The sequence below is a fragment of the Neophocaena asiaeorientalis genome, unplaced genomic scaffold (genome assembly GCF_003031525.2).
Source record: "Neophocaena asiaeorientalis asiaeorientalis breed wild unplaced genomic scaffold, Neophocaena_asiaeorientalis_V1.1 scaffold91, whole genome shotgun sequence".
Lineage (NCBI taxonomy): Eukaryota > Metazoa > Chordata > Mammalia > Artiodactyla > Phocoenidae > Neophocaena > Neophocaena asiaeorientalis.
Genome location: NW_020173198.1, coordinates 5303668 through 5447846, shown reverse-complemented (window position 1 = coordinate 5447846; position 144179 = coordinate 5303668). Strand labels below are relative to the sequence as shown.

The following is a 144179-nucleotide window of genomic DNA, read 5'->3' as shown; positions in this document are numbered from 1 at the left end:
GACTGATTTTCCTCCTGTCTCCATAACCACTCCCGGCAGAGATACTGCATGAAGACTTCTGGTGACAGTTGAACTTGGAGGATCAAGACATGCCCATGACCCAGAGAGGGAAAGAACAAAAGTGTATTTTTTGTTTATTTACAAGTGCATTTTCTTAAAAGCAATCACAGTGCCCTCCAATTAGGGTACGAAAAACAGCAGCTCACAAGTGGTGTGTGAAACCGCTCGAGACGTCTTTCCGAGGAAGTGATGCTTGGACGGGAGAGGGGAGGTGTCCCTTTTGTGCATGGGCCCACGTTTTCCTCACTTTCTCTAACCAGGAGCCCCAGGGCCTGGCTTCACCTTGTGGCTTCCCACATATCTTGCCAGCCTTGGTGGGAAAGATTTCGTGTCTTAAGTGTCTGTAGCTTGTTAATGATAATATCCTCGTGATCTCAGAGAGACAGCAGTGAGCGGTCCTGAAGAGAAATCTTAGCTCCCTGCCCAGGAATCAGACCTGGGTAGCGTGGATGAAAACCGGAAATCCTAGCTGCTGGTCCGCCAGGGGCTAGAGGCTAGAAGCAAAGTTGCCCTGGCTCTTGCCCTGTTTGGAAAATGAATTTCTCAAAGAGGCAAACACTGTAAGAACAGGTACAAAGTTTATTATCAGAGACGCAGCATAACATGTGGGAGAGCACACAAAAAATAGCTTGTTTATTTAAGACAGAAGCAAGGCAGAGATACACACCCTGAGAGAAAGGGCATGGGTGTCCTCCCTAATGAGGACAAGTGCAGCGAAGAGGTAGTTAAATCATTTATATAGGGCAGTTCTTCCGGGTCTTTGCTTACCTTTGGCCAATTATCTCATTTGTTTTCCACACCTGACCTGTCCTAGGGCCCTCCCCAATATGTGTGCACATGTTTTTTGCCAAGATGGGTTCCAGCGCAGAGGCCTGTGGGAGGTTTGACAGCACCTATTATGGGTTGCGTCCTCTCCTTTTTTGACCCCCGAGAAGCCTTCCTGTGTATGTGTAGTTGGGCAGCTGGGGAGGTGATAGATGTGGTTGTCTTATCTCTTTACTCTGGCAGAGCTCAGCCCCTGCCACCAGCTTTGTCCTTGGAATGTCATGGGAAAACAAAGCCCCAGTTTACTCTGCTGGACAAACTCCAGCTGTCCAGCCCAGGGGCCCATCTACCTTCTACCTCGCTAGGATAGGTTGGGGTGTGGCAGGGCCTGTAGGATCCCTCAGTTGCCAGGGTACAGCCACGCCCATCAGATTAGCTCATTGGACAGGACTGGGTAAGTCAGCACTCAACAGCAGCTACCAGCTACCATGTCAGAGATTTTATGTGCATTTTGTCAAATCAGCCTCACCGCATCCTGCAAGATAGATCCATTTGACATAACAGAAAACCTGGCTTAGGGAATTTAGCTAACCTGCTTGCAAATTATCTGTCTGGGGATGGATGGTGCTGAGATTGGTACCCAGGTCAGCTTTTTTTTTTTTTTGTGGTACGCGGACCTCTCACTGCTGTGGCCTCTCCGGTTGGCGCACGCAGGCTCAGCGGCCATGGCTCATTGGCCCAGCCGCTCCGCGGCATGTGGGATCCTCCCGGACCGGGGCACGAACCCTCGTCCCCTGCATCGGCAGGCAGACTTTCAACCACTGCGCCACCAGGGAAGCCACCCAAGTCAGCTTTCAAGTCCATGCCACATGATCGGATACAGTCTGTAAGGCAGTGAGATATCGCTGTTGCCCCGTGGTCTTTGGAATCAAGCAAAGCAGGCTCCGAATCGTGGTTCTCCTCCTTTACCTTGTATGACCCTGACCAAATTGTTAACTTTTCACATTTTCTGCTAAGTGGAGATAATCCTTTTCCTGCCTATCTTACCAACTTGTGAGAATCAAAGCTATAAAAACATAAGCAAGTAAAAGGGTTAATTACTATTTGAGGGCAGTTTATTTGAAGCCAGCGACATAGGTTTAGGATGAATGGTGAAGAACAGATAAGAACAATATGATACTTTGTTGACATGGGGAAAAGTTTAGAGTATATTTCATGTCGTTCTTTAAAAAGCAGGCTAAAGAATAAAGCGATGAGTATACATTTTTTAGAGTAAAAAGCATCCATCCGTCATTCATCCAGCCATCCAGGACACAGACCAAAATGTTAACATAATAAAGGTACTGGGGTGGTGGAATTACAAAGGGTCTTGTTGTTTCTTTTTCTTGGTGCTTGTGAACAAGTTATTTGTTTCTGCATAAACGGAACAGTTGTCAGATCTTGGATCAAATCCTAGTCAGTTACTTAAGCTCTAAATCTATTCCTCATTGTAGAGCAGACTTCATAGAACTGTTGGATTAAATGAGATCATGCTTGTAAAGCACTTATACAGTATTTGGCTAATAATAAGCACTTAATATATGCTACTATTCATCCCTTTGACAACACCAAGTGCCTACTCTGTACTGGGACCTGGAAATTCAGGGGTGGGCAAACCAGATGTGGCTTCAGCTCTCATAGAGCTTACAGTCTAGATGGGAATATAGACAATACAGATACGCAAAGAAATAAACATGTAATTGTAGATTGGGACATTCACGTATTTTATTTCCTGTGGAAGAAATGAACAGATTGCTCTGAGAGAGAATAACAGGAGGAGAAAGGGTGAATCTGCTTTACTTGGAGGTGATCCTCACCTTCTCTGAGGAGGTAGCATTTAACCTGAGATCTGGAAGAAAAGAAAACATTGCGTGTTGTTTTTAAATGAAGATCTTTTTAAAAATGAAACTTGCTATCAAGCGCAAAAGACCCCCTCTCTTGCCAGCTTCCTCCTTAATAGACACAGAGATCAAATATTCCTGATTGTAAGGGACCTTCATCATTAGGAAAGGAGGCTTTAATCTTTCCTTCTTTGCCAAAGCCCAGACCATGCAGAATATTGTCTGACTCTGCTCCAGAGAAACACCTTGGTCCACAGACAACTTTTAAAAATGATCAAATGCGTGTGCCTGACATGGCTGGCTGCTTCTGCCTGGGTGGGTCCCTCCTGCGTTCTCCTGCTTCATAGAACCCATAGGCATAAAAAGGATCCCAAATTTCCCTGAATTTGCACATTATAAACAGAGAGAGAGGGAGACTCCCTTGTCTTTTAGTCAGACCATATCGCTTGGGTATCTTTTCATTGTGACCTAGTCTCGGTTCGTTGTGACCCAGTCTCTGGTGTCTTGATGGAGGCTGGGCAGGAATCTCCCCTGTGCCATTGGCCTCATGTTATCAAACTTGATTAAGCAGTGAGAAGTATGGGGTGGACCTTTATCCTCTTCTCCAGCATCTTGCTCTGTCCCTGACCTCTTTTCACCTCCATTTCTTCCCTGGGCTCTTCCTTTCCCTCCTCCAAAGAAGCAGTGTCTTTCTTTCTGGTCCCACTCAACTCAGATGTCATCTCCTCGGAAAGTCTCCCTGGCCCTTCTCGCGTTCCTCACCTCTGTACTCAATGGCAGCACTTGTCACGTGGCCCCATGCCATGGCCTGTGTGTATACCTGTCTCCTTAGATAACCTAAATATTAGCCTTTGTCATCATCCCCACATCCACACTAGGGCAGCCATTTGGGAGATCTTAGAGTTTTTAACTAAGATGAAGTACATTAAACAGCGCCAGGCAGATTTCGGCAATTTGGCTAAATATTCCCATTCCCTTTATTTCTATTTTCCCCCTTTCCTCCACTGTAATAGCTCCCTCATTTAAAAGAGCTTTTGTAGTTTTTGTCCTTATTATACACAAAAATAATACTACTTGACTATTATTTAAATTTTCAAAAACACAATAAGCATAAAAGATAGAAAAATCAAACAATCTGTAACTCTCCCAGTCTCTAGAAGCACATGTATAATATGCCTGCAGGTAGTACATACACATTTATGTCTGTAATTCATAGAATGGGAACATATCATACACACTGTCATTAATTATATATAACTGTTATTTAATATTCTTCTACATCTTATTTTAATTTTTAAAAGCATTTTGCATGGCAATACATAAAACAGATGGATCATTATTTATTTAACTCTTTTCCCTGTTGGCCGACTTGATTTAAAATTTTTTTTTTCCCTCTAACAATTCTTTGATGAACATCCTATATCTTGATGGGATAAACCCAGGGGTATAGATAGAGCAGGAGTCCAGGAAAAGCTCCTGGAGGAAGTGTCTGGAAACAGAGAAGGACGCGTAGACAATGATGGGGAACAGGGTGGGAGGCAAGTGTTCCCGGCAGAAGAGACAGCCTGTGCTAAGGCTCGGAGGTGAGAGTGCATGAGGGTTCTAGGAGCTGGGAGGATGTCAGGACAGCTGGTGGGTGTGTTGTGGTGGGAGGAGTTGGGCTGCGGGACCATGGGCAGCGAAGAGGCTGTTGACCAGGTGACCAGGGCCGAGTCCTAAACAGCCTGTAAGCCATGCTGAGGAGTGTGGCTTCGGGCAGTGGGGCGCCATCGCAGACTAGAGCAGGGAAGTGACATATCCAGGTTGGCGTCTCTGAAAGATCCCTGTGGTTGCTGTGACCGAGCCAACTCCACATTAGACAGCCAGACTTGGAGGTGTTATTAGCACAATGAAGCAGAAATTAGAAAGAAGATTAGAAAAAGAAAAGAAGAGCTCACATGTAACGGCTCACAGATAAGCTTTTCAAACGGTCTTGTCTCTTAAATTCGGGGGCACAAGGAAACAAGTCACAATCCTCATTCCCCTCTCCAACCCGGGAAGAGGTTCCCTGTGATTTTAAATAACCTAGTTGGCTTTGGCCCCCATTCCTGTTCCAGGAGCCCCAGTGATGTCAAGGGGGTTGGATTTTCTTCTCGCCACTGAGTGAGGCTGAAGCATCCACCCAAGACAGCCAGAGAAGCAGGTGTGGTCCACGCTGCGTTTGCAATTAGATCCCAGCCGCTGAGCTGCCCATTCTCCAAGGACACAGCGGGCGCAGAGCTGATCAGGGCCGTGCCTCCCAAGGGCTGACGTCTCCATTTAGGGAGCGCTCCTGAAGCTAATGGGCAGTGACAGCTCCATTTGAAAAACACGGAAACACTTAGGGAGATTGTGATCTGCCAGCCTCGTAAGCTGCTTATTAGCAAGGAAATCACGCTCCCGCTGTATTGTGCCCCCTTGGTTAACCCCTGTTCCTGCATCTCCTCTCTGCTATCTCACTTAAAGATTTCATTGTTCTCCAGGCAGTGGGGGGAGTGATGGGAGAGGAGGCTGCGGAGCTTCCAGAAGCTGTTTCTCTGTCTCCCATCACAGCCCCTGGGGAGGCCCCGGCAGAGCAACAGCCTTCTGTTGTGGATAGGAAATGGATGGTTTTTAAAGAAAAATGGCCCCTGAAGACTCTCTGTGTCTCAGCTAACAGGCTTCCTGCACTGGCTGGCTGAGGTCCCAACACCCAGAAACACCCGCCGGGCTGCCTCGTAACACGCCTTCCCACTCCTCCATCCCTGCCACAAATACCTCTTTGTTTTTTCCAGCTCCATCCCTTCTGCTCCACCCTCTTTTCCACAGCCCCATCCACCATCTCTCTCCTCTGGATGATCGCAACCATCTTCTACCCTCCCCGCCGCCTCTGCCATCAGTCTAGCGCTGCTTCCTTTTCAGTCCCCACACCACAGCAAGGGGACTCCCTCCTTGACCCTTGACTCCTCCACTGGACTCTCCAATTTATCATGAATGAAACCAAGTGCTCCATGTCTTCCAACAAACATGCTTTACCCCTCGTGTCCCCCACTCACCAAGTCACTCAGACCACAAGTCCTCTCATACCCCATGTCCGATCCATCAGCAAATCACGTCAACTCTAAATTCAAAGTAGACCCCCCACAAACAAACGCATCTTCCCATCTCCCCCACTGTCAGCTTCCTCCAGGCCACCATCATCTCTTGCCTGGATTATGCAACAGCCTCCTGACTGGTCTCACTTTTTCCACCTTTTCCCCTTGTCCACCCATCGGTCTATTTTGGACACGGCCCCAATGATGCTGCTTAAATATAAGTCAGAATTGTCCCCAGGGCACAAAAGAGGAAACTGAGACTTGAAGGGACTTGGCCGGAGTTGCACAACTAGCGGTCAGTGATGGCAGGATTCGAACCCATGTCTGCAGGTGCGTGGGCTTCCTTCTCTCCCAATAGGAAGGGGGCAGGAGCTGAGGCTCTCTGAGAACTCGGTCTCCTGCACACATATCCAATACCTCTGCTTCCCTTGATCGTAAGCTTGAAAGAGGAGCTTGTACTGCTTGGCTTTTCAGCTTATCTTCCCTCTTCCAAGGACTGAAGTTCGGCGGCAGCCCTGCATTTTCTCATCAGTCTCCTCCCAATTACCAAATGCCATGGCCCATTTTCGGTAACTTTTCCTGCTTGACCTCTTGGAGATATTTCAGCTGTATCCGTGCCCTCTCCTTGGATTCCTCTCCGTCCTCAGCTTGTCTGCTGCAGCTCTCTCCTGATTCCCTTCTTACCGCTTTGTTAGGGGCAATATTCCCTTTGGCAAATGACAATCAGATACCTACCTCACAGGGTGGTTATGTGAATTAAAAAGCTAATGCATGCAACACACTTAGCAAATGTCAGTTGTCTAGAAAGTGCTCAGTGGTTTTAATTACTATTGTTATTATCTTTTTTTCTACCCTCCATAGTCTGTCCTTTAAAAAAACTTTTTCAAGACCTCTCTCCTGAGCTCCAGAACCCATACTTCTGACTCCCCCAGATCATCTCCAAGAATCTCAGTGGCCCCTCAAAGTCATCATGTCCAAAACGGAAATAGTCATCTTTCTGAATTCTCCCGCATTCTTTGTCTTGTTGATTGATAGAAGCATATTCTCTGTCATTCAAACCAGAGACCTCATGATCCCCATCCTTGGCTTCTCCCCGCTGCCCCCCACCCCTACCCCACTCCATGCGGTCAGTCACCAGCTAGCGACCATTCTTGCAACATGGCGCCGGGAGATTGGCTCTGACATCAGACAGACGTGGCTCACGCGGCAGCTGTCCTGTTCATTAGCAGCGGGACACTGAACAAATTACGTCACCTCCTTGGCCTCAGTCTCCTTATCTGTACAATAGGGATGACAGTAATACCCACTGCATAGCATCATCGGGAGGGTGAAATAAGATAATACAAGGAAAGAGCATTCCAGGGTGCCCGGAACATAGCACATGCATGATAAATATTAACTGTCATAATTATTATTATTACTACTGCTGCTGCCATGCTGTTAGGCTGTGGTTGCTGAAACACTTAGAGATTTCATGTAATGGGTTTGCTGGTGAAGAACAAAGAAGGCCAGATTCACTGACTCATCGCTTCTCGTTAGATGAGAACTGGCGTGTGCACATGTGTGCACTCACGCATGAGTGTACACATGTACATACACACACATATGTTATCACTCTGCCTCAGACCGGGACCTTGTCATAGACAAGGACAGCAGGATGAGTGAGAAATGGGGATGGTTTTCCCTCCAGAGCCGGATTGCCTCACCAAAGCACTGGGTTGGGTTTCCTCCCACACCCTTTGTTCCCACCTGGAGGGAGAATGGCTGAGTTTACCTCCTGGCACCTTGTAATTAAGGGTCGGTGACTTATCATGCCTGGTGGTCGCCCAGCCATCGCAGGCACCAAATCCAGGTCTTGATCTCTTTCTCCATTGACTGGAGTTTGTAACAAACTCCTGTATCTGTGGAGCTGGAAAACATCTCCAGAGATGACTGAGAGCCAGAGAACAGTGCTTTGAGGGACCTGCTGCTTAGTCCTGGGCTCTCCAAGGTGATGTATAAATGTGTCATTACTTTGCATCTTGTGCCCAAGAAATATCTCAGGCACCTTAATCACATCTTCAAAATGAGCTTGGCTGACTCCTTGGGGTGGGGTTGGGAGAACATGCCACATGCCACCAGCCCCACCATCCCATGCCTTTGCCATCCAGCTCCTGACTGCCCAGAAGGATACCAGAGGCAGCTCACGAGCTACAGGAACTGAAGGTGGGGAGCCCAGCGTCATGTGCCAATCAACGGTCGTGAAAATTTTGCATTTTATGTTGCTTTCATTTCTGATCATCAAAACAACCTCTCTGAGGTAGTGGAAGGGAAGGGTTTGGAGGAAACCTCACCCAGTTTTATTTTGTTCTGTTTTGTTTTGGTTGTTTTTTTTTTTTTTTTTCCACCCACCACAAATTCTTCTCTTCCCCTCTCATAGTGTGGGCGAAATGCTGAAAACTTCGACCGATTTTTCACCCGCCATCCACCAGTCCTAACACCTCCTGACCAGGAAGTCATCAGGAATATTGACCAATCAGAATTCGAAGGATTTTCCTTTGTTAACTCTGAATTTTTAAAACCTGAAGTCAAGAGCTAAGTAGATGTGTAGATTTCCGTCCTTCATTTCATTCAAGCTCAACGGCTATTGTGGTGACATTTTTTTTTTTTAATTGCAAAGTTGCATCCATGTTTTATTTGCTGATGAAACTAGAGTGACCATGTTTCAGGACCCAAATGTCCTCAGGTAGTTTGGAGCATCTCTGTGAGATGGGATTATGCAGATGGCATGTTGAAAATGTGGCTGCATAATTAGCACATTATCAAAGTCCTTTTAGCACTTATTTTCCCCAGCACGTCAGCGAAGTAGATCCAGTGGGGACAGAACATGCCTGCTTTCTTTCCTTTTTTCCTGCACTGCCATTTTCACACATTTTCCAATCCCAACCATCCAATCTAGATTTTTCCTGCCAAACGAGTGGATAATCAGATGCTAGCAGTACTCTTCCACTTCTGGACTTGGAGCTTGGCTTGTATCCATGTAGGTGGTTGCTTTGACTTAGAGGGAGTTTCCTCCATTCTGCCTGGTTTGGAGGCACTGGGAGCTTTGAAAAGAACATGCTAAAAATAAAATTTTATTTGTTATTTTTTAAAACTCAAAGTTCAGAAGATTATCTAAGCCCTTTTAAAATTCTAAGAGTGTGCCTTGAGACAGTTTCAATCTAAGGGCACCTCAAGGAGTCATAAGGCAACCAGCTTGGGTGCTACCTTAACGCTGTAAGCTCTGATTCCCTGTGTCCCCAATCACCTTCATCCCCAAACTACTTGAAAAGGACATTTGGACCCACTCCCTGAAAAGACATGGTCACTTTAGCAAGGTCCTGAAGGGCCATGGTTTTACATTACATTTCAAAGTTTATTTGCTTTGGGGTTTTATTTCCGTTGTTGTCCAAATGCAAAAAAAAAAAAAAAATTACTCTTGTTACACATGCTTTGAAATACGTGTCCAAATGTTATTAACCACAATGACCTGCTTTGATTTACCAAGAAGACGGCTCTGGAGCCTGGCAGACCCGTGCCTGCGTGGATGGGATTTGTCTAGGTTTGTTGTTGGCTTCGGAAAGCTAATTAAGTGCTCTGAGAAAGACCATTTCGTGAAAGCATAGACAGTTGTATTCCTCACTTTGATGTTGTTTTGCAAGATGTTTGTGGAAATGTTCGTACCTGGATGTCTGTTATGTGCCATTTTTCTTCTAGCATCGAGATACAATAAAAAAAAAAAAAAAAAAGCAAGAAAGAAGAAATACTATTTCAAGGAAAATGGCTCTCTTTGAAAAACATGGACCCAAACTACAAAATGGGGCCTCCTGAGGCTTCACGACAGAAAAAAACTAAACCCAGAACTTAACCTTGGCCCCAGTGTTTAGCCGGTCAGAGAGGCTGGGACTGTGGACCATTCAGGGACTCCTGGGGGCCTGTGATGGGGTGAGGTGAGCTGGCGAGGGGGGCCTCCAGCAATATCGGAGCTCAAGGCCCACATTCCCACCAGAGGCAAGTTTAGGGTCCAGCTAGGAGCCGGGCTGGGGCTCTTGATTTTCTTGTCAGAATTGCTACTCCTCCCAGCTCACACTCAACCTTTCTAGCAAGTAGGTTTATGAGCCCCCAGAAGCCCAAGGAAACCCCCTGGGTGGAAGAAATCCCATTTCCATCTGAGCAGACGAGGACAGCAGGTGGTCCCCCATCCCTGCCTCCTGTCCCCTGCTGTCCTCAGGCAGCCCTAAAGACAACTCTTGTCACAAGTCCCGTGATTTCTGGAAGTGCCAGGGCTTCTAAGAGACCATCAAGGGAACTTGAAAAACTTGACAAATGTCCTTGAAGTGAGACTTCTCATCTTTAAAAAAAACATGATTTGATCTCCACTTCGGCAAAGCCCCCCACGGTTCACTGCTTTCTGCCCGCTCTCGTCTCCCTGCTGTGGGCTTTGGGACCAGCCCTGCTGCCGCCGTGGTGGTAGCAATCTGGACGTCAGGGGAAGCATACACGAAGTCCTGGCTGACAAGCTCAGGTGGCGAGAGAAGGAGGGAAATCGGGGCACAACCTCATTTTATTGTTGGGAAACCAGCATCTGGAGGGAGGAAGTGACTTGCCCAATGTCAGCCAGCTGGGATGCATACCCAGTTTCCTGATTCACGGTGCGGGCCTCTTTCTGCTCTGTGACTACCATCTCTGAGCTGTGCCCACCAACAGACAAGTTATTTGAGGTCCTTCACCTGGCTGTTGGGTCACCAGTCCTTTCCTTGGATATGCTCTCAGGAAGATTAAAAATGATGGAGAAACATTGGCCCATCAATAAAAGATTACAGACAACTTTAGAGAACAATGTAGGATGGATGGATGGATCGATAGAACTAGATAGATAGATAGAGATAAATAGAATATACTCTGTGTGTGTGTATGTATATATACACACACACACACACACACACACACACACACACACTGCACTCTACATTTTCCAGATTGCTGCCATTATTTTTCAAAAGTTTAATAGTTTGCAAAACTATTTAGGTTTAATATTGCAGAACTTGAGCCAAAGTCTCTGTTCCCCTAACACACCGAGCTGAGGGTTGGTCAGGGAAGCCTTCTGTGAAAGAGAGGGATCATTAGTCAGAATTCCTGCAGTTGCCTTTTCTATCAACATTTCAAGTGCAGAGGAGACTGAGAAACAGAGCTCTCGACATGTGTAATCCCAGGGGAATACTTTGCAAAGGTATCCAAGAAGGAAGATTTTGAATTTATTTTTGCGACCGTCCATGTATTCCACCCTCCATTCATTCACCCAACCAGCATTTATTGAGCACTGACTCTGTGCCAGGCTCTATTGTGGGTGCCAGGAGCATGGTGGGGAACCATGAAGATGCAGTCCAAGAAGGCAGTCATTAAACAAGTAATTAAAAGCATGATGTAATCTAGAGATAGCTAGTCTCCGGGTTAATCAGGGAAGGCTTCTTTTAAGAAAGAAGAAGTCATCAAAAGTCTATGGGGCTCTGCTTTCTCTCTGGGGATCACATTTGAGGCTACCGGAGGAGATGCAGCAGTGCTCTCTTGACCCAGATTTGTGGGACAATCATATAGTGCAATGGTGGGGAAAGAGAGGCAGGAGGGTAACTGGGGTGAGTTTCCCTCCAGAAGACCAAAGGCACAATCTCCATACTTGAACAGCTCACAGAATCACCAAGATTGGAGCAGAGACACCTGTATGGAGATGCTTGTATGGAGAGAGGGAACTGGTTTCAGAGCTCGGTTCCGAGTCCTGAATCTCACCTTTGGGGTTCATCACTCAGATTCCTGCAGGCATTACCTTTTCTGGCCCTCAGGGAGACACTGCCCCTGGCTTAACACCACCCGGTTCTTCTAGATGAGACAGGCTGATATTTTCCAAAAGAACTTAAATCAGAGGAGAAGTTTTTAAAAAGAGACTAAAAAGATAATCCAAAGGAACCAAAACACAGTCCAGGTCAGCCATGGCTAGTTGTCTACCAGGATCTTAGAATCCCTCTTTTCGTTTCTTGGACTTCTCACTAACCTGCTTCTCTTCTAAGAAAGCACAGGGCCATGGTCACAGTGACCTTCTTGGGGAATTAATAGGAAGCCAGTGGAATCAGTAACCCTCCTTGAAGGAGTGAAACTAATGTGGCTTCAGATACTATCAACCCAGAAAGGAATTGTCCCAACAGAGAGGCCCATTCTTTCCCAATTGCTAGGGTAGAATTCAGGGATATTTTCTATGAGGATCTGCCCATAATGGCCAGTCCTATTTACACCATGTGAACGATGGAAGCATGAGTCATCACCAGAACAACACATGGGGAAGGGCCTTCAATATTGGGGCTGGTGGGAAGGGAACCTCTTCTGGATGCCCACAGGCAGGGAAGGCCATGGCGGGGGGACCTGAAAGGAGACAGCTGCCTGCTTCTAGCCCCAGATATACCCAGGGCCCACACCCAGCCCTGGAGCTCTCAGATCTCGAAGGAACTTAACACGGTTCTGTCCATATTGGGGCTCACAATGGACAGGGGCCCATGTGAGAGACCCGTAGGATCAATGAGAACAAATTCCATTGTTTTGCTATAGAGTATGATCTCTAGCCCCGGGGGCAACTGTAAGTTGGAGAAAGCAAAGAGGCTCATCTTTCATAAAGTCTTCATTCATTGACTCATTCATTCAACAAATAATTGTGGAAGGCCTGCCATGTGCCAAGTCTTGGCACTGGAAATATACAGACAAGGACCTTGCCCTCCTGGAAAGAGGCAATAAATAATAACGACAGTTCCTGACAGCAGCAAGTGCAATGAAGACAATTAAAAAGATGCTAAAGTATGACTTGTGGGGTCCAGAGAGGGATGCACAGGCAATATTAAAGGAGAAGATGGCGTGGAATTCAAGCTTTTCTCTGAACACAGCAAATAACACATTCAGTGCCTGGGACAACACGAGACAGGCTGACAGCAGGCAGGACCAGACAAAGCAGAATAGGTGGGGCATGGTAAGAGACGGTCCACTGTCCAGAAAACAGCTCCGCCGGCATCTTCAGCCCACTCCCCTCTGGCCACACTTACTGAAGTGCCTTCTTCATGTCCCCCTCACCCCTACACCCCTGCACATACACCAGAAGAGTAGTTGGGGCACTTCTTAGGGACATTTTACCTGTCTCAGGGGAGCAACCAAAATGAAGGCATTCTTGCGAGAAGTATTTTGCAAAGGGAAATGAATCCAGTAATGAGAAATCCTTGTCAGTCAGTACCCTTTAGGGGTTAAACCTAAAGCATGGATGGCCATTGACCAAATTCTAGCAAATCAGTCAATCCTCACCGACCCTCCCCTCTTTACAATCTGACACCACTCTGGCTTCAGCCAGGTAACCTGCCCGGTACCTGTGAAACCCATACGTTATCCTTGGTTGTCCTGCAATAAACCAGCCATCAAGCTTTCCCCCCAGTCAGAGAGGCTGAGATGAAGCAGAATTAGGTGCGATGTGGTTGGGTAAAAATCACTACCCCACTGTGCAATCTTGGGCAAGTCACTTTACTTTCCTGTGCCTCAGTTTTCTCATATGTCAAAGCACCAGGGGCGAGGACCTCTACCTGCCCCTAGGTGGGTGGTAAGGATGGGAAGATCACAGGCTGATAGGGACCCTGAAGAGGTGAGAGCATCACCCAGATGTGAGCTCTTGTTATGAACCCACGCTCTGACATTCCCTGGTGAAACTTGCCCCAAACTGCAGTTAGTAAACTGGGATTAATGCCCACCCCCCCCCCAAAAAAAAGAAAATGCCAGACTAACTAGGAGAATAGAATGTTTTAAAGCTGCCCTTTCAGACTAGGAGTTTGTTGACTAGATCCATTGCTGTAAACATCCTTGGAAGAAACTCTGGCTGTTGAAGACCCAAATTCAAGTCTGTGGGTGGATTTCTGAGCATCCCTTCAAAGCCTAGATCGCATCAGGGAATGTGGGGTGGATAGTGATCTGTTCCTTTCATTGAGCAGTGATCTGATGTCCCCATTTTGCCACTCTGCCTTCTGGGGAGCTGAGTGGTTATGTGGCTCTGCTCCTCTTTAAAGAAAGAAGCCTCCTAGCCACAGGGGGCGCTCTTGGATCATGTCCTCCTGGACTCTCTACTGCATGACTAATTCTATGACATCATACCTGGTCAGAGGAAGTTTCCAACTCAATTAATCTCAAAGCCAAGGAAAACCACACACACACACACACACACACACACACACACACACACACACACACACACACACACACCCCTCACTTTCTGGCAATCCTTAAAGAAAGTCAAGGTCTCATTTCCTTTCTTAGAAAATTTCCACCAAGTTTTCTCTCCTGAAGCCAACATACAATGTGAAAGCTAGGGGATAGTATTGCAATGCCGCTGCTAAACCCTGTCAGCACAGGGCTCCTCCTGACTCTGCCCATGAGACGTCATCAGCTTCCCGATAACTGGCACGTCTTGGTCACGTTTCCTTCTTCTTATGCTGTGTTAATGTGTTTGCTTTCCATTTGGCAGAGAGACAAGCGAGACGCCTCCAATTTCGACAAAGAGTTCACCAGACAGCCTGTGGAACTCACGCCTACTGATAAACTCTTCATCATGAACTTGGACCAAAATGAATTTGCTGGCTTCTCCTATACTAACCCAGAGTTTGTCATTAATGTGTAGGTGAATGCAAACTCCATTGTAAGCCTGGAGTATAAGACTTCAGGGCAAGTGTATGTATCTATTCTAGTCTTCCAGGATTCATGGTGCATATGCTGGCATTCCACACGTGGAGAGCTTGTCCTAGAGGGCTTTTCTTTGTATGTGTAGCTTGCTAGTTTGTTTTCTACATCTGAAAATGTTTAGAGTAAGCGCTTTATCCAATTGTAGAGGTACAATTTTCCAAACTGCCAGAAACTCATCAAATGAACAGACGATATCAGAACTACTATGTCTGATACCAAAATGCTTCAGCATTTGTAATTTTTAAAGTCAGAAGCTAATGTTCATGGTAAAAGTTTTTACAGTTATTCTATGATATCCCCCTTGAATGCTAAGCATGACTGGTATTTTTAAATTGTGAGTAAGCTTTGCAGTTACTGTGAACTATTGTCTCTTGGAGGAAATTTTTTGTTTAAGAATTGATATGATTAAACTGAGTTAATATATGCAAACTCTTGTTTACATGTCTGCTTTTTTTTTTTTTTTCCGGTACACGGGCCTCTCACCGTTGAGGCCTCTCCCGCTGCGGAGCACAGGCTCTGGCCACGCAGGCTCAGCGGCCACGGCTCACGGGCCCAGCCGCTCCGCGGCATGTGGGATCTTCCCGGACCGGGGCACGAACCCGTGTCCCCCGCATCGGCAGGCGGACTCTCAACCACTGCGCCACCAGGGAAGCCCTACATGTCTGCTTTTAAATAGAGTCTGGCGTAGAGGTTACAAACTGGAGAGCCATAGGCTGATGCGTAAATGAACTTCGTTTCACTTGCACAGAATTTCATTTAATTGAAATCATTGTCAACATTAAAAAATGGAAGTTTTATGTAAATTTCTAGACTTTCAGATTCACTTTTTGAAAAATCAGAAGACTGGTAGCATTGGGCCTACATTTCCATGTGGAAATAATTCAACAGAACTGAAAAATGGCTATCTCCTTTAAAAGCAGTGCATCCTCTAATTTTACCACAGTCTCTACCACCCCCTATTGTACTATGCTCTCATCCACTTCTCTGGATTTTCTAGCCATTTGAGATTGAGACCTCTGCCATTTGCAAGTCACAGACTTAATGACCTTCATATTTTCCTGTGCCCGTAATCAGGGTATCTGCTCAGTCATCCATTTGAGTGGTTTGTGTGTATTAAATCCTCAAGCACAAAGTACAGGACATAATTTCATTGCTGCCATGGCAAAAGTCAGCAAGGAGACTGGAGTCAGGACAGAAAGAACCCTTCCGTGAGGATATCACTCATATTTGTAAAACTACTTACCTTTTACTATTTTCTCCTAACTTAGTATCTGCAACAGACAAAACAAAACAAACAGGGGTTTGCCCTTTTCTCAACAGCCATACTTGTCCAAGGAGGTCAGAAGAGGAAGGGAAAATAAGGGAGATCACTGTTAAAAGCTGTTGGCATGATAAGGAGCCCCATTCTCTCTGAGATCAGAGTGTCATGTTACTGAATCACTGGGTGTGAGCCTGACACCTTCTCTGAATGAAATTATGCTTCTCTTTTCTTTTTGAAAGATGTAGTAGTCCAATCGGTAACGCATGGCTTTGTAGCTGCTAATGCCATAGGGTAGCAGAAAAGAGCAATTCTGTCACACCAAGTACATCATGACTCCACAGAATTTATTCATCTCCTCCCTCCTTGGAAGACCCCCAGGAAATGGGCACTGGGCAGATACAGTGAAGCCACTGGTCTTAGTGGACTCTGCAGAATTTTAGAAACTCTGCCAGTTAAAATTGGGTAAAGCCAACTTAAAAGAAGAAACTGTGTATTCAATGCGTCACATTTAGAAAACAAAAATATGTGGATTTCTTTAGATGTGTGATGGCGTGTTCCATTGAAGATGATGTTAGAAAAGAGGTTGCTATTGTTACTTCTGATTCCTCCCTTTTTCATGCCAACTCCACATATTTTCTCCCTCTGCTGGATATAAACCAGTTTTATTTTGTAAATATTGAGCACCAGCTCTGAGCCAGGCATAGTTCTGGGTGCTGGGCATATAGAGACCAACAAGGCAATCCAGGACTTTCTACTCATAGGCACAAAAAGACTGCAGAAGTCCCAGCCACTTATCTTCCTGGGATCATGTCCAGTGAGACAGAGTGGGAGCTCCTGTAAGAGCCCTGTAGTTTCCTCTGACTGGCTCAGCCTGGTCCCATGTACATCCCTGAACCAAGCACTGTATCTGGGGTGGAGAGGAATGGTGGGTGAGGCACTTTGATTGGCCATACCTAAGTTGTATTAGTTATCTACTGCTGTGTAACAAATTATTCTAAAACTTTGAAACAGCAAATATTTATTACCTCTCAGTGTCTGTGGGCAGGAATCTGGGTGGTGTAGCTTCATTGGTTTAATGCCTCTCATAAGGCTGCAATCAGGCTGTTGGCCAGGGTTGCAGTCACACGTGAAGGCTCGACTGGGGGAGATGGGATTCACTTCAAGTTTAATCACATGGTGTTGGCAGCCTCAGTTCCTAGCAAGATAGGTATCTCCATAGAACTGTCTTTGGACACAGCTTCCCTGGGGGAAAATGAATCAAGTGAGAGTGTCTAATCTGGAAGCCGTATAATCTCAGTAGTAACCCAGTCTCAGAAGTGACATCCCATCATATGACTGTTTTCTGTTCTTTAGAAGCAAGTCAGTAAATCCAGCCCGTACTCAAAGGGAGGGAATTATACAAGGTGAGAGTTCCAGGAAGTGGAGGCCTCTAGATGTCATCTTGGAGACTGCTTACTACACACATCAGGGGCTGCACCTCTGGAGCTAGGGGTAGAGTGCCACCCAAACTACATTAACTGAGACTGGGTGAGGGACCACGCTCTGAATAAAAATCGGAAGCTGTTCTCGGAACCAGGGGAATGTATGTTGAGGAAGCAAACCACAATGGTGGGTTCTCTGAAGATGGGAATTTGGGGTTACCCCAAAGATTCCTTAAGGCTGAGAGACAGGTCAATACTGAGAAGCAATTAAAGGAATGACTCACTTGTCATTGCATTTGATCCACAGAGTCCCCATCGTTTCATTGCGAAGTTCACCACCAAAGGCAAGAGCCTGAATTTGACGTTCAGAGGAATTATAGTCCTTTACCTTCAGGGACTCAAAATCCACCAAGGAGATGTGTTGGTAGAAACATACGCATAAGTCTACATCAATTATTTAATACTGAGTAACAAGACACTTCAAAACTTAGTGTCTTTTAAAAACAACCATTTATTTAACTCACAATGGTTTTTCTGCTTTGGCCATCCCAGCTTCTCTGATGGACTTGCCTGTGTACTTTCCATCACCTGGAAGGGCAGCTGGTGACTGCATGGTCTAGGCTGGCCTCATTCACATGTACAGAGTTTGCAAGACTGACTGGTCTAGGGAAGGCTCAGCTGGGATGGTGTGGTTTTACTCCATGTGCTCTATTCCATTCCAGCAGGCTAGAACATAGGCTTCCTCGTGCGGTGGTTTTGAGGACTACAAAAAAGCAGCAATGGGAAGCAAACCCCAGGGCACGAGCGTTTTTCAAACCTCAGCTTATGTCATGGTTGCTGCATTCCCATAAGAGAAATTCAAGGGGTAGAGAAATGGACTCTACTTTTGGATGGGAGGTACTGTAAAAACACATTGCAAAGGCAAATGGACAGAGGGACGGAAAAATGAGTGACTAACTTTATATCTACCGTGGAGTCCAACAAGGGCACCATTCGTGAACTTAGGGAACACCAAAGAAATAAGACAGACGGGAAAGAAACTTCCAGGAACATCCTGGGCTGCCCCGTGGTCAGGCCTCATAGATCACCAAAGTCAGTCACCCTACTTGTCTCTTCAATCTCAACATACAAAGATACGGTGCTAAAGTTCAGGCTTGCCAGTGGGATAACAAGAGTCAGCTTGAGAGCTGGTGCTATAGGTTCTTCAAACCAATGAAGACAAAGTTCTGAAATCCTCACCTGCTACTCCTGCCATGGTTCTTTTTCTCACCGCACGTACAAGCTGAGATGCCAGGGAGGAATGAAAAGCAAGATAAATAATAACCAAATCTGGGACACCCGATCCAGTACCACCTATCAATATCTGGTTCTAAAAGCCCAAAAGCCAAATAGCTGAGCTCCTATATCTTTCCTGATTTTGATGTGGAGCTGCTTTGACCTACATGGAATTCTGCTGCTCATCACTTCCTAGACAAGCAATGGTGGCTCCAAAAGTGAATCCTGATTTCCCAAAACAATAAAGGTTTGCACTTCAGACTTCTCGCCCAAACGACTGAACCACACTCCCTCCACTATGGATTTTGTCCCATAGAATGCTAGTTTCCCTGGCATATGGACTGCTGATATCAGGCCAGATGTCAGGGTTGAGATTACAGCGGTGTTTAAACAAAAGATGCAAGGACATTCAGTTCTGTTTTCAACCAGTCACTCTTCCTCACGAGGTGCAAGAAGGAAATAAATGCATAGAGGACAGTGCCTAGTAAATGAAAATCTGATCAGTATTTGAAGATTCGACTTTACATCCCAGTGTGGGATCCTAACCTCAAGCTGGGTTAGACTGCATGGTGAATTCCTAGATATCGTGTGAGTTATATTACTTATCTATCGCTGTTAACAAGTTACCCCAAAATTTAGCAGCTTAAGACATATTAGCTCACAATCTCTGTGGGTTGGGAGTCCAGGTACAGTTTAGCTGGGTCTTCTGCTTCACGGTGTCTTATAAGCTTCAATTGAGGTATTGACAAGGGCGGTGGTCTTATCTGAAGGTTCAACTAGGGAAGCATCTGCTTCTAAGCTTGCTTCCGTTGTTGTTGGCAGGATTCAGTTCCTTGTGAGCTATTGGACTGAGAACCTCGGTTCCTCACTGGCTCTTGGCTGGAGGCTGCCCTCAGTTGTTTGCCATTTGGGCCTTTCCAAAATGTCGGCTTGCTTCATCAAAGTGTACAAGCTAAGAAGGCAATATAGTGAGAATACCAGTAAGCGGGAAGTGCCGTTCTTTTGTAAATGAATCGTCACTAGGTCCAGCCCACACTTAAGGAGAAGGGATTATACAAGGGCATAAATAAGTGAGGCAGAGACCACGGGGCGTCATATCAGAAGCTGCCTGCCACATAGGTGTTAAGGGTATCCTCTAAGAGATATAATATGGGATGGGGTATGGGAGACCGAGGGGGGTCTCAACACTGTGTTCAATGAATGTGCTCAATCTTGATCAACCAGAACAACCCCCTCCTCGGAGGCGAAGTGAAGGAGGCACTGTGATCATCCCTTTTCTGACTGGGAGTTTCCGAGCTGGTGTGGGTGGCCAGACTGACACCATTTATCTGAATGGAAATTACTTTTTTCTTGCATCAAAAGATTTGAGCCTCTCCTAAATAGAACATTAATCAGCATTTATTTAATCCCATGAGATTGAAGCGCCCTTGGTCTCAAAACAGAGGAGTTTCCTTGAACCCCCCCCTAAACACAAGCAGCATCAGATTCATATCTCTGCCCTAGTTAAGCAACAGAAAGCTGAAAGGAACCATGGAACTTTAGTTGAGGAGCCCCCAAGGCGGGGGCTCCAATGACCCCAAGATCATTGTCAGGAAATTCTACTAGCTGTAAGTGAACAGAGCCCAGGGGCGGACTTACAGGGAAAGAAGGTGAAAATATTTTAAAATGATGTAAAGGGGGAGGAAACTCTGATTGAAGAGAGGAGCAAGCAGAAAAAGCCTCCAGATCCCATCTTCCTCATTATTATGCTACAAAGACTGAAACTGTGTCAGGCAGCCCATGACTGCACTGCAAAGAGAAATCATTAGACCTGAACATGATCCAATATATTTCATTCACTCATTCATTAAACCTCTCTTTAGGACTAATGTCTGTTCCAGATGGGGAACAAAACATGGGCCCTCTTCTCATACAGCTGATGTGCTGAGAGGGATACATATGAAATACAGTGAGTAACATTGCAGATAGCAATGCCTGCCGTGAAGAAAACAAAGCAGAGTGGTGGGTAGACACTGGCAGGGATGGGGATGGCTGGGTCATCCGCTACTTAACCCGAACGCTCAAGGAAGACCTCCTTGAGAAGGTGGTAGTTCGAGGTCAGTGATAGGAAGCCAGAGCAAAGCATTCCAGACAGAAGGGACAGCAAGTTCCAGAGCGTGAGACCTGGCCTCCCAGAGACCAGAAAGGAGCCCGTGTCACTGGAGAAAGGCAAGACGCGGCAAAGTGGGGGAGGTGAAGCCAGAGAGCAAAGCAGGGGCCAGATCTTGTCAAGCATTCGTAGACCTTGATGGGAAGTTTGACTTTATTCTAAGTTCAGGGAGAATCCCCTGGACACTGTATTACTTTCCTGTTGGTGCTGTAACTGTCATGAGCCGTGTGGCTTAAAACAACGCACATGTATTCTCTTGTCGTTCTGGATGTCACAAGTCAAAAATCGGTCTCCCTGGTCTAAAGTCAAGTTGTCCACAGAGCTGGTTCCTCCTGGAGGCTCTAGGGGAGAATCGATTTCCTTGTCTTTTCCACCTTCTGGAGTCCTCCTGGGTTCCTTGGCTCATGGATCTCTGTCATCTTCAAAACACATCACTACATCCTCTGCTTCTGTCGTCATATCTTTTTTACCTGTGACTCCTGTCTTCCTTGTGATTACATTGGGCCCATCCAGATAGTTCAGGATAATCTCCCCATCTCATGATCTTTAACACATTTGCAAATCTCTTTTGCCACGTCAGGTAATATATTTATAGGTTTCAGGGATTAGGAGGGGACACCTTTAGAGGGCCTTTATTCCATCTCCCGCAGAGACATGAAGCAACGGGCTGACGATCTGATTTACCTTAGAGAACATGGTTTTGTAAGGGTGAGAGGGAGAAAGGAAGCTCAATGGAGACAATTGCGGTAGTGCAGGGGGAAGCAGAGGTGCCAGACCGCTGTGGTCCTCATAGAGATGAAAGAGAAAAACACAGAGGACTATCTGGCCAAACAGGTGTGCTGACTCCCAGCTGAATAAGCTCAACTAGTCCAGCATCAGTCTCTTTAGAGAACTCTTGGGTCTGTGTGGCTTTTCGGAAGGGAAGAGGCCTGGACTGGATGGGAGTGAAACATCCCTTCCAGTGACATAAGCAGGGTGGGGCTAGTCCCCAGTCTGGGGTGGGGGGGGTGATGCTTGGGATAAAGGACTAGGGCGGAATAAATAACCAGACTGGGGATGAGTGGGGGAAGGGCTTCAGCAGTGGTGGGGAAAACCTGGGGTAGTAAGTTGAGGACTGCCCCCCCCATACACACACACCAAGTATTGAGTCTTAACCCTGGAATTTGTAAAATTCACCTTCTTTGGGAAAAGAGTCTTTGCATATGTAATTACACTGAGGATCTTGAGATGAAGAGATTACCCTGGATTAGGGTGGGCCCTAAATGCCATCACAAGTATCTTTACAAAAGAGACACAAAGGGCAGTAACACATACACACAGAGAAGGCGGCATGAAGAAGGAACAGAGAAGGATGTGACCACAAGCCAAGGAATGTCGACAGACGCTGGAAGCTGAAAGAGGTGAGGAATGGGTTCTCCCCCCAAGCCTCCAAAGAGAGTGATACCGTGCCAACACCTTGATTTTGGCCTCCAGAACCATGAAAGTATCAATTTCTGTTGTTTTAACCCATCCAGTTTGGGTCATTTGTTACAGCATCTCTAAGAAGCTAATATACCTGGTGTGGACAAGATCATAGTGTAGAGTTTGACTCAACTACTGATAAATGGGCCAAACTGGAATTCTGAAACAAACCCTTCCAATGTGGGCGTGCCACCAGGCAAGTGAAGTCGGAGATGGAATCTCGGTCCCAATCATCCCAGGAAACAAAATGAGAAGAAACTAATGTCACTCTGACAGCCAGGGGACCCTGATGACTTTAAACCCCTTCCCCATTGGTGCTGCCCTCACCAGCTGAAACCGGGAGCAAGAACCCTGCCTGTGGTGCAGCCCTTGTGCGGGACCCCTGAAGACAACCAGCCATTGCTTTGTATGGTTCAGGTCTGTGGACAACTTGCCTCCCCCTCACAATACACCCACTTGGGGTTGGCTCAAATGCCTCTATGTCTGACGCTGCAGGGAGTGGTGGAAAGCTACAGAGAATGGACAAAACTCACCATCTGTTCATCTTCTGTGTTTTGCGAATTTATTTTCAAAGTTAAGCATTTGATAGCAGTTGTCAGGCATTATCTCAAAAGCTACCACTTGGGTAAAGACATTGTTTTAAAAATCCAGGAGAATCACTCATAGATCAGGGTTTGGAATAAGGGATGAGTTGTATTTTGAAACAACTTCAAATATTATCATATAACTTTATTACCGGAAAAGGGGAAAATGTCTTGTTTCTATAATACAGACTTCAGGAAAGAAAGCTTGACCAAATTTTGCTAGAAAGGCTATGTAGAAAATGGAGGAATTTCTCAATCAAGAATCACAGGCTCTGGGATGAGGGTTTATTGGAATTTCCTGGCCATGGTGAGATTTTTATGTTTATCAAAAAGGGACACATTTTTTAAAAAATGCTATGTAGCCCCTTCAGTAGAAGGAAATGTCACCTTGACTTGATTCTAAGAATGTTTGGAAAGTGAGTACAGCCATCTAGGAAGGAGTGCATCAGTGGTTGTAAAGGATAAGCAGAATATACCAACTTCTGGGCACGAGTTTTGTCCTCCATGCCCTACAGTTCAGGGGCTGAGTTGGGAGGTACTCAGGTTGGAAGAGACTCTCCCTTCAACTTCAATACCTTCCAGCAGGAGCTTCTCAGTAGAAGCTTGAGTATCAAGGACTTAGAATAAGTCCTTGGGTATCATGGAAATTAGGCAGCTAATTCCCAAATCATGACCCTAGGCACCCATAACTAAGCCCTCCTGGCCAACATGACCAGGAGAACTGAATATCGACCCCCTGGAACACGTTCCCATTTCATGGATACAACTGCAGAAAACTTTGCCTCGGTTAGAATAAAGGGGTTACTCTAGAGTGGGGTGGCGAAAACCCAGACTCTGCCTCCAGAGCATTCAACTCCCAGCTCTGCTACGTACCAGCTGCATAACCTTGGCAAGTTACTTAGCCACGTCTTCCCATCCTTAAGATGGGAGGGGACAATAATACTCTTCCTTAGAATTGTTGTGGAGATTGAGTGAGACAGTGCCTGGAATATAGTTTGTTTCGTTTATGTGTCAGCGATTATTTTCTTTATTACAGGAGCCGGGCAGATAAGGCAAATGCATGAAGCATTCTAGGAGTAGAAAAATAAGAGGGTTGTGAGCTAAGAGTTTTTGACCTGGAGAGTGCCTCCTCCTGTCTGACGTCAGCAGCCACTGTGGCATCCTCTCCAAGAGACAACCTGCAAGGATGCAGCCCAACAGTGCTGTATTTTCCATTCCTCAAAAGAAGCTAGAAATCTAGTTTTTTATATAAAATGTCTTGATTTTAAAATGTGGACCACTAATTCTAATTTTTTGAAACTCTGGGCCGTGCAAATAAAATATGTCCATTTAATACAATTGTCAGGCAGGCTTCAAGATAAGCGGGTACACATTTTCAGCTCTTTTAAGAGTCTTCTAAGGATATCTGGGGGAGAAGGCATTTCATCTGCAGAACTTATTAACTGGACATTATTATTTATAATAATTTAATACTTATAATGTGCCAAGCCCTATCCTAGGGCTTTATAATAATAATTCAATCCTCACAACAACCCTATAAGGTAGGTACTATTACTTTTGTCATTTTACAGTGGAAGAGACTGAAGCTCACAGGGTAAATAACTTGCTCAAGACAAAAGAGCAGGTGGTAGAGCCAGATTTTAATGCAAGCTGACTTTTAAAAATTTGTTATGGGGGCTTCCCTGGTGGCGCAGTGGTTGAGGGTCCGCCTGCCGATACAGGGGACACGGGTTCGTGCCCTGGTCCGGGAAGATCCCACATGCCACGGAGTGGCTGGGCCCGTGAGCCATGGCCGCTGAGCCTGCGCGTCCGGAGCCTGTGCTCCGCAATGGGAGAGGCCACGACAGTGAGAGGCCCGCGTACCGAAAAAAAAAAAAAAGTTATGGATCACATAAAAAATTTTAAGACCCGCACAGAATGTCGGCATGGCCAGAGCTGTCACCAAAGTGTGTATTTATAAAGGTGTGTATCACTGAGTGATGTTGGGATTAGCAGGACCACGAGAGAACCCAAGCAAACAGAGCTCAGCAAAGCCATGCCACGTTCACAGAGTTGCTTGTGCCCACCGCAAGTCAGTACGTGACCACTGAACCATATTTGTAGTTGACGTGGCACTAACTTAATCATATAGATGATGGCAAACTTTTATAGAGCCCTTACCATGTGCTAGTCCCTATTCTAAACACCCTACAAATATTAATTTACCTAATCTCATTGAGACAGATACTATTCCTATCACCCCCATTTTATGTGGAAGCTGAGTCACAGAGAGATGGAGTCATTTGTCCAAGTCCACACAGCCACGAACTGGGGCAGAGTTTGAATCCAGGCAGTTCAGTTCCCGGGTCTATGCTCTTGGCTACTACATTTTGTTCATAAATCAATTGACAATGTCAATTACCTGTGGTTAGTTCCACTGCAAAAATGCCCAGGAGCAAGAAAGAACATGGCAAAGAGAGAGATTTCAAATGAAGTTGCAGACAAAACTGAACATTGGTGGGGGTTTGGGGGGATATAGTTTGCTTTATAATGATGACAATAGCTAGCTCTGGGAGGGAATTATTCCTAGGTTCCACCAGTGTTAAGTTCATGTTAGCCTCATAGAAACTGTAGGAGCTGGATGTTATTATTCTACCCATTTTACAGATGAGAAAGTTGAGACTCAGAGACGGTTTGAATAAGGTCATATAGCTGCTAAGTGGTCAAATGAAGGCATGAACACAGGTCTATCAGACCCTACAGCCTGTGTGTTTAAGCCTCACATTAAAATGTTCAGACGCTTGTTTCTCCCAGAATGGCTTCTGCTAAGGGAGGTGGAAAAAACTAGGATAAAGACTAATTGCTAATCAGCCAGGGAGTAACTTCCAGGGAGTTTCCAAAGAAAAAGTCCACATGACTGGGCAGTGCCTGAGGGGGGAAGGTTTGGGATAGAGCCTCACTGGGAGTGTCTCTGACACCCCACAGGCCCCAGCCCACAGACACCCTGCTCCCTGAAACCAGAGGACCACAGACCCTTCCCTTCCCTCTGGCTAAATGTGAAGAGCATCCTTCTGCCTTGTTACCTCTTGGAACCCAAAACCTGGTTGCGCATTGAACTTGCATGTTGGACCCTCTTAGGTTTACATGTGGCAAAACCCACCTCAAACTGGAGTAGTTAAAAGAATAAGAATCATTTTTTTGTTTAGATAATTAAAAGAGCCTTGGGGGCTTCCCTGGTGGCGCAGTGGTTGAGAGTCCGCCTGCCGATGCAGGGGACGCAGGTTCGTGCCCCGGTCCGGGAAGATCCCACATGCCGCGGAGCGGCTGGGCCCGTGAGCCATGGCCACTGAGCCTGCGCGTCCGGAGCCTGTGCTCTGCAACGGGAGAGGCCACAGCAGTGAGAGGCCCGTGTACCGCAAAAAAAAATTTAAAAGAGCCTTGGACTGTCTGGCTTCAGGTACAGATGTGTCCAGGGACTCACACAATATCGAAAGCTGTCCTTCTCTGACTTCATCTAATGTTCTCCATGGCTTCATTTTCTTGGTGGCCCACAGAAGCTCCAGTCACTAGCCCCAGAGCTTAGCAATACTAGTGGGAGGAGAATTTAATTTTTCTAATAGTCCCAATAAAAATGAGACTGAGTTCTACTGGCTTGGCTTGAATATCCATCCGTCTATAACTTAATTATCTTAGCTAGAGGGATAGATTTGCCAGGGCTGGGTCACATGCTTGCCCCTGGAGTAACGTGGAGGTAAGAGAGTCCTCTGGAATCACATGGGGATGGATGGTTTCCCAAAAGAAAATGGTAATATAATTTTAAAAAGAAAGGGGAATGGGAGTCTGGGAGATCATAACAGGTGTCTCCTAAAAGCTCAGACTTACTTTTGGATGCTAAGATTATAGGCATAGATCCATCTAGTCCCTAGATGTGTATTACCTATCACTCTTAATGGGAGGTCCTCAGTGCCTCTGAAGCCTGTAAGAAAGGCAATAAACTTCTTTGCTAGCATATGTAGTGGACATTTCCCCTTCTGGAAAGAGCATGCCAATATTCCTTGCGGTTCTATCCATCCCTCATTCTCAGTCACTATGGTTCAGAATGGGGCTCACCCACCCAAGTCTTCAAGCATAAAGCTGTAACCTAAACCCATCATATACCTTTGGCCATATGATTGGTTCTGAGATGACTGTGTGATTTGATTCTTACCAGAGTCATCATATCCTGGGCGTTAAAAAAAAAAAAAAAAAAAAAGACTACTGGGGAAGAAAAACTCTTTCTTTTCGACTGGGGTTGGTGAGAGGGTAGGTTGTTGGCTGGGCGAGGCTAGAAGCCATCTTGCCACTGCAAGGATATTGCTGGCCCAAAAATGATAGAAGAAACCAGAGCTGAGAGATGGAATTTGAGCCCCAGGACCCAGACATACTCTATTTGAGCCAATCGATCACCATCATTTTTTTTCTTGAATTAAACCAATTTGAAGTGGATTTTCTGTCACTGGCAACTAAAAAATGCCTAACTAATTGCTACTACCTGGCTTCAAATACCAGCCCTGCCATTTTTACACACCATGTCACTTTGGGTAAATCGCTTAACCCCTCTGATCCTTAGTTGCCCCTTCTACAGAGGGCAAATATCTTTCTTGCAGGGTTTCCAGGATAGTAATTGAGGTTATAACTGATTAATACTGAGCACAGTTCTGGGGACACCATATGTGCGTCACACATGTAAGTTTTATTGTTGTTGGGAGAGCAGGAAAAGCCAAAATGAGTGGGATGGAAACTAAAATTGAGTGTCTGTCAGAGCCAGGGAAGTATTTGATGTAGCTGAGCTTGCTGGACACAGATAATAGGGAGTGCTGGGGGATACCAGGAGGGCAAAAGCCTGATGCCAACACATTCAAACTTCAAATTTTAAAATCTCTGTAAGGGACAAGCAAAATAAGGACAAGTGCTACTATTTCCCCAGGCCCCGGAAAACAGTTGAAACATGAATGTTTCAGACAAGACTGTGGCTGTGAGCCAGGAGGTGTGGTTGACCGAGTCTAAGGTGTTCCTATGAATTCGGGGTCTAAGCACCATGACGCCCCCCACCTCAACGCTCCGCCTCTCCCAAAGCAAGAGAGTCGAAGGGCTCTTTGAGTCCAGGCTCTCCTTAATTTCAAAACCGAACATGACCACTCTTTATTTTTAACCTTCCCTTCCCCTCGTCTATGCCTTCAAGCAGCTTTTCTGGGGAGGGAGTGTTTGCGCCCACACTGGCAGATCTGAGTCCCTGGCCACGCGCCGGCTGTGATGGGGCTGTTGCCATGCCCACCCACCCTAGCAGCCGGGAAGCCAGCCTTTAGGGGGGCTCACTTGAGAGCTGCATGAACCATGAGGAGAGCGGAACTCAAGTGCCAGAAGTGACCCGGGTGTGGGCAAGGTGCCCTCCGCTGGCTCACTCTTTTGAAAGGAGCATGCCTCGCGTCTGGTTGGAACGTCTGTAACAGTAAAGGACTTGGAGGAGGAGGTGGGGCTTAGGGTTGTCATCGCCATACAGTGAATGCTCCCCATGAACCAGCATTTGTCGTATGTTCTACTTTTATCACATTTGCTTTACAGAGAAGGAAGCCCGGAGAGGTTAACAAACTTGCCCAGAGTCACAAGGCTAATAGGCGACAGAGCCAGAATTTGAACGTCGGTGGCTATAAATCTAGCACTTTACCTTAATCACCATACTGAAATGCCAACCAGGAGATAAAATGCATTGATGAGCTGACATGAATGTTCTGAGCCCTTTGACAACTGCATTTATTTTTGCTAATTATTAAAGAATCATCTGATCCATACATCAATTTCCTCTCAATATGACTAGTTTGATGGTCTTAAACATGTCCACAGATTCTTTGACATCCCTCCCATCAAGAGATGGAACTAATTCCCTTCCTCTTGAATCTGGGCTGGCTCCTAACGGATATAATGTGATGGAATTAATGCCTGTGGTTTCCAAGGCTCCACTTAGAAAGAGCTATAGAGCTTCTGCCAGGCTCCGTGTCCTGAGATGCTCACTCTTGGGACCCAGCTGCCATGCTGTGTGGAAGCCTAGGCCACTCAGAGGCCACATAGAGGTGCTCCCTGTGAAAGTTCCTTCTGAGGTCCAAGGCCACAGCCAGCATCAACCACCAGATGTGCAGGTGGGGAAGACTTTGAGATGATTCCAACTCCAGCCACCATCTAATTGCAACCAGAGAAGAACCCTGAACGAGAACCACATAGCTGATTCAGTCAATTCCCAGAACAGTGAGAGATAATAATAAATGATTGTCATTAGGTACAGTTAGTGTGAATTAGTTCCTGTAAAAAAAAAATGATCAATTCTTGGACTTTGGCAAAAAAATAAAATAAAATAAAAAATGAGCTTCGTGACTTGTATGATTTGATTCCAAACTGAATAGGCTCCAATCCCACAAAATCATGTCTGGGCAACTCTCCACCGACCTTTCTGACTGTGCTCTTAAATTTAAACAATCGGGACGACGATGATGATGTTAGTGATGATGATTTGTGCTACTCCTCCTTGAGAGCTTTGTATGTGCCACACAGAGAGCAAAGGGCTTTACCTACATGATTTCATTTTTTTTTGCTCAAAACACCCCCATGGTATTGTCTTTTTTTCAGGTTTGGAACTGAGCTCAAGGAGTGGAATTGTCCAAAGTCGCCCAGCTAGGGTGCAGCCAGGCTGGGTTTTCGTTGATTCACTGAGCTCCCACCATGTGCCACACACTGTGCCGGGCCCCGGAGACGTCGCAAGAAGACAGATATGGTTCCTGTCCCCAGACTCCAATGTGGCAGACAGGTGATAAGAAAACAGACAAGCAAGCAAGGAAATAAATAACAGCATTGCCGATTGTGATCAACGCTGTAAGGAAAATAGTGATGAGACTGGTAGTAGTTAAGGCACTGCCCTCAGTCCCCTCTGAGGAAGTGGCCTTTGAGGGACAAGACGTGAGATCTATGCCATGTGATTCTGGAGGAGGTGCAACCTGGGCGGCAGAAACACTGAGAGGAAAGCCAGGGTTAGGGGAAGCGTTTGGCACAGTCAAGAAACAAACACAAAAAAGGGCCAGCCTTGAAGTCAACAAGAAAAAATAAGAGATGAGGGCAAAGATGGAAGGAGGCCAGACCACACATGGCCTTGTTGGCCAAGGTAAAGAATGTGGGTCTATTCTAAGAAAAATGAGAAATTTGGAAGTTTAAAAAAAACAGTATAGTGACATGATCTGGTTAACTTTTTAAAAGTGTCATTTCTGGGGCTTCCCTGGTGGCGCTGTGGCTGAGGGTCCGCCTGCCGATGCAGGGGACACGGGTTCGAGCCCCGGTCCGGGAGGATCCCACATGCCGCAGGGCGGCGGGACCCATGAGCCATGGCCGCTGAGCTTGCGTGTCCGGAGCCTGTGCTCCGCAACGGGTGGGGCCGCAACAGTGAGAGGCCCGCGTACCACACACACACAAAAAAAGTGTCATTTCTGCTCCATGGACTAAGCCAAGGAGGAGATGGGTGGACTGGGAGAGTCTACTCAGTCTTGGCTGAGGACACAGAGCTGAGCCATATGACCCTGAACTAAACTGAACACCCAACCCCTGGGATCAAAGATTTGACCTGCTTGACCTGACCAGAGCATTACCCATCCAGAGTGGCCATCTCTCCACTCCAGCCACTGGAGGATAAGACAGTATGCAGAGGACCCAAAGGACGAAGTTCTGAATTCGGGAAGAGAGAGTGGGGAGGGGGCATGGAAAGGGGAGGGTCGCCATAATGGTTTCTATTCATTAAAAAAAAAGAAAAAGGAAATTAAATGAAGTAAGCATCCAACTCAAGAAATTAGAAAAAAAAGCGAAAGTACAATGTACAATTCTTTGTTAGCAAACTGGAAAATCTTGATGAAGATGATGCTCTTCTGGAAAATAATTACTAAAACTCTTTATATAACAGAATATTATATTTTAAGTATAATATAATCTTTATAATATACTTAAAATCTTATCATCTTAAAGTAGCATAGTGATTTAGGGTGGAGGCTCTGCTTTCAGACTGATCCGGATTCAAATCCAGTCTCCACCATTTACTAGCTGTGTGACCTTAGGCAACACTCAGTTTCTTCACTTGTTTCCCCCCCCGCTTTTTTTATTTCTTTAATTTTCTTAATTGAAGTATAGTTGATTTACAGTGTTTCAGGTGTACAGCAGGTATATGTCAGTTAGACATCTATCTATCTATCTGTCATCTCTCTATGTATCTATCAACTATCTATCTATCATCTATCTATTCTTTTTCAGATTCTTTTCCCTTTTAGGTTATTACAAGATATTGAATACAGTTCCCTACGCTATTCAGTAGGTCCTTGTTGTTTATCTGTTTTATATATAGTAGTGTGTATCTGTTAACCTTAAATTCCTAATTTATCCCTCCCTTCCATCCCCCCTGAGTAACCTTAAGTTTGTTTTCTATGTCTGTGAATCTATTTCAATTTTGTAAATAAGTTCACTTGTATCATGTTTTTTAGATTTCATATATGAGTGATATCATATGATATTTGTCTCTTTCTGACTTACTTCACTTAGTATGATAATCTCTAGGTCCATCCATGTTGCTGCAAATGGCATTATTTCATTCTTTTTATGGCTGAGTTCTTCACTTCTAAAATGGGGATAAAAACAGTCCCTGCTTAGAAATAAATATAACTAGGGGTGTGCAGAATGTATGTGAAGAAATAATAAAAGTTCATCAAGGGAATTTAAAACAAGATCAGATGAATGGAATCAAAGTATTGTTAGTTAATAATGTCAGTTCTTCTTAAATAAACATATGGTTTGATATAATTCTAATAAACATCCCCAATCAATTACTTTTATATTTGTTATATTTGTGTTCCTTTGATGGGAAGGGGGAGAATTTGATGAAGTGACTCTAAAATTCAACCTGAAGAATGAATGGGCAAAATAGCCCAGAAGAACCTGAAAGTGAAGAATAATTAGGGAACATGCTGACTACAGATATTAAAATGGACGAGAAATTTTCAAAGATTAAAATAGCATAGTACATAAATATTGAAACATAGATCAATGGAATAGCGCAGATAGCTCTGAGGCAATCTTTCATGTACCTGACTTTCATGTACCTGATAATAAAAGTGGCCATCCAAGATTATGGAGAAAGAAGAAATATTCAATAGTGACACTGGGACAATTGATTAATATTGGGGGGTTAACAAAGCAAAACTAAATCTTCATCTCACTATACATCAATGTAAGTTCCAGATTGATTAAAGAGTATAAAGTAATTTAAAAGTTTATTAAAACTAATAAAAAATCTAGACAAAGTTCTGGTTAAGAAGGCAACTTGATCACTTGATGACAGGCATCTAATGTTTATCTGCTCCTCCTTTCTCCTATATGTATATTTAAATATATATATTTAAACATATATATGTATATACATATATACATACATATGCTATATATATTTATGTATTTAAAATTTTATTTTATTGAAGTATAGTTGATTTACAGTGTTGTGTTAATTTCTGCTATACAGCAGAGTGATTCAGTTATACACATGTATACACATTCTTTTTCATATTCTTTTCCATTATGGTTTATCACAGGATATTGAACATAGTTTCCTGTGCTATACAATAGGACCTTGTTGTTTATCTATTCTATATATAACAGTTTTCATCTGCTAGTCCTAAACTCCCAATCCATCCCTCCCCCAAACCCCTGCCCCCTTGACAGCCACAAGTCTGTTCTCTATGTCTATGAGTCTGTTTCTGTTTCGTAGATACATTCATTTGTGTCGTATTTTTTAGTTTTTAAAGACGAGGGGTAAAGTCTTATCTGTGCTGACAATTATGGAGGGCTGCCATCCATATATTTGAAACTTTAAAATATTTATACTCAATTAGATATGGATGAGACAAAATTTAAAAGCAGCTCTTTGGTGATGTTGGGAATCAATAAAAAAGAAATACTTTTTTAGTTAATCTAATCAAGGAGAGGAAGAAAGACAGGTGCCATTAGGAGTAAGAGAAATCAGAATTACAGTTAAGGAAAATAAATTTAAAATGCAGAAGATATTATGCATAACCTCATACTGATAAATTAGAAAATTTGGATGAAATAGATTACATTATAGAAAAACATATATGGCCAAAAAATTGATTTGGAAAGGAGAATTAAAAGATCTGAGTAAGATACAAAACCATGGGAAAAGTTGAAAACTTAGTCAAAGAATGACAGTGGGCCCAGCTGGTTTCATGGATGAGATCATACGTTTAAAAAAACTGAAGGGAATTATCAGAATCTATACTTCCATGGCTCTGTTTTGTTTTAAACCAGAGGTCTGACTGGAACCAGGCAGGTGACTTAGGAGTGACGCAGGTGGAGGATCATAGGGAGGACTGGAGACTGCGGTAAAATGAAGCAGGCGTGCCTCATTGAAGGGGGCAGATGCTACTCTCCTCCAACCAATGGCTGGCTGAAAGGTGGGCCCACAATTTAATTCAGTGCAATGCAAATTGTAAAATCAGGTGGTGAGGCATACCAGTTTGCAAGTTTCTTCCGGAAATGTATAAATACATAGGATTTAGGAAGAGATGACCTCTATACCATTATCTGGAATCATTCTGAAAACTCTTTCTCAGGGGGCTTCCCTGGTGGCGCAGTGGTTGAGAGTCCGCCTGCCAATGCAGGGGACACAGGTTTGTGCCCCGGTCCGGGAAGATCCCACATGCCGCGGAGTGGCTGGGCCTGTGAGCCATGGCCACTGAGCCTGCGCGTCCACAGCCTGTGCTCTGCAACGGGAGAGGCCACAACAGTGAGAGGCCCGCGTACCGCAAAAAACAACAACAACAAAAAAAAGCCCAATCTAGGAATGATATCAGATCTGGGACTTGCTTCAAAATAAATCAGTGGGGAGGGGCAGTTAATAGGACATAGAGATAAAACAGGATTGGCCATGGGTCAATGACTCTTGCAGTTGGTGATGGGTACAAGGGCATTCGTTCATTCATTACACTATCCTCCCCACTTTTATGCATGTTTGAAAATTTTTCATAATGAAAAGTTTTTTAAAGTCCAATTCAGTTGAAATCAAAATATGAACCTTGCATTCAAAGTCTTTCCTTCTCTCCAGCCCCGGCCTAATCATGAGTGGAGGGGCTCCGTGTAGGTGGGGGAGGTGACTGGGATGTCCTTCTCTGCTTCCCCTCCTCTCCTGTTGCTGGCTCCTCTGGGGTTGAAGAGGGGGAAGTGAGGTGGATAGAGGGGTAAGAGGTCAAACTTCTCTTAGATGATGCCATCAGTGTTTCTCTTTCAGCTGCCGATGCCCTCTGCATTGCTGGCATTCAGATGTTGTTCCCTTGTGAGTATGGCCCCATGGAGAGAGTTTGAGCTAATTTCCTCAGTATCCACATGGATACTGTACGTGTACATCTTTGCAACACCAAACGCTGGCAGTCGAGGCTGCCTTCCTGGTGCCCCCTCTCCTCACCCTATAATCGAGGGCTGCTCTAGCCAGCCTCTTGCCTTCAAGGTTCTCCAGGCAGGAACCAGACACAGCCTCTATGTTCACGTGTTCGTGCATGCTCCAAACACCTGATGACACTTAGTTTCTCTCAAGTGCTCCTCTCGGTGCTTGCTCCCGCCCACCATTTGTTCCAGGTGCCAGCCTAGAGCGGCCACTTCAGCAAGCACCAGCCAGGGAGCGAGGTGTCAGTCCCCCTTCTTGTAGGTCCCTCATCCCATCAGTGAGTGGACTGGACCTCTTCTCACTTGACGTGATGGGGAAGAGCCACCCAGAGCCAAAGCACCTCCCTCCCCCAGGCTCATGGCTCACTGTTTCCCCACCTCATTGAACTCCAATCCTCAGTCCATATGATCTGGACAGAAGTTATCCGAGGGAGGACTGCAGGAGCCCTGGGGAGCCCTGGGGATTCATTTGGCAGCTCTTTGCCTGTGGATGTGGGAATATTTCATGTTTATTGTTTTCAGCTTTGGGGCTTTGGCCAACATTCCAAGCCAACAGGTAAAGCCCTAAACCACATCCTGTTCTACTGAATTTAGGAAGGTTTCCAAAGTGGTTTTAAGCCTCTTAGTTGACTATTGAGGTGTTTATCTCATCTCTCAATAAAGACACCTTTTGAATCTCTAACTGCCTCTTGGGTCATTTTGATTTCCTGGTGCACAAGTCCTACGGAAAGTGATGGACCACGTAATAGTCAGCTGTTTGTTATTCTGAAGTTGGCAGATTAAAACAAATCTCATTAAGAGAGCTGGCTTCTTTGGCATCATTTTATTTATAGCTGCAGCTGACATTTATTGAGGACTTCATATGTGTCAGGCACCGTGTAAAGCACTTGTGTGAATTATCATATGTAATCCTCATTATACGATAAGGAGGTCCCATCGACCTTAGAAATAGGTCCTATTATTTTGTTTATGAAGAAAGAGAGGCAAAGAAGGATTAGGTAATTTTCTCAAGGTCACACAGCAAGTGATGCAATTAGGACTTGAATCCAGGTTTCACTGACTCCAAACCCCATACTTTCGGCCATGCCCCAAGTACAGTTTTTGGTGTTTCCGTAGATTTAAGCTTCTGTCCCACAAATCTGTTCAGAATTAGAGGAGCAGAACAAAGGCTCTGATGTACCACTAAAAAATTACAAATCTGATCACTTCACTTCCTGCTAAAACCTCTCACTGTTCCCCACCACCCTCAGGAAAAAAGTCATATTCCCTAACAACCCTAGTCTAGGACGTCCATGTCTCTAGCCCAAGCAAATGCAGTAGCCTCCTGATTCAGCTCCTGGTTTTTCGCTCTTGTCGGTGGAGTCTATTTCTAGAGTGAAATTTCCAAAGTATAGGTCAGGTCATGTTACCCTGCTGCTTAACTTGTGCAATGGCTGTACGTTGTTAAAGAATACCCAAACTGTTTACCCTGGCACACTTGCTCTATGTAATCTAGCCCCAGCCTACCGCCCTGACCTCCTTGGCTGTCATTTTTCCTCTTGTTCACGAGACTCCTGCCACAGTATCCATTCTGACCTTCAACAAGGACACATTCATTCTCATTTCAGGGCTTCTGCACTTGGTGATCCTTCCGCTGGGAATACTTTCCCTAGATCTTCTTCGAGCTAACTCCTCCTCCACCTTTGACTTTTTTCAGCTCAGAATCACCTCCTCAGAATGCCCTCCTTGACTGTGCTCCCTAAAGCAGTCCTTCTTCCATTGCCAACACTGCTGTTATCCTATCGAATTACTTGATTTCATTTTCTTTTCTTCACAGCATTCATCATTACTTGCATTTTTTTTTGTTTGTTTGGTAACTCCCTCATCAAGTTCCTTAGGTGCAGGGAATCTGTGTTGCTCACTACGGCATCCTCAATGCCTACAGCAGGGCCTGGTAAACAAGTGGGTCTTGATAGATATTTGTTGAATGATCTAGCATGGAGAAAAGGCCCTGCGGCATATGGCATCGACCTATCTGCAGTGCACAGTGAACATCTCATTTTCTTCTTCCTTCCTCTGGTAACATCACCCTCAAATTCCTCAAAGAATCAGCCCTTTACCCACTCTCAGTTCACGCGGATTACGGTAAGGCTGATCTTCCTCCCTCTGTGTCTGGAGACAGAATGATAGCACAGACCCGAAAGTCAGTGAATCCCATTTCCTGGCCACCACGATTGACTCAGGTAGGTCTGAACCAAATGGGTCAATGAGAAACCATCCCCAAGACATTTGTTGTAACTCTTGATGGAGACATATCCTCTTTCTTCTAAGGTGGCTCAACTGGTAGAATGCAGAACAGGAGTTCTTGGTACTTGAGAAGAGAGCCAGGCTGAAGATGGAGCTGGTGGAGATGGAGCCAGGGCTGAGATGGAGAGGCAGATCCTGCATGCCATTGTTGGAAGCCCTGGATCCAGTTGCTCATGAGCTTATCTACTTTTGTACTTTTAAATCACAGGCACTGACTGATTGCTTTTGCTTGTTGTATACCCTTTGAGTTGGGTTTCTGTCAGCTCTGACTAGAAGCTTCATGGCCGGGGGGTGGGAGAGGGAAGGACTGGGAGTTTGGAATTAGCAGATGCAAACTATTCTATACAGGATGGATAAACAACAAGGTCCTGCTGTATAGCACAGGGACCTATATTCAAGATCCTGTGATAAACCATAATGGAAAAGGATATGAAAAAGAATATATATACACACACATATATATATATAACTGAATTATTTTGCTATACAGCAGAAATTAACATAACATTGTAAATCAACTATCCTTCAATAAAATATTTTTTAAAAAGAAGCTTCATGACCAATAGACTATCTAATTCCACTTCTCTTCATCTGTACAAATTAGGAATTACCATTGGTTCTTGAGCAACAGGGTTTGAACGGCACTGTTCCACTTACGTGGGGACTTTTTTCAATAGTAAAGGCTACAGTACTATACGACTTGCAGTTGGTGGAATCTGCGGATGCAGAACCAGAACGTCGGATACAGAGGAGCTGCATCTACGTGTAGGAGGGCAGACTATAAGTTAATCGTGGATTTTTGACTGAGTGGAGTGGTGGCGCCCCAGCCCCTCCATTGGTCGAGAGTCAAGTGCGCTTTCAACTGCTAAAATTGAAAAGGGGGGAAATAAATTAAGGAGTCTATTTTTGTCATGTAATAATGATTTTGGAGATAATCAATCCTGGCTTTGGATGGTGGCTCCATAATGCTAGTAGGGACCCAGGCTTCTCCAATTTTATTTTATTTTCAGCTATCTTAAAAATGTGCTTGTCATGTTATGGTAACAAGTCAGCTGGTTGACCTCTGGTGCAGAGTTCCAGTTCCTAGCAGGAAGAAAGAGAAGGTAAGGGCAACACACTGTGGGTTATCAAAGTCTGACCACCAGCCCCGTTGAAGGAGATTTTACACACCACACACAACTCTTTTTTCCCCCACTTTAAAAATTGTGGTAAAATTTATGTAACATAAAATTTGCCATTTTCAGGGTACAATTTAATTTCATCCACAATGTTAGGTAACCATCACCACTCTCTCTTTTTAAAACTTCTCATCACACAAAACAGTTCCTTAACCATTAAGCAATAACTCTCCATCCCCCTCTCCTCTCGGCCCCTGATAACCTCTAATCTACTTTCTGTCTCTATGAATCTGCCTATTCTAGAGACTTCTTATAAGTGGAATGATATGATATTTGTCCTTTTGTGTCTGGCTGATTTTGCTAAGCAAAATGTCTTCAAGGTTCAATCATGTTGTCGCATGTATCCAAACCTCATTTCTTTTTCTGACGGAAAAATATTCCATTGTATGTATAGAACACATAAGTTTATCCGTTCATCGGTTGACGGACACTTGGGTTGTTTGCACCTTCTGGCTATTGTCCACAAAACAACTTTTAATTACATTTTATTGGTCAGAATTTTGTGACAGGGCCACCATTCTCTTCACGGAAAACTGAAAGGTGTAATTTTCTTTCAAGTAGACAAAGAGCATCCCCAACTACAACTGGAGTTTTATTAGTTAAAAAGAAATGCAGAAAGGTCATTAGGGAAGCCACTAGCAGCCTCTGCAACAGTCCACCCCTTTGCCAGCAAAAGTCTTTCCATACGTAGAACACACTCACCTTTTCCCAAAGGAAACAATCCCAAGACATCCCCTGAGAGGGTAAGCTTTCTGAACAATGTGTAGTCCTCTTCATCAGGTCTGGGTGTGTCTTATTTTGGTCTAAACTAAAAGATAACATACTTGCTACCAGCACACCCATTATTCAACTGGGCAGATGGAACCAGATAACCATTAAGAGCTTCTTTTAAATGCAGAGACTGAGCTACACAGAGCATCCACAGGTTCATAGAAATTATCCAACCCAACTGAGCAGGAATAACAAAATTTCTCTTCCCTGGGAATGGAAGAAGTTTCCTGGCTAGCAAGGAGGAACTCCCTTATCTATTATTTTCCATCATCTTCTCTCTGCCCTCTGGAAGATTCTTCTTTGTCCATCTCTCTCCCTGGATCCATCTGAGGTGGAACTGGGGGAGAACAGCCTTCCTCTTGGGCTCAAGAATCTTTCAGGGGTTTACCTGTTTAGAGGTGTCATAGTCACAGGTTGCTACCCAAGTTTGGGTCATATTTGGCAAAATAGTTCCTCCAAAATCTAATAAGCTTCGAATATTTTCTGGAAGAGTATTCGTGGACAAACATCTCATCTAGACATAATATGCAAGCACGAAAATCTGCGACACTAACCCCACATCACACTCCAGCCATACTAAGCTACCGTCATTCCCTCAAGCTCATCACGTACCAGGGCTTTGCATGTACTGGTCCAACCGCCTGCAACACAGTTTTCCCTCATCCTTACTTGGCTACTCGTCCTTAAGGGTTCAGTTAAAATGGAACTTCCTCTGTGAAGCCTTTCTTGATCACCCCCAGTGATATGAATTGTCCCTCACGAGTACTTACCAGACCTCCATGATATTTTAGGTAGCATTCCCTAGAAGCAGAGCCTGAGGCAGGGAGTCCGGAACATGTAACTTCTAGAAGGAGTGATCTTTAGGAAAAACCTGTAAGGGAGTATGGGAACAAGCATAACGAAGGGCAGTGAGTCTCCACCTGTGACCTCCCAGAGGAGCAAGCAGCATTAGCTTTGCCAGGGACCTTGCTAGAAGTGAGAAACTCCCAGAACCAGCCTAGAAACTCTGGGAATGGAACAAGTAAGCTGTTGTTTAACCAGCCCTTTAAGTGATGCTGATGCACACTTAAGTTTGAGAACCACAGGGGAAGGGGCCAAAGTCAAATAAGGATGTGGTCCCAGGTAAGATCTAGCCTTGGCCTGATCCATGGAGGACTCTGGAGCATAAATTGCACCACAGAATTGTCCCTGCCTCTGGCAAGAGGGAAGATTTTTGCATCTCTGTATCAGCACTCATTGACGGTAGGCTGTCCCTTGCGGGAGGGATCCCTTGGGTGAGGCAGCTCCTATCAGCTGAGAGCAATTCTCCCAAGAAGGGGCAACCAAGGGCTGGCAGAGGGGGTGGGAAGGTTGGTGCTGCAAATACCTAGCACCAACCTAGCAAAGGGGATCCAGGCATCTATGGGATACTAGCAGCATCTACTAGAATTTTTCTTATTTGTTCAATTATCTCTGTTCTCTCCATCAGACTGAGTGTTCCAAGTGATCAAGAACAATGTCTTGTAATTTAGATGTGAATTCTCTTGCCCTAGTTGGGGACGTGGCAATAAACACACAGGCACACATACATACATGTGTACATAGGTATATATGTACATAGGATGATGTCAGATATTGATAAATGCTATGGAGAAAAGCAAAGAAGAGGGAGAGGACAGAGAGAAGTCCGAGGTGTTATTTTAGAGCGGTTAAAGAAGGATTCTCTGAGAAGGCGACATTAGAGCCGAGATATGAATGAAGCGAGGGATTGAATCATGAGAAAGAACATCTGGGTAAATTCAAAATTATTTCAAAATAAATGTTTTCTTATGAGAAGGATATCTCAGGGGAGAGCATTCCAGGCACAGGGAATGGATGGATGAATCATAGGAAACACCTGGCATTTCTATACTGATAAGGCAGGAGGTGGCTGGAAAGATGGACAGGTGGCATGTTGCTTACTGTTTTCATTTATTTTTTAATTGACTTTAAACATTTATCAAAGTATATATGCACAAGATTTTTTAAAAAATCAAATAGGATCAAAGGGGCTGTCATGAAAAGCAGTTCCTCATCCCACTCCAGCCCCTCTCCCCAAAAGTTACCTCAGTTAGCCATTTCTGTCTTAGTTTAACTTATTTCACTCCAAATACAGTTGTTGGATATTTATGGTTCCTCTACTGGTTATCTTTGTAACTTTCAATAACAAGCCTCTAGTGCTTTCATCGACTATAGACAGTATCTCTTGGCTGTTGTCTTTGTAATATCGGGATGTTGCATTCCTACCATTCCTCCCCTCCTTCAACCATCCAACTCCTATCACTGTTGTAGACAGTAGGGACCTAACTTTCAAGTATTTGGGTGTGACAGGGAGAATAGGGGATTTCGGTTACTGAAAGAAATTCAGTAAGGCTAAATTTTAAGTAATAAGATGAGGATATGTTTTATAACCATATTTCATTTTCAATGCTTTTTCTATAGGTTGAGTCTAAGAGTAGAAAACTAATAACTAGACTGTGTGAGAACACAGTCAAGGGGGAATTACGGGATGGCAAACAGTACACCCTCGGTCTGTGTCTGCTTGGTCTTCACCATCTCCTTAACTTACACTCATGTGGGTGACTTTACAGCAGAAGAGTTTTTCTCTTTCAACTTATGTTCCTTGGAAGAAGAGCATAGACAAAGGTGAAGCTGGTTCCCAGCCCAGTTCTACCTCTAGCAGAGACTCCAGTCTCTTCAGAGCCCTCCCACGTGGTCTCTCATTCATGATCATGTTTTACTGCTGAGTCCCTGGGCATCATCAGAGTGGCTCCAAAAGTGAATCACATAGACTTTTCATAGCAGTCTTCTGAGATGTCTCGAACATTCCTCCTACTTTGAGAACTGTTCTCCCTCCCTCAACTCACAGAGGCTGGTCCCAACAGCCATGTATATACTACACGACCCTATCTCTATGACCACAGCAGTATGGGCCAGGAAGTGGCACATGACACAATCAGTTTGTCTCCCCTGGAAATTTTAAATTGAGGCTAAAACTGCCCAGTTGAATCTGGGTGGATCTCTTGGATAGAGGAGACATAAAACCTCAAAATCTAGCTTCCATCTTGAAGATCAACAAGTAGAGAAGGCAAAACAATCTTTTTCAACTAAAAATATGGAAAAAGGCAGAGATGAAAAATAGAGTGACTGTCAAGACTCCTGATGGCTTTTTTCCCCTTGTTTCAGCTCCTTGCTGAGGACTTTGCTTGAAGGTTTCTTGAAACAGCACCACATCCTTATACCAAAACCCCAATTTCTTAAACTAGCTCCAGTGAGTTTCCGCTATTTACAGCCAAAATGTACTAACAAAATATCCCCTACTATGTAATGGGCTCCTTGGAGGGTAGGAACTATATCTGTGTATTCTCCAAACTGCTAAGCAGAATGCTTTGTACATAGTAGGCACTCACACAGAGCATTTATTGAATTGAATCAGCTGCCGGTACTCCTTCCTAAATGACACAGCCACTTTCAGGGGCACTGACTCCTTCTGACGTGAGGGTAGTTCCGACCTATGAGAGGATGAACAGAAAAAAGCACAAATCCACCTTGCCAGCTACTCTACTACCTAAGAATCCAATGGAGGAGGGGTGGAAAGTAGCCTTAATAAGAGAATCAAACATCAGTTTCAAACTGCTTAAGTGCCTCCCAGTCTCCTGCACCATTAGTAGGATCAAAGAAGGTCATCTGCAAACACAGAGAAAGAGCCTGGCTCCATCATTATAAGGAAAGATGTGCTTTCAATCTCTTGGGTCCCTTATGGATCTGGTGAAAGAGCCCTCTAGTGGTGAAAATGAGCAATTACATCTAGGCTTAGACGTCTATTCTACGCACACATGTACACACACCCACACATTCAATTGAATGAAAGGATGAGGTCACCCCCTAGTAACTGGGGAGGCATCATCAGGAACTAACTGACGGCTTCCCTGTCTCTGCACTTCCACTCCAGTCAGGTGTTCTGACTCTCTCCAGATGCAGGTTCAGGTCTTCCCATTCTCTGTGATCAGCTTTGGCCCTGGGCAGGGGTTGTAAAGGATAATCCTGCCAATCCAAGCCAGAGGCTCAGTATAAAGTTTCATTCTTGTTATGTTGATCCCTTTCTCTCCTTCAGAAAAATTGTTCACATCCTGACCCATGACTGTCCCCTTCAACTGCCTGAGTTCCTGTCCCTTCTCCCCAACCCCACACTGTCTACCTGGATACCTGATTCCTTTCTTCTGGACCTTCTGGGAACCATACCTTGTCTACCTGGGCTTATATTACAGACCAAGGAGATAGAGCGGGGGCTGCTTTTGTTTTACTGTGCGTCTGGTGAATGGAGTGATTGGAGCACACTCTTCCAAAGCCCAAAGCCCATTGACTTTCCAATCACATGATCTTGTTTTGGGAAAAGACCTTTCTCACTCTTATCAGAAGAAGAGAAGAAACAAACAGATCCTGGAACAGCTGCTTTGGTCATTATTAATTACTTCATGTTATTTAAGTTAGAGATGGGGAAAGAAAATTTCACTAATTTAGTAACCCTTCTCAGGAAAGACCAGCTTCACCTCCATGTTACATATGGCTTTTTCCTTTTTTTTTTTTTTTTTTTAAAAAAGGATATTTACTGAGAAGCAATTTTTCTTTTCAGGAAAGAAAAAACAATAAGTAACTTACAGAAGGCCTTGTACATCTTCCCCCATTACCTCCTATCATTCTTCTGGGATATGACTAGCTGTGGTCTTGGCCCCAAGTTTATCTGTTCTATTTTGGTTATGTGGCAAAATTTCAGTATTTCTATTTCCTGCCCACAAATGCACACAGCTATGCATTTGCAGCAAACAGGCTTACTGCAGTTTGCTTGCAGCAAACTGCAAGCAGGTACAGACATATCTTTACATACCTGCTTTACTTCTACAACAAATTCCCAGTCATTCAGAACTCATAACTAAATTGAACACGGCACAGGTAAACATTCAAACACAGTCACATGATGACTATATATTCAAACATACACATGCCTGCGCAGGTATATCTAACACCAAGAACCAAGCCTTTAAGTGAACTTGAGACCAAAAACAAAACCAAAAAAAAAAAAAAGTAAAAAGTAGCAGAGTCACCAAGCAGTTGTGAGCTGCATTTGAGAACTCTTCCATGCATTGCTGCTAACTCATTCACCTAGATAGAAGCTCTCAGATGGAGAGCCAGAGATGGCACCATTATCTTTTTTGTCCAGTTAAATAACATTCAAATATGACAGTTGGTTATGAACACATCTCGGGGACGGCAGGAACAACCCAAGCAGCCTCAATTCCAAACACCTGACCTCTGGGTATCTGTACCATCATGCCAAAGGAAAGAAAATAATGAGGGCATTCTGTGGACTGTCCTTAGTGTATTAGGTGTGCTCAGAATACATAGTAACAAAAAGCTAGTTAAATTAAATGCTGATCCTTTGCAACATTGCAACATTGGCTATTTCTAAGGAAGCATCTCACTAGCTTTCAGGTATGAACTGACATTTGCACTTTGGACTAACAAGGAAAGCAAACCCAACTTCACCTGCCTCCTGGTCTAACTTAGACAAGGATGTTAACAAATGGACATCCCAGGGACCTTTGAAGAGAATCTGACATTTTCAGCGACTCTCCCTCCTTGAATCCATCACCACTGCCAACCCCAAAATGTAGGGTTGTTAAAATATATGTGTTTTCAGAGACCACAATCTCACACCCCCTCGGCCCAAATCCCTAATATGTATATAAGAGAGTCTACACACTTCTAGCTCCTTCTGTCTTTTAGTAATACATGATCATATGTATATGAACAGTTCCGGGTCTGGTCTGAGCACGTTGTCTCCAGTGTAAACCAGAGCTCCAGAGAAAGGAGGGTAGACATATTGGTTTGTTTTCTGGGGAACCAAATTGAGACAGACTATCCACAGATGTGCCTATGACAACACTTTTTGCCCGCCCAAGTGAGCCATAGAACCGTCGCCCGGAATCGCTGGCCCCTTTAAGAAGACTCGGTCTTCCCCGTCGTCGGGTGGGGGCGGCGAGAGCGCCAGAGTGCGCTGCGGGCTCCTTTCCCTTTCCCCTTTCCTTAACCCTTCCGGGAGCGGGAGAGGAGGATCAGGGTCGTGCTGCAGCGCTACGGAGCCGGGGCGCTGACTGCCCTGGTCTCCCGAAACTTTGCGCGGAGCGTGGGTTGACTAGGCAGAGCCGAGCAGGCTGGCTGGCCTGGGAAGGGCGGGGAGAAGACAGACCCTTCAGTACCCCAGGTCTCTAGCCCGGGCGCTGGAAAGGCGGAGGGTGCAGCCGCAGCGGAGGAGCTGTCCCTTCAGCACCACGGGCTTAAAACTGGGCGTTAAGAAGGCGGAGGCGGGGCAACAGGCGGGGAGCTGTCCCTTCAGCACCGCAGACCTTTGCCCTCCAATGCAACCTCTCGGCCCCCGCCCCGGGACTGTCTTTTCTCCAGTTTGAGCGGGGGTGTCGGGAGCTGGCGGAGAGCTTTCCTGGGAGGCTGGGGAAGCAATGAACACTCTTCTCAGAGACTCGCCTCCCAGCAGCGCTATTTTTTGCCATCCGCCCTCACCCCCAGCACACGCGCTCGCACACACACGCACGCACGCACACACACACACACACACACAGACCTCTCTGGATTTCTTTGCCTTGAGTCTCCCGGGGCTGTGAGGAACCAGGCGCATCTCAAACCGAGCTGGCAGCTCCAGGCTCCAGAGCCATGCCCTGCACGGACCCTCATGCTCACCAAGCTCCTGAGGAATGAAAGGAACCCAGGGACCCTCAGAAGGCAGCAGTGATGTGGACCAACCTCCTGGAGCCTGCACCCTTCCGAGGGCCATAGGCGACCCAGGGAACTGGAGAGAGCTCCAGACAGGAAATCCCAGCTTTCCCAAAGTCCCTGTGGATGCTGACACAAGGAGACCTGAATTTTTGGAAGGGCCTGTCCTAGGTTACCCAGCTGCAGAGCGATTTTCCCCTCTGGCATTGAACCTCCCTCTCCAACCCCCAGCCATCTAGAGTACCATGAAGAAGTATGAGGATGTGTGACAGAGGAATCCAGATGTTGATCACTACTGTGGGAGCCTTCGCAGCTTTTAGTTTAATGACCATTGCAGTGGGCACGGACTACTGGTTATATTCCAGAGGTGTGTGCAGGACTAAATCTACAAGTGATAATGAAACCAGCAGGAAGAATGAAGAAGTAATGACCCATTCAGGGCTGTGGAGGACCTGCTGCCTAGAAGGTATTTACAAATTCCTCTCAATGGCCCTAAATAATCCAGTTTCTGATATTCTGCTATTCCAATGTGTCGTTGGGGAGATGGAGGCAGTGATGGGGAAAGAGAGATAGTTCAAATTATTGCCGAGAATGTGCAGACGTCCAGATTGTTCCAAGCAAGACTAATCCTGTGTGGGATAAAAGGGTTGGGTCTTGTTGATTGTTTTTGGTATAAGCTTCATGAGATGAGATTTTGTGGCACTCTAGGCAGCTTCTGCAGTGGAGAAAATGTCTTCATATCTAAAATCTCTGGGTATATTGTGAACTGCTTTGCTTTGATCTCTGGCTTGAGATGGGGTCTTTGGCTCTGCTTAAGTTGCATTTCAGTGGGGGAGAGGTGAAGGAAGAGAAAAGGAGGGAAGGGGGAGGGGGGAGAGAGAGAGAGAGAGAGAGAGAGAGAGAGAGAGAGATTCTGACCTAGCCTGGCACACTCTGCGCTATTTCCTTCTCAACATAGTCTTATCAGTTTCTTCTGAGTTTGGTCTAACTAGATATTTTCATGAACTTCCATTGCCAACAAGTTCCAGACTAACACATATGAACCTCTAAACACACACACACACACACACACACACACACACACACACACACTTATTAATACATCTCCATTTGGGATGAAAAACCAAAACTGAAGTCTTGGTATTTGGTGTCCACCTGTCTTCTTTCCTAAAGCATCTGCAAACCCAACAAATATATCTCTATGACATTTGCATAAGATTGATTCTCTGAGAATCACAGCATACCACTTCTCATTCAAAAAATTGAGGATTCATTCTAAATTATAATGAAGAGGACAGACCAATTTTAGAATGTCAAGCTCTTAGGTAGCCTGTCTCACTACTAAACTTGCTTCCAGTACACCAGGAGTCACTCCTAGCATCATTGGGCAATGCCTGCATGTCAGTAGGAGTAAACAGAAAAATAGAGAAGGAAACCAGATCTCTTTAGAGCCTATGTGCCTGAGGGAAGGCCCTGGATTAGAGGGGCAGAAGGGAGTTTTCTCAGGCTTCTGAGGGATCTGTGAAGCTTGTCATAGTGATGAGCAAGGAAATCTGTGTTTCCTATGTGCTCTCCTCCCCTGCCTGCCATTGGTTCTCCATGCCTGCATTCCTACTGGCTGGCATTCGTCAGGGCTTCTTGAGAAGTTGCATTTATGTAAATTGCTTAGGAAATCATGCTATTACATCACTTGCTAGTGTAATGTTGCATCACTGCCTGGCCTTCCTCCCATGTTCTGACACTCTGAACAACTGCTCTCCTGACTGTAGCACTACTAGAGTTGATTCTCTTTCCATTGCAAATTTGCAACTGGTGGGAAGCCCAGGTAGGAAAGGACTACTTTAAATGCAACAAGGATTACTGTATTTGATGTCTGAAGACCTGGGTAATGCTGCAAACTATCTGTGTGACCTTGGCTAAGACATTTACCCATCCAACCCTCAGTATATTAGTCTGGTAAACAATTAATTTGGAATAGGTGGTCATGAATTAGCACTATGCAAAGCTCTCATTGTATACAAGGTAGTGATGGAAATTCTTTTCTAAACATTGACAAAAATCTAATATCTGTGATTATTTGTGCTCAGATATGGTGAAGTCATTTACCTTAAGGAAATATCATAATTCCCTTTCCTATGTTAACAATAAAGAATTGAGTCATCATTTATAAAGTTGAGATTTGGTGGATGTTTCGATGCTTACATGGTTCCAGGGTTGGCATAAAAAATCTGAGGTGCCTCCCAATCCAGAAATGGCACATACGTAGATCAAGTGTCAGTTATTCCCAGTTCTTCTGCCCCCTTGACCTAAACCTGGGAATTCAAAACTAATCACCAATTTTGACCTCCCCTCTTAGGGCCTGAAATTCCTGAATCCTTGCTCAGAATTTCTCAACTGATGGTTTCTCTTTTCTCCAACATCATCTCCTACACCCACAGTTTGTACAAGGAATTGGAACCCCACCCAGGTATTCTGTGGGCTTAGTGGGAGAAGTGAGAATTTGAATCAAGAAGAAATTAGATTAATCTAAGGTATGTTCTTGGTCAGGTGAATTCTTCTGAGAAAATTTCCTGCAGTCTCCATGCAATTTGGCCCAGCTATTTTTTTTTTTTTTACATTTCGAAGTATTAATACAGTAAGATGCATAAACTTTAATGAATCACAATAAAATTTTAGCTATGTGTACACCCATACACTCAACACCTAGATAGGCCTGGCTGAAATCTGAAGCCAAGATTTTCCTTCATGTAATGAACATATCAAGTGTTCAAGGAATTTGCAGGAACCTCTGCTTTCTGCATGGGAAGACACATGCAGTAGGCAGCATCCATCCTCTGCTGGAATGAAGGTGTACAGCCATCTCCTGCTCAGTATGTCCTGTCTCCCAAAGCCTTAGCATCCTCATTTTTCTGGTCCTTTAAGTGTTAAAGGATAACTGGGGCGGTGGGGGCGGGCATCCATACTTTTTTAAGAGTCATGAGAAAATGTGGCTATTTCATACAAAAGAAGAGAATGCTCCAAAGGGACATGACAGCTGTCTGCAAATATCTGAGGGGCCGTCATATGGAAAAAAGATTCAAAATGTTCTATGTGGCCTCAAGGGCTTAGAAGTGGAGCTAGAAGAAAACAGGGTTTACCTCAATATAAGTAACTATCTAATATGGCATGGGGAGCTTTCAGAAGTTATGAGTTGTCTACCACCAAAGATATTCAAGTATAAGAAAACTACATCAGTTGTTTCCAGTCTTAACTAGTCAACAGAATCATATGGGGAGATTTAAAAAATAGATTATCAGGCCCCCACAACTAGGTTCTTTGCCTCCATGGGTCAGTGGTGGATCACTTGGAATCTTAATTTTCTAAAATTCCTCCAAGCAATTACAATATTAAAGGCAACACATGCTGAGCATTTACAATGGGTCTGGGAATGACCATGTGTGTTAGGAAGGATCACGTCTCTCAAGTGAGAGAAGAGATATTTCCAGTTTTCATTTCTATAACTCACCAGAAAGTCATTTATATTTAGCACTTATTATGTGCTAGGATTGTGCTAAGAATTTTGAAAAAATAACTTTCATCTTCAAAGGCGTTCAATGATGCAGGTAAAAGTATTAGCCTCATTTTACAGATGAGAAAACTGAGGCCAGGAGAAGTTATGTAACTTGCCCAAGGTCACATACCTACACTCAGCAGACACTACTTCACCTAAGCCATGTTGCTTCACTGAACACTTGCTAGGGAGCATTAATTCATGCACTAGTGGATAGGTTGCTACTGGTACAAATATTAGCTTGTGAGAATGCCCTGACACATGGGTTTTTCCATTCAGAAGTCCCAGATCCCAGAACACTCAGCATGCCTGTGCAGCCTCTGCAGGGGGGCAGGAGCCACCAGACAGGCAAAAACTCAGAAGCAGCAAAGGACACTCTTTGAATGAAAACACAATCGACCTATGTAGAGACACCCACAATGAGAAGCCAGAACGAATGCCTGACTCGTTAGCTGGAAAGCACACAAGGCATTCACAAAGCAGTGCCCCTACCTGCTGCGTGCTTTCAATGGTGGTGTGTGAATTTGAATGAGAACATGTTCAATATGTGATTCTCTCATTAAGAAACCTCTTGAAGTCCTAGTTATAATCAAAGTGATGTGTTTAGATCATGGAAAGACCACTGGCCTAGTAGCAAGGAACCCTGGGTGCTAATCACATTTCTGTCACTGATAGCTATGTGAATTGTGTACGTTATTTCCTCCTTTGGACCTCAGTTTACCCAGTTCTAAAATGAGAGCTTCAGATAAGATTAGGAAGTAACAAATCCAAAGGTCCCTGTGGACTTGGCAGGTAATGTAAAGTGTGAAACAAACATTTCACAGTCCTCTTACCTCAGTTATGTTGGGATGGGGGAAGGAGTAAGAGTGTGTTTGAGAAGATATAAGGTAACTGAAACTTGGTCTCAGTGTGTGGGCAACAGAGAGTGGTGCGGACTGTGGCACATCGGAAATAATTACTGTGTGGCTTGAGTCGATCTTTACTCTGGGGAAATGTATACCAAACTTGGCCCAATATTCCAAATTTTAAAAAGCTAGATGTTAAATCTCCTGATTTTTAAAATGTGGGCAACTAGTTTAACTTTTTAAACATGCAGTGCCAGCCAAGCCAAACTCACTTTACGGCTGAATTTGACCCATGGGCTGCCTTTTGAGCCCTGAAAATTATCTAAAAGCCCCTTTAAATCCAAATTTCTGATATTTTCATTTTTGATCCCTGAATTGCTCTTTATTAGTCAATAATCACTTATTCAATTCATTAAAAAGTTGCCTACTAAGAAAAGAAAGCCCACTTAGGATTTTAGGACAGGGAACTTAAAATTATGAAAAAGAGGTTCAATAAACTGCTATTTCTGCTACAGATGGGCCTGGATGACATCAAACATCTGGCTGAAAAACTGAAAAAAAAATTAGCCAGTCATTAGAAATTCCCCCATATTTCCAAATCTCCAGATGGTTGACTTTTTCAGCCAGATGGGGTTCCAGCTTTATTTATGTGTTCAGAAGCCTTCAGGGAAGCTTCAAAGGCGCAGCTGAGGACAAGGCTGGGATAAGGACATAAGTATTTTCTATGTGCCAAGCCCATGCTAGGTGCTTTCACACATATTAACTCATAATTTTCACATCTCCTATCTGCCCCCAGCAGAATATAAACTCCATAAGTACAGGGATCCTTGTCTGTTTGGGGCACTACTATATCCCTAGAGCTTAGAAACAATACCAAGTAGTCACTTCTGCTCCCCCTGTCCTAGATTTAATGCTGCACCTTCCCTTGGACGTGGGTGCAGAATGCATTAGAACACTCTAACTCTCTTCCCTACTCCTGACCTTCTCCTTATTCCTTTCTCTCCACTCTTCTACCTTGACCCTAAAGCCCATGAGGCAGATAGAAGAGAGAAATGGGCTGAAGTCTTAAGACAGGATGGGGGAGACTGACCATGACTGTGTTTGGGGGCAAGTCAGGATGGGGAAGGTGGCAGAGGTTGAGGTGTGAGCATGACTAATATTCAGCCAGAACATGTTTGTATAGCCATACAGTTTGTTAAAATGTTGAAATACTTCCCTCCCTGTTGATAAACAACAACTGGTCCAAGTCCCTCACCAAACCCCCACCACTAGCCCTAAGCCCTTCATGGAACCTCTCAAACATCCACTAGATCCACCAAGTAAGAGGTTAAAACCTGGCCCAGCAGGGCCATCACGATCATGTTCCAGCCCTATGGAAGCATCCATTCTAATTGGCTCATCTGTGTCCTACTTGTGGTTAAATAGTTTTGAATCTTACTCTTAGTTGCGTCATCCTTGATGGAAAGCATTCCTCTTTTTTCTACCTCAAACCCAGCCTTCTGACCCTAGGATTCTACCCATCTTAGAAAGTAGATAGCTTGGAAATACTTTTTTTTTTTTTTTGCTTAATTATTTGAGATGTTATCTCTGGATTGGAATAAAGGCAAATGACGGGCAATCCAAGGTTGGGTGACTAATGTAAGCTATTAGCATGGATGATTGGTGTGGGTAACCAGCACACATCAAGAAAAAAATAAAACAAGAATCAGGCAAAAAGATGAGTGTGTCCTTTTAATGTTTAATGTCATAGAGCAGTATCTAACAATCTTACTTAAGTGGTCATCTAATTCTCCGGGGGAATGTACCTTTGTTTGACTTAGCTTTTATTATAGATTCAGGCCCAGTTGTATAGTTAGATGTTTACTTGTCGAAAACTTGGTAAGATGCACATATATTTTTTAGTTCAGTAGAGGTACAAATGATTTCTGTTCATTAGAGGAGATAACCTCAAATGTTGTGGACTATTGCTCACCCTCTAGTACATTAATCAGTTTTACATATAACATAACGATATTATTTCAGATTTTTTTTTAAGATTTAATTTTATTTATCTTTGGCTACGTTAGGCCTTTGTTGCGTGGGCTTTCTCTAGCTGTGGCGAGTGGGGGGCTACTCTTCGTTGCGGTACGCAGGCTTCTCAGGCTTCTCTTGTTGCGGAGCACGGGCTCTAGGAGCGCGGGCTTCAGTAGTTGTGGCACACGGGCTCAGCAGTTGTGGCTTGCAGGCTCTAGAGCGCAGACTCATTAGTTGTGGCGCATGGGCTTAGTTGCTCCGCGGCATGTAGGATCTTTCTGGACCAGGGCTCGAACCCATGTCCCCTGCATTGGCAGATGGATTCTTAACCACTGACTCACCAGGGAAGACCCTCAGATTTTTTTCTTTGAAAAAAAAGTACATAACATCTTCCTTTGAGCCAGCTTTGTCATTCTGCTGGTTCCCTCACTGATGAATAAAACTTGACATAAGCTCGCTGTGTATTTTATGAGAATTATGTTTTTAACGATTTGAACATTATACTCCGACATGTGGGTTTCTAAGGTTAAAAAAAGCCTACAAAACTCCAAGGTCGTTTTCCTTTTCCTTCATCCCATGACCCTGCCAGAGTCTACTTTTTCAGTGTAGGAGCAAATGGGCCTTTAACAATTTATGTGCGGCCACAAAGAATATCAGATAGTAGGATGGGCTTTGAGGTCAGGTGGAACTGGGTTCTTACCTGAATCTGCCATTTACTGTCTACAAGACTTTGGAAATTGCTAAACCTCTGAGCATGAGTTTCCTTACCTATACAACGAGGAAGCAAAAGTAGCAAGCACTTTCATCTCTTTCTGCCTTAGTTCTTAGTTGTGTCTTGTGGTTCCTTCATTCCCTCATACCTCTAAATAATATGTTGACCAGTAGTCCTTGATTCATGCATTTTAGACAAGATCCATTTGCTAAGACAAATGATAAGTCCACTTTCTTATACCACTACCCTTTCTTCCACTACTTATAGCTCCTCAGTGAGTTTACCTGTGGCTCCAAGAAGAATCATTCATAAAGATTGAGGGTGGCTGGAGAAAAGAGAGACTGGCGTCTCATTCCTGGATTGGATGTTAGCTTAGGCAGCCCAGCTGCTCATCTTCTCATGTGCATATTTCAGCAAGGAAGCTGGGAGGCAAGACCAGGGCTGAGAGAAGGCATGGCAGCAGGTCCGCCTGTTTAGAATGGAGAGGTCTCTGAGTTGAGTGGATCTATGGTGGATACTTGAGAGCTTGAGCCATTTTGTCAGTATCCCACCCAAGAGAGCAGCCTGTTAGGCAAGAAGACCCTAGACAGGGCTACATGATGTTCATGAAGGTGTTGTCTTTTTTTTTTTTTTTTTGCGGTACGCGGGCCTCTCACTGTTGTGGCCTCTGCTGTTGTGGAGCACAGGCTCCAGACGCGCAGGCTCAGCGGCCATGGCTCACGGGCCCAGCCGCTCCGCAGCATGTGGGATCTTCCCGGACCGGGGCACGAACCCGTGTCCCCTGCATCGGCAGGTGGACTCCCAACCACTGCGCCACCAGGGAAGCCCATGAAGGTGTTGTCTTGCACAGAGCTACCTGGCCTAGGGGTCAAGCAGGGGCTGAGAATCAGCTCATGCTCCGCTTCCCAAACCATGCATGTTGGTCCAGAACTGAGTCCACCCAAAGGGAGGAGAGCCTGTAAAAATGTTCACAGGTACTGTATGGGCCAACTGCAGACCCAGCAGCATGGGGGCTGTGGGTTGCCGGTGATGGGAGCCAAGGTGGGATGGAAAAGACTGACCAGACTCAGGCACCTCACATCAGGAAGGAAGTTGCAGTGGGAAGACCCCACAGGGCCCTCCAATAACAAATGCATGTGCCTCCAGCGGAAAGTCAACATATAGACTCCTGTGTGCAGAGAAACTGACCATTAACGTCAGCTGGAGGAACAGTAGCAATGAACAGTAACGGTTTGCAACCTCACCCAGCTAAGTGAAGCGGCACTTCTGGCCTTTTTTTTCCTTCTTGTTCTCTGCCACAACATATTAAAGGTATTCCCTTCTAAGAGAGGGAGGAGTAATAAATAAATAAATACAGTGAGAAAAATAAAATAAAAGAGGGAGGAGTAGGGATACAGCTTTGCAATCAGATATGCAATTGGAAGTTTTAACAACCAAAAGTGACTGTAAAGTTATGAAATCGGCCCAAGATATCATTAAGAAAATGAGGGATTGGACATAACACAGCTGAAAGCCAAAATAAAACAAGTGCCTGTTTATATACCACTTAGTTGAGACTTATCAATAAACGGATATATGTCATCATGCTTTGTCTCTAAAATTCTAAAAGTTGACAATTTAATGATGTGTGTGCGCTGTGATAGGTAATTACCTCTCAGGGGTTGGCAAACTACAGTCCATTGGCCAGATTTGGCCCATTGCCTGTTTTTGTGCAACCCACAAGCTGAGAATATATTGTACGTTTTCAAATGGTAGAAAAAATTAAATAACATCTCAAAGTATTTCATGACACATAAAAATGATAAGAAATTCAAATTTCAGCATCTATAATTCTGAATGTTGTCAATTTAAAAACTATGGAAATTTGTTTTCTCTACTGTTGTATTAATATCTACATAGTATCCTTGATTTTGCTACTTGATCTGCAAAGGCTAAAATATTTACTGTCTGGCCCTTTACAGAAAAAGTAAAGTTAGCCAATCCCTGCTATATCTCATTGCAGGAATCGATAATAACATTTTATTTCTAGAAGTACCCTTTGTTTTCCCAAGAATGTTGAATTGCTTTCTTTTTTTCTTATACCTTTTGCCTTTATCATAGACTCCTCAGATCAGGTATTCTGTTGGGTTCTCTTTTCTTTCCTGAAGAACTCTCACTTAGTTCTTTGCCCAGACAGTCCTTGTCCTCTTTCTGAGCCATGGAGAGGTTGAAAGAAAGTCAATGAGATCTTCCCCTCTGATGGTCTCTAGGGAAGGCAGCCCCTGGCCAGGTACACAGGGAACAATATCTGTTGGGGTAGACAAGAGAAGAAAGCTTTGGTAACCTGTGTTCTGATGACAATGAAAAAAAAAAGACCCTAGAGACAGATTGAAGGTAAACTCTATCAGACATGGTTACGGGGTGGGTGAGGGTGAAGAAATTGAGGTCCACAACAGGCGGCTGGTATTGGGAGTCTACTCAGAGGTACTCATCCATATAGTTCCACAGATGAGGTTCATATGATTGTGAAACTTCATGAAAAATATGATGTGAACGGGCACTTTTATAGAAAGAGTCTCATCCTCCATAAGTGTTAAGAATCACTAATACAGAGTTTAGGACAGAGATGAAACCTGGGTTGACACTTAGGATCATCCAAGCATAGATGGTAATTGAAGACGTAGAAGCACACAAGAAGTGCCACAGAAACCCCAATGACCACAAAGAGGGAAACTGACAGAACCCTAAGTAACATTAACATTATGGGGCAAGGAAGAGAGGAACCTGTGAAAACTGAAAAGAAAAAAAAAAAGAAAACTAGAAACAAAAACAGAGATGAAGGAGGAGAAAGAATTCAGGATTTAAATACCATTTTGATGGTCTACTGAGGCTTGCTCTAAAATAATGCAGATGAACAGAAAAGTCTGGCACTAGAAGCTCTCTGGCTTAAGACAGTTCCTTACAAGTAAGTTCCTTACATCATCTGTGGGCTACTTCCTGGGTTTGCACAAGAGGGCCTGCTTCCAGGGTAGATCTGCCCTTCCTCCTGGGATCGGTAAGCAGGTGAGATGATAAGATGGATCCTGGGGGTTGCATCTAAGGAAGCTGCAGAAAGAGAGAATGGGTCATGAGAACCCGAGGAAGAGGTGCCAAGGAAATAGTAAAATAATAACTAGCTGACACTTAATGAACACCTTCTGTGTGCCATGCTACAATTACTGGTGCAGATTGCACGTTCATTTCTGGGCTAACTCCTGAGCATTTATTTATTTATTTAACAGACACATACTCTATGCCGAGCACTGTTCTACGTGAGCACTCGACAAACGTCATTTAATCCTTGTGCCTTATTCATAAGGTAGACATTATTATTATCCCCATTTTACAGATGAAGGAATGGGGACGCAGAGGGCATGTAGTTAGTAAGAGGCAGAGCTGGGTTTCCAACTCTGCCCTATGCCGTCTTTCATTATTGTACTCTACTTGCTTGGATAAACACTAGTATAAAGAGATGCAACTGATTCTCATAATAGCCCAGTGTACAACTAGCAGGGCTGTTCCACCAATAAGGAGACTGAGGCTTAGGGAATTAAAGATCACCTGCTAGGTGGTGGCAGGGCTGGACTTGAACCAGAAGCTTCACCTTAATCACCACACACTGCACTGCCCAGGGCTGGTGGGCTGGGTTTTTCCAACCTGCCCACTCCTATATCCAGGAGAGTTTGATGTCAGTCACCGGCTCTGAACCATTCAACGACTGGAACTATTGTGAAAAATAATTAACCCAGCCTTTGTCAATTTTTATTCCACATCCAGAAAGCAAGGTCAAGGAACAGATATGGTAAAGCTAGCAAGATTTAGACGTTACAGCAGTAGGTTGTGAAGAAACACCACCTCTGGATCAAATGTAAATAAAAAGTAAAAGGCAACACCAATCATTTGGAAGAACAGTGTTTCTTTTCCAGAGTCTAACTAGACGCAGGTGAGCAGACTATTGGAGATTCTTGCGTCTTCTACATTGGATTTGGGGTGTTTGCAGACTTGAGGGTGCCATTATGTTCGTGGCTGTCCCACTTCCTGAGGACTAGACTTGGGTACATCATTCATTTGACTTCTTTGAGCTTTATACTCTGTGTCAGGCAGGAGTCAAGTTTTCTGGGTTGGATAATTCTCACACTTAGGGCTCTGCAGCCTGATTCTCATGCAGCAGCCAAGGCCAAAAACATCTTGGAAGAGCACCCAACCCACACGAGACACGGAATAGACGAGTGTACCACCACGTCTGGTTCTTAGTGACCTTGGGCCTGAGTAGGCTAGAAACGGGCAGCTGAGATGAGCTCGGGGCAGCATGACTTAACACCATCTATCCACATTTTAACCTGCATGTTGTAAGAACTACTATCACATATGTTTTGCCATCCAAATACTCTTTATCCACCACATTTCCCTGAACCACTAATCTAGAACAAGAGCCTGGCACATAGTCGATTCTTAATAAATATACGTTGAATTTATTGCTTGTGAGCAGGTAATTTAATTACCTTGAGTTTCTCTTAGTGAATCCGTGCTAATCCCTAACCATCATTGTTCTGCCATTATGTGCTTACAAACTACTTTTAAAATAATTTATCCTATAATCCCTGCCACAATGGATGGTAAGTCAGCAGCCTGTATTTTGAGCAAGTATGACTTGAAGATCTCAACATTGTTTGTCCATCACTTTTTTTTCCCCCTCAGAAATGAACCAGAGTAGTTTAACAGTCTCAGTTAAAAATGCCCTCAATACCCTGGGTGCAAACTTGGGGAAGGAAAAAAGAAAATACATGTTGTGTGGGATATATTGTGCACAGATCTGGCAGGCACTGTTTCTATCCTTTGTGCTTCGGATTCTGTATATATTTGGATACCTGCATTGTTTAGGAAGTGGAATTTCCACCACTCTGTATTCCACAGCATATGGTATTCAGTATCATGCATAGCTGCCTTGGAACACAATAATACCTACCTGCTAAATTAAAGTGATTCAGAAACTCACGGGTAACTGTTGAGGTGCCTTCCATCACCTCATTTATTACAAAATTCTACTGTCACCTGTGGAAATTGATTCTGGCATTGAGCAGTTAATACAGATGCATATTTACAACAAATCATTTTGACCCTTTGCAAATCACAGGACAGCAGAACCAATTAGCTGTTTATCAGCTTAAAATGTCTTAAAACATGTACTATCAAGTAAGTCCTGGTTTTTCAAAATATTACTTTTCACCAAAGATGAATCTGGCTTGCAATCAAAATGCCCTAAGTGTTTAGAGAAAAATAAAAAGATCAAATCAAGAGGCAATGATGTTAATCTGAGTCAAAGGTCTGCTGCACAGCATAATAATTGCTCTTTTCTGCTGTTTTACTCCGTGGTGAGTGATGGCTTAGCTCTGAGCAGTGGGAAAATGGCAGGGGTTGGATTCTAAGAGATAATAAGGTCTGAACCAAGGAAAATTCAATCTGGGCCACCCCCAGCGATGATTTTCCAGTTGGAGTCCCTGGGGCTGAGCATAGGAAATGGAGAGCCCTAGCCCAAGACCATGGACTTTCTCCAAACTCTCTTAAAGTAGGCAGAAGTACTGGGGAGGGGAAGGAGGATGAAATTTTAAACAGTGTGGTCAAGTTTGGCTTCCCTGAGAAGGTGACATTTAACCCCAAATCTGAAAGAGGTAAAGAACCAAGCCAGGTGGGAAGAGCATTCCTTCCAGGCAGAAGGAACAGCAAGTACAAAGGCCCTGAGGTGGGGAGGTGCCTGGGGTGTTTAAGGAGCAAGGAAGCCAGTGAGGTTGAACAGGATGAGTGAGGAGGAAAAGAGAATAGGTGAGGGTGTTGAGGCCAAAAGGAAGCTGTAAGAACTTGGACTTAGAGTGAACTGGAAGCCTTTGGAAGAGTTTAATCCCAGGAATGACGTGTTCTTGAATTTGCCATGTCTGAGTCTTCTCCTCACCTGCATTATTTGCTGCTTGATAGAAAGAGCAGTTTGTCCTGTGACCTTCCTTGCTTCCCCCGGGCAAGAACTTCAGCCCTAATCGATGAAGATTTTGCCTCACCTCGCCCTCACGCTTCTCTAAGACTGGGCACAATGGAATAGCATCTCTTCAGCATTGCCTTCCTTCTTCCCCTGAAAACAAGCCATGGTCCCTTACTGTCTTCAGTATTGTGTTTCTCATTATGGGGAAATGGGGTTTAAACGAAAGGACAATGACGTGGAAGTTTCTAATGCTTACCAGATCTTACAAAGCTCTTGGAGTCATCATTCCTGTAGGGCAACCTCCTCCTGACTCACAGATTCATGCTCTTCTCCCTCTCAAGCTGGCATCTTCTCCCATGCTAGTCCCTCTTCTCAGTCTGGAGAGGCAATAGGAGCTGTGAAGTAAGTGGTTTGCACTTGAGGGGGGCTCCAACCTGGTCCTCCTGCTCTATGAGGGCTTATTTAGCACCTACTGTGTGCCAGACACTGTGCTAGGCGCCAAGGATTCAGCAGAGAATAAAGTAGACACGGTCCCATCTTTGGTAAGTTCACAATTATGTAGGGAAGAAGCTGAGTGCACCCAGGTGAACAGTGCGGAATGCTCGTGGTGCATATGGCAGGGGGTCCTGGATTAGTCAGGGGGACTCATCATCACAGAAATGTTCTCTTAGGGCTTGTGCGTCCCCAAGGTGCCTGGCCTACAATAGGTGCTCAGAACACATTTGCCGAATGCATGAGGAGGGCTTGTGTAGAGCACACAGAGGAGAACTGTCCTCTCCCATGTGTTGGGGGCTGGAGTGGACATGAATTCAGAGCCCCTGGCTTCTTATCCTTAAGCAGAAGGGAAAGAGAACAGGAAAACAGCCTACCTCTAGAGATCCATGGAGACAAACTGAGTGATGACACATTTCTCTCTCTTTTTTAAGTTTTTGAACTGTATTTTTGTTTTGTTTTACAGACAATCCTGGATATTTGATTTTTGTCATGTTTTTGAGTGGCATGTTTTTCCTACTGTATTTTCTTAATTAAAACTCTCTTAACATAAAAGTAATACAAAAACATATTCTTAATACCAACTTTTAAAGTAAAATAGACAAGGCAAGGTTTCATCCCCTAACCCCCAGAACCACTGCTACTCCCAGTTTGGTGAATCTCTAATATATATCATTTCCCTGTTTTTCTGCTCTACTCTGTCAAGGAGATTAGGAAGGGTATGTTTTTCTCTTCCAGGTCAAATTACTCATAATTTACTCAAAAGCTTTAAAAAAGTATCTTACAATTTATTAAGACATTTAATCATGCACACTATTTTTAAAAATCAAATCATATGGAAGGGCTTTTAATGACAAGCATCTACCTCAAGGGGGTTCACCCCTCCCTGCTCCAAATCCTACTCCTCAGAGCAAGCTTTTTTTTTTTTAAGAACCATTTCTGATTCATTTCCTCTGGTGGTTACATCCACATCTCTAAATAATATGTTTATCTTCTATTTCTTGATTTATAATCTATTGACTTCCTGCCATAATAGGTGAGGATTTAGCTAACTCACTCCACCCTCTGTATTGATTACCTTTCCAATTTCTAAAAATAACATTAATCTTCATTTCTTTTTCGAACCACCTTGGGTAGAATGTCTTAGCTTCCCACTTTGTAGAATGAGGACGTCCACATACCCTCCGCCACCACACACACCTACCCATGTCTCTTGGTTATATTTTTACTTCTTCATGGTCAAGATTCACTCCTTTTGCATTCTATTCTATAAATATGCTAATGTCTTCCATGCTGGAGCTATAGATTGATTCTGGAGTTTGAAAACCACTGAACATTATTTCGATTATGTAGACGGTGTCTGATGCAAAGCCAAGTTGTTTTCTAGGATTACATGTTTTCCTTTCTGGTTTCAACGTCATTGAAAGCTCTGAGTCATTCAAAGATGGAGTCTCCTTTCTAACACTTGACTAGTTGTTCAGAATCATGACATGTGTTTGCTTTGTACAGTTTTCATTTTTCCTGGTGTTTCTGATTGATTCAAAGGGTTTTTTTTAACAGGTCATTTAGAGCAAAATTAGGCTTTTTAAACATAAGCCTTGTGGTGGGGAAAGGAACCTTTTGGAAAAATCACGCCTCCCTCCCTTTTTGTCCTGCTTCCTCAGTGCAGTATAGTAGTTAAGAACTCAGCCTATACAGTCAGATTGCTTGGCCTCAAATCCCAGGTCAACCACATACAGTTGTGTGATTTTGGATGCATTACCTAATCTCTCTGTGTCTCAATTTCCTCATCTATAAAAAGGGGATTATTACTCATAAGGTTGTTATAGGGATTTAATGAGTTATTCTTTGCACAGCACTTAGAGCAGTGCCTGGCACACGTAAGTACTAATTTGGTGTTGGTTTTTACCATCTTCCTGTGATAAACAGATCAGACAGAATCTGCCAACAGCAAGGATTCATCCCGGCCATGGATACCACTGTTCTGTGAGTCCCCGAGAAGCTTCACAAGTCTTTGCTTCCCTGAGGCAAAGCCAGTGACATAGCTGATAGAGACCTTACCAGGAAACAAGATTCACGATCTTTGGTGATATATCTTCGGCCCGATTCCTTTCATACTCGTTGATGAAGGTGGTCAAAACCTTAGGGAACATGTATTCTAGAATATCCCCCAGCTGAGCCACACTGGGGAACAATTAGCACTCAGTAAATAACTGTAGCAAGAGCATACTGAGTGCTTGTATGCATTATCTCACTTGGTCCTCTCAAGAGCCCTGTGGGGTATTATACCCATTTTGCCGATGAGCAAATGGAACTCAGAGAAGTAACTGTCCAAATTCTCGTAACTAGTGAGTGGTGGTAGAGGGAAGATTCAACCCCAGGTCTTTTAAATCTGAAAACTGATGTCCTTAATGCTGATGTCATAGCCCAGTGTGCTCAAAATGTGTTCTGTTAAGCCCAGGAGTAAGGGAAGCCTCCCAACACCATTTCATGGGGGTCTGCAAAGTCAAAACTATTGCATAGTGTTAATAAGATGTGATTTGCCTTTTTCACTATGTTGACACTTGCACAGATGATGCAAAAACAATGGTGGGTAACACTCCTGGAGCCTGAGCATGAATAACAGCAATGGAACCAAATGGTTCTAGCTCTCGTCGTATTTATCACCACCACCACTCACTCATAGTGAAAGAAAGCGCTAGTTTCACTTTGAAACATCCCTGGTGAAGCAGCAAAAAGGTATTAATTTTATTAAATCCTGAACTTTGTATGTAACAAAATGGGAAAGACACGTAAAGCACTTCCGTCGTAAACCAAAGGCCACCGTGGGTCTCCAGCAAAGGCACTCGTGTAACCGAGTTGCGAGCTGAACTAGCTGCTTTTTTCCCATGAAACACCATATTTACTTGAAAGGACAACTGACAGGCAAATTATGGTTATTCAGGCTTGGGTATTTGGCAGACATTTTCTTGAAAATGAGCTAAGCGAGCCTGTCATTTCAACGGAACAACTGACAGTATTTATTGCCAAGGGAAAAATTCAAGGTTTCAAGTAAAAATTACAATTTGGCTCCTATCTGCCCCCATGAGTGAATGTAATTTTTTTTTTCTACTGTGTAATGTGCCAGGTTTGGAAGATCTGTATGACTCAGTTGATATTTTCCAAATGACCGATGCATGACGTTAAAAATGATCCCTGGGTAAAAGATTCATTCAAGTTGCAGAATTAGAAAGAGCAAGGGATTTTAACGTACTAGAGCATAAAAAGTTAATGAATATGGTTTCAAACTCCACATTGCAACTGGCTGTTAAGAAACTACCGCTTGTCGAGTGTTGGTGTAATATCAAAGGAGACTCTCCTCAATTATCTTCAAAGGCTATTCAGATTCATCTATCTTTGTCAACCACATATTTGTATGAGGCTAGGTTTTCTTCATATACCTCAACAAAACATTTGGCAGCAGGTCAAATGCAGAAGCACATATGAGAATTTATCTGCCTTCTTATTAAGCCAGATGCTAAAGAGATTTGCAAAAATGTAAAGCCAAATGCCACTCTTCTCGCTTTTTTTTTTTTTAGAGAATATAGCTATTTTTCGCATAAATATGTTACGTATGTTAACATGCTATCAGGTCTATCGTTATTTTCAAATGATTTAAAAATAAATATTTAAAAATCTTTTGAGTTTTGTTTTCCAACACAGTAAGTATTGTTTAACCCATAGAAACATCTCAATAATTTGCACAAGTGTAAAGGAGTCCTGAGACCCCAAAACTGGAGAATCTCTCTACAGCTGAATTTTCACTCTGTTGACAAACTTCAAGAGGTTGAGGAGAGAAACTAAAGAAGCCATTTTCATACTTCTATCAGAAGATTTCCTTCTAGTTCTGTCTTTTCTTCTCCACTGGGAGCTGAAACACAGTCCCTTGGTGGGTTCCCATCTCTCTGTTTTTGAGTTTTCTTTAGTTGCATCTTAGCTCAGCCATTGTTCCCCCATCACTGGAATGTAAGAGGCAACGTGAGATTTCGGCAGGTGCTGAAAGAGGTGTCTTGGATTAAAATGCAGCCCTGCTGGTATCAAGTCTGACAGGACCTGAAGGATTCACCGTGTCCTGTGTCTTTGTTCACAAACACCGACAAAGATTAGCTATGTCCCTACAAAGAGGTCAAAGCTCTGGATTTGTGGTGAGATTCCTTACATGTGAGACAAAGCAGAGGGTAGGGAAACTGAGCTGTGAGTCCTCAAGTCTTTGGTGGATAGGGGTTTAAATTTACAAAGTGTCTACCTTCTACCTCAAATGATCAGTTAGAGAGACTGAGTGTGAAGATGAAAAGTTTAGGGAATGGAAGGGACTATTGGGGCAGCCACTGAACAAACATTTCTCATGCCCAGTCCCACTGCTAGGCACTGGGAAACAGAGAAATGGGAAATAGAAGGGAGGCTTGGGGATGCTGCCAGGAATGTCTGCTCCTGTTTGTGTGTTGTTGTCAGCCCCACATCTATCCCCCTTCTTCTGGTAACAGCACTCTGATTTTCTTTTTGGGTTACTATGTCACCCTATCACTCGATCCTCTGTCCATGTGGTTTGAGTGGAACTGACTCCAGTCTGGTCCTCAGGATGAGCAGGAATGACCTGGACAATTACCATAAGATATCAAGAATTTAGGCTAAGTGGTGGTTCTCAGTATGGGATAATTTTGCCTCCCATGGGACATTTGGCAACATTTGGCAACATTTTTGGTGGTCACAACTTGGTAGGGGCATTGGGGGGTACTCCTGGCATCTAGGAGCATCAGGGATGTTGCTAAACATTCTGCAATGCACAGGAAAGCCACCGCAATGGAATTTTCTAGTCCCACATGTCAACAGAGCCGGGGTTGATAGCCCTGGTTGAAAGATAATGGGAAGCCATTGGAGGGTTTTAAGCAGAGGAATGATGTGATCTGAACTGACGTTTTTAAAATTATAGTCAGGTGCCACGTGGAAACAGATTTGAGAGATGTAAGAGTGGAATAGGGAGATAAGCCGCAAGAGGAGGGTGGTGAGTGCTACTGCAATAATCTCAGTGAGAGACTCTAGAAGTTTGGAAAGAAGTTTGATTTGGAAATACACATTTGCAAATCATCAGTGGCAAAGGGTAGAGAATAAGAGAATGAGAACAAGAGCCTCCAATAAGGCTGTGAAAAAGAAGAGAATGGAACCAAAGACAGAGCCTTTGGAAGCATCCTTGTATGGCATGTAAAATAATGAAAATACCTAACATTGTCTGACAGTTTATGTACCAGCCACTATGCTAAGTCATTTACATGATCACATTTAACCCATTTAACAATGCTTACCTTCACCATTTTACAGATAAAAAAACTTAGGCACAGAGAGGTTAAGTAACTGGCCCAAAGTCACACAGCTAGCTAATGTGCAGAGACAGAATTTGAACTCAAATGATATGACTACATAGTCTTTCCCCTTAACCACCATGCTGCATCCCTGAACTAAGAATTTTCCAAAATAAAAACTACAACTCTCACAAGAACTGAAGGATGAATGTGAGTTAGAGAAATGAAGGGATGAGGTAGTGTTCCAGGAAGAGAGAATAGCACATATGGATGCCTGGAGGCTGAAGTGAGCATGGCATAATAGGGGAGCTAAAACACTCAGTAATGGCTGTAGAAAAGTATACATTCATAGGTGGGGTGAGTGCAGAGAATGGCAGGGGCCAAGTCATGCAGATCCGTGGAAAGTGTGTTAGGTCAGACTTTATCCTGGGGGGCAACAGGAATCCTTTAGAAAGTTTAAAATGGTAGTTAAAAAATCTGACATGATAAAGTTTTCATTTTTGAGGCTCATTGCAGATGGAGTGTGGACTGTGGATGGGCGAATAGAAGAGGAATATTTGAAGACCAGTTGAGAGGCTTTAATGCAATAATCCAGGAGCAATGACGGATTCCCTTGTTAGGGAGATGGCCGTGCTGATGGAGACATTGGCCATCACTTTGGGAGGTGTGTAAAAGCTGGAATCCAGAGAAGTTCCTGTTTGTTGTTTGTCAAGGGTGAAGAAAAATAAAGTCAGGGGACTCTTGTGTTCCTGGCTTCACCTTTGGATGGGCAGTGATGCCTCTTACTGATGGAAAGTTTGTAGGGGGAGTTGGGGAGTTTGGTTTTGAACATGTTGAATTTCTAGCTTCTCATCTAATGTTCAAGTGCGGGTGTTAAGAGGGCCATTGGATACACTGATCCAGAACTCATAAGAGATGTCTTGTCTAATTGCTTCCCCATATATGTAGCTATGCTTTTTGATCAGAAAACAAACATGTACATTCCAAACTCTGTTAATTCTAATAGGGACACCTAGTGACAGGTCATTAGATGAGGTTTGGTGTGACAGATTAACTGATGTTAAAAGTCTGAACGCAACTTCAGGAGGTCACTGTCAGTCTAATTGGGCACAAATAGAGTTTACTGGGTCGTGGAAAGCAAGTTGTGCGTAACCATTGTTTCAGCCCCCCTCCTTCCATTTCTGACTTATCATCTGGTTTGGGGTGAACATTAAAGGATATTTTCATAAATGGTGACCTTTTGAAATTTGAAATGCTGGTTTCTGCTTAATTTCCATTCCAGCCCTGGGGCTGCTGTTTGAAGGTCATGAGCTTGAAGCTCTTGACTTGTCTCTAGCACTGTGCTCTCAACCAGGAGTGGAAAAAGGCAGTGTGGTTTTTATCTTTTAAAGGCCCATCATTTGGATAAAAGATTGTCATTCATGGGCTTCCCTGAAAAAAAAAAAAAAAAAAAAAAAAAAAGATTGTCATTCATAACTGTGTGACCACACACTGAGGATGAAAAATGTGTGAAGTGCAGAGTTTATGTTAACAAGACCCAATCTGTCCCGTTCTGGAGAATCGGGGGACATTCTGTTTGATGTCATAATAGTATAATAATACTGCTGTATCACCTAAAATTTATTCAATTGCAAGTGACAGAAAACCCAATTCTAGCTGACTTAAAGAATGAGAGAGAAAAAGAGATAGAGAGGTAGAGACAGATGAGCGAGAGAGAGACTGAGTCTATTGGCTCACAAACCTGGACAGTAAAGGTATGACTTGATGTGTCAAATTCACAAATACACTATTTCTCTCACCATTCTTTCCCCTGCTTCCTCTCTTGTTGACTCCACTTCAGAGTAATGGATGAGAGACTCGGAGATACAGATACTTAACAGCAGCTCTCAGGGCTATATGCTTCTCTGCTTGAATTCAACAGAAGAATATAAGTTTCTTTCCCAGCAAATATAAGTCTCATAGTATTTCACTGGCTCTGATTAGGTCTATGTCTATTACTGAACCAATCACTGTAGATGAGGGGTCCCAAAGGGCGGACTGGCCTATGGGCTCCAACCTTGGAGTAGGAGAGGCATAGATCCCCAGAGATAATTATGACGATAAACAACAAGCATCAGTTACTACATGTCAGTCACTGGTCTAAGCAGTATGCATGCTTTTTCATTTGCTACCTGGAACAAACCTTGGGGTAGGTACTATTGTTATTACCCTTTTAATGATGAGGAAAGCCAAAATACAGTGAGGTTAAGTAACTTGCCCAAGGATCCACAGCTGGTAAATGACAAAACCAAGGTACAGAAAGGTGAAGGAACCTTCTCCAAATCCCACAGATGGTAGATGACGAAGCCACAATGCAGCAAACCCGGGCAGCTTCTCACCACAGCCTGGGCTCCTAACCCCTGTGCTGTGACACCAGCCTAAATTAGAATAGGGTTACCAGATGTCCACTGTTGTTCAACATTTCACAGTTACAGAGGGCTTTCGTATATGATTTCATTTTCCCTCACAGCTTTATGAATGAGTCAGGACCTGTGTGCATTATCCCCATTTTCTGATGAGAAAATTGAGGTTCAGGTTAATTGAGCGATTTGCTCTAGGTCAAACATCAAGTAAATAATGGAATGGGGACTAAAATCCTACATCCGTCCTTTCTGACCCTGTAATAATGTAGCCTATGAGTTTATTAAATGTTTAAGAAGCCACACGGGCCCGGAGACTCGTATGGAGCCCAATGCAGGCTAGTCCTGTGTACTTTACCCCTCAGCTACCACCATGTTAATTTCCTTCTGTCTTTCATTGTTGGCAGATATGAGAATCTCAAGAACTTGGACACGAAGTTGCCCTCAATATTTAAACCACAAATTAAGCTATTTATGAAATAGTTCATCCACATTGGATTGAATTATGACCTTTTTCTTTGATTAAATTCACACACACACATAATAGATCTGTATCTGACTTTCTATTCTTTAATCTATACTTCTATTTCTGAGGTTCTGTCATACTTGTTTGAATTAATACCATAGGTTTTAAGATTCTTAATACCAGAAGTGCTTCCTTACTATGTGCTTCCTTAATATGCTTCTTTACCAACATGTTCTTAGTTCTTTTGATTTTCCTAGTGAATTTTCTGACCATTCTGTCAACTTGCCAGAGAAATGGAACACTAATAAAAGTTTAATTAATAGAGTTATTTGGGCACAATAGACATCTTCAGAATATTGAATCTTCCTCATTTAAAAACATAATAAATCTCCCGTGTATTAATGTTTCCTTTTACGTCTTTTAGAAAACTTGGGCCATTTTCCTCATTCAAGCCTGTGCATTGATTGGGTGTATTATTTTTAGGTAGCTGTTATATTCCTGGTTGCTAATGTTAATGGGTATGTTTTCCAGGATATTTTCTATATATTTCATATTACTGGTATGTGAGGAAGCTATCGATCTGTAATTATCTATTTATAAAAGCTGCTTGAACTTTCTTATTGGTGCCAGTTGCATAGTAATTAATTTCATTTGGATTTCCAGGTAAAAAATCATATCATCTGCAAATAATAGATAGAACTTATTTTCTTCCTACTCTCTTTTCTTTGACTGAGCCTTAGAGAATGGTGGTCAACAGTGGTGGTGCTTAAAGACCACCTTTGCCTTGTTCCTAACTATAATTGTGATGCTTATGGACAGTGTTTCTCAAAGTGTGGTTACAGACCTAGGTATAAATCCCAGAACTTATGCAAACCCAGTAGTCTTCATTTAAGAAAATATATTTATTTATTTGGCTGCGCCGGGTCTTAGTTGCGGCACGTGGGAGCTTCGTTGCGGCATGCGGGATCTTCGTTGTGGCATGAGGGACCCTGACCAGGGATCAAACCCAGACCCCCTGCATTGAGAGTGTGGAGTCTTAGCCACTGGACCACCAGAGAAGTCCCAGTAATCTGCATTTTAGCAAACTCCTAGGGTGATTCCTGCTCCCCTAATCCTCCTCTTCAGGATTTCACCAAGAAGCATGGTGTTTGCTATTGGTTTAGAAAGGTTTTCTTTATCATGCTAGGAAGGTTTCTATCAATGTCTAGCTAACTAAGAATCTTAAGTGGGTATGGAGGTTTACATTTTTGGATATCTACCCAGATTTCACGCTTTTTCTTCTTTGGTTTGTTAATAGGATAAGATGTGTTAATACCTTTCACAGTACAAAGTATCTTTCATTTTTGTAATAAATCCTTTAGGGCTACATTTTATTTTTGATAATATAATGCTGATATAGGTCTGCTACTATGTAATTTAGGACTTTTCTCTATATTTTGTCAATAAAATTTATCTGTAGTCTGCCTTCGATATGCTATTTGTGTTGTTTTGATATCAGAGCTGTAGTAGCTTGATAAAATGATTTTCTCTGCTCTGAAATAGATTCAACGACATGGAAATTCTCATGTAAAACCCTCTGGGCCTGGGGCCTTTTGAAAACAGTTATTTGACAACTTCTTTCATGTATTATTTGTCTATAACAGGCCTTTTTCTGGAGTCATTTTTGTTTCCTCGAAAATCATTCACTTCATAGGAACATATAAATGTTTTGGTATAGAGTTGAACAGTGTGATTGCTTAAAGATTATGTTCTTCCAAGTCTATCTTTTTTCTTCTCTATTTTATCATTTTGTCTCCAACTGCATTTATAGTTGGTGTTGTTTCTTCCAAGATTGTGCCATTGAGTTGTCTTTCAGTCTTTAATTTTTAAGCTTTGAGTTTTCATCTCTTTCTGGTTTTTTATGTATTTTTTAAGAAGCTGGGAAAAGCTATTTGAAGGCAGCTAGCCAAATGCATTTCAAGCAAAATGTTTTTGCTCTTGGGACTTTTTAACCCAGATTTAAAGTTTCCTCTTGTTCAGGTTGGCAGGTTTTAATGCGAAGAAGTCCTTTTGGGGATCCCAACTCTCATCCAGCAAAGGCACTAGAGTTCCCAGCTAAGTTCCCTGCCAATGTGATTGACTAGCTTGCCACTGCAATTCTCACAGAGTCATGGATAAAACCATTGAAAAGGAAAAGTTCAAAAACGTAGCTCTGTGGTAAAGAATTAGCTAAGCAAAGTCATCATCAGAAGATTCATCTGAGTATAAACTCACTTCAAGTTCAGTGAGCTCACTGAGAAGCTAGAGCCCCTAATGCTGGCTGAGTAAATGTTATTCACTCATATATTTCACACTCACTGAGTATTTTCTCTGGGTAAGGAAGGCACGTTGCTGATCTTAGACGTACAAAGCTGAAAAGATGTGGCCCCTTTCCTCAGGCGCTTAGGCTGTGAAGAAAATACTTTCTTAGTTATGTGATCTCACAGGGTTACCTCACACCATTATTTTCTTTCTTACATCTGCAAACACAAAGTTCCCTCTTCAAAAATTACAAGAGTAACGTGTTTACTGTAACCGGTGAAACTATCCAAAAACAGAAAAAGAAGTAATATACCCTGCTCAGTTCCCACCCTGTCCCGACGCCGCCCCACTCCAAAGTAGCCAATGTTAACAGCTAGCTGTGTTTTCTCCACATCTTCGTCACCCTCAAAACACACACATACATGCACAAGGGAGGGGACATTGTTGGATTTTAAAAACTGGATCACACTGGAGATGTTAGCCGCCACTTGCTTTTTCTCCCTCAATATATTATGGATGTCATTCCAGGTCAATAGACACAGATCTAACCTGATCTTTTTAATAGCTAAATAATATTCCACAGAATGGAATCACTTCAGTGTATTCAACCAGTTCCCCATTGACGGGCATTCACCTTGTTTCCAGTTTTGTTTTGTTTTGGTTTTGGTCATTCTTATGCATATGTCCTTATGTACTGGTGTTTTTATTTCTACTTTAGATTACCCAAAAGTGAGATTGCTGGGATCAATAGAGATAGGGTCTTATAATCTTAATAGATATTGACAGATTATTATCTTGATAGATTATAGCAAGGGGGGGATTGGTTATCAGGTAATTATTAAAAATAAAAGACCGCCCACCCACACACACAAATTCAAAGACTTTTGCTTTGAAAGGAGACTCTCTAGATTGGGTTGGATACACAAATAGCCCTGAGCTGTCTGTAGCACTGGCTGTTGCCATCTCCATGCCGGCCTTCAGGGGGCACTGCTCTGAGACCAGTCAAAACAACAACAATGCCGTTTACTGAGCATTTTCCATGTAATCAGCCAGTGCCTTAAGTGGACATCTTTCATTTCACTCTCGCTGCCATGGAAGAGAGAGATACTGTTCATTACCATCCTCAATTTCCAGAAATGGAATCTGAGGCCTAGAAAGTTGAAGTCACTGACTCAAGGTCACACATCTAGTAGGTGGTGTAGCTGGGATCTGACTCTAGTTCTGCATGGCTCCAAGATCTGTGCTCTCAACCATGTGGGATTTCTTTCAAGCCATTGCTGAGACTGTTTTATCAGAGCCCCAAAATGACGTTTGTGAGCAAACGTTAAACAAAGTGAGCTTTGACATTTGCCTTGAACAGGCCAAGCCCTGCCTCCTGATGGGGATGAGGTACACGGCAGTGAGCCCGACATCCAGGTACGGCTTCCTATTCAGAGGGAGCTGAGTGAGCAAGTGGGCTCCCAGAATACTAGGTGGACACGTTTGTTTGCCCTGCACACAACTCCAAAGCCAGCTTTCTGTTCCTCCTCTCTCTCTTCTCTCTTCTACCCTCCCGTCCCCACTCTCTTTCTTTTTCTTTCTCAAAACAGAAAACTGAAGCAACTGAAAGAAACTGGGAAACTTTGACCTCTCTCCATTCTCTCACGATAGCCAACAGATAGTCATGGTTAAAAGTATAGGCTCCGGAGTCAGAATGACCTGGTTTGGAAACCAACCTGCTATCTACCCTTGAGCAAATTTTATGAGACTCTCGAAGTCTCCTCGTCTCCCGGGCAGCAGAACCATTCCACTCAGCACTATTTATATATATATACATTTATTTATTTTTGGCTGCATTGGGTCTTCGTTGCTGCGTGCAGCTTTCTCTAGTTGCGGCGAGCAGGGGCCACTCTTCATTGTGGTGCGTGGACTTCTCATTGCAACGGCTTCCCTTGAGGAGCTCAGGCTCTGGGCGCGTGGGCTTTAGTAGTTGTGGCACGTGGACTCAGTAGTTGTGGCATGCGGGCTCTCAAGCACAGGCTCAGTAGTTGTGGCGCATGGGCTTAGTTGCTCTGCGGCATGTGGGATCTTCCCGGGTCAGGGCTTTAACCCGTGTCCCCTGCATTGGCAGGCGGAATCTTAACCACTGCGTCACCAGGGAAGCCCCCACTCAGCATCTTGTCTTACCTGTTAGAGCATCATCTCATCGGGGACCGGTCAATGCCCATGCCTCTTGGTTTACAGGTCCTGAGGGAACCTGCATTATGCTGGGCAGATATTGATTCTCGATAATTAAATACAATGATGTTTTATAGTAAGGCTGAAGGCTAATAAGGGCAGAAGGAAAATGAATCCAACTTTGAGGACCTGTGTGTTGAGCACTGTCTTGGAACTTGATAAACACTAACTCAACTCTGTGAAATAGGCATCATTATTCCCATTGTATAAAGGAGAAAAATGAAACTTGGCAGAGTCAGGATCATCTTGCTAGGACTGCAGAGCTAGAAATGGTGGTGGCGGCGGCGGTGATGGTGATGATAGCTACTGTTTGTTGAACATCGGCTATGAGTAGGTCCTATGTCAAGAGCTTGGTTTGTCCTCTCATTTAATCCTAACAACAACCCAGCAGGTAGATCCTTTGATTATCCCCTTCTACAGATGAGAAAACTGAGGCCCCAAAAGGTTAAGTGACTTTTAAAGGGTGCCCAACTAGTAAGTGTGGGTGCTGGGATTTGAACCCAGGTCTTTCAGATTCCTTAGAAGCCCTTCCTTTGGTAGTGAAGTTATTCAAATTGAAACATTCAGCTTCTTGGACCATTTCCAAAGGTAGTGTCATGCTGCTGTACAGAAGGCCAGGCCTTTGGAAGAAGGAACCAGATTCCATCCCACCCGTCTTCATCCCTTCATCTTCTGGGTTGTGTGGGCATCACTTTCATCACAAGATTCTGCATCCTGTCTCATGGCCACACGTACCATCTGTGCTTGGCACGGCCTGCTGCCTCCCTGGAACATCTGTGGCTCCCTACTACTGTGAGTGATTCTATTTTCCACACATCTCCAGCTCGTTAGACAGCAAGGCTCCTACTTGTTGTTGGATGTTTGCAATCTGAAGCTGAAACACTGCAAAATGATGATTGAGCTGATTCACACCAGGGGAGAGTCTGTGACACACAAACACACACACACACATACACACACAGGCGTGAGACACTTAATTAGTGGGGATTGAGCTGGTGGTACCTGGTGCAGTAACTTTGTCCACTGAGGGCCATCTGGCTCCTGGTGACAGTTGCTGAGCTGGAAGATTTTCATGCAGCAATGGTGGTCTTCCCTGGCCAGGGCTGCAGTCCAAATGTCCTCTGGGCCACCCAACTAGCTGAAGTGTCAGTGTCCTAGGGAAACACTCTGTCACCAAAAGGAGTGAGAAAGCTGAAACCAACAGCATCCACCCCAGCAGAACCGGGGCTCTGCAGAGAGGAAAGAGCCTCCCCTCTGAACGCATCTCAGAACTTCCTCAACATTCCTCCCAGAGTCTCCACTTCTGGTCACTGGCCAAATGCAATCTTTAAAAATACACATTTGGCAAGAATCTGAAAAAAATCCCTTCAGATTGTTATGTGATGGTGGGGAAAAGACACATTTTTTTTAAAACTCTAAAAAAAGCGCCTTAGCATTTGTAGGCTTTTATAATTCTGAAACAGCTGAAATGCTAAAACTTTCAAGTTGGCAGGATTGAAACTGAAATCTGCAAAGCCCGTTCAATTTGACAAGAGTGGGAGCCTTGCATTTCAGAGGGATTTGATGAAGCCTGTGGGCCTGAGCCATCAACACAATGGGTGGCCACCCACTCACAGGGAGCCCTTTGTGCCTGGGTCCTTGCCTCTCTTCCAGCTTCCTGCAGAACTCATTCTCAGGGGCTCTCTCGGCTCAGTCCACCAAGGCTGCCCCGCTGCCCTTGGAACAACTGGGAGCACAACACAGTGGTTAAGGATTCAGGCTGTGAAGCCAGACCACCTGGGTTTGCAGTACTGATCCCATGACCTATAAACTGTGGGCCCTTATTCAAGTTACTTGATTCCTCTGTGCCTCAGTTTCCTCATCTGTAAAATGGGGACAATATCTATCTCATGGGATTGCTGTGGGAGCTGAATTATATCCCAAGTACATGGGAAACATTAAATCATCCTGGCTATTAGGTAGCAGAGAAAACTCAACCACAAAGAAAAATCTGGGATCGGGGCAAGAACAGTGGGAAGCCTGATGCTGGGGGATTAGAGAAGTTTAGCATCTAGCCAGTCAGGAGTGAGATTATGACAAACATCATCATAGATATAATCGAGACCTACTGTGTGTCAGACGCTCTATGGGGATTCAAAATTAATGTTTAACATACTTGTCGATTTATACTCATCGTCTTCCAGAAAGAATTTAAGGCAGTTTCTAGGTACACAAAATAAGAAAAGATAGGTCCAATTTTCTAAGTGGACTAAGAAAGAAAACATGGGGACAGGACCGAGCCAAGAATGAGAGTAAAATGCATCTCATAACGAAATACGTTCTTGCCGAGGAGGTTCATAGGCTGCCTGTAAAGCAGGCTTCCTTGAAGCCCCTGGACTAGGGGAAGCTTGGTCAAGTGCACGGCTGCTGCAGCACTCAGGATGCAGGCGGACCCTAAGCAGACCTCTGGTCAGGTCTACCTGGGCTCCCAGACAGGCTCCAAGGCTTGTCTCTGAGCAAATTACTTAACCTCTCTGAGTTGGAGCTCCTTCACCTGTCATGGGATACTAATTGTAGTCATGGGGTTATTTTGAGGGTAAAATGAAATAATAGACATAAAGCGTTTATCACAGTGCCAGCCACTTAGTAACTCTTAAAACTAAATAAATTTCAGAATATATAGATACATACCACTCTCTTTGGTACCAAGATCAGAAAGGACTATCTCTATCCCTAACATGGTATCTTCAACGTGGGCAGATGGCAAAGTCCCCAAAGCCACAGTGCACGGCACTGAGGAACACGACGGAAGGATAAGTTCAAGTTCTAGCTCTGCCACTACTGGTGGTGGGACCTTGGGCCCATCACTTCACTTTCCTGGGAGTCGGGTTCTACGTCTGTAAACGGGCAGAACACTAGTACCTCCCTTATATAGGGTTGTTATGGAAATTAAATGAGATGATAATCGATGAGGTATCTGGAATGGTTTGGGCACGTAGGTAGCATTCTGTGGCCGTGTTGTTTGTTGCTGATGTTGACAGCACTGTGATTCATCTCTGCTGGTCTGGCTTCATCCAGATGGACACTCAGAATACCCGGGAGGTGGGTGGTGGTCTGCATACCCTGCTGCCCTTGCTGGGTAGTCTCCTCTGTGTGATGACGCACGTAAAGACTGCATTTTTCAGGCCAACGTTCAGCTCTTTTATCTTGTCAATTGAGGACAAACCACACAGGCTTAAATAATCAAGTGAGGGGTAGAAGGATCCTTTAGGAGAAGACAAGGTGCCCTCTAAGGTCCTGGGCCTGAATAAGAGGCCATTTCAGTGTCCTCCCTAGACCAGTCATGTTGGTGAAAGCCGGCTGCGCAGGGTTGAGTTATTATGGCTTCATGGTTAGGACCATGGCTGTGGGGGTCAGACTGTTCTGGGTTCAAGATTTGCTTCTATCACTTACTGGCTGTGTGACCTGGGACAAGTTACTTAACCCCTCTGTGCCTCAGTTTCCTCATCTGTTAAACAAAAGGGGAGAGACAATAAGAGCACCAGCCCCACACGATTGTGATCGGATTAAGCGAATTGGTACCCGGAAGATGTGTTGAACAGGGGCACGCAGTAAAACCAGCCTAAGTGTTCGCTGTTCTTATCACGGAGTGAGAGGAAGGTGAGAACCTGAAGACGGTATGGGAGTGGAGGAAAGGGTTAAGGAGGTTGTATTTCCCAAGAGAGGCAGAGTGGACTTTCAGGGTGAGCCGACAGCCAGAGAGACTCGGGTAAACGAGGGGTGGCTATTGATGAGGTAAGGACATGGGGGCGACAGACCAGACGGGGCTCCTGGGCACAGGTGGAGCGGATAATCGGGTGCGCGGAGGTGGAAGGCATTCAGAATGAGCAAGGTGGTTGCTAAGTTTAGCGCTGGAAGGGAGGGATTTGAATATGCATGAACTGTCCTCCCGCGGTGCCCTTCGGCTGGGTTTTTCAATCAGCCTTCTTGCGGAGTCATGAATGGGGAAACAGAGTCAGCAGGAACCCCCGTGTGGAGAGCTTTCTGTGCGGGTTTCTCCTGGGTTCAGGCCACTGGCTTCCCGCCCCCTTTAGGCCACTGGCTTCCCGCCCCCTTTAGGAGACCAGAGAGGGACCTTCTTTCCCCTTGTCCAAGGAAACTAGGCGTTTAGGGACAGTGGATCAGCAGGGAGCTGGGCATGGATTCCTTTTTGACATAGACGAGGCCTGGTCTTGGGTCGAAGCTTGTACACAACCAGAAATGGGGAAGGGTCCTGGCTCACTTCCTGGCATCATCCCTGGGGCTCACACCCCAGTCCTTCCCGCCCCTCCTCCATCCCATCCCCTCCCCCGCCTCTCTCCTCTCGCCTTCTTCCTTTCTACCCCTCTTCTCCAGTTCCCTCTTTATCTCTCTCCCACAAATCTATATTCAGTTTCTGTCTTCCAAAAAGAAAAAGTGAGTAGGAGGACAAATTGTTTAAAAGCAACGCATCTATTTTAACAAAATGGTTTTTCCTTTGAGTCAGTCCTAAGAAATTTGGGTACAAGCTAAGCCAGGATGAACCAAACAATAATCCTGAAAAATGAAATGGATTAGGGAAAAGAGCCTAAACTCCCCAGACAGGATGGGGAACGGGGAAGGGCAGAGAGGATGGCACCCTGGTGTGTTGGAGACAACCAAACCAAGGTGCTTGACCAGAAGACCTGAAAGTCAGCAGGGAGAGAGTAAAACATCTATTCAATCATTTGGATGTCAAGTCCATCCTGTGTCAAACGTCCGGCTCTTGGAAACGTTTCGATGATTGCTTGTGTAGACCTGACTTTTAGATCTTGGCCGCTCTGGATGTGGGACCCCATCCATGTCCAGAAGTCCTTGTCCACTGGATTTAAAGATTCTGGAGCTGTCAAGAAAATATTGAAGTCTTCTCTGTTGGAAAAGTCAGAATCTTAGCTCTAGTCTCAGCTCTGTCCCCCAGCTCTGTGCTATGGAATAAACCATGCCCTTTGAGGGCCTATTTCCTTCTTTACAAGATAGGATTAGACCAGATGACCTCAAGGGTACTGCAACTGCGACCTTCAGTCTGTGGTTCTCTCTGACCTTGTCGCTCCACTTGACAGCCAGTGAAGAGTGTGGTCTTCATTTGAATCTTGCCTTTATCCCTAGCAGCTGTGAATCTGTACAAGTTACTCTGAACTCTGAGTCCTCAGTTTCCTCATCTGTAAAATGGATACCAATAGGGTTGTTCGCTCCACTTTTTTTCCTGACCCCACTCAACAGAGCATATCAGAGAGCCACTGAGTGAGAACAGAACCTGCTCTGATTTATAAAAGTAAAAAGTACCTCACTTGCACATTTCAGAACTGACACTGTTATTGGTAATACGATTCTTGTGATACCCTCTCCTTCTGCAGCCGAGCTCTGGTGGATTCTCTGATCTGGTTCCATTTCAGTTTCTGCTTGAGAAAGCAGAGGACCAGAGAGGCACAACTATCTACCCAGCGTCAGCCAACAGATGTTTTTGTGTGCCTGCTCGAAGTGCCAAGGGAGATCTAGAAAGGGGAAGTCCTCTCTCACTCCTAAACCCTGCATCTGGTTCTGGGGTGTGTACTGGAAATATTATGGGGGGGACAAAAAAACAAAAAACAAAACGAAACCCCTTGAATCAAGAGCTTTCCAATCCTCCTGCTTCTCATTCCCATCCATCTGATCTACAGCCTCGTCTTCCGCTGCAGGAATGTGTTCTCATAGAAAACTACGCTTGCCTTATCCCTCTTCTGAGAAAATTTGCTGCCTCTGAAAAGACGTATTCTTCCCACAAGTTTAGCGTTATGCACCTGATCGTAGATGCGGGAGCAAGAAGGCGAATCTAGTAGTAAAATTGCTTCCTTCGGCTTAGCTGTAAACTCTTAACAGAGAGGGAGGACATCGGAGGAAGACACCAGAACATCTCCCCTCCAAGCAGCTGGGTCAGCATCCACTTGGCTTGGGAGCGAGCAATCCCCTGAATTAGTCAGTGTGAAGGGACGTAACACCATCCCTGCTGGCAGCAGAGCCACCTGTGCCAAAGCGGTTCCCAGCCGCTGTTCATTAATGCTGCCCACAGGCTGCAGGACAAGTCCGTCTGCCCTGACGGGCAGGAGGTCCAGGTTCCAGGGCACTGGAGGAGATAATTGTCTTTATAGCCAGGGGATGCTTGGCAAGGAGGTCAAGTGACTTTATACACTCCCCCAAAGTCTAGGTGGATGATCGTGATGAAACCATATTGTCCTTAACTCCTGGCAAAACAAACAAGTGAAAGATATTTTAGAAGCAGCATGCTCTCGTAGAGAGAACAATGCGGGGTCTGAGACCTGGGATCTTGCCAGTTATGAGTCCTATGCCAGTTTATCTGGCAAAATTAAATAAATGATTCTTGCCTTGCATATTTCCTAGAGCTGTTACGAGAATTAAATGAGATAGTAAGTATTAAAGGACTTGAGGAAATATATTGCACTTCTTCATTCATTCAAATGATGGATGCTGAATGTTCACTAGACGTCAGGAGCTGGGGATAGGGCGGCGCTAGGTGGTACCTGCTCTCACATGCAGGTGGAGGAAGGCGGGTGTGCCACATTGCAGTCTGAGGAATGGTTTCTCCGGAATGCCCTCCAGAGGCCAAATCCTAGCCTTCCACCTGCCAGGTTAGCTGGAAGTCCAGTTTCTTTCCTTGGGTCTCTTCCTAAGTCTCCAGGTTGCTTCCTGGGCTCCAAATGTTCACTCAGCTTTCTCCAGACTTGCAGCCTGAACTGGAGCCCAGATATGCTCCCTGGAGGCTATGGTGTTTCACAGCTGCCACCCAAGACGCCAGCTTCAAAATGGACCTCCTCGCAGCCAAGCCACCCAGCCTGCTGCTGGGAGGGGGAAATCCCCTATAGAGTCTCAACTTGCTACTCCTGGCACTGACAGCAGCTAGATCAGAGTCTCCAGAGATGGTGCAATTTCTACCCAGGCTGCTGTGATCCTTTAAGGTGTGAATAATCAAAAAAGCTGACTTTTATTGAGTGATTTAGCAGTTTATGAACTAGGTATTATTCTGAGCGTATTTCATACAATAACACTTTGAATCCTTAAAACAACTCTAAGAGAGAAATAAGGATTATCCCCATTTTACAGGGGAGGAAATTGAGGCTTGGAGTGGCTAAGTAACCCTCCTAGGTCACAGCTCTAAGTGACAGAGCCAGGATTTGAACCAGAGCCATCACCTCTAACTACTAAGCTCTACTAGAGGAGCTAAGGAGGAGAATTTTGCATCACACCAAAATAAAACATACAGATCTTAGTTTCAAGTTCAAGTCTGCCCTCAGGATGGCAAGGTCAGGAGTGCTCCCCATGTCCACCAATTCCTGACTCTTCCCCGCTTGATGACCTCAGTCCTGGTCCTGTCTCCTCCCCGCCACCCCTGCCCTGCCCCCACCCCGCTCTGGGGTCACTTCCATCTAGGGGTCCTCTTGCCCCCCTGCACCATCAGCTGGGCCAGTTTGCACTGAAGAGGGTTCCACAACTTCACGTCTTGGTCTCCTTCTGTGAATTTGTTCTCTGAACGTGCAGCTCTTCCAGAACTACAGATCAACTGTTTCTCTTGCAGAAAACAAAATTAAACCTCTTCCTCACCAGACACCCAGCTGTGCACAAAATATTAATCAATTACTTTTGAGGTAAGAGCTGCAAAGGAGAAGCTCAGGGAACTGTGGTGATACTGCTGTTATCTCTGAAGACACTCCTCGACGATTCTCTGGAAATGGAGGCTGGGTTTGCTGGGGATGTGTGCTCATCCTGGTGAATGTTTTGAGATCTACAGTTTCCCCCATAACGTCTCTCTCTCCCCCCATCCCCCGCTTAAGTGAAGGTATTAAAGCATTAACCTTCCTCATTCCTTGATGTATATGACAACTACTATTGTGCTATAAAACCAGAATTCTGTGAATACCATTAGGGGAGGAGAGAGAGGCTGCTTTGTGCCTATGTGAGTCACAAAAGTCCCGAGGAGGTGATGCCTGGGCTAAAAAGGGCTTCGTGTCCTTCATCCAGAGGCTGCCCGTCATTTGGGGTCTGCAAATGGGCTTCTGACTTCAGACAGGGACAGGAGCTGAGAGCACAGCCAACAGTGGCATCCTGAATCCTGGATGCATGGACAGTCACCTGGGAAGTGCTTGAAAGTATTGACGCCTGCCTGCTCCTCCAGACCTGATTAAACCAGAATCCTAAGCACCTGCTTGTTTGGAAGCTGCTCTGGGGATGGAAGTGGGCAGCTGGGATGAGGACTGCTGTGCTAGCGGAGTTAAGTCCTCCAAAAGCCAAAAGGACAACCCTCTCAATTCAAGCCGTAATCGAGGGAGGAGGCACACGTCTTCCGTTTGCTCAGCAAGTGTATATTGAGAACCCACTATGCACGGGGCAGGCTGATGGGTCCCCTGCACTCAGCTGCCTGAGCGGACCTCTCTGAGGCTAAGGGCTCTTGAGAGTCGTCCAAGAAAGGAGCCCAGAGTGATGGACAGGGAGTGACTGTTGGAAGGTCTTTGGAAGGTTCTAGAGCCTCTCCACCCTGCCTGGGCCATTTTGCCCTGTTTCCCAGACATATTCAACCACAAAACTCTTGCACTGAAAAGATCTTGTGTTTTTCTAGTGGCGTTGAGAAAGCGAAAGACTGGATCTGACCCCATAGCCGCCTGACACCGTGAGCTGAGTGGGAGTCCACGGCCTGGGCCTGGAAGCCTGTAGTTTTTTACATATATAATTATACATATTATATATATATATATATATATATATATATACACACACATATATATAATTGTATTATATATATAACGGCTTTTCTTTTTTACTCTAGAAAACTTAGAAAATAAAATTTAGTTTGAAAGTCACAATAATTATCCCCATATTCTCATAGCAGATATAACCCCCATTGAATATATATTTACATTTTCTACTCTATGTAGTTATCCCTTATTTCTAACCCAAATGGGATTATACTGTACATTTTTTGTAATGTACTATTCACTCACTAAAACATCACGATCACCTTTTCTATATCAACAAATGTTCTCCTGTATCATCTAATGACTGGATAGCATTTCACTGTATGATGTGCCATAACTTATTTAGTTAATCTCCTATTATTGGGTATTTAGTTTGCTTCCAATTAAAAGCAATAGACACACACACACATTGTGGTGAATAAATTCTTGCACACATTCATCATAATTCCCTTATGATAGAGTTTCTAAAACGGAAATTACTGGGTCAAGAGACGAGCATATTTTTAAATACACTTTTTACTTGGAATTGTTTTAGATTTAGAGAAAAGCTGCAAAGACAGGACCGAGATTTCCTGTATACCCCACATTCAGTTTCCCCTGTGGTTAAGATCTCACATTACTGTATTTGTTCCAACTAATGAACCAATATTGATACATTATTAACTAAATCCCATACTTTATTCTGATTTCCTTAGTTTTTACCTAGGGTCCCTTTTCTGTTCCTGGATCCCATCCAGGATGCCGTATTATGTTTAGCCATCACATCTCTTTAGGCTCCTCTAGGCTGTGACAGTTTTTCCTTGTTTTCGATATCTTGATAGTTTTGTGACGCATTAATTCTGTAGCATGTCCCTCAATTTGGCTTTGTCTGATGTTTTTCTCATGATCACATCAGGGATTACAGAGTTTTGAGAGGAAAACCACAAAAAGTGCCATTCTCGTCACATCACATCAAGGGTACATGTTGTCCACATGACATCACTGGATGTTGACCTTGATCACCAGGCTGAGGTTGTGTTTATCAGGTTCCTCCACTGTAGAGTTGTTCCCCCACATTCCGTACTGTGCTATTTGGAAGGAAGTTACTCTGCACACCCCATACTTAATGAGTGAGGGGTTATGCTGCCCTTCCTTGAGGGGACAGTATCTACATAAATTATTTGGACTTCTTCTGTATAAGAGAACTGTCCATTCTCCCCCATTCATTCATTCATTTATTCATTTATATCCATATGGACTCATAGACATTTTATACTTTGGATTATAATCCATTATGCCATTATTTATTTTGTTCCTCCAATTGTCCCAGCTTTGGTCATTGGGAGCTCTTTCACTTGGCTCCTGTGTCGTTTTGACGTTCCCCCATCATTTGTATCTGAGAACTTCCTCATTTTCTGGCATACAGGATCTTCCGGGCTCATCTTGTATATTCCCTGACCTAGAAGCAGTCATTTTTCCAAGGATTGCTGATTCCTTTTACTGGAGAATGGGATTAGAAACCAAGACTGGGTGTTGGTTATGCTCATTGCCATTTATCCTAGGCCCTCTTGGCAGACAGAGCTTAGAAATGTATGTGTACATATTAAGCCATGTGTATGGACATATCTGTAATTATTTCTGTATTTATCTAGCTGTATCTATATTAAGCTAAACCTGAGTTCATAATCATGTCTCCAGTTCTAATCCAGTATGACATGGTTTGCTCTAGCCTTCTGCCTTTTTGAAATTAGCTATGTATATTTTTTAATTGAAATATAGTTGACATACAATATTATGTTGATTTCAGGTGTACTACATAGTAATTTGACATTTGCATACATTGTGAAATAATCACAGTCTAGTACATCTGTCCCCATACAAAGTTAGTAAATATTATTCACCATACCCTTTATGCTGTATATTACATCCCTGTGGCTTATTTTATAACTGGAGGTTTGTATCCCCTTCACCTATTTAGCCCACACCCACACCCCCTCTCCTCTGGAAAATACCCATTTGTCATCTGTATCTATGAGTCTGTTTCTTGTTTTGTTCTATTTATTGGTTTGTTTGTTTTTAAGATGCCACATATAAGTGAGATCATATAGTATTTCTTTCTCTATCTGACCCATTTCCTTAGCATAATACCCTCTAGATCCACCCATGTTGTACAAATAGCAAGATTTCATTTTTTTATATCTGAGTAGTACCACATCTTTTTCTAAAATTTATTTTATTATTATTTTTAACATCTTTATTGGAGTATAATTGCTTTACAACGGTGTGCTGGTTTCTGCTTTATAACAAAGTGAATCAGTTATACATATACATATGTTCCCATATCTCTTCCCTCTTGTGTCTCCCTCCCTCCCACCCCTCTAGGTGGTCACAAACCACTGAGCTGATCTCCCTGTGCTAGGCGGCTGCTTCCCACTAGCTATCTATTTTACATTTGGTAGTGTATATATGTCCACGTCACTCTCTCACTTTGTCCCAGCTTACCCCTCCCCCTCCCCATATCCTCAAGTCCATTCTCTAGTAGGTCTGCGTCTTTTTTTGTTTGTTTTGTTTTTTTGTTTTATTTTTTTTTGGTTTCCGTCTTTATTCCCATCTTGCCCCTAGGTTCTTCATGACCATTTTTTTTTTTAAGATTCCATATATATGTGTTAGCATACAGTATTTGTTTTTCTCTTTCTGACTTAATTCACTCTGTATGACAGACTCTAGGTCCATCCACCTCACTACAGATAACCCAAGTTCGTTTCTTTTTATGCCTGAGTAATATCCCATTGTATATATGTGCCACATCTTCTTTATCCATTCATCTGTAGATGCACAGTTAGGTTGCTTCCATATCTGGGCTAGCTTAAAAAATGTTGCAATGAACATTGGACTGCATGTACCCTTTGGAATTAGTGTTTTTCCTTTGAAGATAGCTATATTTTAAAGGCTTTTGATATATATTGCCATACTGCCTTCCATGAACTTCTTTTTCGAGGGCTGGGGGAGAGGACAGGAGTTAGAGAAGTATGCCCTGAACCTCTTTGCTGCCAATCAGGTTTTAATAAAGTTGATTGTACACACACACAGTATAGAATGATGCATGCTAAGATAACATTTCTTGTGCTATGTGAAGGACTGGCAGTCCTTTTTGATTGAAGAGATCAAAATCTGAAAGTACTTGTGTGCACCACTCACCCACTTTGAGAACCAGAGATCACTAACATCAGAGAAGCACTCCAGGTGGAAAGCTGTGGTTATTTCTACGCTTATTTCTCGCTTTGTAGAGTGCTTTTTTTGAGCCATGACCAAGATCTTTTGATCTGAGTGGCTTCCAAACTGCTTTTAAGTCCAGATAAAGAGTTAGTCTTTTATTCCTAACTTGTGGACCTGAGACCTCATGGGGCAAACAATGGACTATGAAATCTGTATAAAGGGTCACGATAACTCAGGTGCCTACAGAGCCAGGTGGGTTACACATGAGGGAAGGGGCACTGGCAAACTGGAAAACTCATGGCCTGTTGCAGAAATGTGGGCCCCTGGTTGTCAGGTCCTCTGATTTTTCTGAGGAAGCCAGAAATCTAGATTTTTGTGCGAACCCCTGCAGTTTTAAAATATTGGCTATGATTGGCGATCTTTCCAAAACGCTGTCAGAGCCAATCAAAATATGTCCTCTGGCATAACATGACCTTCAGGATCCCTGTTTGGGACTTTGGTATTGGACTCTCCTGTTCATAGGAAAACTATAACAACTCAATTATATGGGAATCCATGACCCTCTTTTCATATTATAAAGGGGTCCCACATACTACAAAGTTTGAATTACACTGGGTTACTGTGTCTTGAAAAAACGTTCACTTTTCTTTCTTTCCTGGGTCAATGAGTTTCCAGACAAGTTAGAATCCAGATTCTCTGGAGGGTGAGGGATTAAGACTGGAAGGTAGCAAACCATCAACGGTAGGACAAACCAAGTCAACTTCTCCGTGCAGTGTTGCAGGAAGTGTGGCACCCCACTGCCCAACACGGTCACAACAAGTGTGTGGGCTGGGAGGGACATCTGCCCGCCCTACAAAGGTATATGCCCTGTCCCCTGTGGTCTTCATTGCTTCTTTTGCTTTTCTGACTGATGACTCTTTCAGGGCTATGGGGATTGGTTTGAAAGCATCCCGCAAGGCAGGGAATGGGGCTGGGGGAATTATTACCTATCCAGCAAGATTAAGCCTCCAAATGAAAACCGTACATCTTTTGTTCATCTTGGCAGGCAGACTATGTTCTTTCACCCAAGAGGACCCGTTTAGTCAGCAACAAAAGAGTGAAGATGCTCATAATCATTTTCTTAAATTTTCAAACAACTGCATGTTCTTCTTGTCCTCTGTACTTCCCTAAATCTGCACCTCCTTTCTACTCTCCGAGATCCCTGTGTTTGGGACATAGATCTGGGTTTGAAAGTCATTACTTGGGTGAGTTATTCCTCATGGAATAGTTCTGAGTGTTCAGCGAGATGACATAGAGAGCGATTCTAGATTAAAGCATGGGACACTGTAAATTTTGAATCTCTTTCCTGCTCTCCTCATGCCCAGAATCCCTAGGGCTTCAAGCAACATGGAAAGCAAGAGAAGGCACCCAGCTTTCCCCGTTTTTCCCTCATCTCTTATCTTCCGGCTTCCACTCTTTTCTCCCTGCAATCTATTTTCTTCATTGTCACCTGAGTAATCTTTTGAAAACACCCATAAGGTCGAGCTCTCCTTCTGCTTAATATTCGTCACTAACTTCCATGATTCTTTAAAAAGAAGCCTCCTAATCACAGCCCCAAACCTTGCCACTCAAAGTGTGGTCCTTAGACCAAGAGCATCAGCATCATCCAGGAACCTGTGAGAAATGCAGGTGCTGAACCCAAGCTACTGAACCAGAGTCTGCATTTTCACAAGATCCTCTGACGATTGGGCTGCACAACAAAGCTGAAGAAGCTCTGGGCTTCCAGGTGCCACACTAGTGGTTCTCAACCCTGGCTGCACATTGAGTCACCTGGGGAGCTTTTAAACACACCCCTGCCTGGGCCCTACCTCAGTGTGGTGGGTTCCAGGCTCTGGTATTTTTAAAAAGCTCCCCAGGTGGTTATAAGGTACAACTGGAGGTAAAAAAACTGCTTTGCTTCTTCCGACCCTTCCTTGCCTCTCCAGCTTCATCCCTGCAACACCCCCCAGCCACATCCATCTTTTTTTTTTTTTTCATTCTCTAACAAATGCCCCAGTCACTAGCCCTCATGTTTCTGCTGCCTAGAAAGCTCTTCTCGTGGTCATCTTCTTCTTACCGTTTAAGCCTCTACTTAAACATCAACGTCTCAGGTCCCCTTCCCTGGCTAGTCCCACCACCCACCGGATCCGTACCCCACTGTCCTGTTCGATTGCCTTCATAGCATTTATCGCCATCTGCAGTTACTGTGCTTCTATATTTATTTGCCTGTGAAATGGCTGCTTTTGTTCATTAGAATTTCAGTTTCAGGAAGACCGAGACCTTGCAGGTTTTATTTACCATCAGGGCTGGATTCATGGTAAACTAAGCATGTGCTTTGGGCAAGAACATGTTGGATGGGGGGATGTGAGAGAGAGAAAAGCTTTTTTTTTTTTTTTGCGGTACGCGGGCCTCTCACTGCTGTGGCCTCTCCCGTTGCGGAGCACAGGCTCCGGATGCGCAGGCTCAGCGGCCATGGCTCACGGGCCCAGCTGCTCCGCGGCACATGGGATCTTCCTGGACCGGGGCACGAACCCGTGTCCCCTGCATCGGCAGGCGGACTCTCAACCACTGCGCCACCAGGGAAGCCCAGAAAAGCTTTTTTTAAATGAGATTTGATATTTCAAAAACTGACCAAAGTTAGTCATCATGGAAATAAAATTAGAATCTGCTATACTTCCTTATGCATATTTTAAGGCAGTTTAAAAAAATTTGCATGTGGGAAAAGGTACCAATCATCTTTTTAGTACTTAGAGCTTTAAAAATTTTAAACTTAGAAAAATTAAAGTGTAACATGCACACAGAGAAATGCATCCTAAACTCAATGAAATCTCTTAAACTGAACACTCCTGTGTAACCATCACCTGATCTGCTTCAGGAAGCTTCTCTCACACTCCTTCTGGTCACGGCCAGCCCTGACTTCTAACAGCATAGACTGAGTTTTTGCAAAGTTGTAATCCAACATCGTCCTCTCTGTGGCCCCGTGACTAGAGCAGAGCCTGGCAAAAATACTGGACGATCAATCAGTGTTCGCTGAATAAACGAATCGGTTCATTGATTAATTACTTCCTCCTATCATCTCCATGCACACCCTCGCTGGGGAATCCAGAGAGGGTGGTTCTCAGAGGGTGAACCGTCTAATTTGAACAACGAAAAAAAATGCGATAGGCTCAGATCTGACCTCAATCACCTTTTGGACACCAGGCAATCGATGGCACATTTCCCAGGTCCAGTTGGTGGGAGTCTTTTGATGGAATCAGCGAGGCGGGTTTGCTTTGGTACCTCCCTCCCGGTGGTGCCTGCACCACTTCCCCTCAGCAAGAGTGGGAATTATCACACCGGTGGGCTTTTCTTGGAGTCACTGTGGCCACTGCCCTTTGGGTTTCTTTGCATTTGACTAGGGCTTATATTTTGCCCCATGGAAGCTCGGGGCTCCTCTTCTTGCTTGTGGGCTTTTCGTTTTTTCCCTCTGGCTGGTGAAGCAGCCATGCTGAGCAAGGTAAAAAGGTTGAATGGCAGTTTCAGAAGCAGAGAGGTACTAAGCCACGGTCTCCTGTGCAGCAGGCATGTGGGACAAAGAGAGGAGGGCGCTGGCACTGACCCCAAAAGACGGGAACCACCGGCAGTCCGTGGCCTCTTTCTCACCACTGTGCCCAGTAACTATTCCTTCTAGCCATTTGCTGCCCCCCTCCTCCACGCCACACCTTTGCCTATATGGCCAGGTACCACAGTGCCTTCAAAATTCAATTGTCCCTGGGCTTCCCTGGTGGCGCAGTGGTTGAGAGTCCACCTGCCGATGCAGGGGACATGGGTTTGTGCCCCGGTCCGGGAGGATCCCACATGCCGCGGAGCGGCTGGGCCCGTGAGCCATGGCCACTGAGCCTGCGCGTCTGGAGCCTGTGCTCCGCGATGGGAGAGGCCACAACAGTGAGAGGCTGGCGTACCGCAAAAAAAAAAAAAAAATAAAATTGTCCCCAACTGTGAGAGGCTTTCCTGGACACAGTCCTCCCCACTCCCAACTCCTGCCCCTCCCCCCCAAAAAAACCACACACACAAATTCCACAATTTGCATTAGATGTGATATCCTGCACTATCTCAGGCATAACAACACCTCTCATAACACTGCCAAGTCCCGTGCTGGAACTTCACCCTCACCCCAGCTCTATGAAGCCCCTCCTGGCCTCATCCCCATTTTACAAATGGGAAAAATGAGGCTCCTGGAGGTTGACTTACCCAAGGTGTCTCAGCTAGCAAGTGGCAAAGCCAAGACTGTCACCTCAGTCTGTTTGACCTGACTGACAGATGCTGGGGTGCCCTCATCTCCCAGCTGCTGGATTACACCTTCTGACACAGCCGGTTCAGAGCTGAGCCCCCCCTGGAAATGCCCCTCAGCATAAGGAGCTGCCTCAGCCGAGCTCACTTCCTTCCCAAGGGGCATCCCACATCCACTGGCTGCTCAAGGTAGAGGTACATAGGCCCCACCCCCTTGCTTTCATTCAGGACATCTCTAAATGCCGTCTCAGCTCCAGAGTCCCCGTGAGCTGAGGCCACATAACAACCGCGACAGAGTTCCATTCGCCCTCTGGCCGGTCCTGCTTCCCTCATTCCCCTACCACGTGGGGAATTGTTCCCAAGAGCCCATCTCAATAAACCTCTGGCATGCAAACCTCTAGGATCTGTGTCCTAGGAATACAAGCTAAGACAACTTCAGGTCACACACTAAACTCCGAACTCTTCTGTAAACTGTACCCTCAGTCTCCCCAACCCAGTACCCAGCAGACAGAGACAGGAAGACCACCCAAGCCCACCTCTTCTCCATGCACCTCTTAGAAGAACTGGAGGTCCCCCATTCAACAAAATGGTTGTAGGGAACCGTGTGAGCAGGGAAGAAATCCTGTCTGGTGTGTGATGGGAAGGGACTCTCAACCCCTGAGGACTCACTGCATTGTTTGCCTTTCTGACTCATGGCTCTACTTCTGGCAGTTGGTGGCATCTCCCTAAATAGGGGGCTGGGTGGAGAGGTCATGATCCCTCCAGCAGCCCCGGGCCTGCAATAGAAGGATCTCCTTTTGTTGGTCCAGGGGTGTGAGACCTGTCTTCTCTGATCTGCATCTTACTGCTTCATCTGCCTCCCCCGCTGCATGCTGAACTCTCCAGTTGGCCTTATTTGCATCTGAAGCTCCTGGGTATCGGACAGGGCCTTTGACTTTGTGGACACTCAGAAAACTTTGCCTGAATGAACAGATGAGCCAGGGACCCAGGAGGAAGGTCGATAAAGGTGGAATGACCTCACAGGCGGGGGGGTAGATGGTGGATCGCCCCAATGCAGTCCTCGTACCATTGGTTATCACAGTCCCCGCCCCTCGGGAGCAGGCGCAGATCCTTGCCTCATTGCTTCGTGCCTGGGTGTGGCTGTTCCTGAAGCCATCTGCTCTGCCAGTGTCTGCAGCGGCCAGGACAGAGGCGGTACGCCCACTTCCTTCCTTTGCACTTGAGAATCTGCACGGTCTGTACGACTTCGCTGGCTGGGCCCTTGTATCTTCCACTCCATCCATCATCTCTACCAGCTGTCCTTGCAGCTGGCCTGTGTTTTACCTCTGTCTAGATTCCCGCATCTTCTTGTCCAGGCCTGAACTCATTGTAAGCACTTAATCGATTAATATTATCTGTAGTAAAAAGCCAACAGTTTTGAAGCATTTACTAGGTGCCACAGGCCTAACTACCTTTCCTGAATGAGCCCATTTAACCTTCACAACAGCTCTATGAGTTGTTCTCATGTTGCAGATGCAGAAGCTAAGGCACAGAGATGTCAAGCAACCTGCCTGAGGCCACACAGCTAATCAAGCAGTGGAGTCAGGCTCTGAGTGCCAGCGCTTAAGTACCACTTTATACCTCTCCAATGCGTACAAAGTTAGGGCATTTGGACAAAGAAAAAAGGACTAATGATAGGTAGGGTAAAAAAAAAAAAAAAAAGTCAGCAAACAAATGCTATTTAGTGCTAGGTACTTTCTCATACTTTGTCTTTTTCTCCAAACCGCAGCACAGTGAGCTAGGAGAGGCTCAGAAAGTTTAAGTAACTTGCCCAAGGTCATCCCAGCAAGCGTCAGTCTGCATTCAAACCCAGGCCTCCTGACACCTGTTAGAGCAACTTCACTCTATAGAAACGAAATGTTTTCAGCACGCAAAAACCAGCAGATGCGCTTCTAGCTCGGGCTGTGACCCCCTGGTGGGCACGAATATTACTCATTTGTCTTGGTTTTGCACACACTTCCTAGCAAAATGCCTGTTGAATGAGCAGATGAATTACAGTTCACGTAATTTCATACAGGGGTGCCTGGTGCCTGATGGGGCTTGGTAGAAACAGTGGAAGGACATGCTGCATAGTAATGATTTCTCCACAAAGCAGCGAGAATGATCTTCTTAAAGAGTAAATCAGATCATTCCCACCACAGGATGGCAGAGATAGCCTCTCTGAGGAGGTGACATTTGAGCTGAGACCTGAATCTCAGCTGAAGAGGAAGCCAGCCATGTAAGAATACAGGGGAGGGCTTCCCTGGTGGCACAGTGGTTAAGAATCCACCTGCCAATGCTAGGGGACACGGGTTCGAACCCTGGTCCAGGAAGATCCCACATGCCGCAGAGCAACGAAGCCCGTGCGCCACAGCTACTGGGCCTGCGCTCTAGAGCCCGCGAGCCACAACTACTGAAGCCCGCGTACCTAGAGCCCGTGCTCCGCAACAATGAGAAGCCCACACACCGCAACAAAGAGTAGCCCCCGCTCGCCACAACTAGAGAAAGCCCGCGTGCAGCAATGAAGACCCAATGCAGCCAAAAATAAACTTAAAAAAATTAAAAAGAAAAAAAAGAAATATTAAAAAGTAAAATACAGGGGAGATGTATTCCAGGCAAAGGGAATGGCATGCTAATGGTGTGTTAAGGCCCTGGGGCAGCAAAGAGCTCAGTGTGTTTGTAGCTGGTGTGACCGGAGCACAGTGACCAGTGGAGTAGCATGGTAGGAGATGAGGGCTGGGAGGTAGACAGAGACAAGATCACGGAGGGCATAAGTGGTGGGGACTTCAGATGTAGTTCTAAATGTGGTGCAAAACTACTGGAGGGCTTTAAAGCAGAGGGGTCACATGAAGTGGTTTTCTTTGTCAAATATCACTGTGGGAAAGAAATAAATGAGACTGGAAGCAGGGAGACCATTAGGAGGAGACATCCAGGTGAGAGGAGATGGTGGCTTGGACCAGTGTGAGGAAGAAGCGCTCCGAACAGTAACATGCTTTGGACATTGAGTTGACAGACGTTAACAAATTAGACATTTGAGAGTGAGGGCAAGATACTGAGAAGTCAACTATCCTGAGATAGGGAAGACCCAACAATGAAAATAGCTATCACTTAGACAGTGTTTACTATGTGCTGTTCTAATCTCTTACCATATAGTAATACCTCATTTCAGCTTCACAACAACCCTAGGTAATGTTATCCCCATTTACAGATGGGGAAAACAGAGGTACAGAGAGTTTAAGCGATTTGCTAAGGTCACACAGCTAGTAGATGGGAGTGCTGGGATTTGAACCTGGGCTGTCTGGCTCCAGAATCCATGCACTGACATTTCACCATGTATTCTTCTCAATGTTCACAAAGCAGGGGACTTTCTGAACTCCCTATGTCCTGCTGTGAGCTGTCAGTACGTACAGATGAATAGCTATTCTTCTAGGGCTGTTAGAGTTCAAATGGAAGCAGACACTCCTCCCAGATATACTCCAGGTGATGTCCTGGCAAGGCACAAAACCAGGGACTCCACAGGTTCTGTTTCCTGGCCAGCTCTCCAGCATAAACACAAAGGACCCAGTCCTTAGGGCATTTTCAGGCTGTTTCCCTTTTCTATGCTGGGAAGCAGGAAGCCAGCCACAGGACACTTGGGTTGTCTCCTTTAGCCACAATATGGGGCAAAAGTTAAGAGCAAAAACTCTACACAGAGACTCAAGGCACATTAGTTGACTTCTCTGTGTCTCAATTTTCCCATCTGTAAAATGGGGACAACGTTAGTATCCCATGAAGTTATAATGAGTTAATATATATAAATTTCTATTAAAAGGTGCTTGGCACATTTTAAGAGCTTTTTAAGTGTGTGCTAAAGGAGTAAAGTGGTAGGGGGCGAGGGCACACTGGGGAGAAGTGATGCTTCTCTAAGCCAAGACCATCATCCACAGACCTAGATGATCACTCATTATGTCTGCCCGTGGACTGACATATTTGGGGGTTGATTTGGAAACATGTTAAAGTCAGCCTTCAACCAATCTGCTCTAAATATGAAATCAAAGTCAACAAGAAGGAATAGGGAGCTAAACATTGATGGCTGGGCTGGACTGTATTAGGCAGTAGGAAAATATGGTTTACACGATGAAACACAACCCCCTGGCCGGGAGGCTGCAGGTCTAAAACGGATCGGAGTGTGAACCCAGCTCAGTGTCTCTTCCCTCCCATCAGAACAACCTATGTCCCGCCCCAGCTTAGGTGAGTTGTGTAACGAAGAGGCGTACAGTGTACAAGTCCAGAGCTAGACTGGTTCAAAGCCCAGCCCTGCCACTTGTTAGCCATGTTTCCTTGCACAAGTCACTTACCTTCTCTGTGCCTCAGTTTCCTCATCTGTAAAAACTTGGGTGATAATAATAATATGTATCTTACAGTGTTGTAGTGAGGATTGAATGACAGTATGCTTCTAGCACCCAGTAAGCCCTGAATAAATAGCAATCACAGCGTGTATAACGTTTTGTCTTTTTAAAAATAATAGTAGCTAAAACATTCGCTATTCTAAGAACTTTATATGAACTCATTTCTCATCATAACCCTCTGAGATAAATCCATTTTTTTTATTGAAATATAGTTGATTTACAGTGTTGTGTTAATTTCTGATGTACAGCAAAGTGATTCAGTTATACATATTCATCCATTCTTTTTTAATATTCTTTTCTGTTATGGTTTATCATTGGATTTTTAAAATGATATTTATTTATTTATTTGGCTGCATCGGGTCTTAATTGCGGCATAAGGGATCTTTCATTGCGGTGCATGGGCTCTTCGTTGTGGCACACGGGCTTCTCTCTAGTTGTGGCATGCAGGCTCCAGAGCGTGCGGGCTCAGTAGTTGTAGCGTGCGGGCTTAGTTGTACTGCAGCATGTGGGATCTTAGTTCCCCGACCAGGGATCGAACCTGTGTCCCTTGCATTGGAAGGCAGATTCTTAACCACTGGACCACCAGGGAAGTCCCTATCATTGGATATTGAATATAGTTATCTGTGATATACAGTAGGACCTTGTTGTTTATCCATCCTGTATATAATAGCTTACATCTGCAAATCCCAACCTCCCACTCCATCCCTCCCCCACCCCCCCTCCCCCTTGGCAACCACAAGTCTGTTCTCTATGTCTATGACTCTGTCTCTGTTTTGTAGATAAGTTAAGTTGTGTCATATTTTAGATTCCACATATAAGTGATATCATATGGTATTTGTCTTTCTCTTTCTGACTTACTTCACTTAGTATGATAATCTCTGGTTGCATCCATGTTGCTGCAAATGGCATTATTTCGTTCTTCTTATGGCTGAGTAGTATTCCATCGTATATCCACATCTTCTTTATCCATTCATCTGTTGATGGCCATTTAGGTTGCTTCCATGTCTTGGCTATTGTGAATAGTGCTGCTATGGACATAGGGGTACATGTATCTTTTTGAATTTGACTTTTGTCTGGATAGATGCCCAGTAGTGGGATTGCTGGATCATATGGTAATTCTATTTTTAGTTTTCTGAGGAACCTCCATACTGTTTTCCATAGTGGCTGTACCAACTTACATTCCCACCAACAATGTAGGAGGGTTCCCTTTTGAGATAAATCCTGTTATTATCTCTGATTTACAGATGAGAAAAATGAGACTCAGAGAAGTTAAGCAACTTTGCCCAAGGTTACACAGCTTGAAATGTCAGGATCAGGATTTGAACCCGGGCACTCTGGCTCCAGAGTCAAAGCTCAGAACACCACACTAAGAGGGTTTTTTGTTTCCTTTTGTTCTCTAGCGCATCTATTTTTTTTTAAACTTTCATTTTTCTACACCTTTCAGGATTAGTTAAAAAAAGATGAAACTGGCCAAAATGGTATATCTAGCATGTCTCAATGCCCTAAAACAGAGCTCCTCTCCAGATGTGCCTTGGGTTACCGGTGTGTAGAACAGGAGTAGATCCTTAATTTAACGGAACCAGTGCAAAATGAAAATTTTTTTCATTTTTCCAAAAATGTTAAGAATTTCAAGACAGTAAGAGCAGAGCATTCAACCAAGCATAGGACTCTTCTGAGCATGGGACACTGTGAGACCGTTCCATTCCTCCACTCCTGAAGCTGGCCCTGGCCTGGATCCCCTCGGCCCTCAGGGCAGCCCAGTGGCCCTGGCTGAAACTTGATGCCTCAGGGCTGTGAGTGGCCTTGACCTTTTGCCCCAGGGCACCATGATGTGGAAAAGGTAGGAAGCCCTGCCCTCATGGATGAATCTAGAGAACAGACTCTTCCTTGGTGTTAGCCAAAGCCCAGTTCTTTTCTGAGGATTTATTAGCCATCAAAATGTTCTGCCTGGGTCTTCCCTGGTGGCGCAGTGGTTGAGAGTCCGCCTGCCGATGCAGGGGACACGGGTTCGTGCCCTGGTCCAGGAAGATCCCACATGCCGCAAAGGGGCTGGGCCCATGAGCCATGGCCGCTGAACCTGCGCGCCCGGAGTCTGTGCTCCGCAACGGGAGAGGCCACAACAGTGAGAGGCCCGCATACCGCAAAAAAAAACAAAAAACAAAAAACAATCAGTGCCACCCAACCCAGATGGAAGGGGGGTTACCTAGCCCCTTCCTTCTACCTGGAGGCTACATTACAGCACACCAGCAGAGGCTCCCACACCCCCATGCCTCAGGGGGCACCTACCATGGCTAATGCCTGGAATCCTGACATGGTATTAAATAACATCTCACCACATGCGGAGAAAGCTATTTACTTTTCAATTCACAGTGTCTAGCTGGAATTTAATAACATCACTTTGTTTTTATTGTGTTTATTTTCTAAGTGGCCTTCTATTTATGGCCAGTGATACTAGCTTTCCGTTTACAGTCAAGTTATAAAGTCTCCTTTTAAATAAATTTGGGTTTTTAAAAAGCGAGTTGATTTAAAGAGACCTATCAGACAAATACTAAAAGCTGGTATAAATATACAGAGAAAGGCATGAAGGCTGGGGAACACGTGTTTTGCGGTAGCTGTACCCACAGACCTGTACTCAGATGCATTTTAGGAATCAGAATGTTTAGGATTTTAGAAAGGGACTAGGGTACATTTACCGTAGATGGCTTAACGCCTCTGGGCAGCACCCTGCTATCAGATGCATTAATCACTCTGCAGCAAAACTTCAAAATAGTTCCAACAGGCAAGATCCATAAAGACTGGGTACTTTCTCAAGTCAGCTCAGGTCAGGTTTTGCCATCAGCTGAGTCCATGTCAGGACCTCACAGCTTTGTTCCCAAATAAATAACAAGGAACTTTCCTTTTTTTTTTTTGGAGCTTTTTGGATTTCAGAATTTTGGAAAATGGATTGCAAACCTTGGAAATAATACTCATGCGAATTCTAGCTGGGGGTTCATGAGTATTTCACCACGTGACATACTTCCCCCTATGTGATCTCATTTAATCCTCATGACAACCCTCAGAGTTAAGGACTATGATTATATCCATTTTCCAGATGAGGAAACTGAGGCCTCGAGTGGTTAATTCACTTGCCAAAGTTACACAGCTAGTGTGATGGTGGGACCTGAACTGGAAGCCAGACTGGCTGGAGGAGGAGGGCAGAATGGCCTGGAACTCACATGTATCCACCCCACGGTCACCCCATGCCCTGCTGATGGCTCCCACTCTCCAACTAGGACTGAAGCTCTCACATCAGCATCACTCCTTAGCTAGGTGAGAAAAAGGAGCCACTGTCTCCAAATCCCCAGAGAAACAAGCCCAGCCAGCTCCTGAGAACAGCTCTATGACCTCATTAGCACCTCGAGGGAACCCTGGTCACTCTTGGGTACCTGCCAGAAGCTGCCAAGACAAGCTGTGAGCTTCATGGCCACAGTTTCTTTTAGCCTTCAGACCTGCCTCTCCTCATCAAACACACTCTCGATTGCCTCTTTTTCCCCTTTGGTTGCCATTTTTATTGAACACACAAGCCCCAGACAATGATCAGCTAATCATTTTCTTACATACTACCTCTGTTTTTTGGAGCGTTTTTAATCTGAAAAATATAGGGAAATGGAACCAAAAATGTAAAACTCATTCATAATCCACTTTAAGAAACAGAGTAAGAGGCAGAAGTTGTCCCCCCATTCTGCCACACAAATTCTGTCCCTCCCTACCCCACAGACGTAACCGCTGTTGAGAGTAACCATCTCAATCTTTTACTATCCTTATTGAGACATATCTATGTCCCGATCTATATCCATGACTATTCTATGTCTAAATCAGTAGGTACATATTTAGCTATCAATCCACAAAATAACCTATATACAGTTGCTCAGGTGGTGCACTGCTCAACTCCTAGAGCCACTATTCAGATAAACTGCCTTATAATCCACTTACACTTATTTTTTGCCTTACAAAAATGAGATGACACCTTCCATATTAAACTGCTACTTTAAAAAAAATGCATTTGTTATGGACATCTTTCCTGGTCAACCCATATAGTCATAGAGTAAAGGCTGCCTGGTAGTCCATAGTATGGCTACACCTCAATGAATCCAACCCTTCCCATCTTGAGAGTCATCTAAGATATTTCCAAACTTTTTGGCTCTTACATAGTCCCTTTAATATTCATAGGAGCCCTCTGAGGAGGGCATCATTATACCCATTTTAAACTATGAAAACTAAAGCTCAGAGAGGTGGGATAACTTGTCCAAGGATGAACAGCTAGTAAGTGGCAGAGTCAGGATGCCACCCCAGGTCACTCTGACTCCATGTTTATGTAGAGCAGTTGATACTGAGCATGGGTCAAGGTCATCATCTCCACAAGGTTGTTATTGATAAATATCAACCCACCAACGGAGACCTGACCTCTACCTAGAAAGGCAAAGGGAAGAAAGCTAAAACTAACTTTTATTTAGCACCCAGTGTGTGCCCGGCACCTTGCTGGATGCTTTATATACATTTTTTTATTGAATTCCCCCAAAGACAAACAACAACAGTAAAGCCTTTTAGAAACATACTAGTGTCCTCACTTATAGAAAAATGAAGTTCAGGCCCAAGGTCACACAGGAAGTGGGGGAGCTCGATCCCAACGCAACTTCTTCCAACTTCTCTGCTTGTATTTCTAATGAGTACAGATCTCAGCCCACAAACCCAGGTCTGCACGAATACAGCTGTGTTTTTCTGAGAGTGAATTTAGTTTCTTAACTTCCTTCTGAAACCTGCTTCTTGCCCGGTTTTCCCATCTCGTTTCCTGATACCACTACTTACCCTGTTCGGACAGGCCCAAAACTTAGACAACCTTGATGCCTCTTTTCTCCCCCGACATCCAACATCCAAATCTTGTCAGCCTCTGCCTTCAAAAAGAGTCAGCCATAAGCTTCTCCCACCTCCCAACCTGCCTGCTCCACTAAAGCCACCATCATCCATCGCTCTCATCCCAGGACCGCAGGGCCCCAGCTTTCGAGCTTCTCCCTGTCAAGACCATTCTCCACTCAGCAGCCTGAGGGGTCATTTTTTAAATGTCCATTGGGTCATATCACTCTCCCGCTTACCCTCCGTCCCCAAGGCCCCACCATACTTGCAAGAAGGCCCCAGTGCTGTTCTGTGGCCCACAGCTCCCACCGGTCCCGTGGCCGCAGCCTCCATCTCCTTCTCCCTCCACACTCTCTTGTTCCCTACGGGGTCCTCCTCGTCCCTCGACAGCCCAGCTCACTCCCACCTCAGCGCTTCCTCTTCCCGCTGACTTAGGTGGGCCGGTTCCTTCCGCATTCAGTCCTCAGGCCACACATGCCCTTCAGAGACACCCTTGATGGATCGTCACCCTCGGTGACTCCCGAGCCCCTCATCCTGCTTGAAATTCTTCAGAGCTCTGATCACTGTCTGAAATCAACTGTTCAATTGTCCTCCTTTCCCCCCAGAAGGGTCCCAGGGTGTTTGCTATGTCATGGAACAGTAGTCCCAGTGCCTAGGCTGGTGCCTGGAACCTAGCAGGTGGCTAATTGCTATTTCTTGAGTAACATGAATGAATTTTTGTTATGAGCCCTGCTCCATTGGGGGAGGAGTTCAATCTCAGCCAATCCCTTTCCTTGAAGGGCATCTAAGCTCAGAGGGGCAGAAGGAGTGGGGACGTCTGGTCTGGGTCAGCTTACGTGCATACCGGCGTCTGCTAAGGTTTTCTCATTCCCTGGGGCAGAAGAAAGTATGATGGGGAAAAGGGGTGGCGGCGGGGCGGAGAAGGGAGATCAGTTAATATACCAGAAGAGTTGGCGACCACACAGCTTTGTCCCACTTCACTCCTTCACACACTGGAGATCCAGCACACTCAGTAGTCTGGGCTCTCCCTGTCCTGAGTCCCAGCTGCTGGACCCCAGAGACGCACAAGCCTCGTCCACTCCAGCGAGCTCTGCTCTTGGGGAATGATGCTCAGTACTCTTCCTGTGCCCATGACCTCACTGATTCTCACAGCAAGCCTGAGAAGCAGGAAAGGTAGGGCTGGTGATCCTCATTTCACAAACGTGGATACCGAGACCGGAAATGGTTACGTGAGTTGCCCAGGTCTGCAACGCGGGCTTGGGGCAAACCTGAAGCTGGGAGACAGATGTGTTTTGCTCTGGGGTCACCCACTCTCTTCAATGGGTAGCTTTTTAGACAGTTGCTGGAAGTTGAAACCACAGAGGGGTGATGAGTGTTCAAATCCTGATGACCTCATCTGAGACCCTGGATTCCGCCATGCCTGAATCAGATTTACCTCCTGGATGTATCAGTAACGGTTGAAAGTCAGAAACTGCTGATTGTCAATCCAGTCCTCTCAGCAGGAGGCACACTCATTCACTTATGCAAGAAATATTTACTGAGTGAAAGAAACAGAATCTGGATTCCTAAGGGTGAGACTCATACTTGGTGAAAGAAAAGGGTCCAAATGGGGCACAGGCTGAGGCTGTGAAATGATTGAGAACTCCCACACCCAAAGGAAGCTCTGTGGAGGAATTAGGGTCTGTGAGAGCCTAGAAAAAGGCTGGTTACTGAATCCTTTTCTGGTTAGTCATGAGGGAGCACACTGAGATTTTTGGAGTCAGAAGAACCTGCATTTAAGTTCTGAATCTGCCCCTCATGGGCTGTGTTAATTGGGTAAGATACTTACCCTCTCTGAGCTTCAATTTACACATTGTTATAGGGTGATAACAAGAGTGCTGTGGTGTGAGGGTGAAATTATGTGTAGCAAACACTGAGTACAGTCAGTTTTGGAAAGAGAGGCAGGGCAGGAGAGGGGTACATGCATGGACTCTGGAACCGGACTCTGGGTTTGAATCCTGAGTCTGCCACAGATTGGATGTGTCATCTTGGGCAAGTTACATATTTCTCTATGACTCAGTTTCCTCATCAATAAGATGAGTAACGGGCTTCCCTGGTGGCACAGTGGTTGAGAGTCTGCCTGCCGATGCAGGGGACATGGGTTCGTGCCCCGGTCCGGGAAGATCCCACATGCCGCGGAGCGGCTGGGCCCGTGAGCCATGGCTGCTGAGCCTGCGCGTCCGGAGCCTGTGCTCCGCAACGCAAGAGGCCACAGCAGTGAGAGGCCCGCGTACCACAATAAAATAAAATAAAATAAAATAAAAAGATGAGTACCTATCACATAGGGTTAGATCAAAAGTGCTTAGAACTGGGATTGACAAATAACAGGATTTTTAATATATTAATGTATAGTAGAGACTACTCTTCCAAGAAGGTGATCTTATATTTGTGAACACTCTTGATTGCAAATGACAGAAGCCCATCTCCAATAATCATAAGCAGCCTGAGAAGCTACTGGCTTATGTAACTGAAACACCCAAGGGTTTACCTAATTCAGGCATGGTTGCATCCAGGGGTTCAAATGATGTCATCAAGATTCAGACCTTCAACCCCTCTCAGCAATATGTTTTCATCTCAGTTTCACCCTCAGGCTTGCCCTCTCCAAGAGGGGTCCTTGCCAAGCTCCAGTTACAGCTTACTACCTTAGCAACACAGTGAGAAAGAACATTTTCCTTCCTTAACAGTTTTAGCCAAGGCTCCAGGACTAGCCTCAATAGACCAGCTTGGTCACTTGCCCTTCCCTGAGACAATCACTCTGATCAGGGAGGTGGAGTGTGTTGACTGGTCACATCTAGGTCATGGGCTCCCCCTTTAGCCAACCACAACAGCCAGGCCAATTTAGAATTTTGACTGGTCATCACATGTCCGCCTCTAAGCTAATAATGGCGTCACCCTTCTCCCCGCTCAACCCCGATACATGGACTGAAGTGAGGGAGAAATGATCTCCTACAATGGAATCAGGGTGCTGATACCAGAAGATAGGAAAATGGACAATCCTCAGGCAGGTAGAACAGATGTCCCCTCCCGAGTCCTGGTACAGATCAGTGACCTCAGCCTCCCTGATCACCAGAGAGACACACCAGGATCTCTCCCCCGCTGCCACTGGATCCTGAACCAGCCTAGCTAGTGACAACTGACTGTAGGCTCCAGGCCTGAGGCTGGCTGGCCACAACCAGGGGACAGCACTGCCAGCTGAAGCGGGCACAGTTAATGTGTTGTGAGCTTCAGCATCCCCCTTGGAGAGAGATGGATGTATTTATGGAGTGGGCTTGGCTTGAGGACCCAAAGAGAAAAAGCCACAGACTTAGGAAGAGGGAAAAGGAAAGTGGGCAATTCAAAGGCTCAGGTTTCGAATGGCTCTGGGATAAGAGGGTCTCAGGCAGTGAAGAGATGCTGACACAAGAAGCTTAGAGAAGACTTCAGACTTGGAGGAGATACTTAATACTCATCCCTTCATTTACTTATTTGTTTATTTAATGACCTACTGTGCGCCAGGCACTGGGAAGACAGCAGTAAACAAGGAGATGGATGGGGTTTCCCCGGTTGCGCAGTGATTAAGAATCTGCCTGCCAATGCAGGGGACACGCGTTCAAACCCTGGTTTGGGAAGATCCCACATGCCGCGGAGCAGCTAAGCCCGTGCGCCACAACTACTAAGCTTGCGCTCTAGAGCCCGTGAGCCACAACTACTGAGCCCGTGCACCACAACTACTTAAGCCCGCGCGCCTAGAGCCCATGTTCCACAACAAGAGAAGCCACTGCAATGAGAAGCTCACACACCACAATGAAGAGCAGTCCCGGCTCGCCGCAGCTAGAGAAAGCCCACGTGCAGCAACGAAGACCCAACGCAGCCAAAAGTAATAAACAAACCAACAAACAAACAAATAAATAAAAAGAAGGAGATGCATTCTTGGAATTTATAGTAGCATAGAATAAACAGACATATAATTAAACCCATAATTAATTATTTATAATATGTCCCCCAAAAGAAAAGCATGCAGTGCTGTGAGAGCAAATAATTAGATGGCATCAGCCTGAGGATGCGTGGATGGTAAGATCTTAAGGAAAAGTAGGAATTAATCAAATGGGGAATGGATAGAGAAGCATGTATGAGGCAGAGAGAGTATAGATTCAAAGGTCCTGGGGCAGGTGAGAAAAGCAAAGCCAGTGCAAGAGGAGTGTGGGGAGAAGAATCTGGAGATGGGCAAGGTCCAGATCACAGAGGACTGCATAGCACTTTTGTCCTTATCCAACAGAAAGCCACCTTGTCTAAAATTCCCTCAGATACAACACACAACAAACAGACATTCGATAAATACTTATGAATCACCTACTATGTAGCAGGCCTTAGTAGAAGATGTTTGAGACACAGTGGTGCTTATATTCTAGTGAAGAAGTCAGCAATTAAACAAGGCAATAAATATAAAGAGGATAATAAGCACACTCACATATAATCATAAGCTTTGTGAAGGAAGTGACTGAAAGTGTTCGAGGCAGGTGGAGATCTAAACGCTAAGAACAAGACAGCTCCGTGAAGGGCCGGGAGAGAGTGGTCCAGGCAAAACTCTGTGTTCCTCAATCTTCTGCACAGTAGAATCACCTGGGGGAGCTAAAAAGACTGAGCCTCACATCCAGAAATTCTGATTCCGCTGGTCTGCATTGGGGTCTAGGCACCAGTACTATTTTTTTTTAATATCTTTATTGGAGTATAATTGCTTTACAATGTTATGTTAGTCTCTGCTGTATAACAAAGTGAATCAGCTATAAGTAGACATATATCCCCATATCCCCTCCCTCTTGCATTTCTCTCCCACCCTCCCTATCCCACACCTCTAGGTGGTCACAAAGCACCGAGCTGATCTCCCTGTGCTATGCGGCTCCTACCCACTAGCTATCTATTTTACATTTGGTAGCGTATGTATGTCCATGCCACTCTCTCACTTCATCCCAGCTTCCCCTTCCCCCACTCCCCCCCCCACCGTGTCCTCAAGTCCGTTCTCTACATCTGCATCTTTATTCCTGCCCTGCCACTAGATTCATCAGTACCGTTTTTTTAGATTCCATATATGTGCGTTAGCATACAGTATTTGGTTTTCTCTTTCTGACTTACTTCACTCTGTATGATAGACTCTAGGTCCATCCACCTCACTGCAAATAACTCAATTTCGTTTCTTTTTATGGCTGAGTAATATTCCATTGTATATATGTGCCACATCTTCTTTATCCATTCGTCTGTCGACGTAGGCACCAGTACTATTTAAGAGCTTCTGGGTGATCTGGGGTCAGCCAGGAGTGAGAGCCCCTGGGCCAGACCTGGCTACTCAAAGTGTGGTCCACAGACCAGCAGTATCCGCACCACCGAGGAGCTGGTTAGAAATCCCAGAAGAGGCAGAATCTCAGCCCCTTTCCCAGACCTGCGGGTTTCAAATCTGCATTTTTCCAAGGTGCCCATATTAAAGTTTGAGAATAGCTGGTCCAGAGTATAGTGAGAGGGAGGGGTGTGAGTAGGACAAGGTGGGACGGGAGAGATGAGAGGAGGTCAGATGGGTTTTACTCTAAGGGCCTGGTTTTATTCCAAGTATGGCACAGGTACACATATACCACACCCCAAAACACACACACAGGCAAACAGACATATCCACACTGGGCACCAGGCCCGTTTACCTTCTCTGCTTTTCTAAAATATATTTGTATCCACCTCTGATAACTCCAGATGCTCCCCTGGGGGTAGGTGGGAGCATCCCTACCCCATCTCTCTCTCTCTCTCTCACACACACACACACACAGACCTGCCCTTAGACTCATACCACCTAGAGATGCCCCCTGCCTCACCCCCATCATACTGCAACTCAGAAGGACTCTGGTGGGTGAGTGGGCAGTGAGAATGGGGGATTTGGAGGAAGAGGCCCCACATTCTTTCTCCTGCCCAGACAGGCAAGAGGCCTGGAGGGCACCTCAGATTCAGGGGAGAAACCATGACGTCCGCACAGGTTACAGGGAGGCAGCCAGGCTCTGTATCTTGCAGAACTAAATCCCAGGATGGTGTTTGCTCAAAACGCCAGAACTATTCCTGGATGTCAGGTGCAGTTAATGGTTGCCATGGCCACCACCCATGCTTAATGAATAGAAAAGAATTAAAGATGCTGGATAAATGTCAGGACCCAGGATGGATTTGCTTGGGAGCAAATCTGTTTGTGCTGGGCAGAGCTGCCCAGTGAAGGTTGAAATGAGCAGTCCAAGGTAGCTGGAAACAGATACAGGAGACTCTCTCTCCCCCTTCTCAGGTTAGTGGAGTCAGAATGGCACAAAACGTCGAAAGTGTGGCCTTCTATATGGACAGTTTCAACATAGACTCCAGGTTTGTGGGTTTGATCCTGCAACATGTTCACAGAGATTGCAGTGGGGCAGAAACTGAGCCCAGGTCCCTCACGATTTAAAAGATGCCACTTTACAAAAAACAAAACTTTTCTGGATTATTTTTTTAATGAAGAAAGTGCCAAATTAGGGTTGAAAAAACAACCTTTTGTAAAGACGATGTCAAGAAAATGAGAAGATAAGCCACAGGCTGGGAGAAAATATCTGCCAAAGATACATGTGATAAAGGGTTGTTACCCAAAATATATAAAGAACACTTAAAAACCAACAATAAGAAAACAAAGAACTTGGTTTTAAAATGGGCCAAAGACCAAAACAGACATGTCATCAAAGAAGATATACGGATGGCAAATAAGCATATGAAAATATGCTTCACATCACATGTCTTCAGGCAAATTCAAATTAAAACAATGAGATACTACAAGTACCTATTAGAATGGCCAAAATCCAGAACGCTGACACCACCAAATGCTGGTGAGGATGTGAAGCAGCAGGAACTCTCATGCATTTCTGGTGGGAATGCAAAATGGAACAGCCACTCTGGAGGATGCTTTGGTATATGTGTACCTGTGCTGCACTTGGAGTAAAACCAGGCCCTCAGAGTAAAGCCCATCTGACCTCCTCTCATCTCTCCCGTCCCGCCTTGTCCTACTCACACCCCTCCCTCTCACTGTACTCTGGATCACACACCTTGGTATTTACCCAAATACTCCTTGGTTTTTATATCTACACAACAGCCTACACATGGATATTTATAGCAACTATATTCACAATTGCCAAGATCTGGAAGCAGCCAAGATGTCCTTCAGTAGGTGAGTGGATAAATAAACTGTAGCACATCCAATGGAATATTATTCAGTGCTAAAAAAAGTGAGCTATGAAGCCATGAAAAGACATGAAGGAATCTTAAATGCGTTTTACTAAGTGAAAGAAGCTAATCTCAAAAGGCCACATACTGTGTGATTCCAACTATATGACATTCTGGGAAAGGCAAAACTACGGAGACAGTAAAAGGAACAGTGATTGCCAGGGGTTCAGTGGAGGGATGGATGAATAGGTGAAGCACAGAGGATATTTTTAAGGCAGTGAAACTACTCTGTGTGATACTATCATGATGGATACATATTGTTACATGTTTGTCCAAACCCATGGAATATACAACACCAAGAATGAACCATAATGTAAACTATGGATTTGAGTGATAACCATGTATCAATGTAAGTTCATCAGTTATAATAAAGGTACCACTCTGGTGGGGAGGCAGACAACAGGGAGGCTACGCATGTGTCGGGGGAGGAGGATATGGGAAATCTCTGGACCATCCCCTCAATTTTGCTGTGAACCTAAAACTGCTCTTAAAAGTAAAGTTTATTAAAAAATAACAATAACCTTTTGAACCCCATACCTCCACCTGTTATGTACTGTAAGTGTGCCATTTACATGCTGCTTACAGCAGTTAAAGGACAAATGAAGGGGTCCAGTAATGAGGAGTAGATTCCAAGTCACACAATGAATGTCCCTCAGGTCTGTCAGTGTGTCTCTGTGACCATGTGTGGCGCTGCCTTTGGGAACTGCTAGCGCCTGGGAATGTGAAGGCCAAGTCCAAAGAATGGGCTGCTCTGAGCTCACAGCCGGGGGCAGGGACTCAGGACTGTGTGATGCTCACTAGTTGAGGAAAAGTCTTGTATGGCCTCAACCTCAATCTTCTAAGAGGGAATCGCTCTCCACAAACCCTCCAAAACCCTGTCTGGACCTGTTCCCCAGCCAAGGTCTCACATACCCACAGAGGCCGAGTCGTCTGTGTGTGTGACAGGGACCACGCGTCCATCTGGCTGCGGAATGTGGCTCTCAGACTCCGGTGCTCATCAGAATCCTGGAGGAGCTTTTGCTAAAAAGAAGTTTCTCAGACTCTCCCTAAATCACTAAGTCGTGTAGGGGGCTGATAAATGTGCTTTTTTTCCTAAGAGCCCAGGTGATTCTTATGCAGGTGGGTCCAACGTTTCCAGGCACCTCTGGAGGAAAAATGTCACCACTTACAAGCAGCAGAGATGAGGGGGCCGCAGCCTTCTCCCCAGAGCCCCTGCCATGGCCACGGCTACCTGTGTGGTCTGGAAATGGATGGGCTCTCGATTCCTGCCAATGCTTGCCGAGGCAGGATTAAGATGATTTTTAGAAGCACTAAAATGATTATGGTGGCCACCCCACCCTCATAGATAATCCGATACTAAAATAATAATACTAAGCTATTACATAAGAAAGATCAACACACTTCTGGAGTATTTTCTGTGCTATTTTAATGATCTTTTGTAAAAGTCAAATATCAATTAAATTCCAATTCTCATTTTTTTTCTCTCTCTCTCTGTACCCCTGCTTTCCTGGTACCCCAAACACGTGGCTTATTCTGCATAGTTGGTTAATCCTACACCAGTGCCTGTGAAGTTCCAAGTGCCAGGCTGGGTGCCAGGCGGCAAAGGGGATCTAGAACACAGAACTGGATAAAACTGCCGTCTTGGTTAGGATGGGCCGGGCTCTTGGCTCTGTGATCCAGGACCGGCTAGGACCTGGGCTTGGGGCTAGGCTGGTGTTCCAGTTGGGCCTGCAATCAACCAAATAATTAAGGACCAGGGAAAGATTTTACCCCAAACAGAGCAGAGGGGCTGATGAAGCAAAATGCCCAACACCAGGCTCTTCAAAATAAATCAGGCCTAGAACTGGGTGCAGAGAAGGACAGGTAGCACCCACAGTGCCCTGCTCTGAGCTCCACTTCCTGCACTTGGTTCTAAGGCAGGACACTCTCTCGATGGAGCATCTCTCTCTGGGTGGATGTGGCTGGACTCTGGCTGGACCGCCGTTCCTCCACCATCGGCAGTTACTTCTTCAGAAGGTTCAGGATGGCTTTCAGTGATTCCTCTGAAGATTCTCTTCCCTTCCTGCTCCTCTGCAAGCCCCTGCCATCTTCAAAGAGATCTTCTAAAACTATAAATCAGATTGTGTTTCTCACATGTGTAAAGCCCTCCAAAAGCATGGACCACACACCTTTCCAGCTTCCAGCCCTGGCCTGGAAGGGGCTCCATCATCTGGCTCCTTCGTGGAACTGGTCTTATCCTGCCTCCGTCTCACTCACTCTGCTCCCTGCACTCCCCTTGGTTCCAGAAACACACTAAGTATTATCTTTCCCTGGGGCCTTTGCACTTGTGGTGCCCTCTTCCTAGAAAGTTCTTCCCTCAAATCTTCCCTTGAGTGGCTTCATCTTGTCACTCGGGTCACCTTCTCAGAGAGGCCTTCCCTGTCCACCCAATCTCACAATTTCCCCCCACTGCCCCCAGGTCACTCTCTCTCTCTGGGGTTTATTATTTTCATGGCATTTATCACTATTTGAAATTACCTCTTCCTTTTTACAGAAACCTTTGTTTTGTTCATTTATTTGTTCACTCTCGGTCTCTCCCCCACTAGCATGTAACAGCCTTGAGATCCGGAACCTACACTGTTTCATTCACTGATGAATCCGACGTGCCCAGGACACTGCTTAATGCAAAGCAGGCACCCCAGTAGACATCTGTTGAACAAGACTGAATTCAGGATGTGCACTGACAGCAGTTCAGGAACCTCAGAAGAGGACGTTTATTTCTCCTTACCTCACTCACTCCAATGGTGCTCTTATTAGGAGCCGTGGGCCGTAATTGCTGAAACCCCAAGTGCTTCGTCTTGCTCAGAGAGACCAAGTTTAGTTCAGGGTCCTCATTATCCGTGAATTCATTATCCAAATCCCTGCACACGTGCGGTTGCACAGACAAGCCAGCAAACTCCATCTTAATGTGACTATGTGATTCATCACCTGACCATTTATAAAGCCAGTCTCTACTCAAACACACCTCCAACCCCACCCCACCCCCGTTTAATACCCTACAATTCATGGTCTTTGCCAGGCAGCCTCTCTCTGATTGCCAGCTCTTGTCAGCATGTGACCATACAATGCAAATAGGAGGCAAAAATGATTGCAAAGTGAGATTGCGTATCTTGCAAAATGCACAGGACTTCATGAGATGGATGTGAGGGGCGCTGAAGATCTGCTGGCGTGGTGTGACATGCCAGCCATGGGCGGCCGAGAGCTTGGCAGAGGGACACTGGTTAACAATGCGAGAAGAGCAAACCGACAAGAGTGATGATGTGATAGGCGCATCCAGTGATTTGAATGTTAAAGGATTAAGAGAAGCCCTTGAGAAAATGATGACATGCTCAAATATTTTTTGCAGAAATGACCCACTTTATGATCCTGCTTTCTCACTGTTGTGGCCTCTCCCGTTGCAGAGCACAGGCTCCGGACGCGCAGGCTCAACGGCCATGACTCACGGGCCCAGCCGCTCCGCGGCATGTGGGATCTTCCCAGACTGGGACACGAACCCGTGTCCCCCGCATCGGCAGACGGACTCTCAACCACAGTGCCACCAGGGAAGCCCCTGAAAGTCAGACTTTATAATCCAGCTGGGAAAGTGAAAGATTTCATATTGGACCATCATGTGATTTTATCAGACAAAGGATGCCCCCTCCCACCAAAAATCCACATAACTTACTTTTTGGTTCACCCTAGTGCATAGTAAGAAAAGATAAGACAAAATAAACATATTCTCATAAATGATCTTTTCATTTTCAAGATAAAGCTGGAAGTACATCTTTGAACTTTATGATTTGCTATGAAATAATGGTCCCTATTTTTGAGTGAACTCCCCTAAAGGCTGTGGGTCTCAACCTTAGCTGAACAATTAGTCAGGGCATCTGGAGTTTGCAGAGCTCCCCAGATGAGTCTAATTAGTAAGAATCTCCAGGGATAGAACAGAGCATCGGTATTTTCCTACTGTGTCCCCAGCCCCCGTAATTCCCATTTGCAGCCCATGTTGAGAACCACCGTTTTAAGGTAAATTATGCTCTGTAATAAAGAGGATATTTAACACCAGGAAACCAAACATTCTTACAATCAGGTGGTGACTTTTGCCTTCTTAACACAAGTACGTCCGGGGCACAAACAAACTTGATGTTTGTTCTTTCCTGATTTCTCAAGGCGGACTCACCACAATGGGGACTTAAAAGACCTGTATCGCTGGACCCAGAGCCCTGGTCTCCAGTGAGCCTTGATTTTGATTCTGAGCTGGATTTCAGGGGCCTGGCATTTCAGCTGGACTCGTGGCTGAGATGAGGCCAAGCTCTGGGCACTGGTTTGGCTGTGTTTCTGGGCTGGACCAGGTTCTGGGCACTGATGCTGGGCTCGGTGGGCTGGTTAGGAGGATCCACCCTCACTCTGAGCACATGGTAACGGTCCAGAACTGCTCAGAAGTAATCCTTTGTCAGGTTGGGTGGTGCCACAGCCGCCCAGTTGTGCCCAGGACCGCCAATGTGGGCTACTCACCGTCCATGGGAGGGGGAGGGGCTCCTCCTGAAGACCACTGAGAGGCTCTGCCAATGGGATCTCCTCCCATCAGAGGAGAGACATCCTGGGGACAGCTGCTCCCCATTCAGGGTCTCCCTTCAGGACCGCAAACTTGAAAAGGTTGGGCCTTGGATGGCTCTCTCATTTCCCCAGGTCTTTCTGCTCTGGGTCTAGTATTTCCTGACTTGAGGCCCAAACCCGTAAAGGCAGAGCTGTCTTTAGCTGACCCAGAAAAGCTCTGTCTGGCCCTCGCCCAAACTTGGTACAGCAGGTGGTCTAGGCCTATTCCTGCTGGGGTGTGCCAGCTCCTCAGGCTGCCTGCCTGGCCCAGCCCTGTATGGGTGCACACACACACACACACACACACACACACACACGTCTACCCATGTGTAGATATGTCCATGTGAGGGTGGCAGGGAGGAGACACGATCTCCAGCTTCCCCCTGGCTTCCTCTCCCCCCACGCCCGAAACAGAGTTCGCAAATAACATTAAGAGCTGTCCCTGTTAACCCTCTTCTTGGTGCCCAGCACTGTGTTAGTGCCACTTAGGGGATTTTGCTAAGATCTCAGGCTCTGAGGTTAGTTAGACAGACCTTAGTTTTAGGCCTCAGTTTCCCCACCTAGAAATGGATTGACTGAATTAACACACACACACACACAACACTTACCATCGCTCTAAAGCACTTGACAAACATTAACTCTTCTAATCCTCATTAAACCCCATAGTGAGAGGCCTGCGTACCGAAAAAAAAAAAAAAAAAAAAAAAAAAAAAAAATCCACGAGCTACATACCGTTAGTATTCTCCGTTTACAGATGAGGAAACTGAGACACACATAAGTTAAGTAACTTGTAGCTAATACGTGGCACAGCTGGCACGCACATGCAGGCAGTCTGGCTCCAGAATCCTTACTCCTCACCCCAGCCTACGACCAGTAGGAGTGCCTGCTCCATGGGGTGGTGAGCAGTACCCAGAGATCCCTTAACCCAATGCCTGGCCCAGAGTACATCTAAACAAACAGCAGATAATGTACCTACTTCTTTGAGAAATCCTAACATCTGCAGATTATTGATATTTTAACAGATGAGGAGACAAAGGCTCAAGTGAATGAATAACTCACCCAAGGTCGCCCAACTAGTGAGTTAGTAAGTGGTGGAATAGAGATTCGAACTCAGGCCTGAGGGCTCCAAGCTTTGCTCCTACCACTGCACCATACGACCTCTCTCCAGGTCAAATATGTACATGCTGAAGAGGGGGAAGGCTCTGTTTTTCCAGATTGCAAGAATCTGACTTGTCTGTAAAAATTCACAGCAAAACAGCCTAATCCCCACTTTGTGACTGTTGATGGCCATTTCCCAGGATCAGGCTGGGTGCCCACAGTACTCGGATCTGAAAGGAAATACTTAGGATGGAGACTGAGCCACGGAATGTGGAAGCACCACCTTCCCTGGAGATACGGAACAAGGGCTTTAACAGTTAGAAACAAAAATGTCCTATTTTAGGGGCTCCCTCCCCACCCTGGCTTCCTCCCTTGCATGTCTGGAAGCCACTCAGGACCACGTAGGTCCTTTAGGTTACCCTGATCCTAAGGAAGAGATGGAGTTGACTTTGGTCCTTGTGCAACCCAACCTCCTAGACATTCCAGAGACCTCAGTGCTGAAGGGACAGCTAGAAGGGCAGCTGAGGGACCCGGTAACGCCACGACAATAGGCCCTCTTCCACCCACTGGCCTCCCTTCTGTCCCCCAAACTAACCAAGCTCATTCACAACTCCACAGCCTGTGTGCCTGCAGTGCCCTTGGCCTAGAAAGCTCTTTCCCTGGCTCTTCACACAACTGACTGTTTCTTTTTATCATGTCTGAGCTCACCTGTCCCCCTGAACCACCTTGCCCCAAATTGCCCACCATCTCCCCCACCCAATGCACAGTCACCATCACATCATCTTGTGGGCTTCCTTCAGAGCACAGTTATCTTGTTCTTTTATTGACTATATAGACTCTCTTTTCCAGTGAAAATGTAAATTCTGAGGACCAGAATCTTCTCTGTCTTGGCCACTAGTCAATTCCTGGGACTTAAAACAACTCTGGTACACTGTGGGTGTCTGATAAATCTGGGGGAAGGGTGGAAGGAAGGAAGGAAGGAAGGAGGAGAAAAAGTTTGAATCAATCAATCTTCACAGCCCAGTTCTCATATCTGCCCTACCCCAGGTACCCAACACCTGTCACCAGTGACCACTGGATCTGTCCCCCAGACCAACCACCACTGATCCTCTGAAAGCCCCGAACTACTACCCCCCCCTCCAGATGGGGACTCACTCACTCCCATCACCTCACTCACTCCCTCTCATCACCTCACACACTATTCCACTCTGCCTGAAGGCACACACCTCCCTTACTCTGATTAACTTTTAATTAAACTTCAGATCTCAGCTTAGACATGATTTTATTCAACATTCAGTTAACAAAAATCACTCTACGAAGTTATCAAGTGAGAGAATTTTTGGTGATGAGGGAAGTGCTTTTACTTTAATCATGCCATTCTGTATATACTGTTTGAATTTTCTAACTACATACATATATTCTTTTAATTTACCAGGGATTATCTGAATACGGGATAATGGACTGCTTCTTATTTTCCTTGTAATATTTCTCTTCTTTGAAAAAATATCCTAATAAATGTTCCTTTTAAATGTCAGTGCCACAATGACTTAATTATTACAGCTTTATTGTATGGTTTAATGTCTTAGAAGAAGCCAACTTCTTGAGTTCTTTCATTCATTCTACTACTTTTTCCCTAGCAAATTGCCTCCAGCTTCCCAAATAGACTATTCTATCACCTGGAAAAATGATAATTTTACCGTATTTTTTTTCTATTGTGTATAACTCTTAATTCTTTTTTATTTCTTCTTGCACTGGAGCTTGTAGAATCATGGTACATCATAGAGGCAATAGTGGGTATTCATATCTCATTTTTGATTATAATGGGACTATTTCTAGGGTTTGACCTTTGAGAAGGATTGTTGGTTTAAAGGAGGCGCCTTCCTCATAGGAAGGAAGTATCCTTCCATTGTCTGAGCCAGAGAAGAACCGTCAGCACAATCTTCTCTGCCCAGGATGAAGTTTGTTGTCACCCCATAGCCAGTCTCTGTAATTACACCTCAATACTTCGGGAAATCTCTCCTGGCTCTACCTGCCATTCCAAACCTCTTCCTGGGGTCCTGGAATCTGTGGATTCTCACAGCCTAGCGCTTCTACGTGCTCTACTGTGGGTTCCCATCACCTCTCACCAGTCACCACTGGATCTGTCCCCCAGACCAACCTCCACTGATCCTTCTCCTGGTTTACCACGTTCCTGGTTTCTGCTCCTCTCTGCCCCAGTGCCTTAGCCTCAACTCTGCTAGGACGGTGCTTATCTCTGTATCCCAACTTCATCCTTGCAGGGTACCTGTTTTCAGCATCTCTTTTGGCTCCAGCCTCTGCAGTTCATGGGCAAGTCCAATCCCATTCTTTTTTTCTTAGATTTACTGATGTGGGGAAGTACTGATGAGAAAATGTAAGTAAAAACAAGACCAGCAAGATCCTGATTTTACAAAACAATGTGTGTGTGGAAGCCTGGGGGTAGGGGGAGCAGTGGAGGGTGTGAGGGGAGCCTGGAAGGAAACATACAGAAATGCTAAATAGTGGTTATTTCTGGGAGCTGGCAATATGCTACTTACATGAACGGCCAAATTCACTTTTTGATGAGTGTATGACTTGTGCCAGCAGCTTCATTTTCAGTGTGGAGTCTTCCTCAGGGAAATTCTTGATTCCCTTTCCTTTTTTTTTTTTTTTTTTTTTTTGCGGTACGCGGGCCTCTCACCGTTGTGGTCTCTCCCGTTGCGGAGCACAGGCTCCAGACGCGCAGGCTCAGCAGCCATGGCTCACAGGCCTAGCCGCTCTGCGGCATGTGGGATCTTCCTGGACCGGGGCACGAACCCATGTCCCCTGCATCGGCAGGCAGACTCTCAACCACTGCACCACCAGCGAAGCCCTCCCTTTCCTTTTATATCGCTTTTTAAAATCTCACCATGGCACCAATGTGTCTCTTCTGGTCCTAAAATACCTACCAAAACCAATGGTAGGAATAGCTATAATTTATTGAGTTCTTACCACGTGCCAGGAACTGCACTAAGTGCCTTACGTCATTACCTGATTTTAACAGAGTTCTGTGGAAACTGCTGAGTACAGCACCAGGTGCTGTAACTACTATTACAGCTTCAATTAATTCTCATGACAACCGCATGAAGTTATTATTGTTATTATCTTTATCCTGGAGAAGAAGAAGAAACTGATGTTTGGAGAGGTCATTTTCCATAGGTTCCTCAAGTGACATAGGGCCTGGGGAGGTGGGGGCAACTTTGGCCAACTAGAGAGCTGGCACCCAGTCCAAAGAGGGAGGTTGCTGAGGCCCGGCTGCTAGGGATTGTTTTCCCATGGAAATGCGGGACAGAGAGCCCCATTTTTCAGGAGAATCTGCAATTTTTTAAAAATACAATAAAATACTACAAGTAAAAAACAGGACAAAACAAATACACTAAACAAACCATTCTGCAACCCAGATCTGCCATAGATGAGCATTATCTGCTTTAGAATCACCAGCTTGGAGCATGTCCTCCAGTCCCAAGAAGGCCCAAATTCCTGTTTGCTTTCCACTTTTGCCCTCCCAGAGTTTGTGCTACTTCCCAGGACTGAAATCTCCAGGACCGCGATCAGCAAAATTTTCCTTAGCCAGAGGGTCAACATTTTTGGCTTTGCCGTCTCTGCCACAACTACTCAGCTCTGCCATTTGGCACGAAAACCATAAACAAATGGGCATGGTTGTGTTTCAATACAATTTTATTTATAGACACTGAAAGTTGAATTTCACGTATTTTTTTACTTGTCATGAAACAGTATTCTTCTTTTGATTTTTTTCTAATCATCTACATAGGCAAAAACCAGCCTTAGCTTGTGGGCTATATAAAACAAGGTGGTGGGACACTTTAGACCATTTAAAATTCGTGACTGTTTCTCCAGGAGCTACTGGTGTTTGCTGGCTCCACATCCTAGTTTCAGGCTGCCTTAAGCCACCTTAGGTAAGGCCCATTTCACAAGCAGATGTGAGCACGTGTGTAGTTCCTTATCCCCATGTGGTTCTGACTGGTCTGTTTCAGTAGCTTTCACATTTAATCTTCAGCTGAACATTTCCTTCCTATGAAATCTTTCGTGGAGAATGTAAAACAGCTAATGATAGGTGGTCCCACAACCACCATCCTTGTCCTGCTCTGTGGCCCCTGACGCACATCACGGAAAAAGCACGGTGGATGGAAAAACCAACTGGTCCTGTTCATAGCAGTGGATGGACCGTGAAATTATCATAAAGCCATCTGGCAAAGGATTTTGCTTACAACTCTAAAATGTGTTGAAGAGAGTGCAATTCACAGTAGTGGCTATGAACTTGGCTTTGGAGTCTGGAAGACTTACCCTTGAGTGTGCCCCTTGTAGCTGTGTCCTTGCAGAAATCACTTACTTCAGATTTCCTCATCTGTAAAATAGGGCTCATCATACCAGGTACCTCCCCAGGCTGTCTTGAGAGCTAGAGAGGATAAAACATGTAAAGTGTTTAGAATGGCACGTGGTAGATGGTAAGTGCTTCACGTGTGTGACTTATTCTGATTTGTTACCCAGCCAGCTGGAAGGCGATGGGGCTTAAAAGCAAACAGGAATCTGTGAATGAAACTCTAAAATCCAAACAGGAAAAATGAAGGTCTTCTTTCAATATTAGGGAAGGAGTTCTGAGTTTGTTTTTCTTCCAAGAATTTCCTTGAGTCTTCAAGCCTTCTCTCCAAGATCCTGCCCTCTTGGTTCTGAGTCCATTCTTTGCCTGGTAGGCAGAGAATCAGAACCAAGAGGATGGGCTCATATCATATCATTTATTGTGAAATGCCTCTGCTTTGGAGCCTATTTATAGTATGTGTTAAATACATGGCACTCTTTAAGACATGGAAGCAACCTAAATGTCCACTGACAGATGAATGGATGAAGAGGATGCGAGATACACACACACAAACACACACACACACACACACACACACACAATGGAATATTACTCAGCCATAAAAAAGAATGAAATAATGCCATTTTCAGCAACATGGATGAACCTAGAGATTATCATACTAAGTGAAGTAAGTCAGAAAGAGAAAGACAAATACCATATAATATCACTTATATGTGGAATCTAAAATATGACATAAGTGAACTTCCACAAAACAGACTCACAGAACAGATTTGTGGTTGCCAAGGGTTGGGGGGGGCAGTAGGGGAGGGATGGAGTGGGAGTTTGGGATTAGCAGATGCAAACTATTATATACAGAATGAATAAACAACAAGGTCCTAGTGTATAGCACAGGGAACTATATTCAATATCCTGTAATAAACCATAATAGAAAAGAATATGAAAAATTATGTATATATATGTATAACTGAATCATGTTGCTGTACAGCAGAAACTAACACAACATTGTAAATCAACTATGCTTCAATAAAATAAAATTTAAAAACTACATGGCACTCATTATTATGAGTTAATAATAGGCATAATAATAACGGCTACCTTCATATTGTAATGGTAAAGCCCATTCAAATACTGATTCTTCCCTTCACCAGCTGTGACAACTCTCTTTCCTCTGTGATTCTGCGTTGTCTTATCATCAACTATCAGTGTGAATAGTCCCTATCTCCTAAGGCAGTGGATGAGAGTAAATGAGAGAAGAATGTAGGTTTCAGCTCTGTGCCTAGCCCACTAGAAGCACTTAAAAAGTGCTGGCCATTATCACAAAGTCCCTAGAGCTTTGCGAAAATTATCTCATCTTCATATATGGCCTTATTTAATTCTTATAGTAACTGCTCTAAAATATAAGCCCAGCTACGTGTGAACATAAACCTTGTCCACTGTCCAGGACACCACCTTGCCCCTCACCTCCAGGCCGTCTCTGCCGGCAGAGACAAGAACAATAAGGCATAATTTCATGCTGTGTTGTGGTGAGAGGTTCTGAAATTGTTTGTCATTTATGAGAACGGGCAGAGCCATTAGCTGCCCCAGAGATTGGTTAATTGGCTAGTTAACAAACACCCACAACAAGTTAAGCCAGGCTGACGTCAAAGAAAGAAAAGGAAAGGAAATGCTGGCAGTTTCCCCAGGGTGCACCTGCGCAATTCTGTGCCCCCGAAGGAGTGAGCCACACCGCAGAGCACAGCAAGCTGTGGTCCTGGGCGAGGGGAGCGGGGAAGGGGGTGGTCCTGTGTCAGATATGAGCATTATGCAATCAGGGAGAGTGGGTTACTCCAGAATGCATGCCTGGAATCCACACCAAGGAGTCAGCAGACCTTGATTGGAATTTTGGCTCTACTAGTTACCCGTATGACTTCAAGCAAAATTCTTATGGCCAGCTGCCTCAAGCTGCCTCATCTGTAAAATGGGAAGATAAATTTATATATATATATATATATATATATAACATACATAAGTATATATGAATATATGTGTGTATATATATATTCCATTTCCTTTTCCCCTCACTAATTGGGAAAAAAAGAAAAAGATAAGACAAGACAGTTCTCATGATGAATCCTTCTGCTTCATAGCTCTTTGCCCTTCTAAATAGATCCCAATCTGCCTCAAGCTGCCTCATCTGTAAAATGGGAAGATAAATTTATATATATATATATATATATATATAACATACATAAGTATATATGAATATATGTGTGTATATATATATTCCATTTCCTTTTCCCCTCACTAATTGGGAAAAAAAGAAAAAGATAAGACAAGACAGTTCTCATGATGAATCCTTCTGCTTCATAGCTCTTTGCCCTTCTAAATAGATCCCAACATCATGCAAAATCTAGGAAGCAGAAAGTTTCCATCTTCGGCTTTATTTTTATTTTTTTCCTCTACCAATCTCCTTTTTGTGCCCTGAGAAAGATGCCGATGGGCCAACTGAGGCAGAGCCTGCAACAACCATCAAGCATCTTCACTGTGGGGGTGAGGATGCAGGCTGGGCCCCAGGGGCTCTTTCCACCCCTCCCCCGCCAGCTCAGGGCCACGTTTGTTTCCACAGGGGCTTTCCGAGGCGTGTGCAAGAAAATTGATCACTTCCCCGAAGATGCTGACTACGAACAGGACACGGCTGAGTATCTCCTGCGTAAGTTCCCCCTTCGCGGGTCCTCCCGGGGAGGGGTGGGCGAGGAGGGCTGCCCTGAGGTTGTCCAGATGCCCCTGAGTTTGAGGCTCCCCAATACCCAGCCCCAGAAATGGATACGTGCAAAGAAGCTTCAGGAAAATCTTTGCTACTAGACAGAGACATTCAGGTGGTTCTGACATCTGAATCTCTTTCATTTCAATGAAATAGAAATAGGAAAAAAAAAAAAAAGGGAGCTGTGTCAAAACTGAAAAGTTCTTTTTAGTCTGCTTAGGAGGAAATCTAAGGATTTTCTTCAACCTGAATACAAGTTTTCACCTTCCCCAGAGGGCTGATTTGAGGTGCTAATGGGCTAAGTGCTAATGGGTGAGGTGCTAATGGGCGAGGTCCTAAGAGGCGAGGCCTGGGAGAATAAAAGCAAACCAAGGTTCACCCCTCTTCAGTTTCAATCTCATTGGGGCAGGACCAGTGTCTCCCCCTAGATTGTCCCAAGGTCAGTAACCCGGATATGACATGGAACTGTCACAAACGCAGCACGTAGGAGGCAACAGTGTGCTGGCTTAGAGCAAGGGCTCTGGATCCTGGTTGACTCGGGCTTTTGCTCCGGTGACGCCCTACTAGCTGGGCTGGACCTGGGCCAGGCTGCTTTACCTCTCATCTCTCACCTTTCTTCATAGTCAGCAATAAAGATGATAATGTCATCCATCTGACAGGGTCATGAAAATTAAATAAGCTGGTGCACATTGCGCTCCGCCCGGGGCCAACATGTACTCACGAAGCCATACGTGTTGGCTCCCTTCTGGGGCATGGGATGAGCAATGGTCAAGGCCCAGTGGCAGCCACAGGCCTGACATTAATCCAGGCATAGAGAGAATTGGGGATTTAATGTAATTTAGATAGAATTTCTTCAACAGGGAGGTGTGTCAAGTTCACTCAAAAGAAAAGTTCTAAGGCACTGACTAATTTACTATTAGAGAGTGTTAAATGTAACATTTTTTTAAACTGCTGTTATACATAAAAACTTCAAGAAATTGTGCTATTCGGGTTATGCTTGTAACTCGTAGCTCAAGAAGAGTGCTTTTACAATTAAAATCACTGTTAGCTCTACTCATGCTTGCTAGTCTACAGACGAGCAGTGGGTCTAAACATGAGCCTTTAATCGCATAACAATGTAAGTGGTGCGAGGAGTCAATTTGAAAGAAAGTCATTTCTAAGCTAATTTTTTATTTTCGGTACGTGGGCCTCTCACTGTTGTGGCCTCTCCCGTTGCGAAGCACAGTCTCCGGACGCGCAGGCCCAGCGGCCATGGCTCACGGGCCCAGCCGCTCCGTGGCATGTGGGATCTTCCTGGACCGGGGCACGAACCCGTGTCCCCTGCATCGGCAGGCGGACTCCCAACCACTGCGCCACCAGGGAAGCCCTAAGCTAATTTTTAAAACATATTATTTCTCATTTTTCAGTCCTTATCCCTCTACTAGGATTTACCCAAATGCCAACTAGAACTTACATGAGCAGCTTAAAAGGATTTGATGCGGGAATAGAGGCCACGTTTAGAGAGGTAGCTTGACCAAAGTTTGGGGTAGATTACTTGAACCTCCTTTTGAGGATGATTTTAAAGTCATCTCCAGTGGGGTTTTACCAGAGGGACTGTAGTTTTTGTTTTTCTTTCCTATTGTATTGTGATGTTTGCCCTGTTGGGGACTAAACAGAACTGTGACCTCTATTTCACAACTTGCAAAACTGATTTTAATTTCTTCCAAGAGATCCATCGCTTTTCCGACAAAATATATTTCTCCCCTCTCGGAAGGTGGAGGTCCTCACCATCAGCCACAGAACCAAGTGAAGGAGGGACCTTCCCGAGCACACGAATTTCCTGCAGGGAACTTTGGAATCCCCGAGCCAGTCACGTGGCGCCAGGGTCACGTTCCTGCAGGGGTCTCCGGGCCCATCCAGCACTCGTGCTGCCAGTTCCTGTTGTGACCACACCCTGGTCGGGTGGGATTCTGCACATTGATTATTCTGCTATTTCCTCTTTCTCATGTGTGGTTAGGGAGGCTGAAGCTTAAACCTGTAGCAGAAGATTTAATCAGGGACCTTCCTGTTTGTCCCACTGCAGGGGGCCCGGGTTCGATCCCTGGTCGGGGAACTAAGATCCCACAAGCCCCGTGGCACAGCCGGAAAAAAAAACCCAAAAACAATCCAAGGTAAACTGAGTTAGGAGAAAATGGCAGCAGGGCATGTCCTGTGTGAGACCGACACCTGTAGCCTCAGTTTATAGAACCTGCTCTTATCTCACTTGTGGGGTAGAGGTGGGATCTGGCCACCAATTGGTTGCCAAGTGGTTCCTCTACCACATGGGAAACAATCATATTCCCATATCTCATAGCCACACATTTCAAATATACACAACCAACACAATTCAGTAGCTTCCAATGCTCAGATCATCTCCTTCGGGCATAATCATAGTTTGAAACTAAAAAGAATTTTTTAAAGGTGCTCTCCTTTAATCAATTGAACTCATCACATTGAATATTTGAGCAATTCCCATCAAGTACACAATGCAAATGATCGCTTTAAAGATCTGTGCACGCTTGAAGTCACTGGGGACAGACCCACCCCTAATATTTGTGGGTCCTAGGGCCAAGGTTCACATGGAAACCCGTAGGTCATACGTGTAAATATTTAGAAGTTATAAATAAGCTATGGCCACCCAAGATCCCAGCGTCTACTTCCCAGGGATCCCCCCCCTTGACCTGGGGGCTAAATGAACCAGGGGGCCCGCCCTCCCTCCTGCAAGCCTGTGTGGGAGCAGGGAAGCACAGAGCAAGCCGGGCCTGGGCCAGGACTGTGACTGACTGGCCTGAAGCTAGGATGGGGACTGATTTAATCACGCTCCCAGGGGTCAGGGCAGCCAGGATTCCTCCCCCTACACCTCACTTCTCCCATCAAGGTTTCTAGGCAGTTTGAAGCCCCTTCCAAAACCTCCCCATTGCAGCAGGGACAGTTACTGGGACCCTGGTCTGCCCAGCCCCAACGGTGGGGGACTTGGGGTGGCCATCCTTAAGCAAAAGCTAGAACTCTTTCATTTTCTTCTCCTCATGAAGAGAACCTCACCCCTGTCTGCTTCCGTCGACCCCTCACCCCCGTTCTCCATCGGCCCTCCCAGGCAATCCCAGTAGGCTAAGTCAGCTACCAAAATTGCAGAAAACTTTTCCCATAAAAACAAACAAACAGGACTTCCCTGGTGGCGCAGTGGTTAAGAATCCACCTGCCAATGCAGAGGACACGGGTTTGAGCCCTGGTCTGGGAAGATCCCACATGCCTCGGAGCAACTAAGCCCGTGCGCCACAACTACTGAGCCCGCGTGCCACAACTACAGGGCCCGCGTGCCTAGAGCCCGTGCTCCACAACAAGAGAAGCCACTGCAACAAGAAGCCCACGCGCCGCGAGGAAGAGTAGCCCCTGCTCACCACAACCAGAGAAAGCCCGCGCACAGCAACGAAGACCCAATGCAGCCAAATATATATATATAAATAAATAAATAAAAATGAAAAACAAACAAACAGACAAAAACAGTCCTGGTGTTGTGGAAACCAGTCCCCTGCATTCGGAGTGTGAGCACCGCCACGCAGTAGCAATAGGAAGGGCTGCAGCTGACCCCACAGGAAAACACACAAAAAATGCAGGGACATAAAGCTCTGAACACTGAGCTTTGAACTTCCACGCCAAAGATGAACCAACCACCTTCCTGCTGCCCCACTGCTCACCCTGCACGCGTGCCGGGATTATAAAGATGCCACTGCCGGCTCACCGGCTAAGCACCAGGCATGGTGCTCAACAACGCTTTCTCTCACATCCCACCCCCAGTTCTGTTGGCTTTACCTTCAGGATCTATCCTGAGTCCGACACCTCTCCCCACCAGTCTGCCACCCCAGTCCAAGGCACAGTCAGCTCAGGCCTGGGTTTTTACCATCCTTCAAGAGCCCCACACCTGGCTCCATGCTCTGCTCTCACTAGCTTAAAATTCTTCTTCTTCTTCTTTTTTTAATTTGCTTTTGACGGTCATCCTTTATTTTATTTTTTCTTCCAGTTTTATTGATATATAAGTGACATACAGCACTGTGTAAGTTTAAGGTGTACAGCATAATGGTTTGACATCCATACGTCATGAAATGATTACCACAGTAAGTTTAGTGAACATCCATCACCTCGTACAGATACAACATTAAAGATATAGAAAAAAATGTTTTTTCCTTGTGATGAGGACCCAGGATTTACTCTCTTAATTTTCATATATAACATTCAGCTGTGTTAATTATATTTATCATGTTGTACATTATATCCCTCGTACTTATTCATCTTATAACTGGAAGTTTGTGCCTTTTGACCGCCTTCCTCTAATTCCCCCTCCCCACAGCCCCACCTCTGGTAACCACAAATCTGATCTCTTTTTCTATGAGTCTGTTTGTTTGCTTTTGATGTGTATCTGACGTACAACACAACTACGTTGGTTTCCATTTCACAACATAGTGATTTGGTACCTCTCTACATTTCGAAATGATCACCAGGATAAGTCTGGTTACCATGCCATCCTGAGATTCTTAATACTTCTGGAACAAGAGGCCTTGCATTTTCATTCTGTACAGGGTCCTGCAAATTAGGTAGTGGGTCCTGCCCGTCATCTCTATTAGGATGTAAGCTCCATAAGGGCAGGACCTTAGCTCTTTTGTACCTCAATGGACACAGAATTTATCCAACTGATATTCCGGCCCAGGTGTTCCGGGAAATACTCTTATGCTGGCTGGGTAAATACTGGGATCCCCACCTGAAGGTCCCTCTGCCCCAGAACCTTAGGGCCTCTCTGTGATCCAGCAGCTGAAGAGTTAACACATGGGTCTCTAGGACACTGCTGCTCCAGCCCTCAGCCAGCGTCCCCTTCCTCCCCTTAGAAGGGCAGCCTCTGCACCCTTGGGGTGGTTAAACATTTCCACCAGTACCCCAGGACACAGCACAGCACCTGGCATTTGGTAGGTGCCCAAAAATATTGTTGGATGAATAACTAAATTCATTTGTTTATTCAGTGACTAAATGGGTATCAAATGGGCACTGCCAGACTCAGTACTATGCAAATGTAGGCGTGTGCTGGGACAGACTCTGCGTTTCGGTGAACAGCTTGTGATCTAATGGGAGTCCCAGGATGCCCTGTTGGCTATATGATTTGCAGGGGCCAGTGCAAAATGAAAATCCCAGGCTCCTGGTTCAAAACGCAGGCAAAAAAAGCTATCTCCTTTCTTCTGCCATCTCTCTCTCCATCTGTCATGGTGTCTTTTATTTGCTATGAAATGTCACACTCCCTCCGGCACGGGAACACTCAAGGGGTGAGTGCATACCCTTGCAGCTGCCTAGGGCTTTCAGCCAACCCTGGTTCTCCCAGCGTCCATGCCCAGGCCCCCACCACAAGCCAAGGGTGGCAGTGGTCTCTGGTTGGGGTGGGGAAGTGAGCAGCTGAGGGCCCATCCCAAGGAGAACGGGAGGTGGGGAGGTGATGGGGGGTGGGATGCCACGTGAGTAGAGGCTCCAAGCCCAGGGCACATGCTCCACTGACCCATCAGAGTTACTAATAAAACACACATTCAAGATAAAGCTATTAAGAATTTCAGGATGGTGACTAAAGAGCATTAACCTCAAGCACAGGGCCCTGAGCGACCGAACTGGTCTCGCACCCACGTTAGATGCAGGCTCTGTCCTTCTGCTCACGGGCTGTCCTCCAACCAGGCACCCCCATGCCCGTGAAGGGGGGGATCCCGGGGCTGACCGGGTGCAGGGGGAACCCTCTCTCTTTCTCTCCGCAGGGGCTGTGAGGGCCTCCAGCGTCTTCCCCATCCTCAGTGTCACGCTGCTGTTCTTTGGCGGGCTCTGCGTGGCAGCCAGCGAGTTCCACCGCAGCAGACACAACGTCATCCTCAGCGCGGGCATCTTTTTTGTCTCTGCAGGTGAGCATCTGGTCTCAGCCCTGAGGGCATCACAGACACCAGACCCAAGGCAGGGCCACCAGGACAAAGCAATGCTATTCAGGGTTCCCTCCAGGGAAGGAACAAGAAAACGTTCAACTTGTGTGTTAAGAATGAGAACCAAAGACTTTAATTAGAACCAAAGATGCTGACATTCTAGCTGAGAATGCACGGAGGGGAGATGAGGAGAAGGTCAGCTTGGAGAGGCGGAGAATGACTAATGAGAGTGTGCATGTATATGTCTGCACATAGTGGGCAGGGGGCTGTATGGTGTGTGTAATGTGTGACCTGAGAGATGGCTTCAGTGTGTTTTAAAGGGGTCCATCTTTCTGTTCATTTGCACATCGTCATACACTATCCCTGGCCCTTTGAGACCTGTGTTTGCTGGTTTAAATGCTGTTCACAGCTCTTCAAGTGCACAAATCCTCAGACTGCTCAAAGCATCTCTGGGAACAAGGTAAAAGTCAGCAGCCCCAGATGCTCTCGGGGAAGACCTTATCATCGATAGCAGCCTTGACCGGAAGGTGGCACAGGGTGGCAAGGAGGACGAGGCAGTCCACAGGAAGAGGTCCTATTTCTGCACCCTCTCTCCTCCCTTCATCTCCATCCCTCCTCCACCCTCCTCATCGTCCTCTCTTCCCTCTGGGTTTCCACTCTACCATCGCTTTACAATCTCTTCCCACCCCACCCCTCAATCAATGCCATCTGGATGAAATGCTTTAGAGACGCAAAGAACAAGGTGAAGGTGGGAGGGAGGGGAGCTTGACTCTTTGGTGATGACCTCCAAACTTTGACCCATAACGGCAGAATATTTACTGGGGTAGAAACAGTGGGGAAGAGTATAAAATGGTGGGTGGGAGGGGCTTACCCTCCTGGATTTGAATTCTGGCTCTACCCGTGGAGCCTTGGGAATGTCACCAAATCCCTATAACTTGGTTTCCTTGACTGTAAAATGGGAAATAATAATAGTACCTATTTTATAGGGTTTTTGGAAGGAGGTTGAACATAAAAATCACAATATTATTTTCTAGCATTGGAAAAGCAACACAATATAGTTCCAAAGTTGGAAGCCCAGCATCCCAGCCTCCTCCAAGATATTGCTCAAGTTTCTTCCCTACTGTTTTCCCTTCTTTGGAATGGGAAAAGTGGATGGCATCCAGCTCTGAGTCTGTGGGAACCAACTCAAGCAACAGACTGGGGGAAAGCCGCCATCTTGTCAGGAGAATAAGATTAGCCCAAAGGTGATGCTCTGTGTGGACAGATGGTAACAGCTGGTAAACCCAGGGACCTGTGTTGCTTTGAGGCACGTTCTAGTTGCTCGTGGCCCCCTCCAGACCTCCTGGGCTCTGACTGACCCAGAGGATGCTGTGTTGTGCTGATATGAGGGTTTCCTAAACAGGGGAAGATCATTATTTTGTCCCCCAAGGGGATTGTTGAGGGAGAGTGTGTCACCAGCAACCTTCTTCTCACAAGGGGTGTTGTGAGAGATGGCAGGTAGATTAGACACATGGGAACCGGGGAACATGAGGGGCAGCAGCAAAGCCCTGAGGGGAAGCCAGAAGCTGGGGGGTCTCATCCTAGCTATCCCCCCACCACTGGTCTTCCTGAGGACCCTGAAGAGCCTCAGTTTCTCCAACTACAAAGTGAAAATTTGGGAGGATTCAGCACTCCCTAAGGCTCTTTTATGCTCAGTTATTCTAAGGTTCTGTGGTTTCAGGCAAGCAGCCAACAACCCTTTATTGAGTACCTATTATGTGCCAGGCACTAGGCATTATGCTCAAGACCATGGGCTCTGAAGCCAGGCTGCCTGGTGCAAATCATGGCTCTACCACTTCCCAGCTGGGTAACCTCGGGCAAGTCTCTTAACCACTCTGTGCCCCGGTTTCCTCATCTGAAAAATGGGGATAATAATGGCTCTACCATTTAAGGCTGTTCAGAGAATTAAATAGTTGGTATATGGAAAGAGCCTAGAACTGCATCTAGCCCGCAGTAACTGCTGGATGCATAATAACTGCTACTATATACATTGTACCATTTAATTCTCGTGCTGATGCAATTCAACAAATATGCACAGTGCTCGTTTGGGTCAGGCTCTGGGCAAGGAGAGGAGGCCACAGTAGTGAACAAACCTGCCCTTAGGGAGCTTACCGTCTAATGGTTGGGAGAAAGTGATTACCCACTTAACATCTAGTTCTTCCTAAGCTTTTTTACTGAAATCTAAATCCACCCATGGCCAAGAGACAGTCCTGGATTCAAATCCCACCTCTGCCATTTCCCAGCTGTGTTGACTTGGAAGGTTATTTATCTTCTCTGTGTCCCAGTTTCCTCATCTGTAAAAGAGGGGTGTTTTTTTTTTAAAGCAGGCCTGTTGCAATGATTAATTGAGATCATGCACATAAAGACTTTGCACAGTGCCTGGTACATCATAAGTGCCCTAGAAATAAGTGGCAACCCACTTGGCTTGGCCGCTTCCTTTAACCTGGGCTGACATCGAGCCTCTCCTTGAGCTTCTTTTGTTTTTTTCCCAGCAAGACTTCCTTTCAGGGCTTCTCAAACTTTGCCACCAAAATTTATCTGTGGGCAGAGGAGAGCGAAAACGGGGCCCTGGGAAGTCAGGGGGCATCACCAGAAGCCACCTTCCGTGAGCTGAAATGTCTCTGAAGACTGTCTCCCATTTATACTTAAAAATTCATGTGAATTCTGCTCTCTCCTCATTATATTCATGTTCATTTTAATATAAAAGAATGTGTCTTCCCTACTCATCTTCAAGCCAAATTGACACTCTGGAAAGAGGGGCCGTTTTTCAATCTGTGGCTTCCTGAAGCCTGACACAGGGCTGGCTGCATCAACCCCCATATTAAGAAATAGCTCAGTGATTAGAACTCGCTGCCTACCAGCTGAGGGCCTGCGCTGGGGAAGGCCAAGAGGAGACAGGGGAGAAACAGACCTTGGCCCTGCCCTCTAAGGGGTGAGTCCTAGATGGAATATGGCCAGAGATTGTATTCAAAATATGGATTCCCCTTAATGCATGAGCACCAGCCAATCAGAACGATAGCACTGGAGCAGAGTGGGGGTGGCCCTTGCTATGCCAAGCTTTAACCCTTTGGTTGCTGGACTCCAGGGAGATCTCGGGGACCCCCAGAAAGAGTATGGGGTCTTCAAGGAACGGAGAGGATACTCAGGAGGCCATTGGAAATGGTTATTTACCAACTGGTACTGGGAACTGTAATGAGGAACAGCTTCCATTTAGAACCACCCTACAGGTGGCCCGGATTTGGAGGCAAGGAGACACCAGGTGATGTACCAACCTCCCTGAGTCATTATTGGTATCAAGGCCCGGATGAGACCCTTAAAGCAAAGGACACAAAGAGACATTCTACCTTTGGAGCAATAATGTGAGAGAAGTAGTCACAGATGAGGGCAATCCCCAGGCCCTCAGTTTCTACTGTTTCTTCTTACTACTCCCTAGAGAATCAATTTCTCTCCAAGCGACTAGTCAGCTCTTTCCAGGGCTATTCCGTTGGCACAAGGGGACTCTAAGTCGGCAGACCTTGTCTACTGGGGACGACAGCTTCATGTTCCCCAATTCTTGATGCTTGAACAACAGATAATCTAAAGCATTATCGTATCCTGTGCAGATAAAAAGACTTAGCTACTGCACCTTCCCCATTCGTTCCCCAAACTGCAGCTCCAGACCCATATGTGTCCACTCAGCAACCACATTCCGACTCCCAATAAGCACTTCCAGCCCACCTCCTCTCCTCTAAGCCTATTCTCTCTGCTGCCTCTTATTTTAGCTCAAGATACCATCAACCTCCCCTTCATCCAAGCTAGAACCCTACTAGTAAGTCACTCTCAACTCCGCTGTCAATCACCTTTCATCTCCTGTTGTTCAGGACCCAGCTTAAATGTCACCTTGTCTTCAGAACAAGGGGGTTTACTCATTCTCTCTTTCTCTCTTTGCTCCTGAACCATTTCATATGTGTCTCTGGAAGAACCCTTTACTATATTTTGCTATAATTCCATTTACACGTCAGTTTCTTCTGCTAATGGTGAGGAACTCAAGGGCAGGGATCTGCATCTCGTTCATTTTACCATCATCATGACTTATTGCTGAAGATTAAGCTTTGAGGGAATGAACTGCTTCTAAGGGAAAGTACATACATTCTGAATTCTACGGCACTTGCTGAAAGAGTAAGGTGAATTCTTTAGCTGAATGCTTCCCACCCAGAATGGAGCGGCAGAATTCTTCATTTCCCGAGAGACAGACCCTGTAAGAAGAGCTCAGCAGCTGGATTTCCTGGCCATAAATCCATTCTCCTCTCTCCCTGTTGACTCCACATTTTTTTTTAAATAGATATTTCCAGCCTAAAAGTGACAGTTACCTCTGAGGTTTATAAAGGATGTATTTTTCTTTCCCCTTCTCTTAGGGTTAAGCAACATCATTGGCATCATAGTTTATATATCAGCCAATGCTGGAGACCCCGGGCAGCGTGACTCCAAAAAGAGCTACTCCTATGGCTGGTCCTTTTATTTCGGAGCCTTCTCTTTCATCATCGCGGAAATTGTAGGAGTAGTCGCTGTGCACATCTATATAGAAAAACATCAGCAGTTACGTGCCAAATCCCACTCGGAGCTCCTGAAGAAATCTACCTTTGCTCGCCTTCCACCCTACAGGTATAGATTCCGGAGGCGGTCAAGTTCCCGCTCCACAGAGCCCAGATCCCGAGACCTGTCCCCCATCAGCAAAGGCTTCCACACCATCCCCTCCACTGACATCTCAATGTTCACCCTTTCCCGGGACCCCTCAAAGATCACCATGGGGACCCTCCTCAACTCCGACCGGGACCATGCTTTTCTACAGTTCCACAATTCCACGCCCAAAGAGTTCAAAGAGTCGTTGCATAATAATCCGGCCAACAGGCGCACCACGCCCGTCTGAACTGACTTCTGCCCTCTGCCCTCCACCCCAGCACAGCCCGGTGGGAAGTGGACAGAGGTGTCTCTGAGGTTGCATGGCATGGTCCTCGTGATGGTATTACTTTTTACAAAGACTGAAACCAAATGGACTCAGCCCTCTCCCACAGTTCGCCCCTCTCCCTCCAGGTCCTAACCCCTCTGTCCCTCCCCGACTTTTCAAGCCAATCCCATGACGTCTCTCTCTGTGTATCTGTGCCAGATGTTTTCCTTTCTTCCTTCTTTACTGGAAGGACCTCCACATTTTTTGCGGGGGGGATCTCCGAATCCCCAGACTTGTGCATAGTTGTCCCCATTGTCCACTCCAAATCCTCAGGACACCAACGGCCCAGGTGGCCCTGAGGGAGGCATTCACCTTTCTGTGTTAGACAAACATGCCCAGAAATCAAAGATGTCAGAGCCCTGAAGCAGCTACTGTAATAAGCACTCACGTATTAAAGGTTTTGCCTTGTCGTAACCAACAGAGCTGGGGTGCTTTGTTTCTTCTGGGTAATCCCTGCACAAATTTACAAATTCATTTGCCCTGCCCTCAAACTGCCTCATGTATGTGTTGGAAGCTGAGCTTTGCTCATCCACACTCTAGCCACTAGGAAGGATCCTCCTTTACCTCTGGAGGCCAGCAGGGTGCTCCTACCAGTGTCAGAGTCTGTGTGTCTCTCACCTAAATCCCGGGAAGCTACTGGGGGCAAGCATGTGTTCAAAAATCTGGCTCTGGCACCCAGTAGCTCTAGGACCTTGGGAAAACCCACCCGACCTTCAAACCTCAGTCTCCTCGTCTGTAAAATGGAGCATGGTACAGTATTCTCCTCCCCAGAGTTGTGAGGCTTAAATAAAACTTCATGTGTAAAGTGATTAGCGCACTGCAAATAATCAATATGTATATTTTTAAATTTTTGGATGAATTCTGGGTAGAGTGAGCATTATCTGAGTTTGGGCTGCCATAACAAATACTATAGATCAGGGTGGCTTAAACAATAGGTATTTATTTCTCACAGTTCTGGAGGCTGGGAAGTTTAAGATCAGGGTGCCAGCAGATTTGGTTCTGCTCTCTTCCTGACTTGCAGACAGCTGCCTTCTCACTGTGTCCTCACTTGGCAGAGCCACTAACTCCATCACGAGGGCCCCACCCTCATGACCTCATCTAACCTAATTACCTCCCAAAGGCCCCATCTCCAAATATCACCACATCAAGGGTTAGGGCTTCGATAAGTGAATTTGGATGGTGGGGAGGGACCCCATTCAGTCCACAGCAAGCATGACTGCAGGAAGATAGAAGCCAAATGGGAGCTATTCTTTTTTGGGCGGAAGGGTGTACTTTGCCCAGGCTCTGAGAGGCATGGGGGCAGGGGGGTAGAAATTGGAAGGACATTTGGATATTTTGAAAAATTGATATCAGAAAGCATGAGAAGGGCTTCCCTGGTGAGTCAGTGGTTAAGAATCTGCCTGCCAATGCAAGGGACATGGGTTCATGCCCTGGCCTGGGAAGATCCCACATGCTGCAGAGCAACTAAGCCCATGTACCACAACTACTGAGCCTGAGCTCTAGAGCCCACAAGCCACAACTACTGAGCCCACGTGTCACAACTACTAAGCCCGCGTGCCTAGAGCCCGTGCTCCGCAACAAGAGAAGCCATGACAATGAGAAGCCCGTGCACCACAACAAAGAGTAGCCCCCGCTCGTTGCAACTAGAGAAAGCCCGCGCACAGCAACAAAGACCCAGCACAGCCAAAAATGAATGAATGAATAAATAAATAAATAAAAGCATGAGAAATGGATGTCACCTCTGCCCACAGTGACTCCTGGGGTGCTTGTGGCACACGCCAGCTCGTCACACCTCCAAGGAGCTTCCCACTTCTGGCGTTCAGTCAGCTCAAGGGGGCAGAGTTATGGTCATAGGAGCTCATGCTTACCTGACACTGTTGGTACCTGGTTGTGTTCTACAGCCTTACACATATTGTACCATTTCATCCTCTAGAAATATCCCCATTTTACCAAGGAGGAAACTGAGGCCAGAGAGGGTATGTGATTGCCCACACTTCATCCCTGCTACAACCTCGAAGTCCTGGGAAGCCTGTCATGTGCCTGCACTCACACCCTCGGTGAATTTTATTGTAAAGCGCAGACTAGTAACAATTTGTTTTGTTTGACACTTGTGAATCATTGTGTGCAAATTACACCCATACATCAAATTACCTCAATGAATCCTTAAGACAACCCCACATGTAGTAGGAATTATTATCCGCATTTTGGCAGGTGAGGAAATAGAGGCTCAAGAAGAGTATCTTAGGGGCTGGTGAACAGAGCCAGCGTTTAGAGGCAAGCCTCTGCTTCCTAATTTGACTGATTTCCTCCCTCTGCCAGCATTTCCCAAATCTCAGTCATCTGAGTTCAACCGTTGCAAAGTGTTTCACATCCACATACCACATTAACCATTATTTATTTGATGTTTCTCTTTAAATTGACTCATTTTTTACTTCAATAAATACATCTCGAAAGTGAACTTTATATCACTACTGTAAAAAAGAAAACTGGAATTGCTTGCCGTAAGCAAATGGTAACTGGGAAAATAAATACAGTAAAAACAACACAATCACACCATACTCTAGCTGCTGCCTGTTCTAAGCCGAAGGCCAGCTGCCTGCTCTTTGTAAAAAGGATATAACCAAAACGTTAGAAAGATTAGTTAAGATACGCTGGCACCAAAGATGCTTGCTTTGGCTTAATCAGGAGAACCAGAAAGGGGAAAACCTTCTCACTAATACTTCTCTCTAATATTGCAGTTGTGTGTCACATCAAGTTATCTCATCCCACACTTTGGGAAAAGTGGCTCCAGGCACCCTTGGAGAGGGAAGGATCTGGGAGATGGAGTAAATAGGTGATGAATACTCTGAAGGGGAAGAAGCAACCTGCAGCCCTGGGAACTAGAGTTTGTCAAAAACAAGGCATCTGGGGAGTTGATCGGGGACGGGGAGAAAGGTCCCAGGGGCTTAACTAGCTGGGTGTCTGCTCTGGAGACCCAGTACGGAGCCTTCTGCAAAGGCCAGAGAGCAGGAGGAGGAAAGCAGGCACCTGACGCCTGGAAGGAGCCCCGCACCTCTAGGTCTGCTCCCTGCAAGGTTTTGGTGCATGGGCCGTCAGAGTGCCTTTGCCTGAAGACTGATCAGCTGGACCCAGCTGGCTGACATCAAATAAATATTCACATCAACACTGGTGGTTCACAGCCAGGACCCCGGGCAATCCTGGTCATCCAAACCCCCGTGAAGAGTATTCACATTCACTAGGCTCCCACTGTGTGCGCCAAGCACTGTGCCAGGAACTTCTCTTATTTTGTCTCATTAATCCTAAAATTCGAGGTAGGTACTATTGTTAACCCATTGGATAGATGTTGAAACTTGCAAAGAGAAAGCAAAGCAGGTACTCCAACCTAATTCCAAAGCCTAGGCAATAGCCACTCGCTAATCATCTCTGGTCACACTTCTCAAATCTCTTGCTCCATCGCTGAGTTCCCAACCTCCTTCTCCCCACAATGCAGCTCCCTTTCCCAGCCCACTCATTTCTGGACCAGCAGCGTCCTATGGCCAATCTCAAGACCAGAACCTTGGGGTTTCTCTTTTATACTTCTCTATTCTGTGGCCCCGAGAGCTGATCTTTAGCCAAGTTCTTCTCTACCTTTCGAGAGGGCATAACATTCAAGCAAGCAAACTCTGCAGCTGCACTGCCCAGATTTGAATCCCAACTTTGCATTTATCAGCCATGAGAACTTTCACAAGATAATCTCCCTGTGCCTCAACTTCCCCAGCTGTAAAATGGACACAAAAATAGTCCTCACTCCATAGGTTTGTGGTGAGGATTCAATGAGCTTATTTTCCTAAAGCATTTGGAACTGTACTTGAAACACAATAATCACCATATAGATGTTAGCTATTATGATTTAATTCTGTTCACAGATTTACGTTTTTCCTCCTGGACCCTTTCCCTCTTGTTTTCCAGATTGTGTTGACACTCTTCTGCTCTAATCAAGCCAGTGTCCACATACTTATTCCCAATTCTTTAGCTTTGTCAATGAGTATTATCCCTGCCTGCAATGTTTTCCCTTGTCCTCTCCAAATTCTTGTCCATTCTTCAAGGCCAAAATTAAGCCTCATCCCTTCCATGAAGTCTGTAGTGATTTCTCGGGCCACATAATCTCTCACTTCGTGGCATTCATTCATCCACTCACTCACTCACTCATTCATTCATTCATCTAGCACTTATTACTGAGTACCTACTATGTGTCAGAAACAACCATAATCCCCACAGATATGACCACTGCCCTCATGGAACTCCCAGTCCAGTACTAAACAAGTAGTAAAGTCCTAAACAAGTAAACGCACACATCAACATCATTTACAACTGCGATCTGTGTCATAAAGGGAAGGTAGAGAGTAAAAAGTACACAGGCATGTAAACAGAGGGCTCTAATTTTGATGGAGAGTCAAGGAACAGGAGTTGGCATTTACAGTTATACCTAAAGGTAGAGCTAACATTATCCAAATAAAAGAGGGACACATGGAGGGAGAAAAAACCCAAGCGTGTGCAAAGGCCCTGAGACTGGAAAGACCCCTCCTCCAAAAAAGTCAGTAAAGCTGGAGCACATACAGGAAGAGTAGCATCAGATGAGACTAAAAGAAAAGCTGGATCCAGAGGATGTCAAATTACAGGCATGTTAAAGGTCTTGAATTTTGATCCTAAATACATTCAGAAGCCATTTAAGAGTTTTAATTAGGGATACATTAGAGACAATCTAATACGTATTTTCAGAAATTTTATATGATAGGTACCCAGTGAAATACTAGTTTCATAAATATTATCTTTAGAAGTACTTCTTTAAGAGCTTGTACATTGCCTGCTTTATCCACAGTCTCTGGTAGGTGGACATGATCATGAATTGGACATGACCTTGCCCCCAGGCACAGCTGATTAGATCATAGATTGCACCTCATCTAAGGCTAGCCAACCCATTCATAGCGTGGCCAGTGGCCTGGGACTTGTGACTTGACTTAAAGGGGTAAACTGAGAAAAGAAAAAGGTAAACTGAGACAATCAGATGATCTCTGCTGGGAACTTTAACTAAGAGACACAGAAATCGGTTGCTAGTTGGCTAGGGGGAGCAAAACAGAAAAGATATAAGGAAGCCTTGGGACTAGGGCAGCAACAATAGGCCAAATGCAAGTTGAAGTTATTAAAAAAAAACAAAAAACTGTTTGGTCATGAGAAGACAACCCTGCAAAGCCTTCCCATTATACTTAAATAAAATCCAAATTTTTGCCCTGGTCTCCAAGGTCTTGCATTATAAAGATTATACTAACGAGAATTCCCTGGCAGTCTGGTGGTTAGGACTCTGCGCTTTCACTGCCGAGGGCATGGGTTCAATCCCTGATCAGGGAACTGAGATCCCATATGGCATGTGGCTAGGCCAAAAAATTAAATTAAAAATAAAAATCGTACTAACCTATCCATCTTCATTCCATGCCACCTTTTATCTCGTGGCCTACACTTCAGTCACATGTTCTCCCTTTTCAGTTCCTTGATCCAGCCAAACATATTTCTGCCTCAGGGCCTTTGCACCTGCTGTTCCCACTGCCTGAATTCTCTTCTCTTTATGTGGCTGTCCCCTTCTCATTCTTCAGGTCTGAGCTGACAAGTCACCTCTTCATTTACCAACTCTCAAAAGCAAATCCCCTGTTATTCTTTAGTATAGTCCATACTTATTCTCTTGATAGCTTGGAAGGGTGTAATATTCTATCTTTTGCTTGTTTGTTTACTTACTAGGAGATAAGTTCTGTGAGAGCGGTGTACTTGACTGTCTCGTTCTAGCTACTCATCTGGTAAGTGCTCAGCTATCCAAAGGAAGGAAAGAGAGAAGGAGAATGCATTAAGTACTATTTAGGAGAAAACAAATATCACAAAGAGAGGAAGAGAGTGGCTTCCTTGGGTTCTAATAGCTTCCCTGTCCCATTTCCTCCAGGCCCAGCTGTACTGCAGGTGCAGTCCTCAGATCTCTGGGAGACTTTTTCCAAATTCCTTCAACAATCTCCCCTTGCCTTGAGCAAGCCTGAGTGAGTCTCTGTTCCTAGTTACCAAATGAACATTGACTAGAACCTCTGAAGCTTCCAGTACTGGGGAACACCCAGCCATAGGGGAGCAGCTGAGTGTCCCTCTTAGGGACAGCAGGACAGCTGGACCAGAATGGTATTTAGTCAGGATGTTTATAGAAGGGAGATCAGAACCTCAAAGCCAGTTCAGTTCAGAAAGAGCCAAGAAAGAAACAGGGACCAGAAACCAGGTGGCAGTGTCTGAGGGCTAGTAAATCGTCAGCTTAAAATGAAAGCTACCATAAAGGCAATGGCAAGGCCAAGTTACTAGGCTGAAAGCAAGCAACTCCTGGAGGTTAGATTAAATTTGTGGAACGCTGATTCCCTCTTTGTAAATATAAAAAAAACCCAAAGAAACGAAAAACAGTTTTAAGATGGTGGTCTGGACTTCATGGGTCCTTCTTTCCTGCTTTAAGTAAGAACCTTTTGTCTGAAAGTAACACCCAATTCTAACTTAACTAGATTGTATTTATCAGGTAAATTAAGCTGTCATAACAAACCCCCAAATTTCTGGGGCTTAACCAAATAAACCTTTATTTCTTGCTCACACAGAGTCCAGTGTAGGTGTTTCTGGCTGAGTAACACTCCTGGATGGCTCTGCTCCAAGCTGTAACTCAGGGAACCAAGCTGCTTCTATCTTGTAGTTCTGCCATCTTGTGGCTTCAGGGTGGTCCTGATATCACCCACCTTGGTAGATGGGGGGAGGAGGACAGGTGAGGGGTGGTGATGAGGAAGTGAAGGATCATGCACCTAAACTTAATTACCTTGACCCAGAAGTAACCCATTCATTCAATTAGTAAGAACAGTCACATGGTTCCATCTAGATTCCAGGGGAGGTGATGCTGAAAACATCATCCGTGGCTGAAGAGTTGTTTCCTAGTAATATCTCTACATAATATAAGATATTCATTGATATTTGGCAAGTGACTAGTCATCTCTGCCATTCAACTTAAGTATGAAAAAATGTTTCCTCTGTAAAAAGAAATCTCAAGATAAAGGGGCTCACAGGTTAGTTAATTCAGCAGCTTAAAGATAAATCCAAGGACCCAAAGTCTTTCCATCCTTCCACGCTTCCATCCTCGGGCCAGTATCCATCATACCAAGATAAAATATCCCATCATATCCACATGCAACATCCAACACAAAAGCTGCCTCTTTCCTGTGTGTCTTTTTTTTTTTTTTTTAATTTATTTTCTTGGCTGCATCGGGTCTTAGTTGCGGCACGCAGGATCTTCGTTGAGGCGTGCAGGATCTTTTTTGTTGTGGTGTGGGGGCTCTTCATTGTGGTGCTCAGGCTTCTCTCTAGTTGTGGCGTGTGGATTTTCTCTCTCTAGTTGTGGCGCCCGGCTCCAGGGCACATGGGCTCTGTAGTTGTGGTTCGCAGGCTCCAGAGCACGTGGGCTCTGTAATTTGCAGCACGCGGGCTCTCTCATTGAGCCACGCAAGCTCAGTAGTTGTGGCGCACGCGGGCTTAGTTGCCCCGTGGCACGTGGGATCTTAGTTCCCCGACCAGGGATCAAACCCGCATCCCCTGCATTGGAAGGCGGATTCTTTACCACTGGACCACCGAGGAAGTCCCTCTTGCGTGTATTTAAGAGGGAAGAAACCTTTCTTAGAAGTTACTCCATTTGATTTTCCCCTTATTCTCTTTGGCCAGAATTAGGCTCCATGTCTACCACTAAGCCAGTCACCAATAAGGGGAATAAAATTACCATGAGGGACCCAGACCAGTGGTTCTCAGCCCTGGATGCACATTAGCGCCATCTGGAGGAGGATTTTTTAAATATAAATGTCCAGGTGCCCCAGCAGAGATTCTTACTTAATTCGTCAGAAGGGAGGCTGAGCTTCACAAGTCACCAATGACAGTTTAAGGAACAAAGTCCATTCACATTATTGTTTAGCTTGATCCATAGGTTGTTGATAAAAGTTGGGAACTTAGAGTGATAAAGCAAATGGGACAAAGAGATGGCAACTGGGGAATCTGGATAAAGGGTATGGGAAGGAGCGCTTTCTTCATTCTTGACATTTTTTCTATAGGCTTGACGTTATATCAAAAAAGTTACCAGAAAGGGGGGACGGGATGGGAACTTACATATAAAAGCCAGGATTTGGGGCTTCTCTTGAAAATCAGAATATCTGGGGAAACAGGGTCTATATTCCTGCAGAAGATAAAAAGTTGATCCGATAGTAGCGCCCAGACCTCTCAACAAGTACATCCAGGGCAAGGGCCTCGGCATCAGTGTCGTTAGCTGGAGCTCAGGTGAGTCTTAAAATCAGGCTTGGGAATCACTCTCTGGAATTCTTTCCATTTCTATTCATCTTCTTCTATCCTGTTCCATCCTCTTCCAACCTCTAAGTATAGCCTGGATTATTTTTTGCCAAACACAGCACCTTGCAGTTGCCCACACTGAAGTTCGTCCTTGGCAACCGCTCTGCCCACTCACGCAGCCTGGTGAGCTCTTCCTGCGATGTATCGCCAGCGGCTTGGCATTTCACTCCCTGGCATAGCTAAGTGTCATGGGCACATGCAGCGCTCTCACCAGTTACTCCTCCAGATCAGTCAGGCAAATGTCAAGGAAGACCAGGCCCGGCACTGACACCCTGCTGTTTTCAATTAATTAATTAACTAACTAACTCATAACAACCCAACCAAGTCTCCAGTGGCAAGCAAAAGAAGCTAACTTTGGTTACCAGAGGAATTTCGTGTAAGTCAGAGCTTCTCAACAGCGGTGCGATTGACATTGGAGGTTGGATAACTCTTTGCTGTGGAGCTGTTCTGTGCATGGTAGGATGTTTAGCAGCAGCCCTGGCTTCTACCCACCAGATGCCAGTAGCACAACTGCCCTGCCCCCCCAAGTTGTGACAACCAAAAATGTCTCCAGACATTGCCAGAGGTTTGGGGTGGGGGAAGGAGGGATTAAAAGCCACTCTCAATGGAAAGCTGAAGAACTAAACCTTAGAAAAGATGGCAATCTTGAAACCTAGCATGACCAAGCCTTTCTGTGTCCCCCGTTCCTTGTTTGTAGGGAATAGACTCCAGTCTCCAAGACCTTCACTGAGTTCTGAAGGGCAGATTCAAATCGCTGCTAATCAGGGAAGGGAGGGGATGCAGAGACAAGGGAGGAACAGTCAAGAAACAATAGTGCAGCCTTGGGGCAGGGTCCTGGTTCCACCTCAAGGGATACACATAACAATATCTTTGAGGTCTTTACAGAACTAAAGCCCCCAACAAATGGAAGATGTTAGCATTCTTCATTCCAGACAAGACCACCCGAGGCCAGATTAAAGGAGTGCAGGCCCCCCACACACCCTAATCCTTATCAGCAACCCCACCCTTGAACCATTGCTATAAAACTCCTCACCAGATCCTCCCGGGTTGGGACACACAGTTTTTCAGGGCACAAGCCTGCTGTGTCCCCCTTTGCCTGGCAAAGAAATAAAGCTATTCTTTTCTACTTCACCCAAAACTCTGTCTCTAAGATTCAATTCAGCACCAGTGCACAGAGGCTGAGTTTTTGGCATCAGTCTGAGATGTTGTAAGGTTCTAGACAGCAAGGCCTAATAGATGGTTGAGTTTGAATCCTGGCTCCACCATTTTTATTTGTGTGACTTTGGACAAGTTACTTAATCTCTCCATGCCTCAGTTTCCTCATCTGTAAAGGGAGATAATCAGGATAAAATGGGTTATAAGGTGGAAACAAATAACTCCCAAATATCAGTGGCTTAAAATGCACGCTCTGTGTCCAATGTGGTCAGCTAGGATTTCACTCATGTTGCCCACTTTGGGGGACCCAAGCTGGTAGAGGGCCCCCCATCTGGACATTGCTGGTCAACATGACAAGGAGAAAAGAAAGAGGCAATAAACTGGCTCATAAACATTTCTACCTGGAAATGATAGAAATCATTCCTGCTCATAATTCATTGATCAAAACAAGTCACGTGGCTATACTGAATTTAAAGGGGATGGCAAAGTAAAAACCTGTCACGTGCCCAGAGAAAGGAGAAGAGGAAATATTGATTGATAAACAGCACTAATGCTGGACACTGACCTTGTAAATTTATTGGGGAGAGTAAACAAATTAATACATACAAAGTTCTCAGAACAGTGTCTGGCATCTATTAACTACTCAATAAATATTGGCTTATTATTACTGATTAATTCAGCCAGTGTTTATTGAGCACGGTGATGGTCAGTTTTATGTGAATATTGAAACCGAGCCCCTGTGGGGCTCCCGGGCATAGAAGGCCTTTTTTGTCTTCCATTTCTTGTAGGCAAGACTCCAGCCTCCATGACCTTCCCTGAGTTCCAAAGGGCAGATTCCAACAGTTGCTAATCAAGGGAGAAGTAGCCAAGAAACCACCTGAGGTGAGATTAAAGGGACCCGAGAAGCCCACCAAGATTAGGAGACAACCACCTGAGACCCTGCACACACCCTAATCTTGTCAGCAACCCCACCCTTGAACCACTGTTATAAAACCCTTCATCAAAGCCTCTGGGGTTGGGACACACAGTTTTTCAAGGCAGGAGGCTGCTGTGGTCCCCTTTGCCTGGCAACGTAATAAAACTATCCTTTTCTACTTCACCCAAAACTCTGTCTCCGAGATTTGATTCAGCACTGTTGCACAGAGATCTGAGTTTCAGTAACAATATCCTAGTAGTCCCATCAAACACTCATCTAGGTATTGCTGTGAAGGAATTTTGCAGATGTGATTAACATCTACAGTAGACGTTAAATAAAAGGAATTGTTCTCAATAATCTGGGTGACCTGATGCAATCAGCTGAAGGGCCTTAAAGTAGAATGGTTCTGCTTCCCTAAAGAAGAAGAAATTCTGGGGAATTCCCTGGCGGTCCAGTGGTTAGGACTCAGCGCTTTCACTGCCGGGGCCCAGGTTCACGGGGTTCAGTCCCTGATTGGGGAACTAAGATCCCACAAGTCACATGGCGTGGCCAAAAAAAAAAAGAAGAAATTCTGCCTGTGGGCAGTTGCACCACTTCCTGCCCCAGAGTTTCCAAGCTGCCCTTCCTAACAGCGTGTGCTACAGAGCTTAGATTTGCCCAGCCTGCCCCACAATCACATAAACCAATTCCTTGCCATCTCTTTACAGCCTTCCCCTCAATATCTTCCCACTCCCGCCTCCCCTCCTCTTCTACCACCTTGTTAAAAGACATTAGTGTTAGGTTTTATTCCCCACTTCTGTGATGACTCATTTCTGGTCTCTGACCCCTCTGTCCTGACTCCCCAGCCTCCCTGGTGGAAGTTTCCGGGTTTGTCCTCATCGCCCTGGTTCTTTCTGTCTCCTGCTACCACTTACCTCCTTAGAGGTCTAGCAGTTTCCTCCCCTGTGTTGGGTGTCTTGAAGGCTAAAGAGCACAAATTTTGAACCACATTTTGGGGCCCAGGGCAGGCTGTCCCCGCAAAGAGGCCTCAATCGTATATCGAATTAAAGTTAAGAAACAGCTGATGTAAGAAGGACAGTTTGACCCTCCTCTGTGTCTCTCTGGAAGCAGAAAATAAATTTCCCATGTGATACACACTACTATATATAAAATAGATAACCAACAAGGACCTACTGTATAGCTCAGGGAACTATACTCAATATTTTGTAATAACCTAAAAGGGAAAAGAATCTGAAAAAAAATAGATATATATGTATGTATAGCTGAATCACTTTGCTGTACATCTGAAACTAACACAACATTGTAAATCAACTATACTTCAATAAAAATAAAGAAAGAAAAGCTTTTTTAAAAAAAGAAAGAAGAGAGCAGAGAATCCCCAAGTCAAAGCAAATCAATCAATCATTAAATTTCCCATGTGAAAATTCACTCCCTGCATCTGGAGATAAAAGGACACCCTTATCGTCAGAGAAAGGGAATTGGGGTGAGAAAACTGTCTAAACAAACATTGTTACTTCTTTAATTTGCTACCCCAAGCTCAAACTCTGTTTTGATTCTTCACTAATTAAGAACCCAAAGCCTAATTTCCTTTGTCCTGTCAATTCCTCATACATTTATCATTTCTTTGTCTACAAAGTATAAAAGTTGCTTGCTTTGGCCACTCCTTAGATCCCATTTCTACCAAGCCTCTTTAATTTGTGCACATAAATTAAAACTTGTTTCTTTTTCTCTTGTTCATCTTTGTGTCCATTTTATTAGTCCAGCCACAAGAACTCAAGAAGGGGAGAGGAATAAATTTCCCCCTCCCTGACAATGACCATGACCGCCTTGCCAGGTGGAGTTCTGTCTGCTGCCCTGGCCCCGCCTTCCCTATCTTTAAAGCTGACCCAGTCCAAGTTCAGGCTCTGTGACTTTAGGCAAGTTGCTTTCTATGCTTCAGTTTACTCAGCTGCTGAAGGGGATCAGGATATACCATCTCGAAATATGCTACTTTGGCATAACGATTATTTTGAGCTGAAGGCAATCAAGAAACCGCAGATGCAGGGAAAGCTCTTTATCCTCCCCCTTCCTGCCTAAAGGCAAGGCATAAATTTCCCTTTGTGAAGGTAAGGGGGAGGAAAGGGAAATTCCCTTTCCCCCTCCTGGATCCTGTACCAGGAAGAGGAACCAACTCTTGTCACTGGTGATGGCACCAACTTGAACTTGCATAAAGAAATTGAACTGAAATAACCCTTACCTTTCATTGTTCCTCCCATACATTTACCTTCCCACGATCTACTGCCCCTAGAAGCCCAAACCTTTTTCCTTTGTCTTGTCGCCTCTCTACAAATGTATTGCACTTTGTTAAAATGGTATATAAGACCGACCCACCTCTTTGAGTTTTTACTTCCTTTCTGCGAGATTCCCTTGTACACGTAAAAAAAATAAAATATTAACATCAAATAAAAGTTGTATGTCTTGTAGGGGAGCAAAATTTGCCCCCCCAAAATGTGTCTCTTCAGCATAAGGATTAATGATTGATTATTAGTTTTTTGGTTTTTGGTTTTTTTGCTGCACCATGCAGCTTGTGGGATCTTAGTTCCCCAACCAGGGATTGAGCTAAGGCCCTCAACAGTGAAAGCTCGGAGTCCTAACCACTGGATTGCAGGGGAATTCCCTAGGTTGATTATATGTAAGAAACAGAAGACTCAGGAAGAAACTTTGACCTCCCCCTTAGCTGCCTATAGAATGTAGATAGAGGACCTGTTCTAGGAAGGGAGCTATCACCATAGATAAGTATAGTAAGACCTTAGGTGTGTAGACAGGGAGGAACATAACAGCATCTGATAAAATTCATCTGTGTCCCACTGCCTCTGCCTGGACCATTAAACATTTATTTACCAAACATTTGCTTCTCCATCTCCATGTGAATTGTCTTCCTTACCTTTGAAGGCCCAGATCCCTACCCCTAACATCCTCTTCTGTCTTAAACTGAAGATTGTATTTAAGGTGAGGGTTTCAGTCATTTTAGTAAATTACTCAGTTTTCCTGGGTCTCTCCCTTTGTTTGGTTTTCTCCTATTAATCTGTCTCATGTCAGTTTAATTCTTAGACCAGCCAGAAGAACCTAGAAGGGAAGAGAAAAATGTATTCCTCCTTGACAGCCTCTTCTTCTGTTACCTCTATTTTGTTGGTTTAATTTGCATAGCCCCATCCACTCAATCAAATAGGGTAGAGGAAAAGTTTTTTCCTCCCCTATACTGCAAAATGCGAATCACAATAGAATCCACCTTACTGGGTACAGTAAGGACTAAACGAGGCAAATGCTTGTGTAGCACTTAACACATGACCAGCTCATAGTCAGTGCTTAATAACTGAGAACTTGTTAGATAATTACCAATACTACTGTCGATGAAAAATCAATCAGTCAATCTAGAAAGAGACAGAACATTGTATTCCAGCCAAACTGAGGATCCAAGCTCAGTCATGTAACTTTTTGAGACAAAGGGATCGCTGTACATTAAATGATGTATTATTGACGGTTTACGCAATCTAGATCTACACCTATAATACAAAGCAAGTAGTGGGTCTTGGGTCATCATGGCCCCTTACAAGGTCAAGAAAGGTTATCTCCTAAGGAGTTGTGACCCTTGATGAAATTAAGAAGGAATGTGATCTCCTTAGGAGGTCTGGTTAATACAGATGGACAATACACACCAAACAGGAGGGAGGAAGCCCAAATGGGCAAAGAAACATTTTATGTTTAAATTTTTCTCATCTTGCCATAAAACATGAATTTTATTTCATCATCAGCCCTCCACACCTCCATCCCCAGCCCTGGTATCTTTGCCTCTTAAGGTCCCAGGACAATTTTGAGAAGGGAAAACAGCCGAGTCACAGAAACTTAACCAATTTTATTAACCACGAGGAAGCTGGTATCGACAAAAGATTAATCAGTTGATCTAAGAAAGAAATGGAAAATTTTTTATTCACGCCAAATTGAGGATTATAACCTGGGAAGAGCATCTTAGAAATCTCCAAGAACTGTTCTGCCCATTGAAAGTCAAGGCACAGTTATGTAAGTTTTTTGAGACAAAATGCTGTACATTAAATGACATATTATTGACAGTTTACACAATCCAGATGTAAGCATCATTATGGCTCCTTATAAAATCCACAAGGACTGTTATCTTTTAAGGACTTGTCTTGTTGGTGCTATGAGAATGTGATCCTTTAGGGTTGAGCAGGTGTTTCTGCCGATGGGGGAGGTTTGCTCAGTGCATAATGTAGGTACACAACACACAGTAGGGGGAGAGAGGAGGCCAAAGGGCAGAGAAAACTTCTCATGTTTAAATTTTTCTTGTCTTGCCATAAAATACGAATTTTATTTCACACTGGCAATCTCCACTCCAAATACCTCTCAAGAAGGGGAACTTCTACAACCTAAATCTGATCATCTTTTCTTCAAACCTACCCTCTCCCATCACGTAACGAGACACTTCCTTTTATTTTTCGGCCACACCGCGCGGCTTGTGGGATCTTGTTCCGCAACCAGGGAGTGAACTCGGGTCTACGGCAGTGAAAGCCTGAGTCTTAACCGCTGGACCACCAGGGAATTCCCAAGACATTTCCTTTTAGCAGGGAGCCCCAGGGAGCTGGCTTCTATTTCCCAAGGCTGAGCCACCCTCGGGCACCCCGTGGTCAACGTGTCCATATTGCCATCCCAGCTGTAGGAGATTCACAAGAAGTCTTGTGCTTTGAAGTGTCCCAGCTTACCTACATTTTACATATCAAGAGGGAAGAGGAGGGCTTCCCTGGTGGCGCAGTGGTTGAGAGTCTGCCTGCTAATGCAGGGGACACGGGTTCATGCCCCGGTCCGGGAAGATCCCACATGCCGCGGAGCGGCTGGTCCCGTGAGCCATGACCGCTGAGCTCCAAAAAAAAAAAAAAAAAAAAAAAAAGGGAAGAGGAAATCATTATTGGTAAGAAAGATAGGGGAAATAGCAGAGGGGGGATATTCTAAAGCAATTAGTTGGGACAACAGAAGGAACAAAAGGAAAGACATTATGCAAATGGAGGCCATTGCCTCCCTCAGAAGATAATGTCCCCTTTGAACACAAAGGAAGGCTTTTAAAGCAGCCCAGTTCATTCCAATTCTGTTCAAATATTAAGCTTCCTCATGATTAATATTAGGCCTGTGTAGCGTCAGGGCTCCGATACTTTAACACTTTCATATTCCCCAGTAATGATGTTAGTATTCACTCTATTGGATTTTAAATATTTCACAAAATTGGGCAGGAGTCAGTACAGTCATCAATCTTATATTTCTACAAAATGACTCAAAACTGGCATGAGCCCATACCTCTCCTCTTTTTTTGTAGGTTTCCCCTATATAGTCTTTTGAGGGCTACTAAATGGGGGGGAGGGGATCTTCGATAGGAATCCATTCTCTGATTTCAGTTACTTTAGGAGGAGAAAGCAAGGTGTTACTGAACTCAGGGCACCATTCAAAAGCCAATACTTGAGT

General features: G+C 45.0%; 2 protein-coding genes and 1 long non-coding RNA gene across 7 annotated transcripts in view; 2 read left to right on the top strand and 1 right to left on the bottom strand.

Annotated features, from left to right (window-relative positions):
- PRKCB (protein kinase C beta) overlaps window positions 1-14992 on the top strand; it is a 311334-nt gene extending 296342 nt beyond the window's left edge. For 3 of the 4 annotated variants that reach the window (XM_024744606.1, XM_024744608.1, XM_024744609.1), the window contains one exon: window positions 8217-10762. In XM_024744606.1, the coding sequence (XP_024600374.1) occupies window positions 8217-8375 (159 nt within the window). In that variant the 3' untranslated portion in view covers window positions 8376-10762. Of the gene's footprint in view, window positions 1-8216; window positions 10763-14351 lie in introns of those variants that run through there. The other variant, XM_024744607.1, reaches the window with a different exon arrangement.
- A 30506-nt stretch (window positions 14993-45498) lies between these two features.
- CACNG3 (calcium voltage-gated channel auxiliary subunit gamma 3) lies at window positions 45499-128104 on the top strand. Its single transcript, XM_024744675.1, has 4 exons — window positions 45499-45709; window positions 117071-117154; window positions 123004-123144; window positions 127593-128104. Exons 1-4 carry the CDS (start codon window positions 45499-45501, stop codon window positions 128102-128104), a joined length of 948 nt encoding a protein of 315 aa, XP_024600443.1.
- Window positions 51976-58831, bottom strand: LOC112399455 (uncharacterized). Of its 2 annotated transcripts, XR_003003225.1 has the most exons (4): window positions 58609-58831; window positions 55321-55447; window positions 54446-54650; window positions 51976-52832 (listed from the first exon to the last, which is right to left on the bottom strand). It is a non-coding gene; the product is annotated as an uncharacterized LOC112399455 (long non-coding RNA). The 2 variants fall into 2 exon arrangements; XR_003003224.1 differs by lacking the exon at window positions 51976-52832 and having other exon boundaries at window positions 53865-54650.
- Window positions 128105-144179: the final 16075 nt, after the last annotated feature.

Coding starts and splice junctions, on each gene's coding strand:
- CACNG3 (XM_024744675.1), top strand. CDS start 45,499: ATGAGGATGTGTGACAGAGGAATCCAGATGTTGATCACTACTGTGGGA. Junction 117,155..123,003: donor CACGGCTGAGTATCTCCTGC/GTAAGTTCCCCC, acceptor TTCTCTCCGCAG/GGGCTGTGAGGGCCTCCAGC. Junction 123,145..127,592: donor CATCTTTTTTGTCTCTGCAG/GTGAGCATCTGG, acceptor CCCTTCTCTTAG/GGTTAAGCAACATCATTGGC.